General features: G+C 43.2%; 1 protein-coding gene across 1 annotated transcript; it reads left to right on the top strand.

Annotated features, from left to right (window-relative positions):
• The first annotated feature begins 60,504 nt into the window (after positions 1-60,504).
• Positions 60,505-139,617, top strand: LOC145411815 (uncharacterized). Its single transcript, XM_080281771.1, has 4 exons — positions 60,505-60,960; positions 79,402-79,939; positions 120,926-121,604; positions 139,095-139,617. The coding sequence occupies exons 1-4, from the start codon at positions 60,873-60,875 to the stop codon at positions 139,305-139,307; spliced, it is 1,518 nt and encodes a 505-aa protein (XP_080137897.1). The 5' UTR covers positions 60,505-60,872; the 3' UTR covers positions 139,308-139,617.
• Positions 139,618-144,179: the final 4,562 nt, after the last annotated feature.

Below are 144,179 nucleotides of genomic sequence, written 5' to 3'. Positions count from 1 at the left end.
CCTCACAACGAAGTCTTATGGAGTTTCATGAAGATCTCAGCTTATTTGATAGTAACCAAGGAGACGCATTCCCATCTCCAAACGAAGGCTTATGGAATTTCATGAAAACCACGACTATTTTGCCAGTAACCAAGGAGGCTTATTCCTATCTAGCAACGAAGTCTTATGGAATTTCATGAAAACTAAAACTTATTTTACTAGTAACCAAGGAGACTCATCCCTGCTTCACAACGAAGTCATATGGAGTTTCATGAAAACCATGACTTATTTGACAAGCACCCAAGGAGACGCATTCCTACACACACACACACACACACACACACACACACACACATACCACCCCCAGTAATAAGCCATCAGAGCAGGTTCACTCGGTGTTACCAGCCAGTTTCATCACCCCCTGTCTGCAGTACAGCCAATTAAAGCCTAACACCCACTACTTATCACAAAAAAGCAAACACACACACACACACACACACACACACACACACACACACACACACACACACACACACACACACACACACACACACACAAGAGAGAGAGAGCAGACTAGATACCCGGTCGTCCAAGGTCTGCTGCGCCTAGGAGCAAGTTTTATTTAGCCTTTGAGTTTCACGGTCAGAGGTGAGTCTGTAACCTGGCCAGGTGTGTGACCTGGGATTGTGGACACACCTGAGGCAGTGTTCTTGTCAGCTAGAGGGCAGGGCACCACTTATAACCTGTTTGTTATCATCTGATGGAACTGTGCCACCTCTACAAATTTATTACTGTGCCACATCCACAACATTAATACTAAGCTGTGGTTACATGAAATTTGATGAGCCTCTGCTATGAAGTAAAAATCTGTCTTCTTGGTTACAAGTCAAATTCGTCCTTCACTCTGACTACAATTAAACCATGAACTAGGCTGAAAGGTGTTGCGGATTTTTGTCAGGTGAAAACAGAGCGACTAGAGGCAGCCACTGACGACCCCCAGACGATTTATTCACAGCAGGGAAACTCCAACTCTCTGAAGGGTTAAGCCCTTCTTCATGATGATGGTTTTCTAGTTTATTTTGCCTACCGCATGACGTTTATAGTTAGCTAAGGAAAACTCCGGGCCAATAAGTGGTTAGACCTTTCTTTACAGTGAGAGAATTCTGCTTTGTTCTAGCTACTAGGATACTGTTTATAATTAGGACTGAAGAGACATCTCAAAATGAAGGAGTTTACGGGTGTTGACACTGGTTTCTTCCCTCTTATTATGGATATGGCGTGTTAATACTCACCTGTGCGTTATTTATATTTTCAGTGTGCCCATGTCAAAGGTATGCATTACACACACACACACACACACACACACACACACACACACACACACAGTGAATATGAGTGTGTCTTAAAATCAAACGAACGTGTGCTGGGTAATTTTCTGAGTAGATAAGAATACAGCCCCCAGAAAGTTAAGATAACTGTGAAGGGAAAGAAAGATCCCCCGCCCCCCAAAAAAAATAAATAAAAAGTCGCAGATGGCTACATGCTTAGAATGTAATTAGCAAGAGAAAGATAAGCCTCTAATATCTGACAGACAACAATAGAAAGCCTGCAATTATTAGACTGGATTGGCCTGCATCCCACATTAGCGACTGCAGTCAGCAATGAGACAAGAGATTCCAGACTGAGAGAAGTTTTACACCTGTCTTTAAAAGTTAAGGGTTTGCCTCTCCTTGGTTGTTTCAGTATTGACTTTTGCGGCTCAAGGGCATACATTTTAGCTTAGTCTTTCAGCTCTCGGTCGATGTTAGTCAGCTTAGGAGAGATTATTCGACTGCGAGCAGTCAGATTCAGTCTTTATTTTCCTTTTCACTACAAAATGATGCTGGCGTTTAGGAAATTTTATAGATGAAAATAAGGACACGAGGATTAATGTACAGTAGCAGTTTCTCTCTCTCTCTCTCTCTCTCTCTCTCTCTCTCTCTTTCTCAATAAGGCAAAAATTTGAGGTTCGCCTTTCCCCTAGTTATCTTTTGCAAAAATACGGCATTGGGTGTCTTAAGTGAAACCTAAGCTACCCTGATGCCCACACTTGTTTCTTTAACATTTTCACTATGATTACGTATTTTATATTTTTCGCCTGTTCGAGATTATTTTTATTCAGCTAAGGAGAGACTTTTGAAGCGAGAGAAGTTAGTCATTCTTACGTAACTCGTGTTTTACATGAGTGCTCTGCTAAACTGAATAAAATCAGCATTAAATAGCAAGAATATGTTACTAATGACGTTTTCTGGGTAAAGAGATTAACCGATATTAAAACCAGCATCGTCAACGCCCCAGATCCCAGACTTCCAAAGCCCTCGCGTTGACTTTCACGCCTCGCCCTCGCCATTGCTGACTCAGTGATCCAGGTTTTATGGGATGAGGTTAGGACGGCTCTAGGGAGGTCCCGCTGAGCCCGCCCTGGTGCCGCAAATAACGCTTAGGAGTCTCAAATTGACCTCTCGTGAAAAAGATTCGTAACATCGGATTTTATTGTAAGGTATCGGACTAGGGGTATAGAGTAGAAAGTCTGTTCCTGAAGTTCCTCAGTCCCCTCAAAACACCAGAAAGAGATGATGACACACCCTCACATCACACCGTTTGGGTCTAGTACCGAACCGTCCATACTGACACATGCTAAAGGTATTTAACTGAGAGTTAATGTATTGTTACTGAGGGGGATATTTTACGGTATGTCATTGGACCATTTCATATAATCAGCTAAGATTGTTACTCTAAATCCGATTTCATGTGCCATCATGGATCGATCTGGCGATATTCAGATTATCAGTTCGCTTCTTTTCCACCTAACCTCAACCACCACTCCTAGTCAACGCCATACACAGTTTCTTTATTTATGCAATCTTATTTGAGTTAGACTTTATAAATCCTGTAACAAAAAGGGTTAACTCCATGTTGCAACAAGGGCCCGGTTATATTCACAGCTCCAAGAGTACGGTTTGATTCACAGCGCCTTGCAACTGTACTTTAACAGTGCAACATGAATACAGTTAGATTCAACATTCTTGCAACAATGCATTAATCAAAAGTCCAGTTAGATTCAGAGCTTGCAACAGTATATTTAACATGATGTAGCAAGATTCGGTTTAAATTCAGCAGCGTCTAGTAAGTGTACTTTAACGTGATCACAGTGTCTTGCAACAGTGTATTTCAATATTAAAATAGCGATGAAACAGTGTATTTAAACTGATACAACAAGAGATCGGTTAGATTCACAGCGTCTTGCAATTTATGTTTAACATTCTGCAACGAGGGCCCCGATTAAATTCAACAGCGTTTTGCAACAGTGTATGTAACGATCCCGGGGCGGCAAAGGGAGCAACACTCCCCTTCCATTGGGCCGGGCCGCCTTGCATCAGCGGTGTGCCGGCCATTCCCATCCCCGTTATTGCCTCTCGCTCGCCCGCCCTCACAATCGCTGTTTCCATCGTGGGTGTGATAATGGCAACAAATAGCCCTTGCATATATGCCCTGGCCGTCCTGCTCAGCTTTGTATGAATGAGGTCGGGCATCAAGGAGGGCTTTTATAAACTCCCGTAAGCTTAACCTCTCCTAAGCTTAACCTCCTTACTTTCATTGACGCAGTTTTCACTTTACCCTTGCTGCATTTTTAATTTTTATTTTTGGTGCATTATTATTTTTTTTTTCGTACTTGCACATTACTCAACGGCATCAGGGGAAGAATTAAATCTGCAAAGCTTAACCCCATCCCTTCGATGACGTTTTTTTTTTTTTCAATTTTAGTCTTGCTACCTCCAGAGCACATTATTCAGCTTAGATTAGGCTACTCGTAGAGAAGGGTTTATTGAAGGGTACATCTAATCTCTCCCGTTCGAAAACAATGAAAATAAATAAGCCGAATAAAAGCGTCAAGTGAGAGTTACAACAGTTTATAAAATAAGAAATCAGATTGAAGGGGTATACTTGTGCCAGAAAGTCTATATACATTTGCCTTCACATATACAGCTACATATATAACATTTCACAGTGTACTTAGAGTGAATATGAAAGTGAAAAATGTGAAAAGCAAAACGATATGTGGTTACAGTTTGCTGTTATGGAATGTTGCTTATCCTGAATGATGATTAAGATCCTTCATAAATACGCCTCCAGATCCAGCCAGGAGCGCCCTAAGGCTCATATTCTAACTGTACATGCTTGATCTTGACGCCTCTATGCACACGTAACCCACATCAACCTCGGGGAATTAATTATAAACCTTCTTAATCCTGTCTTGATCGGGGAAATATTTATATTCTTTTCCAGGTGATAGCAGACGGTTTTATTTAGCTGAGAGTGAGACAAAGAAGCTTGGAAATATTACTACTATCACCCTTAACCCTCTCATGGTCAAGACAACTCTAGGATTCTGTTGCCAGTAACGGAAGACGGTTTTTTTCAGTTGAAGGAGAGGTATAGAAACGTCAGTGTTTATTTATTTATTTATTTATTATATTTGTATGAGGCTGTTTGTTTATACGTCTTTCTTTTTGTCCATAGAGCAACCCAAAACCTCACAACCAAACTACTGTGAATGCCAAGTCAGTAGGATCTCCGATACGTCACTTCTGCTGGAGACTTGTTCATCATGAAAATTGCTTAACGATTCGATTGCATGCGTGTGTCTCTTTGATGAATGGAGTGATTTAGCGTTAGCTGCATTAAGAATTGAAAATTCTCGATTCTCCGCCACAACATTAATCCGGATAGTTTTTCATCCATTCCCTGCAGAGACTCTCGGAGATGAATTTAGCCGCCTGAGGTTTTTACAGTTTATTCGTGATACCTGCAGACAATTTATTCAGCTGGAAGAGACAGGTATACCCCCCATCAACCCCTTCACTACTAATCATGCATAGCCCTTTCTGTTCGATTACATCTTTTTGTATTTGTTTCATTCTCCAACAAGAGGAGAGCCCGTTGGTAGTGAAAGGAGTAACTTGTTTAGCACCTGAGAGTCATAAAAGTCTCTTCTAAGTCTGATAGCAAAAAGAATCTACTTTATAATTATCCGATCTATATGTTTGTTAGTTTGTTGCTGTAACACTGCAAAAAGGGCGCAACGTAGCTCAGTTTTTGTTAGAGCAAGGTACCGTTAAAATGCTCTAACTTGAAGAATAAAACAATTTCCAGTCCAGTCGGGTCACCGGCTCCCGAGTTATGACCCATTTCTGGGCTTTTGCTTCAAATTTAATATTTGCTTTTAGTGGAGGGGGTGAATTCGTCCTTGGTCCGGCATTGAAATTACCAGCATGATAGAAGAGAGAAGAGTTACGTGTTTGTTGTATTATCACTCTCTTGCCACTCCTTCCTCCCTCCATATACTCATAAATTGTATGCTGTAATGCTATAGTACAATTAAATATAATAGCAAACAGTACTATCCTCTCTCTCTCTCTCTCTCTCTCTCTCTCTCTCTCTCTCTCTCAACGTGTGTTCCTGCAGGATAAAGATAAGGAAAATTCCTCACTCCGTCTCTTTCATGGCCTGAGTAATTCAAATTTCTATTACCTTATCGACTGAAAACGGGAACTGACATCGAGCGGAAGCCGCTTAGGCTTTTAAGCGAGTAAAATTAGGAAGGACGTTATTAGGCTAAAGATGATAATTTTAGACAAAATTCGTCCGATAGCAACAAGAAGAAACCACAAATAACGTTCGCGGGCTGAAGAGGTTAAGATACATAATTAATACTTACCTTGGTAGGACACTTAGGCAGAGAGGGAAGGAGGGAGGTATGGGATGGGCGGAGGGGGGTTTCGGAGAGAAGAAGGGAGGAAATAATGTTATGGAAGGGAAGAGGGAGGTATGGAAGGGAAGGAGGAAGGTATTGGAGGGAAGGAGGGAGGTATGGGTATGTTATGTGTCAGAGTCTCAGACGGATCACTGGGCCCCATATTAGCTTGCAACCCTTTCGTTGAGATACCCGGTAGAGATACGAGGGTCTCGGAGCTGCAAGCCTGGATACTAGGACGGTGTTGGGTTAGGTTAGGTTAGGTTAAGTTATATCAGTGTAGGTTAGGTCATATTGCAGGTAGGAGTTAGTCAATCTTAAGTGAGGCCGGCCACTATCTACCCACAAATGTAGTGCAACCTTCAGGTGAATACACACAGTAACAGGTTAATTGGCATCCTGTAATCGATTAAAAAATTTACTACACTGGATTAATTAACAGATTCCCTGTGGTCTTTAAATGTCTGATCTCAGGCGACTAGCTCCTGGCCCTTACACCCCTAATGAAGTAATTAAGGTGTAAGGCTGTAGTAAGTTAATAGGCAGAAACACCAGTCCTCCGGTGGATGGACACAGATGATACTAGGAAAGCTGTAATTAGAAGCAGCACACCAAGAAGGGAGTAGTAAGAAGCAACATACGGTACCAGAACAGCGGTAGTTAGAAGTAACAGACTAGCAACACAATAGGAAGGCGATAATTAGAAGCAACATATCAGGAAGGCGGTGGTCAGAAGCAACAGATCAGGAAGGCGGTACTTAGAAGCAACATATTAGGTCACCATAAGTTTGGTCAATTCTTACAGAAAGCTGGACGGAGAAGGAATATGAGTGCGTTGCTAGAAGGGTGGTGCATGCTCACCGTAATCAGGAAGGAATACAAGTGGACAGTTTAGCAGAGCGGTTGCCAATGAAATAGCGAGAGCAAAAGGAAAGATGTAACAGCGTGGCGAAGCGAGAGACGTTGAAGGGAACCAGTAAGAGGAGGGATGATGAGACTAAAAGCTTTTTCCTCCTCCCAGTTGGAAGGGCTGTATGTGATGAGTTTCTCCACACATGAACATAAGGCCCTCATTCAGTTAGGCCAGGAATTGTGTACAAGAAAATGCGGACTCTTTATCACGTTTAATCTCTGAGAAGTGGATTTTGCGAGGGAAGTAATGTGATTTTTCCATGGTAGGTCCCGGGAGGATACCCCAGGGATATGGAGCTCTGATGAAGGAATGAGTTGTATTAACATTTTAAGACTCCAAAGACTCACGCTCAACTCAACAAAATCGTCTGATGTTAAACCAAAATATAGTACCAAAGCTGACGCAGTCATGAGAGGGTTAAAAGTTGTAAGCTTACTAAGTACAAAAGTTTCATCAGTTAAATATCAGGGCGGAGAAAATCTGGAGAGTTTTAGTCTTGCGAGGAACAAAGCCTAATGATAGTGATGACGATGGTATTTCTATTATCATGTCTCGTAAAGTTCAACCGATATCAGTGTTAATCGCTACAAATACTACGAAGAAGTCCAACACACACACACACACACACACACACACACACACACACACACACACACACACACACACACACACACACACACACACACACTGCTCTCTGGTTCAGTGGTAACGTTCTCGCTTGCCATCTGGTAGACGGGAGCTCGAGCCTCGCTCAGGTTGCGAAAAGTTTCACTGACGAAGTGGGTGGTCACTGTCCCCCTTGAGCAAGGGGACGGGTGTGTGTGAATGTCACAGCCTTGCCCTTAGATCGGACTATATGAGCTCTCAGCTCCCTTCCGGGAGGGTAAAAGCTGACGATCACGACCATCAAGTGATCCTGACCGACACGGTGAATTACACACACACACACACACACACACACACACACACACACACGTTTCCCTTGCAGCACTTCTTTCCGCGCTGTGTCATTCTCACAGCACTCATAAACACTGTTAATTTTATGTACTTCACCAACAGCAGCCTTCGTGCACCTTTTATTACTGGCAGCTTGTGAGGTAGATGCCAAATTTTTCAGCAGTGAATAATCCAAAAGACTGTAAAGCATTGTTAGAAGTTATAAAGTGGAAATATTGGAAATTTGATTAATGCCTCGTTTCATTTTCCGCGTCACATTGGTAGTCAGTAGCATGTATATTCTTTAGAGGGCTACAGTATATGGGTGAGTGGTGAGGCGTGAAGAGATGATCGTCTGATATTCATGTTAACTGATAGAGTATGCATTTTGTTACTGTCCTCTTTAAATTCTCAAAACTTAAATCATTGAATTACCTGAACCATCTAAACCGGTACCAGAATTACTCCCAAAGGCAATTCGCACGACCAGTTTCGATGCCTGGTGGTGCTGAAGCGCGTGTGTCTGGCGGCATGTGAACACGTTAAATTACTTACCTGGCTGAATATTCCGCCTCTGATGAATTTCCGGCTGCTTTATTCTGCCTGTCTACACGATCACTCTTTGGGCTATTTTCCGTCACCGATCCTCGCAACTCGTGGCTCAAATTGATTTCTGAGTCTTGTCAAGCTGAGGTCGGGATTGGATGTACTCTCGTGCAAGTTGTCCGATCATGTAGGACGGGGTAAAAGTTGGAAGAATAACATCTGTTTTCAAAGGCCACGTTTTGGACGTGGATTAACTGAATGGAATGTTCTAAATCTAGTTTCTACCTCGGCCTGCATACTCAAACAGTTTGCATCAGAATATGTCCGATACGAACCTCATTGTGAGGAGACCCCAGCCCTTAATCCCGGGAAGTGGAGTTTATTTATTTCTTTAATTCTGCCACCTAGCTGCTTTACTCATCGTAGAAAGGAACTACTGTATATTATAGTGGATGAGTTAAAGGAGACTATACCCAACACCTCCAGTTTGACAAGTCTCGCCCTAAATAAACTTTCCAGGGAAATGCAAGCTTAAAATAAAGATGACATACTCGGATTGAAGGACTTAGAACTTTCGGTACGGTGATGTCATTTTCAAAATTTTTCTCGCTATCGGTAGACGATTTTTTTTTTTTTTTTTTTTTTTTTTTCCAGATTCAGATATAATTTTTGAACTGGTGAGGTTAGATACAGCCTACACTGACTCTAACCCGGGGTCCTCATTTGAATATAAACGTCGGACATCGGTATAAATAAAAATGCAAAAGACATGAACTGTATTGTGGAGATTAACACCTCTATAGACACCGCTACCAGCACGACTGCTATCACCACTGATATTACAACTGTCCACAACACTGCTGTCGCCACTGACATTACCAACATCAGCACCACTACCAGCACCATTACTATCACTGTTACCAAAACCACCAACATTACTACCACTATCACCACGACCAACACTATTAACGTCACCGCTCCCAGCACAATTGCTACCTTTATCATTGGCTTAATCCACCGCCATCGCCAACTGCCGTTACCCCTTCTACCAGTACAACTTAGTAATAAGCTGACCCAAAAACAGCAACATCCATTGTCATAACTGTGTAACAAAAAAGTTTTCCCTGACCCAATACCTTACTTAGATTTATTCCTCTCTACCTCACTCCCCCCCCCCTTCCTCCTTACCCACTTTCTCCTTTCACCTCCTTCTCCCTTCTCTCCACTTACCTTCTTCAGTCTTCTCCTCCGTCTCCTCTCCCCTCATCTTCTCCAGAACCAACTTCCCCCACCTTTTCCTCCCATTCTCCCCCTCACCTCTAATCCCCTTTTCTTCCCCCCATCCTCTCCCTCTTCACATCTTTCCCACTTCCACCTACCCTCTATCTACTCCTCTTCCTCTTGCCATCTCCCCTTCACACCTTCATACCATTTTCTTTTCGACAGTGCTTCCTCATCCGAACTCCTCTTTATCATCATCGCACCCCGCCTACTTCCCCTCATCTCCGCCCCCACCCCACCTCATCCATCTCGTCCCCACGCCCCCACTCCTCCTCATCATTTCCTTCCATTGCCTCTACCCCTTATCTCTCTCCTTCGCTTCCCTTCACCTCATTCTCTTATTCTTTCCCTTCACCTCCTCCCTGTCACCGCCTCCTCACTCTCCCTCATCCTCTTCCACTCACATACCTCCATTCATCTCTCCCACCTCATCTCCACCCTCATATCTCTTCCTCATCCCCTCCCTTACATTTCATCCCCCTTATCTTCTCCCTCCCATCTCTCCATGTTATCCCCTCTTTCTCACCTCTTCTCCTTCACCTCCTCTCTCTCATTCCCCTTCAATGGTCCTCATCCTCTCCCTTTCACCTCTTCTCTTTCATCTCTCTCTCCTCATCTGCACGATCTTCTCTCCTAGTCATCCCCTTTCTTACACCTCCTCCCTCTCACCTTCTCCCTCTCATCTCTGCATGTTATCCCCTCCCTCTCACCTCGTCCCCCTTTCAATCTCACTCTCATCTTTCATATCACTCCCCCTCGCAGCCTCCAGCCTTACTTGAGCCTCATGAACCACACTGCAATCCCAGCCAGAGTGTCCACGATGTCTCACAGTTGCACACGAGCTATACCTGACCTCTCAAATCATCACGCCTCATACCGGTGTTAGTGCAATGCCCCACCACACCTCAGCTCCTGCAATAATACCTAGCACTTCATGAGGGTCTGTGCCACCTTGCGCCTCTCGGGAAAACAACACCGCCCCTGCCACACCCTTGCCCCTGCCTCTCCCTGCCCCTTCCTCACACCTGCACTTGCATCATCCATACCCCTGTCTTATTTTTACCATTGTTTCACCCTTGTTCTTGCCTCATGCCTCGCCTCTGCTTCTGCCACAGCCCTGTTCCTGCCTCATCCCAGCCTCTCCCCTCCCACTGCCTCATACCTCCCCCTGCCTACCCCTGCCTCTGCCTCACCTGGCCTTACCTCACCCCTACCCGTGCCTCATCACTGCTCCTGTCGCTCCTTAGTCCATTCCTCACCCCTGCTTCTTTCTCATCCCTGCCTCTGCCTCACCCTTGCTTCTGTCACTCCAGCCCCTGCCGTATCCATTACTCTGTTACACCCCTGCCCATGTCTTACCTCTCCCCAGCCGTTAACCCTGCCTCTGCCTGACACAAGCCCCCGCATCACCTCCACCCTTGCCTCATCTTTACCTCAGCGTCAGCCCTGCCCCTGCCTCCCACCAGCCCCTGCATCACCCCTGCTCCTGCCTCACACCAACCTCTGCCTCACCCCTGCTCCTGCTTCACCCCAGCTGATGCCTCTCATCTGCCTTGGGAGCCACAATACTCCTTCCTTACTTCTGTATTTAGGTACACTACCCCTGCCCAGCCCCGCATAAGAAGCCACACTACCTCTGCATCACCCCTATTTATGGAGCCACACCACCCCTGCCTCACCCCTGTATTATAAGCCAAGATAGTCCTTTCTCATTACTTTAAAAAGATCCACATCATCCAAGCCTCACCCATGTATAAGAAGCCTCTCCACCCCTGCCTCACCCCTGTGTAAGGAGCCACACCACCCTTGCCTCATCCCTCTATAAGGAGCTACTCCACCCCTGCCTCACCTTTGTATAAGGAGCCACTTCACCTGCCCCTTACCTCTGCCTGAAACCAGCCTGAGGAACCACACCACCCTGGCTCATCCCTGTATAAGGAGCCACCACCCCTTCCTCACCTCTGCCTGGGGAGCCACACATCTTGATGGCCTGGAGCCGCCCGCCCCGCCCTCTTATCGGGGTTTATGCAACTTATTAAGTGTTTTTCCCCCTCACGCCGCTGCTGTTGGTGTCCGCCCCACACTCTCTGTTTAGTAGCATTTTTTACGGTCTCGTGTCAAGGAGTGGAGAGGTTTACCACCAGGTGGATTTCTGTTAACGCTTTCCCTTTCTCTCTGTCTATTCTTATGTCATATTTTCTCTCTCTCTGTCTCTGTCGCTATTCTTAGGCTCTGTTCTTTGTGTCTTTCTTACTCTAACCAACGGTACATCCTCTGGTCCTTCATGATGACCTTTATTTTCTGTCGTTCATTTAACACTTAGACATTAGAAGATTTCACCGTGAGGAACATAATCTTCTGGCGTTAATAAGAATAAAATGATAATTCTTTGGCCGAGGTATGAGGTAGAACATTGTCTAATATTTAAATATTTCGTAATATTTCGAATGCCTTTTTCTTTAGGTTTATTGTGTGTGTGTGTGTGTGTGTGTGTGTGTATATATATATATATATATATATATATATATATATATATATATATATATATATATATATATATATATATATATACACACACACACACACACACACACACATGTATGACGGTCGGTATAGAAAGAACAATCATATCCGCATAACAGAGTCTTTGGCAGATAGTTGATGACGCATAAACCGCAAGAATATTTTTGTAGATCACTAATTCATGCACAGTGCGGTAAAGTCTTGTTACTGTGTATGCCATTACAAACAAAAACTGTAGCTGTGGTGTCCTGGTGTTCGCATGTCTTTGTCTGTGGATACAATTACGTTCACAGATGTGCACCAGCCTCCACGCCTTACACCCCACTTTTCATCACTACCCCCTCCTGGAACTCCACATCTTACTCTATTGTATCCTTCTCTCTAATATTTTCCCTTTTTTCTATCTAGTCCTTACTCTCTCTTTCTGTCCTTCAATCTTTCTCTCTGCCCCCGTCCTTCCTCCTTTTTCTGTCTCTCACAATCCTTCTCCCACCGTCTCGACCCGTCCTTCCCTTGCCACTCCATGCTTCACCCTCCCTTCCCATCCTTCTCCCTTCTCCCCACCCTGCCTCTCTGTAGATGGTAGCGGTGTGATGCGTGTGGGCCTGTCACATGAAGTATGATCGCCATGACTCCTACATCACCCCCTACTACGCCATCACCTCCCTATCCTGCTGCCCCGTATTCATAGTGGCATAGGAGGTTTCGTGGCACCTCTTCCATAGCGATTTAATTTACATATTACACCTTAACATTACCTTGTGTGCTGTTTATTAATTTAATATGTACTTTGTTTATATAAGGTTCTAGGGGATATTGAGGTGTGTGCTGACCAAATCTCTGAGAAAAAGGTGTTACGAAGCCTACTGTGCCACTTAAAGCCGGATATCTTGAAGACTGCCAGGTAAAGAGTCTCCTTGCAGCTCCTTAATTCGACGTTTTGTATATTGCTGCGTCGATGGGAACCGATACGCCGAACAAGCTCTTAACCTCTGACCCTGTTTTGTTTCTCTCTCTTTCTCTTTTACTCCCTTACCTCACCTAACCAACCCATCCCTCCACTCTCTTTGCCACTCCTACCCTCTGTCCCCTTCCTCCTCACCCTCTCTCTCACTCCCCTCCCGTCTCCCCCTTTTTCCCATCTCTACTTCCCCGTCTTTCCCTTCCCAACCATTTCTCTCACCACCCTCTGTCTCCCTCTTCCTTCATTTTTCTCCCCTCTCTCTATCATGCTCGGTCCCATCCCTTCTCTCCCACTGTCTCCCACTATCCTCCCTCCATTTCCCTCATGTCCTCGCCTCCTCCATCCCATCTGACCCTCGAGCACGGTGAGGGGAGAGGGGTGAACTAGAGAGGAAGGGGTTAAGAAGGTGTAGGGAAGCTTCTTCTTTTAGTGATGGAGTGGCATGATGTTCCTTATACATTGCAGTACTGTCAGTCTCTGTTTGACGTATTTTTCGTTTATTTATCCATTTATTTGTTGCTTGATGTATAGTGGACGGTATTAACATGTAGGCTGTGCACACACCTAATAACTGTATAAGTTTTCCTTCAGAAGATATAATGAGAACCTGTTTATATAATGCATATATTTTGAAGCATATTTTAGTGTGGATCGTTGTCTTTGAGGTGGAGGCGAGAACTTCGAAGACTTAAATGATATGAGTGGATGTATGGGCCATATCAGTGAGCTTCCTGTTGATAATTTTAATACTATTGTGTTTTTCTGTTCTTTTTGCTGGGTCCTTGCCACCCAGTTATTTAGTGGGATAAGAGAAGGAATGTGGGGGAAGAAATATATCAATATAATGAGAAAAAGTCTGGTGGGAAACAGAGTTAGGATTATGGTGATGCTATTCTAAATTAAGGGACGGAATGATGGAATGACATATCAACATGATGAGAAAAAGTCAAAAGGAAAATTCAAGACCACAACCTTTCCGCTGGTTCTTTCCTAGCGGCCCCTCGCCTGGGTGTCTGCTACGTGCCTCGGATCGTATTTATCAAGAGTTTTAGCATCTTCACTCAACGAAGAATATTTCTTTTAGTTTATGCTGGCTATTCTCAGAAGGTTTTATTTAACTTAGGACGGATCTGTAGTAGTGAAGGGCTAATTTAGGCTCTAGTTAACCCCCTCAGTTCGAAAGTCCCCTAAGTCTGAATTTAGTTAACCATAAATGGCAAAAATAAACTGCAAAAGACTTAGGAGTGAAGGAGTTAACCAGTTTTCAGGGTAAGTCATTCTCCATAGCAGTTTATTAATGTCAAAGTCGGTTTATTTATTTATTTATTTATTTTATTTATTTATTTACTGAATTTGCTGTCTTATTCGCTTTTTAATTATGAAGTGTAAGGTGGATATGCGAGGGAAGACGAAAGACTAAGCAAGCAGTCTTACGCAACTTAAGCTCAAGAAGGTCATTAAATATGGCTTCTGTTCCTCCTGACAGTTCCCTTGCCTCCACACACGTTCATACTCATACTCACGCTCACACCTACACTCACACTCACTTCTTGGCGTTCACTGACACTCACCCTTGCTCCCGTAGCCTTTGCTGTCACTCTCACTCACCTTAGTTTCCAATGCCTCCACTAACAGGCACATACTGTACAGCCTAGCTCCCCCAGCATCCACCCAAACTCACATTCACCCTTACTGCTCCTTTCTCCACTCACACTCACCCCTCGCTCCTTCTTCCTCCACACACGTTCATGTTCATACTCATGGTCTCATTCCCTCCTCGGCGTTCACTGAAGCTCACACTAACTTCCCCGGCCCCCACTCGCACTCACACACACCCTAGCAACCGCGGGAGGGCAGCAACCGTAGAGTTTGTTCATATGTTCAACTCCGTAAAACCTCTGTCTGTAAACCCTTGAGAAAGTAGGGTTTGTCGATGGTATTTTATGTTGGTTGCCCTGAGACGATTTCAGTCAGCTGAGAGAGTTATTTTCCCTTTCAGTTCCGTGGCGTTAATTTTCATAGTTTATTCGTACCACCAACAAGAGATTTTATTAAGCTGAGGAAAACCTGTGGCCTTCAGCACGGTGGCATATTGTTTAGCCTCATTTCCTGCTTCCACCAGACGATTTATTCAGTTAGCAGGCGACCCCTGGTAGTGAGGAAATTAGAAGTGGCTTCATTTAACCCCCTGATTATAAATAGTTATTTTTTGCTAATACTGGCAGTTCATTTCAGTCATAAATTTTCCCATTTTATTATATGATTTTCAAATTTCTAGAGCTGATTAGCTTCACTGCCTCTGTTGGGCGTGGATATTTTATTCCAGCTAAAGCAAGGCGATTTTTTTCAGCCGAGAAAGAGCCTAAATTAGCATGAAAGTTAAAAATTATATCGACAACAAAGAGCTTCAGTGTTTATACTGGTACCATTAACTCATTGTGGTCGGAACGGGTCTGTTATTCTATTAAAGCCATAGCCAGATAGCTCTGTTCAACTAAAAGTAAGTCATAGGAGCCTGAGAATTAACCCCTGTTGCTGCCATGGACGCATATACATTAGGTATTTATTCAGGCTAATTACACGAGTTTGTTCTGGTTAGAGAAATCTGAATCATTCTAATGCCCGACACCTTTTTCCGTCTGAGAGAAAGCCCAGCATTCAAAGTGATAAGAAAAAATAAGTGAAGTATCAGTTTACCCATTAGCTGCTACAGATGAGCCTAGGCGTTACATTCGGCCATGTAGTGGAATTGTTGTAACACCAAGTTCATCTGAAATATGAGCTCAGTTGACAACATGATGAAGTTGCTCCTGTCCTGCAGTTCACCATCCTAGTTTTAGGGGATAGGGTAAATGAAGGACTTTCGTATAACCAGGCAGTTAGGCTATCCAGCTAAATCAGTACCACCTCATGAAGGCGACTCTCTCCAGCACCTCATTCGGGTAAACACTAGACATTCATGATATCCAGAACTATACTGGAACAAGATGCTAACCAATCACGTCAGTAATTTAATTTAATGAATATTGCAGTATATTCTTTGCTGTTTTATGTTTCCATCGGGATCTGTAGGAAAAAAGAATCCCCTAAGGTTACACTGACAGCACAAAGTAGGCGGCTCGTTTGAATCCTTAATCTTGGCTATACCGTGTGTGTGTGTGTGTGTGTGTGTGTGTGTGTGTGTGTGTGTGTGTGTGTGTGTGTGTGTGTGTGTGTCTGTGTGTGAAGCAACCGAGAATTTCAGAAACTATCCACGCCACACTTCTTCACGTTTCACATGCATTATTGCAGGATTTTCGTGCATTTTCTCTCCATCTGGGGATAATACAAATATATTCATTGCCTTGCTCGCATGTAGAAAAATGGCGCCGTCAAGTGAGATGAAAACCACAACAGGGTTCACTGATACCGCACGCAAATGGCCCTCCCAGCAAGCAACCTGGCAAAACTAAGTCCATTTACGTGTGGTTGGAGGTGTGTGTGTGTGTGTGTGTGTGTGTGTGTGTGTGTGTGTGTGTGTGTGTGTGTGTGTGTGTGTGTGTGTGTGTGTGTGACCGGGTATTTCGAATTTATCCAAGCAAATTCATATCTTCTTTTTGCAATTACATATAATTTTCTGTTCTATCATTTGTTCCAGAAAAAATAATATCTTACGTCAATTCCGTTTATTCAGAATTATCAGAAACAACGAAGCATGGAGAAACGTACATCAGGCCAATTATCAGAGGTATTATAGCGATACCTGTCTTACACACTTTACATCAAATAATAATAATCATCATCATCATCAAATCTATCATCAGCGCCCTAACTTTCCCACTTAAGACGGAGCGAGGTAGTATCCGGGAACAGTGTAAGGTAAGGTACAAAGTTAGGAGGAATGAAGATGAATAACTTAATGGATTACACATAGGGACCACCTCCGTATGAAAAGTTAGCCCGAGGAAGTTTATTTTCTTACTGCCACCAGGTGATTTTATTCAACTAGGAATGGATGTCCAGGTGTGAAGGAGTGTAGTAGGGCTTCTCTAAATTCTCCAGTCTTAAAAATATTTCTTGAGGTTGTCGTCTGGTAGCAGCGAGAATGAAAGAAAAAAGTCATCGTCGAAAAGGGATGAAGGAAAGGGAACCATAACTTGAGGTCCGCTGTTTATATTTGTCGAATAAGAATAGAAAATAACAGAACGTAATTTAGGACACTGTTATTTGTTCTGATATTGTTTTGGCTGATTGTTACCTGTGTGTGTGTGTGTGTGTGTGTGTGTGTGTGTGTGTGTGTGTGTGTGAACAACTGACCAAGGGATTTATAGTAAACCACAGTTCACCAAAACTGTTGATATCACACTCAGACTTTGAACGAATGAACTTTGTGTGTGTGTGTGTGTGTGTGTGTGTGTGTGTGCGTGTGCGTGCGTGTGTGCGCGCGTGTGTGCGCGCGCGCGCCGTAAGTTGTGCTTTTTTTTTTGTGAATACTTGTGTGTGTGTGTGTGTGTTGCAATGTATGTGTATGTATTTATGTTGGATATATGTGTGTGTGTGTGTGTGTGTGTGTGTATCTATGTATATATGTATTTTTATTAGAATGCAAACGTTTATGAATATTTATGTATGATTTTCCGTGTAATGGTACACTGTACGAAAAGATTCAAAATACGATTTATAAATTTAGTGTAAAGTGTAAAAAAATGAATTTATGTACTGTATGTTTTTCCGTGTAATGTTAAATTGTGTACGAAAAGATTCAAAAGACGATTTATAAATTTAGTGGGCAATGTAAAAACAGAAAGAGCTTGGCTGACATTTCTGCTCTCATTTATACTGTACATCAAAGCTGTACATGAACTTTTCTGCCACCCCTGACTTTCCCAGCAACACACCCTTTGTCTGAGGTAATACGTACCAGAAGGAAAATGGCCTCAAAAGTTCAGGGGGAAAAGCCACAGCGTGAACTCCATATCGCACCCGACTGTTTCCCCTTCGCTTCACAACCCCGGCAAGAAGTCAGGGGCGTAAAATGACCCTTAAAACCCCCGGCGGTCTCGTGCCCTTGACCAGGGTCGAGCATGGACCCTAGGGAGGTTCAGAGCGATTTTAGAAACACCACAAACTCCACACTACCACCCGGATATGAGAAAAGCAGTATTTATACTCTCTCTCTCTCTCTCTCTCTCTCTCTCTCTCTCTCTCTCCAATATTCCTACAATGAAAAGGCTGTAAGAAAAACAATAGCAGAGCCTCATATTCCTCGTATTTTACAATACTCAGATTCTGAAATATGATTTCTTCTTGCTGGAGCATTGACGTCTACGAAACAGAAGAAAAAAGAACAAAAAAAAAAATGAAAAAGAAAGGCAATTTAAGCAGCTGAGGTACAATACCGTCGTGCACCTTTGGCCGGAGTCATGAGTTAGCGTCCACCCACTTCCGACACTCATTACCTTGCAATCATCGCCAGTCGGAAGCTCGCAGGTGCACGGATCCACACTGACTTCATCGTTCGCGGGGATCTTTAAGCCTGATTGAAACTGATCCTGGATTCTGTTTACCTTTTCGGGCAGTAAAACAACAAGATAATCAAACGCAACTGTTTACGGTGTGAAAAATGATGGCTGTGAAGTTAGGAAGGAGTTTGGTTTAGGATTTTAGGTTCAGGGCGACGTACGAAACAAAACGGGAGCACTTGAGCCGCGGTGGAATATCGTCCGTGACCTCTTGATCCCGCTGGTCATGGCTGAGGCGTCGCGTCGCACGTGGTTCCGCCGTCGTTCCTGTCGCTTCCGGCCCCGTGGGAATAAGTCGAGAGCGGGGCTGGAATACATGGTGGGAATGGGGCGGGAATGGGGCGGAAATGCGACGCTGTGGTGGCCGCCGGACGCACAGTGAGGGAAAACTACCTGGACGGACGCTAATGGGGATACGTGACAGGGCTGGATTATTGCACTGCTGATAATCGCTGTCAAGATTGCCTCGCGTACTTCTTAATTGCTTACATTTTTTTTCTTGTGGTGATGGTGGTGGTGGTACTGAATATGCTATGATTTTTCTTTTTCTTAAGCACATTCCACATATTAAAGTAATTACGTACACTTAGTTGTAGTTTTGCTCCCATGGATTGGACGAGACTAATCAGTAGTTAAAGTTTGTGAAGCTTAACATAACCTTTATATAGTTGCTGACTAAAGCAGGCTGATAATGACGATAATTACTATGGTGATAATTGTAACAGTAGGGGTGATTATAGTATACGTGATTATTATTATTATTATTATTATTATTATTATTATTTTTATTATTATTATTATTATGATTATTATTATTATTATTGTGATGATTATGATGACAGTTCGTAAAATAAATATGATATTCCAACGATGATAAAGATGGCGACGATTATAATGATTCCCAACTTGCACATAAAAAATGAAAAAAGTTAGACATCGATGAAAACAGTCTCTTAATCCTTCTACCTTCATTCTTCTTTTGGCATCACAACGTTTTTTTACGGTGTTACCTCCGTGGGTATGATGGTGTGTGTGTGTGTGTGTGTGTGTGTGTGTGTGAACAACTGACCGAGGGATTTATAGTAAACCACAATTCACGAAAATTGTTGATATCACACTCAGACTTTGAACAAATGAACTTTGTGTGTGTGTGTGTGTGTGTGTGTGTGTGTGTGTGTGTGTGTGTGTGTGTGTGTGTGTGCATACTGCGATGTTGCATGTTTTTCCCGCAGTAAAAATCTTAGTAACCATAGGAAAATTATGAGGTTTTTTGCTGTAAAAATGACCTGATGCAGTTATTCAAATGCTGTAAAATGAGAGCCCCAGAATATAAAATCGGCAGTACAAGATATTTTAAATGAAGCTTAAAATAATATTCCTAAATTTTCTTAACTATGGTGTGGGATAAGATGAAAAGTCAGGAGTAACGCCTGTGAAAATAAGGTTCTTGGGGAATGTGTGTGGACTGTATAGAGTGGTAATGATAAGAAATAAAGTGATTTAATAAAGACATAGTGTAAAGAAATCCTTTGATAGTATGGCTGCGTATGTGTTTGGTTGGTATGGTCATTTGGAAAGGAAAGATGGAAATTGGGTGAAAAGGGTACGTATGTTTGAATTTGGAGGTGGATGGGGGCCTGGCAGGGGAAGGAGGAGGTGGATAGATGTGGGAAATGAGTGTGTGAGAAAGAGAGGTCTGGAGGCAGATGAGGCAAGGAAAGTGACAGGCAGTCGTGCTGTTTGGATGAAATAGGTATGGACGAATGCAAGTGCAGGGTATAACACCATTTTCCTGCTTGACAATGGAGGTATTGGCTGGCCGGTATATAATGTGAAGCGCATCGATAAAGACAAATTTAAAAAAGTCAGTGTGTAGTCATTCCTGTGAGGTGCAGTTAGCATTTCGGGGAAATGAATAGCGAGTGAATGAGTTTGTGACCTATTTCACTGGTAATTCTAATGATCAGATCTCTCTCAATCATGTTTTATACATACAGTACATTTTATATATATATATATATATATATATATATATATTCCTTTCTGGGCCGTACCTTATCCCATCCCAAGGTAGGAAAGAGATCGGGACCTGCGTTATATATAAATATATTTTTAATACGTTTATCTTTTAGTCATGTATGTCTGCCATATTGCAAGTAGTAAACACATATCGTAAGTACGTTCGTGAATCACCTCTGGTACTATTGTGGGAGGGACACCTGTTGCGCACTACGGCCGGCAGGGGGAGGCCGCAGGTCACCGCCTCTTCCCACGCCCACACTCCTTCCGTCCTCCAGTTCTTCCGTTCTCCCGGGATCCGCACCGACGCCTCGCTGAATATGAATGGGAATGTTCCTGTAGTTTCACGTCTTGGCGTATCCGGCCCGGGAATGATGAGGAACTGGTGGGAATGGGTAGGTCGAGGTGAATGAGCGTCTTCCTGTGTGGCTCATAGTCGGTCTGGGAATGGTTGGGAATTGGCTGGAATGAGTAGGGCAAGGTGAATAGAGGTGTTCATGTGTGGCCTTTGACTCTGGAAATAAGCTGGAGTCACAAAATATTATTCGTCATCGACGTCGTCAGTGTCATCGTTAAATCATCATCATTATTATTATCATCATCATCATCATCATCACGAAATGCTTACAGTATAACAATAATATTCTTTTGTTACTTTGTTTTGGCAAGAACAATGGGCATTTTTTTTAATGATACATTCTTCTTTCCTTGTCCCTTCTGCAAAAACAAGCGTTGGCTACGACAGGGAACAGATCATGATTTCGGTTGTTCAGGGTTGTATCCGGTCAAGGAATCGGCGGGACGATTACGCCGCGCTGAATGAGATTGTTCCGGACTTGAATGAGGAGCCTGGGAGAACTGCTGACTGTTTCCGGCCAGCGGAAGCAATTTCGCTTGTTTTTACAATTTTCTTTCCTTGCTGTGCGTTACCGCCGATGTGAAGTGACAGTGGTGGTGGTGACTGTGGCTATCCTTTACCAAGATTATTTATGCATTTAAATGCTTAAATATATTGAATTAAGTGATGCACTTGTGATACCCCTCTCAGCCTCAGATGCAGCAACAGATGATAATAGAATGTCTACATATATATATATATATATATGGAGCCTCTGTGGTACAGTGGTAGAGTGTGCGTTTCGTACACGGGTGAGCCACGGTTCGCGCCCCGCCAAGGTAAAAAACTTTGGGATTGTTCGCCCGGCCACTTACTGCATTGGCGGACACAAGGGGTGCCGTGGTTGAACCAGTGTCTCTTACTATAAAGTATGCTTGCACCCAGTCGGCTTGCTCGGGCCGATTACACTTGGTTCACAGACTACACACACTTCCAAAGCCACTACAACACTACAATTACACTTACAAGCACTTCTCACCCTACATACAATATCTACCAGACAGCCTAAGCCACATGGTAGAGATACATTGGCTGTATCGTCCCGACTTCGGTCGGGATAGGCCGGTCCTGCAGTGGATACTCAAACGGCTGATGATGATATATATATATATATATATAGAGAGAGAGAGAGAGAGAGAGAGTGTGTGTGTGTGTGTATACTGCACTATAAACAAGACAGGCTTGCAAAATTTGCAAAATGTTTTTTTTTTTTTTTTTCATGAATGTTGTATAAGGAAGTTACCATCATAAGAATTTTTCTGCAGCATATATATATAAGCTATGTAAAAATTCGACGATGCCTGCTCCTTTATGAAGAAGTATTCATGAATTATGCAGTTTGCAAATTCTGTAAAACTCCCCTATTAAATATAATGCAAGTCATCTATAACAGGCAATTTTCCTTGTTATATACTGTTTCAAGGGTGGTGGAGAAACTTTACACAACTACGCATTTTTGCTGCATACCACCAACCTTGTTGTAGTCTTCGCCCACCAGATTATCGGGGCTGGATCTTGGCCCATCCATTGAGGGGGAAGCTCTTATAATCACTCACAATGCAAACGCGGGTCCCACAAACGTCACATAAAACCACTACCGGTAAAGGCCCCATGAATACCCGGCCAATAGCCCGCGCGGTTTTACGATCATAGACCCATCATGCGCGCGCAGTTTTTATGGTGGCGGACACTGAGTGATTAATTACGGCGACGACGTTTGCGTGAGGGCGAGGCTAGGGGGACACGAGACCGGCCAGGGCGTCCATTTTGGATACAAGCACCACCCTGGTACCCGAAGTTAAGGGCAGTATTCTAGTTTGATATAGTAGGCCTCGTAGCACCTTTCCTAGGCGATTTATTTTTGTAAATTATACTTTCATTCTTCTGTACATCATTTATAACATTTTTATTTCGACCTGGTTTGCATCGCTAACACTCAAGAGGATAGTGAGGGGTAATGTGCGGAATAAATCGGAAAGAAGAGATGTTACGAATTCTCAAAATGATATTATGATCCCTTTATCCCCGAATTCCTACATCCACATCCCTTTACAATGGAAGCCAGTGTGACCAAGCCTAATAGTAGAATCTCATACTATTTCTGATTTAACACTACTTTTGAATTGAGAGCTATATTGCTATTTGAGGTTTTGAGCGTTTGTGAATTCTTTAAAACTAGCATTTTTAAGAAAGAAAAGGTCAGCCATTACTGTTATTATTATTATTATTATTATTATTATTTTATTATTATTTTATTATTGATCTGTTGTTATTGTCATTATACTGTTATCATCATCATCATCATCATCATCAGTCGTATTATTTTCCTATTCATTACTATAAGCATGATAAACCTGAGCTAGCTGAACAGACCTGGTACCAAAATGGCGGAACTGACTGGCCTCTCATGCCCAGGCCTGCCCAAGCTTATGCCGTTGCCCCCCTACACACCATGAATCCGTAATTAATGGTGTGGCTAAGAGTGCCCTGTTTTTGCGTATACAGGCCGCCCTTCCTCCGTCCGTCCGTCCATACATCGGGTATTGCTGGCTTGACGCTCTTCAGGTACTCGTAATGTATGCAGCTGTGTGGGGAGGTCCTGTCGTGTTCCGTAGTGTTCCGTAGTGTACCTGTGTTCCCTTTTGTGTTCAGGCGCCTTGGTAATAATTCTCGTTCGTTTCGCTGGTGTTTACGTGTGGTTTGTTTTAGGCCGACATGACTCCTGCCCGATATAATTTATGCTGCTGGGTGGGGGTTCTGCCGTGTTCCGTGGTGTGTTTCGTGTTCCGTAGTGTGTTTCTTGTTCCGTGGTGGTGTGTTTATGTTCTGTGATGTGTTCGTGTTTTGTGATGTACTCGTTTTCCGTAGAGTGTTCGTGTTCCGCCATGTGCCCGTGCTTTCATTTGTGCTCTGGCTCGTCTCTATTTGTGTGTGTGTGTGTGTGTGTGTGTGTGTGTGTGTGTGTGTGTGTGTTACGCCGCTTTGACGCTCGCCCGGTATTATAGGAAGGTGGGCGGGGGTCCTGTCTTGCTCGGTGCTCCGTGATGTGTTCGTGGTCCGTTTTGTACTCGTGTTCCGTAGTGTATTATGTGTTCCGTGGTGTTGGTGTTCCTTGATATGTGAGTGGTTTCCTTTCGTGCTTGAGTTCCTTTATAGTGATTTTGGCTTATGTGCCGGTGGTGTGTGTGTGTGTGTGTGTGTGTGTGTGTGTGTGTGTGTGTGTGTGTACGGAAGCCACATACCATGCTGAGTTTCACTGTCTCTGTTTCTGTTATTCTGATTTGGTCAAGTGTTTTCTCTCCTTGGTTACCGAAGCTATTCCGCATGAAAAGAAGAGACTGAGGCCCCTCAGGCTATCACTCCCTTATCCACATGACTCTGCAGCGTTTGTCTCTGCTGAATAAAGCCGTCAACATTTAACTATAGAACTGGAGTTAGTAAGATTAAAATAGTAGAGTTCGCACATTGCATCGAAAGGATTAACCATTGCAGTTCGATGGTGCTTCAAGCTTTAATTTTGCTAACGGCATACATGCGCAAAACTTTCCACAATCCCTCTTTGTCTACTTTGTCGTATGCTTTTTCCAGATCAATGCATGCCATAAACACCTTATGGTCCTTCTCACAAGCCTTCTCTGCTATCTGTCTCACTGCAAATACTTGATCCACACATCCTTTGCCACTCCTAAAGCCACCGTGTTCATCACTCACTAGGACTTCTGATATCTCTCTTTCTTTCTCTATGATAATTCTTCCATATACCTTATCTACTACACTCAGTAAACTTATGCCACGATAATTCTTGCACTAACTTCGCTCACTTTCATTTTTGTACATGGGTACAATCATAGCCATTTTCCACTCTGCAGGCACAGTTTCACTCATCCATGCCTTCTTACATATCTCCAACAAGCATTTCATTCCACTCTCTCCACTGCACTTAAGCATCTCTGCATACATCTCATCAACCCCAGCTGCTCTTCCATTTTTCAGCCGTTTCATAGCGCTCTTCACCTGTGCGAGTGTCACGTCTCCTGGCACTGCATTCCTTCTCTGCACACCTCCAAAACCAATCATGTTTACAGCTGCTCTGCTCTCTCTATTCCCATTTATCAGGCTTTCAAAATATTCTTTCCATTTGGTCCTTACTTCATCTCCATGGGTTAGTAACCTACCACCTGCATCCTTTACACTATCACATTTCTTTCCGCTTTCACTTCTACATATCCGCACCTCTTTCCAGAATAACTTCCTATTTTCAGAGTAGTTCGCATTCATTTTTCTTCCCAGATCATCATTTACCTCCTTCTTTTTCCTCTTCACTAGTCTCTTTACGTGCTTCTTGCTCTCGATATACTCAGCACTTATTTCAACTGAACCCCTATCCTGTAACCACTTTAGCCACTTCTCTTTTCCTCCACCGCTCTCTTAACCTCCTCATCCCACCATGCCGTACCCTTCTTTTTTGTTGATACTCTTGCCACACCCACACCTCTTTAGCATTCTTAACAAAGCAATCCCAATATGCATTCCACAGGCTGTCCAGATCCAATTCATTCCAGTTCACTAAATCTAACTCGTCCTCTACTTTGGTCCTGTAATCATCTGCCACTTCTTTGATCCTCAGCTTCTCAACATTCAGTCTTTCACCCTGACTGCTATTCTCTTCTCGATCCACCTCACTCCTCTCAGTTTGATCTTGCATACCACAATCATACGATCTGACAGACCTCTACATCGTCCTCTCACGGCTCTCGTACTATTATTAGTATTAGTGTTAATAGTATTAGTATTGGTGTTGTTGTTATTATTATTATTATTATTATTTTTATTATTATTATTACTACAAGTGTTATTATTATTGCTGTTGTTGTTTTGTTTTTGTTGTTTCTTTTTTACTTTTAGAAACAATCTTCATTAACTCCATCAGATTTATGAGGTTCGTTTCTACTTATTATTTATGCTAACGCTATGGTACATCATTCAGTCTAGAGAAGGCCCGTTATAATTGTTGTTGTTGTTGATGATGATTTTGTTCTTGTTATAACTCCAGCTTTATCTAGACGTGAGCTAAGTGGATCTCAGGAAATCGGCCACTTCAACCGGGCGCCCCCAGATATATTTTGTTCTGTGGAGGTGCTCGTACAATAAAAGAGCCGGACTCCTTCAACACACAGCCCAAATTTCACCGTAGCTTTTAACCAACAAAAATAAGCACAGAAAATGTAGATCCCACCATCAGTCCCGTGGGTATTGGCTCTTAGGCGGCGATGCGGCGCTGACGGATGGCGCTCCTACACAACAAGACTTATTCTGATTGGAGTTTATCATCCTGCATAATGCATTAGAGGGATGCCAATGGTGCACACACACACACACACACACACACACACACACACACACACACACACACACACACACACACACACACACACACATTAAGCAGATCATGTGGCTGGTAGGAAAACCTTAACTTTTCCTGCCAGTATATCAAGACCTATGGTTATATTCTCACTAGTATTATGAGAATTTATGTCTTGCGGGTAGATGGTCTGGTAAACTTTTTGTATTAATATTTTCAGTATGATGGCTTTTCCATTTTGCTCTTGCTATCTCCTGGCGATTTTTTTTTTTTTTTCGACTCAGAGGAGACTTTTCAAACTGGAGGCTAGTGATAACCTTCAATGACTCGTTCGCAATTAGGGAGGCTCTGCTAAGCTGGAAAAAATCGTCTGGTGATAGTAGGTGTAAAATAAAACTCACCGCATTGATGCATAACTTTTTAATCCCTAATCGATAGCCTCTGTTAGCCCATTCATTTTAGAGGACTCCAAACTGCATAGAATCGCATGGTGGTAGCAAGAGTAAGATAAGAACAACGATATTGCAGTGAAATCGGCGACCTCTTTAGTGTGGTGGCGTTCATTTTTGTTTATACAATCACCATACATTTTGTTCAGCTTAGGAGAGAAGTTTGTTAGTAAATATAATAAAAACAAATCTCCAGTAATTCCCTCACTGCACGAGTTTCTCTTCACTGAGTAGAATTTCCTCTCAGAGCCAGAGTAATACGAGTATGTGAAAGATACTTCGAGGATAAAGAGGGTATTGCCATGTATTGCGAGGGAATTGAGCTTGGGATGATGATGATGATGATGATGATGATGATGATGATGATGGTTTACACGATGATGATGATGAGTTATGATGATGATGGTGATGATGATGGCAATGATGAGCCGATGATGACCATAATGATGACAGTACCGATGATGATAGTTTGGGGGGATAGGCCTCTCAACCTCGTCTTAGGGCCCCTCTGCGTGACCTTCCCAGCCACTCCCTTTTTTTTTTTTTTTTTCCTTTTTTAACCTGGCGTTGAAAAATATGTTATCAGATAATTAGCTTTTCTTTTTGTCCACCATGAACCAGTCCGTCATGGTGGACTCTACAAAAATTGGCCTTATTCTTGTCGGCTTAAGGAGGTTTCATAAGGCTTGGGAAATTTCGTAACACATCTTCTTTAGGGATTTATTATATACGTTATCTTCTCTCTCTCTCTCTCTCTCTCTCTTTTTCCCTTACTCTGCCCCTAACCTTTCCTCCTAAACCACCGCCTCCTCTCCCTCGCCCATTCTTCCCTCTCTTTTCCTCTTACACGTACCCATAACCATTTCCTCTCTGCTTTACCCTCCCCTCTCTCCCTCCCTTTTTCATACCCTATTGCTCCTTCCCTGTGTCTCCCCTCTCACCCTCTCTCTTACCTTTGTTGTACTCTTCCTCGCATATCTCCCTCTCCTCTCTTCATGCCTTATTCCCCCATTGCCTGTTCTTCACTCTCTTCTCTACCCTCTCCCACTTCTCCCTCACTTCACTTGGTAATCTCTCCCTCCTCCCTCTATCTCCTTTACCCCCCATCCACTCTCCTCCCTTATCTACTCCCTTCTCTCCCTCTCGGTCTCCCTCCCTCTCCTGACCTCCCTGCATTCCTCCCTGCCCCTGCCTCTGCTAGCCTTTCCAAGTCTCTCGGCCTCCGACACCTGGACTGCGATGGAATTTCTCGGTCATCAGGGCAGCCCGAAGCATCTTGGTATTTGCCATTCTTCACAGTCGCGCCCGCTACTCTCCGCCGACGGCCCTTGCTTAGAAATCGTAGAGATCTCATTTATGAGGAGAAGAAAAAAAAACAATGAATCAGTGAATGAGAGTATTAAGAAGAAAGTTAGAGATGTTTGAGGTTGATATATGCGCAATAAAGTCAATCACCAGTGCTAATAAAGGGTAAAATTTTTTGGAGGTTCCAAAAAATAAAACATATTTTGTTTGTGTGTATGTATATATATATGTGTGTGTGTGTGTGTGTGTGTGTGTGTGTGTGTGTGTGTGTGTGTGTGTGTGTGTGTGTGTGATTGCCTTTACCACTAGCATCAAAGCCAGTATCAGTCAACATTATCATGATCACCATCATGACCACAATAATCACTTCCAGTATCACAATCACCACTATCACTGCAATATTTGAGTGTTCTAATTCAAAGGATTACGGCTAGTTTGGTCTTCATTAATGACATTCAGGAGCCCTAAGGCAAATAACCCATGTTTACCTGAACATCTGTGAAAGCTTCATATCCTTTATTACTTCTTTGCCAGGGTTAGGAGCGGCGTATGTGGTTTTCACAGTTAGGTTAGGTCTTGTTAGGTCTGGTTTGTGTAATATCCGTTGAAGAAACTGTGCAGCTAAAGAGATAATAATTACTGGAGGTAGTTCAGTGCGTGTGCAGAGGCGCATTCAGGAACTACAAAGTAGCTTAAGTTCATTAGGAGATTAATCCTTAAAACCACTTAACTTCATTTAGAGCATATTCCTGCTGTCTCCAGACGATGTTATACTGTTTTGGAGAGAGATTTCTAATTGGAGGAGTTTGATACTGCCCTCATTAACCTCCTTACTACAAGAGGTCTCACTTAAACTAATTAAAATCATCTAGTGATTGTCTGATTAAAATAGAAGAAAATAATATGCCCTGAGAGTGAAGGGATCAAATCTGGTTATATCTCAGTTCCAAGTGCAATTGGTCTCGTAGTGCAGGAGACAATTGTGTGCATGTGTACAGCAGACTCGTATTCAGGACCTAAAACGAAGTCTGTATTTTGCTGGAAGGTCTAGTTTGGTTAACAAATGGCCTATGTTTGTAGTTCTCCTGTGTAATTCAAGAGATAATTCTCAGCATACGCAGTTGTCGTAAAAACTTCCTCGCTAATAGAAACATACTAGTCCTGTAAGAGACAGCCCTAGCATGTAGTAGATTTGTACATGGATGATAGCGTCGGGGTGGTGACATGTGGAGGTGTATGGTATGTAGGAGGACTGCAGGGTCTTAGGGAACAGGCTGTAAATGACAGTGCCCAGAGTCGGACACATTTAAAAAAAAAAAAAAAATGTGTGTTCATTGCAGCAAAAAAGAGGTGGCATATAATCAACTAGTGATCCAGTTTGAATTGCGTGTTAACTTTGGACCCCATTCCCTCAGTTGTTTTATGTGATTTATATCTTTGTCCCTTGAATCTAGAAACGCTGCATTATTCTAACTTTAGTCTTGCTACATTAACAGGCTTTTATTCAACTTAGAAGCTTTTAGAACTGCTGGGGTTATACTGAGCACAAGAAATCTTTCCAAAGTTGAACAAAATCGTCTGTAGAAGGAAGAAATAAAGACTAAGTCACCGGACTGAACTACAAATGCAAGTATACGAGTATATAATCCAATAAGAAGCCCCACAAATAAGTGAATATAATAAGTGAATAAATAATTATACAATTGGATAAATAGATTAATGAATGGATTATTAAATAAGCAGAATTGATAAATTAATAAGTAAATATATAAAAGGGCATATATTAGGCGTGCTAAAGTGTAGCAGTATTATACAATGGGATGAACTGAATTGACAGTTAAGGAAAACGTCCCCCATAACACACACAAAGAGTGGCAAGCCCGCCATTCACTGAGGAACGTGCGGACTCATTCATGCCAGAGGATGTGGAGGGGTCGACTTGGGCCAAAAAATATTAGCAAGTCAAACGTGGAAGTCAACATTATCACAGAAAACAGAATCCTGGCAAGGGCTGGGTTGGTGTTTGTGTAGGTTAATATCTCCCAGGCCCAGCTGGAGGGCAAGGAGGACAAAAAGGTCGAAAAGGAAAGAAAAAAAAATAAAGACTAATGAAGCGCTTACGGCACCAAAAGTGCTGTTTACTTTTCTTAATAATTAGTTGTCATAACAAGATCATTATCAGATATTTTATCATATTTTTTTGGCAAAGGTCTGCAAATAAAATATTTGTCTACTAAAAATTTTATCCCAAAGTTGTTAGGCCAGGTCAGGGCTCATTGGAATGAAAATAATATAAGAAAGACTCAGACCTGGGGACTAATTTTGTTCATATTCTCATCAGGGTAGGTGGAAATTTATTTTAAATATTACACCCTGTTATCCCGTTGCAAGTTGTGTTATAAATGTCTCCTTGCCTTAATATCACAGTGGATCCATAAGTAGTATATTCACCATCATAATAACCCTGACCTTTTTCCCACCTAAGGTTGGAGTTTGATACGATCCAGCAACATGGAAGGAAAATGTACGAAAGCAGAAGGTCAGCCACAGCATGCCCAGTGAAATACGCCTTACAGCCATTCACAAATCAGTCAAACCCCCGGAAACTTGGCCCGACCTCACAAGAGAATATTAACTTGCCATAAATAGAAATAAGCTGGCAAGGAGGAGATGCTAGTGATCCTCCCAGACTGACGAGAATGCAGGTCTTAGAAACTCCTCTCCGTGGTCCCCGCCCCGCTGCATTCAGATAACCTTTCCTTGACCTAACAGCGGGCCATAATTAGGAGGATTAATGCGGTAATTAACATACGGGTTGCCAAGAGCCTTCGCTGGAAATTCGGGTATCTTTCACACTCATTACGGAAACACGTTGTTATGAATTTAATACCCAAACAACTTTTTTTTCCTTCGTGGGCCGTTTCACTTGCTCAGGAAAATATTACACGATGATTTTATCCAGCACGTTGGAAGGATGGATTTATTGAGAGAATTTTAATCAGTTGGTTGCGCTGGTCACTTTTTCTATCAAACAAAACCTTTTGGCGTCAGCGGTAATGAAATACATTGTTGATAATTTTAGGCCCAAAATTATAATCGAGGGAACAGTTAATTGTTGGTCTTCTGCGATGAATTATACTGAGGTAAGTAGAAAGGGTTTGTGAAGGGGTAAAAAGAAAATCTGATTACTCCCATTTCTGTGAGAGGTGTCTTAAACTACGTAAAATCATCCATTGGTAACAAGAATGAAAAATACAATGAAAGATGCCACCTGGGTTACGAGACGATTTTCGAGGGTACTGGGAAAGGACACCCGCCGTTTATCGATTTTGGCAGAGGGGCTTCCACTGTTAGAGTAGTTATCACAATTTAAGGAAATCTTTGAGGTAGCGTGTAGGTTTTTTTTTTTTTTCGGGTATGCTAATGTTTTTATTTTGAAAGTAATTTATTTGATGCCTAAGCCGAAGTTCAAATGGGCTCTGAGCTAATTGTTGTCCCCTCCTGAACTAAGCCGCGCAGTGAAATTCTGGTGGATAGAAAGCAATTGCGGTGATCCAATTGATGGACAGGTCATGAGCGAAAGGGGATTTTGGCCATGTGGTATCAGGTGCTGTGTTGTGTTCTAGGTTTGGTTGAATTTTAAAACAAGGGGTATATTTTCAGGTGTTGCCAATACTCAGGTACAATTTTTTGGATACCATACCTGACCTAAACCAAACAAGGGGGTCTTTTCTATTACCAGTCAGTCACAAATGCATCGACTGGTACTTTCAAAATGAGGAAGGGTTTCTCTAGCTCCTAGCCCCATCTGCTAACGCTTCTAAGCTAAATAGTGCACCCAAACTATTATGAATTATGTTTAACACTGATGTGATGCCGGAAGAAGGTATATGGTGAAATAATAACCCTCTTTCCAATTTCCTAAAGACTAAATAAATTTGTGATGGAAAGTCTTAAGAGGAGATCCTCTCATATTCGATTCGACTGTGTAAAAAACAAGCACCAAAAATAGCTTTACTTGATTATGGGCGCACACTACAGCAAGAACAAGGTAAATTTAGGCTTTAAGCTTGGAATTTGTTTAATGTACTGGAATTTGCTGACGTACGTTGTTTTTCCCTCCTGCAGGACTTCATGGAATTTAAGACATTGTTTGAAATTGCTGTCTAATATAATCCCACGTTGATTCTTTTCTTTTACATAGAATCATTATTTGTGATGCTCAAGTAAGGGGAAAAGAACACAATTTACAACCCTCTTTACATTAGCTTAAAATTGCTTGAGTGTGGGTATTTGTCCAAGAGGTACCAGTGTCAAAATAGGTTAAAAACAGTTAAGTTAGCCCTCACATGGTCGGAACAACTCAGGTATTATATTTCAACTAACGTCAGACAATTTTATTTAACTGAAAGTGAGTCATAAAAACCTGAGAGTGTTAATACTGTCATCATTAATCCTCATATGATCGAGGCAACCCTAGTGTTCTATTCCAGATAGCGCAAAACAGTTGTATTTAGCTGAGATTGAGTCATAAAATCGCTCACTCACTCACTCGTAATGAACGTCGCAGGGAGCATAATCTTACTCGTCCTACGAATCAGTCCACCAGGCTACGTTTCTCCCGACAAGGACGACCTAAGACTGCTAAGCAGGGGGTGCTGGCTGGAAGCTCACTACTATCTGGGAGGTACCAGTGTCAAAATAGATTAAGAACAGCTGAGGTGAGGCCTTTGTATGCCACTCACAACAGTTAAGGTTTCTGTATGCCTCTCACAGTCCCTTCATGCCCTGTAATCGCCCACCCTGACCCCTTGTGAACCCACCGCCTAGTTGAGTTAGGAGGGCCGTAAGTGGGATCTCAAACTTTAAGTGTGGATGAATTAATTAAAGCGTTTGGGAGTATGAGTGGGCGTGGTTGACGGGTGTTTTGAGTAGATGGGTTTTTGTGTGTGTGCTTGTGTGTGTTTGTTTTGGTGTATGTTTCAGTTGTGTTTGTTTCTGCTTTGTTGGTGTTTGTCGTTTATTTGTTTCATGTTCACATTTGTGTTTGTGCTAGCTTGCATTTGTGTTTATGCTTGGGCTTGTGTGTGCGTATGTATTTGTGTTCCGGGCACTTCACGTACTTGCTACTTGAAGTCGGTGTGGAGAGAAGATGAAGCCTGTGCAGGTGTGATGTAGTGTGGACTGTGTTTTATTTACCCCATCCGCATGATGACGCATTTTTTTTCCGTTCTCCCTGCGTCCATAAATAGAAAGGATAAATGCAACTTTAATTAAACCCGCCACAACTAGGGACCCTCCGAAGCTGAGTAAAATCGTCTTGCAACAGTGACAGGAAACTAGAAAAGGACAGGAGGGTTGTCTTTATTAACTCCTTCTTTATAAGGGGTTATCATGAGTTAAATAAAATCGTCTGGTGGTAACAAAAATGGTGCGAAAAAAAAAATTACCACTGCCTTGAAGGAGTTGATTGAGTCTATTTTGATCCCTTCAGTGAGAGGTTCTTCTCGAGGTAAACTTTGTCGTTCCGAAGCAGTCAGAATAAAATGCAAAATATCTCATCGTACTGTACTGGTTAGTCCCTTGGGCCAGTCATTTCTTTAGGCAGACCGAAATAACAACATGAAATAATACGCAAAGGTTCACCGTGACTGACTTTATTTATTGAGATCGTCATTTCTGTGGAGGGAAGCGTACATGGAAGGACGGGAATCTAAAGACAGAGGGGTTGTGAATCTCCAAACCCAACAATATTACTGTCCAGTAACGCTAACAATTCCTAAGAGTGATGTGTTTGTCCATATATTCAGTAAATTATCGTAAAAGTCATCGTCGCACATGCTTTGGCTAGGCTTAAAGTAATAAATGTCATTTATTTAGTGATGTAGGCTCAAAAATCTGGTATTAACTATGTCAGACACTTGGCGTTGCACTGAGCTAAATTATATGTAATGGCAATATCGCCTCGGGTACGCGAACGTCATGTGGCGGCCGGGTTGGTGGCAGTACTAATGGCATGGTTTCCTGTCTACTTATGGCTTAATGGTACTGTAATCTTGTGTAAGGGATATAGGAAATTAACAGTATAATAGTAGGGTTTTTCTTAGGCATCATATGTTCTGTAGAACCGTTCCCATAATTGTTTAACAATGCATCACACGGGCTGCCTAAGTACAGGTACCTGTATGAACGTTTTAATACCGGTGTCGTTATTTGCATCAGGCGCATAAATACAAGAATTAAAGTACAACCATGGACAGATGCGAGTTGGTTCATTTTGCCCTTCTGGCAGCAGAGAAGTGGCAAGAGGGAAGAAAAAAACACTGGAATTCTTGGATCGACAGTCAACTAACGAAGTATACATTTTGCGGTTATAAAGGCGCCATGTTCATTTTTTTCCCCTAGGCACAATGGAGTCCATCTACCTCGACCACATTGTACGCTATTAATATTTCCAGAACGTAATTAGGGAAATTCCGCGACCTGACCTCTGACACTCGCAACGTGAACCAGTCTGGAAAGGATCTCACCTGCCTTTAAGTTTTCTCGTACCGTGTGATTATGTGAGCCTACATTACTCACGGATCTCATATAGCGTCTAAATATTTATCAAAAATATTATTATTACATCTGAATTATTACTGGAAATTTTTCTACTTGGTAAAAAAATAAACTGGAAACTAAGGAGAGACCCAAATAAGGCGACCTGCGGATAGAGAGAGAGAGGGACGTAGTCGTGTCCCTGAAGAAGCTCTATTACAAATAGCTTCGTGCCTGGCTGTGTCGTGATCTCAGTATAGTGACCTGCCGTCCGACCGCCACCTCTTGGCCCCCTTCTCACACATGCTGTTGACTTTCTGTCCCCTTCCCACACAGTGCTAACTCCTGCCCCCCTTCTCATGCATTATGCTAACTCCCGGTCCCCTACCCACTTATTGGTAACCCTTGGCTCACTTCTCGCACATGATATTCACTCTTTGTCCCCTCCTCTCACAGTGGTAAATCTTGATTCTCTCCCCAGTATACTGCTACCCAGTTGTTTTCTTGCTACACATGGTCACCCTTTGGTTCCTTTCCCTTACAATGGAAACTCACATTTTTCTCCCCACATACAGCGTTCCCACAGACCCTTCCAAAGCATTGCCACTCATCAGCCGTCTTCCATACACAGTCATCCTTCTATTCCTCCTCTTACCCATTGTCACCTCTCTGCTCTCTCCCCTTATTCTATCCATCCTCAGCCCACTCCTCACATGACCGACCCTCTCTCCTCCCTCATCACAGGGTCATCCCTTGTTCCTCTTCCAAGCCATTCCTACCTTTCGTCCCTGTTCCTCCACGCGGTCACCTCTCGTCTCTCAACACATATATCTCATCTCACTCCTATCCCTCAGATCCCAACTCATCGTCTCATCCGTAATACTCACCCCATTATTTACACATGACCACACCTCTTTGTTGTCTCCATATGCCGCTACCTCTCACCTATCTCCCCACACACAATCACCCTCTCCCCTCTTCCCACTTACGGCCACCCCATACTCCAGTTCTCAGACATGCTCACCCCTTGTCCCTCTTTCCCTCACACATTTTCACCCCTCTCCCCACCCGCTGCCACCTCTCTCCCGCTACTCCACACACGACCACCTATTGACTCATTCCCATGCTCGCCGCTATACCACACCCATCTCCACACATATGGCTACCCTTCGTTTTTCTTCCCAAATATTCCCACTCCTCGCCTTTTCCACACGCAAGGCCACCCCTCGTTCCTCTTCGTATACACCGCCAGCTCGTACATATGACCACCTTTTACCCCTTTTCCACACACGGCCATCCTTTCTCCCCATGCAAGACCATTCCAGACCCCTCTCCCCACACACGATCACTCCCTTGCCTCACACATGACCACCCTCTTTCCCTACACACGATCACACACCTCCCCACACACGACTATCCCTCTCCCCTTTACCCACACAGAGTCACACTTCTCCCCACACACGACCATCCTTCCTCCTCTTCCCCCACACTGTCGTCTCTCTAGATTATACAGCAGTCGCGATGTTCTGTTCAAGGCTATGTTCTGTTATGAGACTGTATGTTCTTCTTGAGGGCCCACTCAAGTCTAAGCCTTAATAAACCCCGTGATGATACAAGCCCCTCGTGTGTGTGTGAGTCTTCCTAATGAAAGGGAACGAACGCCAGTCAGAGTGAGTGTCAATAGATATTCAAGAAGACGTAGTTGGAAGTTAATTTTGAAGTTTTTTTTTTTGACCACAGAAATAGTTGTATAATGTTTAGCATTGATCTTGAGCCCAGTAAAGGGAGTAAGTGGATAGATATATTGTATTGTATTCAGACTGACGAGACATTGACACGGATATTGAGATACGTGTATATTAATGTTTAAGAATATTACAGGAAAGAATTGAAACATATTCTTTTCGTCGTTAGCAACCTATCTTACCTCCTTTCGTCCAGTTAGCAATCGGGTAGAACTCTTTCACCTTACACTCCGATAGGACGCAATCAAGCAAGCACAGATTCTACAGCCCCATAATACGACCATATCCTAGTTAGCTGGCATCTGATCAGGGGGTTTGTCCGTGACTAGCAGACGACCTTTCCAATTTATTTTTTCCACAAGCCTCACCTGCAGCATAATTAGGAACGATACCGGGTCTATAACGCAGCGGGCGAGGTCCTGTACGAGGGTCGCCCGCTGGTGCATACGGTAATTGGACGACACTGTACGGCGGCGGCGGCGGTGGGGGAACACAGTCGCTTAATTAACGCCTCGGTCTACCGTCGGGAGTCTTGGTCTAATAGTGTGTCTTTAATAACAAGGCAGGACTATGTTAAGCTCGAGTGAAAGTCAGATCAACGTCGTGTGAACTTTCTAGGCAAGTGATATAAGTTTTCTCCTTTCATTCCAAACACACACACACACACACACACACACACACACACACACACACACACACACACACACACACACACACACACACACACACACACACACACACACAGTATATATACGGTTTTTTTCTCTCTCTCTCTCTCTCTCTCTCTCTCTCTCTCTCTCTCTCTCTCTCTCTCTCTCTCTCTCAGATTCAAATCCAAGAAACTTCTTTGTTCTTATTTGTTTTGTCATGATGCAGACAGTTCTCTCAAGGGAAACTGAATTTGGATTTTTGGGCTAAATTTTCCAAAGCTGCATATGGTTTGTTAACTTCCAGAACACAGCATGCAACTTTTCCTCTCATATTATTAAAATTGCTTGTTTTAGCTATATTCTCATGGATTTTTTAGGCTTCCTAATTCCTCTTTCCCAGCGATTTTTTAAAGTGTTACGTCTTAATATTCTTCAGTATGGTATCATAACTTATAAATATTGAATTGTTTACATGAATACCATACAAGGGAGTATTGACGTGTCATATGAATAATTAAACTGACAAAAAAGAGATACTAGAGTACCTCCTTTAAACCACGAGAGTACAGCTTTTTATAATTCCATATAAGATAGCACTTTTTTTTTTCACTTTTCCACAGGTATAGCCAATACAATGGAGGTAGCCAGGACCTGTGAGAGACTATGGGAGGTGCCGTGCTCAGGAGAGTTGTCTTGCCCTGGTAAGTTGTATGATGTTGACTCCTCATGTGATGCTAACTTATCCTGTCATAGTGAGATGCCTTGTCACGGTGATATCCCCCATACAGATATTATATTTTGCCAGATGTTTCACTATAAGACCGACGAATTTTTGACCCTGACCCGCTGAATTGTTGTGTCTTGGCTCATTGTCCTGCCTGGCGAATTGTTCTGCCTCTTAAGGTGTGTTGGCCTGGTGAGCTGTCCTGCCCCAGAATGTCGTGCCCGGTTGGCTGGGTCGTATTTTTCTGACATAACTGAGGTGTACGGTATTTGCTTGACTCCTGCATTGTTTGCGTTCAGTGGAGCGTACTGCTCATTAAAATCTCTAAGATATTGCAGTAAAGGTGTCCGAATTGGGACAACTCCTGCTCCATTTTCTGAAAGGATTTCTCGGAGTTGCTCATTATTTTAGATTTTTAGGTTTAAGATGGAAAGAGGAATAAAAAATAAATGGTCCATTTAGTACGAGCTTTGTGCCGACAGCTTAACTGTAAGTCAAGGACCATGTTTGGTTTCGCAGAGAAAGCTCGACGAATAATTTCTAGATAGGTTTGTCCCTACAATCGGCACCATCAGCCTGGCTTTAATGGCTATTCCTATTTACTGCTATTGATACCGTCTGGAAGTCATAATTCAGATAATTATCACGACTGAACCATCGTGAAGTTCTTGTTAATGATAACCATCTCGGGACTATGATGAATACACCGATAATGACGATGATGAAGCCGCTGACCCACCCTCTGATCTTTGGCTCCTCGGCCCCGAGTGGAGGGAGGAGGGCCTGCGTGCGGCGTCTGGGCCATCGCCATACACGGTAGAAGAGTCTGACCTGCCCCACCCCGCAATCAGGACGCTCTGACTACCCTTTTTATTACAGGCATCCACACACCTTATTACAGGCATCAGCTGGCTACAAGTAGTCGCTAGGAGCCACACGACCGCACGAAGCAAATATCGTCTCTTATTTATCTGTAAATGACTCTAGTGGATGTTGACTCTGACTGGCAGGCTCAGAGTATTAGACACTCTTTCCCACACTGATGACCACGGTGCTCTTGTGTGCTTCTAGGTAGTTATGTTAGCCAACCATGAAATAATTTCTGTAATAAACGTAGTATGAATTAGTCTTTTCCTGGTATAACTGTAAGTAGAAATACAAACACCCAGTACATATTATATACTTGCTTTCATCTCCTTTACTGCAAGTTGAAATAATCGGTTGTAAACGATAAAAAATACACAGTGAATGCGTAGTTGCTTTTACAGTTGCTGCGGCAAATATTTTAACTTAGGAAAGACATGGCTCAGAGGTGGTCAGGAAAGGGAGAGGCAACTATTATATTCCTTACTGTGTGAGGCAGGTGCTATTTACTGACCAGTTTGTACACCAACATCGCGTGTGTACGAATCGCAAAATCTCACTCGCGGAATCGAATTTAGCTTTACGATTTCGCCATCGTTAGCGGTGGCGACCTTCCATCGCCCCTACACGGCTACCTCCAGGCACGTCTCTGCTCCTGGCGGGGTCCGCTGGCCTTAACCCCGTCAGGAGAATATCTACGATCACTTAAATGGGTTTTCAGGGGCGCCGGACGAGTGCTTAATTGGAAGACTGCTGCGGAAGGGTGGTCACGAGCCGCGGGAGAAATGGGTTCTTGATAAGGGTTCACTTGGTGTTTTGAGTGTAATTTAGTGTTCCTACGCCTTAATTCCCTTATCGTATCGTATAATCTTAGTGTGTTATTTATTCCTTATCATGCAGGTTCGCTACCCGAAAGGATGCCACAATCACTATCAATCAAGACCTAAGTGGATCCAGCTGTTATTGATTTGGCATGAGCAGTCCAATTAGCAGTCAATTGGCGGTCGTCGTCTCGGTATCTAATTCATCTGGCGTCTCTGATGTATTGGTCCGCAATTCAGGAGGCGGCAGGGTTGGCGATGGAGCTGCCAGGGAGAGTGTGAGGTAGTGAGGGGCATGGGAGACCCGTGGGAGTAAATCAGCAACAACGAGCTCACTAGTGCCATCAAACTGGGGAAGCTAACCAAACAAGAGCAAATGTAACTACGAATTATCTGAGCGCGGATTCTTTCCTTGCAGATACTGTGTTATTCTGCATCTTTCCATTACCAAGTTATTATTGTAATTATTAATTTTATTTATTTATTTATTTAGTTTGTTATAAGGAAAATGGGAACTGTATTCTGCATGTCTGGATAGCCCTACACTTGCGTTAAGACGGAAGCCAGTTATCTGATAGGTGCATACACAAAAAGAAAATCGTTTCTGACTTTCATTATATAAAGACCACACGACTGTCGTCTGCCAAATTATATACCGTGAAATTCAAAAACTATGATCATGGAGGAGAGGCTGCAAGATGAGGCGATTACGGAGTGTGCAGGTGGCATCATGGGCCCTTCCTTACTCTTGTCGGTTCATTTGGCTCCCAGGTACCTTTCCATAATCAGTTCATTTTCACAAGTGGTAAGTTATTATTTTATGTAGCTTCTGCAGTCCACATCGATATAAAATAAAGATATACATTACATAAAGGAGATAAATGAATGACACTAAGGAGACTCATGAGGCATAAAACGGAGAATAAATCGCTAAGGCAAAGGTGTTAGAAAGTCTCCTAAGCTGACGGGAATATGGTTCCTCACACGGTCGCCACCTTCCCGCCATTGACACCGCTAGATGGACGATAGCTACGACCCCGTTGAGCAAATTATGCCTTGACAATGATATGAATGGCTAACCACCTTTTAGCACGAATCAATTTATTGATGGGTCTCTCGATAAAGGCGGGTGTAAAAACGTCTTTGCATACAAACTAGACACTCGCGTGTTTCATCTCTGCTTCTCTCCCCCAGCGGCTGTGTGGCTGGGCGATTAGTACCCATTTGTGTTCACCTCCGGGACGTGCCAGCACCACCAGCGTCAGGTTATACCCTCACGGGGTTTGCTTTCTCTTCTCCCTTTCTTCGCAACAGCTTTCTGACACCTAGTGAGCAGTTATTCTGAAGGTACTTCATTTAGTTTGGCAAATGCTGTAACCTGTCTGGAAGTAACCAACAGTTAAAAGTTTGACTGAAGGATTCAACTCGCATCTGGAAAAGTTGTTACTGGAAGCCAAAACAGTTCGGGCGAAACTTTTGTATTTCCCTAATAAACAGCTTTTGTAAATATGAGTATAATATTTCCATTTGCACAGTTCACTGCACTGTAATATCAAGACACACTAGGAATTACCTTTACAGATACCCGTCTTCAAAAATATGCGATGACAGGTAAACACAGAATAATTTAGAATGATTAACAGTAAGTGTATTAGTAGTAGCCGTATCCATAGGTTCGTCTGGAGAGTGAACCCAGTAACCCGGTGGCTTAAGTTGCTCTTTTCCGGCAGTCCACCATCATCCTTCCAGGGGATGGGGAGGAAGCTGAGGGACGTTTGTATAACCGGGCAGAGCACCCTCCCGATTATATCAATGCCATTACATGAAATCGCCCCTGTCTAGCACCACAAAGTGAGGACAAAAAAATGTTTCCGCGGCTCTTAAAGTGGTGGCCTGCAACCCCTAAGTGACCGGCTACCCTCGGTGATATAAGCTTGCCAGTCCTTGAGGGCAACGCCAAAAAAAAAAAAAAAAAAAATGCTCCTTGTATGGCAGAAGCAATAATGAATACCAAGCCCATTTCTATTTCTCGCGTCGGAGATCAATTAAGATTAGTGAAATCAAACGAATACCGAAAGCGGGCGATAACATGATCTTCGCTAAAGCCCAGTAATGACATAATTAGCATGCATCACGAGGCACTGATTTATTTTGCGGGGTGACTGGAGGAGGGGAGTGACTAGACAAGGAGTAACTTGGTAGGGAGTGACCTGGGAAGGAGTGACTAGGGAGGGAATACCTAGGGAGAGAGTGAGTAGGGCGCCAGAACTTACGGGAGACAGTGAGGTAGAGAGTGACCAGGTAAGTGGTAAGGGGTAAGTGGTGTTAGGAAGTGATGATAGGAAGTGACTAAGGGAGATAGTTATTAGGTTGGGGTGACTAAGGAGGGAGTGATTAAGTAGGAAATTACTAGAGAGGGGAGAAGGGATTAGAGGAGGGAGTGTATATGGGAAGGAAGTAGCTAGGTACAGAGTGACTAGAAGAGAAAAGGACTGTAGGAAGGGAGTGGCTAGGACAAGGGAGTGATTAGGGGAAGGGAGCAACTAGGAGAAAGGAGTGACTAGGGAGAAGGAACAACAAGGGGAATGAGTGTCTAAGGGAAGGGAATGACCAGAGTAAGGGTGAGAAAGGGACAGTGGGTGAGGCCATGAAAAACATCATCTCTTTTGACAGCACGCACCACCACGAGTAATTAAAGTCAAGGGTGGAGCTGCTGGCCAGACAGTCACCCTCTGATACTAAACACTTGATACATTTGTGGACTATATATCGCTCTTCTTTTATAGTCGAATAATTATAAAAATCTTGTACAATATTCTGAAAAGCCTCATGTTTCACCTATGGCCTCACGGAGTTTCGAAATTCATTGTTCACCATCACGTTATTTATCGCAAGGGAGTGGGTCATCATTTACGTCCTGAACTATGCACAGTATCTAATGCAGTTTGGATATGAGTTTATTAGCTTACTTAGAGGCAGTGTACTGTGGATGGTTAGTAGTTGCTAGTGTTTAGTTGAGTGTCCCCTTGTTTCCACTGACTTAATTTGGCTATTAGGTTACTCATCATCATCATCATCATCATCATCATCATCATCATCATCATCATCATCACCATTCTCATCGTCCTTGTCATTATCACCATCGTCATCATCATCCTCATCATCATCATCACCATGGTTATTGCCATCGTCATTGTTATCATCTTGTTTTGCAGTTATACATGAGGTAGGTAGGTCCAAAAAAAATTAAACAGGAAAGTACAAAATAAGAACCACTAGCACAGTTCCTAGCAAAATGGGCCACACATCCACGCACTCACCACTGACACCTTCTAAATTCTTGATTCCACCTCACAGCAGACATTTAATTCAAAAACATGCATCCTAATGCCCGTGCAACGGAGATCATTACGTCGGCTGCCATGTTATATTAAAAAGAAAACAGGGCCAGAACTCTTGACGTAAGCTTTTTCATACATAGTTCATCTGTCCCTTCACGTCATTCTTATATTCTTTTACTTCCTCACCTTCCGGGTAGAGAGTATGAAGAAGGAACGATTGACTAGATGACTGCATACAGGTGAAGTGGAAGGTGAGAGGGGGAGTGGGGAATCCTAGGATGTGATGAAAGGATGGGATGGAGAAGTACATGAGTGAAGGTTATGTGAGTTGGAGACAGTGCAGCCTGCTGATGGAGAACTGGGTGACATGGAGGTGATTCGTTTATGACCACACTTTACAGAATTGAAACATATGGCTTTAAACAGACATGAGTTTTCATTCCTCTAATTCTTACGCATTCATTTGGCGTAAACATCAATCATCTTTCCTGAACGTCCAAAGTTACTCACAGGAGATGTATGTGGAATTCTGTCAGGTTCTAATGCCTGCTATAGATCTCTTGTCCCACATTTCCATAACTTTCCATAAATTTGTAGAGGTGTGATAATCGAACGGAACTGAACTAAAATGGTTTAAATGGACTTAGTGGATGTCTTTCAATTCCGAATGCTTATTTACGAGTTGATCTGCTCTTCTCCCCTTCATATAAAATCTGTCTATTTCAAGTGCTTTTTCATATCTCATTTCTCTTCTCTGCTAAAAAGACAATAAGTAGACACCAGCTGTTAGTGCATAATTATACCTCTTGTCCCCCACCTTCTTAAAATAAAAGTAGATTTCTGTAGATGGGATGAAACTGGGCCATAATAGTTAAGGTGGATCTGTGAATGTGTCAGCCTTTAGTGTCTACTTGTATCCCTTTCAGCACAACCTTAGAGAGAGGGAGAGAGAGAGAGAAAAGTGGACATGTGTAAATCGAATGGAACTGGACTAAATGGTTAAGGTGGGCCCGTCCATCACACAACGGGGTCTCGTGCCTCGGAACTGGTTAGCGGAGGCAGGCGAGATGAAAGAGTTAGTAATTTGCAGTTAAGTACGATAGGACGTCGCTTTCTCGACTATTCTCAAGGTTTTTCTATAGCTGCAACGTCATGTAATTGAACCCTTGGAAAATATGTACGTTTTTATCATTTTTTACCTACGTGTGTTTTTTCGTGTTCCTTGGCAGCGCTCATTATGTTTGATAGGAAATGCTTATGGAATTGAATCACTGTAGAAAACTTGCCTAAACTAGGTAAAAACACTCATACAAAGCTTATTACCAAAGTGCATGACTTGCTGCACACACACACACACACACACACACACACACACACACACACACACACACACACACACACACACACACACACACACACACACACACAGAGCAGTCCCAAGCCATTTTAGAGACTGGGTGAGAAATGACTTGGGATAAATTTAGAGAAGAGATCCACTCGGCTCAATCACTAGGGGCGATATTGCCTAAGCTGAGTTAGTTGAAGCGTGAAGCAGTAAAAATAATTATAAAATTACGTCATTGTAATTAGAGTGATTAGTGAGATAGTTTATAACACCATTACCACAAGGGAGCTTTCTTATACTGAATTAAATTGTGTGGCATATAAGCAAAAATATCCTACGAAAGATATCCGTGTACTGAGGATGGTGAAATAGTTTCTTACCTTTTCATTACGAGGTGTCTCTTTTAGGATAAAAATATAGACAGCCACACATAGATAGATGGATAGATAAATAAATAAATAAAAGATAATAGCAGCAAGAAATTATTTTGAAAGTTGTCCTTAAATTGATGGAGTTAATGCAATAAACTCCCCACGTGTCTATAAACGCAAACGTAAGGCAGTAAAATGCAAATCAAGCAAAAATTACCATTCTGTAAAATGAATCAGCCACAACTTTGTATAACTAGGAAAATCCCCACTAATCTGCGTAGTCAGAATTTCTCCACCAACCCGTTAAAAAAAAAAAAAAAATCCCTTCTACTCTGTGTAGCCTAACCAAGAATTCCCCACAAATGTGTCGTGACTTACAAATAGGTAGCAGCTCTGAGCCACCCTAGCGAAAGGGTTTAGGGGCACCGGGTTATTGAAAAAGAGACGGTGGTTAAAAAGAAAAAAAGAAAAAAAAAAGCTCCAGCAGGCGATAACAAAGTGAAGTTACGAGCAGCACGCAAGTAGCCGGACTGCAGCGGGAGACTAACGTATGACCGGCAGTTTAGCGCAAGCCGGACGGTAGTAATTGTTAAGAACCAGTAGGAGCATTTAAGTTATTGGACTTGGATGGCGATGGGCACCAGTGACTTATTCAGGGCCCAGGGGAGGCGGCGATACCTGAATTAGCTGAGCTTGGCACGAGGAGTTCCGCGCCTTTGCTACTTGGGTGTTCCTTCGCCTGGACGTGGCTCTTAAAGACATTATTCGCTCTCCTAATGCCCTCTCTCGGCTGTGTTTCGAACTACTACCCCCGCCCCACGACCTGCAACGAGGTATTATTAGTTCATGAACCAACGAATGGGCAAAAAACTGTCCAACTTCTGTTAAGAGCGAGAATCTGAGGGCTCTTCAGTGAGTAGTCCGGCCCGAACCAGCCCTCTGGAGTGATTACAAGGTTTCCATTAATGCCTCCGACGATTCCCGGACCCTTGCATTCACAGATGATTGCTCTGGTTTAGCTAGGATGATGCTCAGTAATCACATGGGAACAGAATTGGATGACCCACAAGGAATCGAGGGCAAAAACTGGAGAATTCATTAGTGGAAGAGAATTGTCTGTTCGCGTTTGAGGAGCCAGCGTCGAATGATTGTTTCGTATATTTCAAATAACTGCCATGCGCTTCATAAATGGACTCGCAAGGCCTTGATGGAAGTAGTTAAAAGGTTGCCTAGAGTTTACTAGAATCGATTCAGGAGAAATAATAAAAGAAAAAGAAAGAGTAAAGTTATTTTCTCAGAGTCATGGGAAATTTGTTGATACAATTTCTCATAGTGATCAGATAATTACTCTTAAATTGTAGTTCAGTAGATGAGTTAAGTATGGCCTGCTCCCTCCAACACTCTCTCGATGTGAATCCTATAGCCCACACACCTTGTAACAACTAGCTGGAAGATATCGCGGATTCACAACGGAAACTCGTACCTCGGCTCAACCTTTAGATTCGAAAGGCGTAGGGATGGCGAAGGCCTTCCGAATGATCATGCTGGTGGTGATGGATAGAACCACTCCCTCGGCCGAACCACAGAGAGTTCACTAGTATGATTGTTTTGATTACAAACGGTGCACTGGAGGTCAGCTCGTGATGGGTCCGCATTGCAGGAGAGAAATGACGGTGGCGATGATGATGATAATGATGATGATGATGATAGCATGATGGATAGGGAGGGATAGGGCCCGATGCGAGATAGAGGTTATTGATGAGGTGAGGGGATGGGTCCGCAGGGGAGACTTATGGGAACGGGAGGCCACTAGAAGAGGAGGGCGTGTGGATGCAAATATTGATGAAGTGAGTATGGGGAGGTGGTTGATGACCCGTGCGATGTGACTGACTAGGCCTGATTCGGGAGATTTATGATGTCTGATATTAATGGACAAAATATGATAACAAAATACCTGTATGTGGAGGAACCGTGACGGCTGACAGATATGATAATGTAATACTTGCCCAGCAAGATACAGAGAGATAGCATGACACTTAACCTGTAGTATATAAAGAATTATGATACTAGTGCAGTAACATGTAGACAGATATGATAATACAGTGCTTCCACATAGCATAAAAATGCAGTATGAAGGAAAGATGTACAGGGCATATAACGATAGACACAGTTGGCAGACAAATTGTTCATCTTGCCAACGAAGTGATTAAGATGATATCAGAATTGCTCGACTCTCGTTCCCTCTGCCCTACACATGATGGAGTTGACCTGGTGTATGTCTGTGCTCCAACTCCTCAGCTGTTGGCCTGATTTTGACCTCGCTTCACATCTTGTCTGCATTTCTACCATCCATTCTTTTAGTCCCCAGAGAAGCATGGGAGAAATGGACATATCATAATCCCTATTACACTTTCAGTCCGGTGAGGATTTTAGACTTCATTTTTCCAACCACCAGAACATTTTAATAAGCTTTCGAGAGACTTTTTGAACTGCAGGAGTTATGTACAGCCTTCATTAACATCTTCATTTCTAGAGGTCTATTCTAAACTGAATAAGATTACTTGGTGACAAAAGACTGAAATATAAAAATCTATATAATTCAAGGGGTTTAACACTAAATTCCATTATGACTTGACAAGAAGCAAAGGACACAGGCCGATAGAACGTACTGTACATAGAACATTGTGGGTTGGTCATGAAACGAGAGGGGCTGGAAGAACACCTCAGCACAACAAATTCCTCTTCTCCGTTCGAAATTCACTTGAGTAACTCTAAAGTTACCTTTCCTTTGCTGTGTGTGTGTGTGTGTGTGTGTGTGTGTGTGTGTGTGTGTGTGTGTGTGTGTGTGTGTGTGTGTGTGTGTTCCGGAAGTTTAGGAAGGGAGGAAGATGTTGTATAGTCATTCATATAAGCATATTGGAAACTGTAGAACATTATAGTATATTTCTTTTTCCTGCACTTAATGTTGAGGATTATGTGATTTTGATTTTTTTTCTCATTGTGTCTTATTCAGGGTATAGACTGAGACGTCTGTACTCTGAGGCCTAACATCCCTCCCACGCACAAGAGATGACGTCAGAAACCTTCTTGTGTCAGTTCCCGATTCAGAGCACTGATACCCACCGTCCATATTGAATACATGCAACGGCAGTCTCATTCAGAACTGGTGTGATGACATTAGCAGAGGTAGTTTTAAAAGATGTGGGGTGTTTTGTGGAAGATTATTTAAGATTTCTGTATGGAGTTACAAATACCCTAACTGTTCCTTGTTTCTTCAATAGGATCGATCTCTCATCTCCTCGGTCAGCAGCCCACAGCTCTACCACAGCTCTCCTCAGACCAACTCCTCTTGCATATTGAAGTATCTGTGAACTAACTTGGCATGCATAGCTATTAAATGTCGTTGAAGGAAAGGAAGAAGTCAATGGCCTACAGTCCCTTCCATGGTCCTCCTCACGGTACGCGTCTCTCCTTTCTCGCTTACCTTCTACATATGGTGGTGGACAGTAATTCTTTATGCTAGTAATTACCCTCCACGTTCTATTATTATTCTAAATATTACCCTTCATACGTTATCAGTAACGAATCGCTCCCTCATCCCGACACTCACAGCTTCCTCCTACCCCCAGTCCCCTCTTACCCTTCACCCTACCTTTCATACCCTTCACCCTGTCTGTCGTTCATACCCTTCATCCTATCTTTCATCCCCCCATTCCCTTCAACCTAATCTTTCATCCCCTCATACCCTTCACCCTAATCTTTCGTCCCATCATACCCTTCATCCTATCTCTTATACTCTTCACCCTATCCCTTATTCCCTCATATATTCACTCTACTTCCTATTCTTTCATACCCTTCACCCTCTCATCTCCTCATACCTTCACTGTACTTCCTATTCCCTTATATCCTTCACCCTATCTCTCATCCCCTCATACTTTCACTCTGCTGTCCATCCCCTCATACCCTTCACCCTGTCACTTATCTCCTCATACCCTTCACACTATCTCACATCTCGTTTTACGCTTCATGCTAGCCATCTCTCTCTCTCTCTCAGCTTCTGTCTTACCATCCACTCATTTATTTCCCCCCATCTTATCTTACATCCTCACTTCCCAAGCCTAATACCCACTCACTCAAGCACTTACACCCTCATCCTGGCCCTCATACCGACATTTATTTCTCGCTTCCTTCACTTAAGCTTTCACACTTCCTCATCTTACCACACACTTCCTCACCCTAACCCCCACACTCCTCATCTGAGCCATTACACCCTCGTCCTAGCTCTCACATCTCCACCCTAGCCATCACCCCCTCAGACACCGAGTATGAGAATGAGGGCAGTAACGGTGAAGGGGATGAGGGCGAAGAAAATGACAGTGAGGGTGAAGGGAACAAGGGTGAAGGCGACTAGGGTGAAGGAATTGAGGGTGAGGGTGGTTTGGGCGAAGGAAGTGAGGGTGAAGGGTGTCAGGGTGAGGGCAGTTAGGGTGAAGTAAGTGGTGAAATGAGAAGGATGAGGATGGTTAGGGTGACGATGAGAGTGAGGATTATCAGGGTAAAGGAAGTGAGGGTGAAGTGAGTGAGGGTGAATGTGGTTTGGGTGAAGGGAGTGAGGGTGAAGTGAGTGAGGGTGAGGGTGGTTAGGGTGAAGGGAGTGAGGGTGAAGGGGTGAGGGTGAAAGGCACAATACGGCGATACTTCAGCGGAGTGTGTGTATACGGTGGTGTGTGGGAGAGTCACCGTGATTAATGGATCGGCATAGAGATGTTACCCACGAATATGGCAGGGAGAATAAGCATGTCACAGAGAGGGGAGAGAGCATCATCATCATCAACATCTGTCTGTCTGGTCGCCTGTCTGTCTCTGTTCGTCTAGCTGTCTGTCCATCTGTATCTATCTGTCTGTCTGTACCAGTCCATATGAGGTTTACTGTTGGACCGTATCCCCTAGAGAGAGAGAGAGAGAGAGAGAGAGAGAGAGAGAACACCAGAGTTAGTCCTTCCACATGGTGATCAAGGATTCAGGAAAGTTCATGAATTATTTGAAAACAGAACGGTCCATGTACTGTTTCTCCTCTCATCCCCCTTTATAGATTTATTTTTTTCTGTGCCGTCATATGAGAGCCAACTGGTAGTAAAAGTGTGGACAATAGGATGGCCATGGTTCGTGTTTATGAGGGATCCTAATTAATTTTTACGCAAAGGAGGGTTTCATCATAGTATACTGTTATTATCTGTCGTTTATTTTTTGTACGTTAATCTTCATGCCAATTTGTTCAGGAAGTATTTGGCAGCTGTACGCACAACTAATGCTAATGAGGTTGTGAGTACTTCCCTGATCTCTATATCATTACAAAGAATGGTGTGTCCAGCTCCCCATTTTTAGTTCCTCCAGGCACTTTTTGCAACCCGCAGGGAATACGTCTTTATTATCCTTTATTCTTTAACCCTGTCAGCAGTGAATTTCAGAGGAAAATAAATGAATATTACAGAGTGACGATTGCCATACTTCAAACGAAAGTAACTCCTCCTTTGTGATGATGTATTATTCTTTTATTCTGGCTGCCTCTAGACCACTTCATATACCTTAGGATCCCTACTCCGTAAAGTGAAGATTAAGAAGGCTGTAACGTATTTCATCAGTTCAAAGTGTCTCTCCAGAGCATAATAAACTCGTCTTGATCCTTGAGTTCACCAGAGAATACATCATCGTTGCGAAGAGGTTAACTCATTAAATGTGCATCGATAAGCTAGTATGAACACTCGCTCATAATGTATTCTAATTATAAACTGCTGATTCTTAACTAGTGGGGAATCCTTGGATTTTTTTTTTGTAACCGTGGCTTTCACTTCCGTAGAGTTTATTTATGAAGGTTTTTCGCGCTGGCTGTTGATGTCATTATTGTCATTGCTTATACTTTCATAACTGGGATTATTGTTATATATTTGTAGGTTTCTTATTATATTCGCCTAAAGAAGGATAGGTTAGTTTGAAAGAATACAAAGACCTCCACTAATCCCTTCACTGCGATGCCGACTTATCTATTGATTTGCTTACAACTCATGGAGAAATTTTTGTAGTGAAAGGGTTAATAAGGTCTTCTGTCTAGAAGAAGTGGGTTATAGTCTCGTTTCGTTTACTAATATTTGTAGACGTGTAAACGAACTATTGTCGGTAACTATACAGCTAGTGTAATATCAGTTGAATATAATAGATATTTGTTTTATGTAGTTTCTGCCGTGGAATTAATACCGGCATTTTTTTTTTTACGTACATAATGACGTGTATGTTTATTATTGTATGGGAATTAAAAGTGATGTAAATACGTCATCAGCTGGTAAACCTCTTTCGGCCCTCACCATTACTCTAGTTGAACCCTTTGACCATCAAGGTAACAGCCCACTGCTCTAATCACCCGGCTGCACCTCCCCCTTTATCGCTATCTGAATCTATTCTCATTCTTGTTCTCTCCCCATCCCTGGTTCTGTCCATTTCTCTCCCTCTTTCGCAATCTCCTCCTCTCTCCTTCTTCCCGTCGCCCGCAATCTCCCTTTGACACTCCCCCCCAGATCAATAACACCTGACTAGCCACCCATTAACTCGGTAATTGAAGCCATTTACCACACCGAGCTCCTGACCCGCCTAATAAATCACCCGAAACCAATAAAAACGGAAATGGATGAACTCGGGAGATCTCGGGGGTGGAATGAGAGGGAACTGGCGATACGGACGCAGACAGAGTGGACTGGGAGGAGTGGGTCGGGGCCGGGCGTGCGAGAGGGAGCTTATAGCAGAATGGCGATAAATCTGTTTGTGTGTTATCGGGCCCCCAGTCTTAAATACGGCAGTGTCTGCTAACTCGACGACCCGTGCGGGAAGTCTAGGTCTTTTGTCGAGCTGGCGTCGGTTGGGAAAGGAGCCAGCGAGTTAGTATATGATTCTGTTTCCCAAGGATATCCAAACTCGTTGTTCATACATCACCGTACGTTCTTATGGATATACTTTAAAGAAGTAATACCCATAGGTTCAGTGAAACTAAACTTGTGTAATGTGCCTTCATGTATATCGTTGTCATTGGTAATTTTAAGCATTAAACACTTATTGGCTCCATTTCCGGTGGTGGAAGGAGCTCATGTCTACTTCACTCTCTTTCTTCTCTGTCTGTATGTTTGTATTTATATTCGTTTGCCTACCGAATCACAGAAACTCCAAAGCGAGGATTGTCCACAAAATTTGGGGGGAAGTATTCCTGTTGGCTCAAGAAGTGATTAAGTTTTAATGATAATACAGTGAGGACAAAGACGCATAGGTAAATATAACCCATACCAATTTAACACTGATTGGTGGAGGTTTATACTCTATTCAGCGTCCATCAAGGTCCATATCTAACTTTAATGATGAAATAACGAAAACGATCCGAAGATTTGAACTTGCACTTCACTGCGAAAATAACGCTACTATTTTTTAATGACTATTTATGTCATAGGCTACAGTAATAATGTGCAACAGTGTATGCTGGTGCAGTGGATTTTATTTATAGGGAAAAAACATATATTGTTCATCAATTAACCCGCTCATTCATATCTCAGGTACTTACTATTGCCGCGGCTGATGATGATGACGACAATGATGATGATAGACTACTGCTCACTACTCCTGTATATTGTTCTATTTTATTTTATTTTATATTTTGCGAAATAAACAGCTGACGGCACATTACGCCGTGAAGAAGGCAGAGATATACCAAGCAAATCACAAATACCGGGACCAGATGGTGAAGCTAAATGGAAAAATATATAAAAAATAGGAGTGAGCCGAGGGAGGGAGGGTGATGGATGGGAGAGGGGATGTGAATCTGACGGAAGGGGGAGGAGGGTACTGGGGATGTGGAAGGTATGGGTGGGGTGGATGCTGAGAGGGGGGCAGGTTGGGGAAAAGGTGGGGTGGAGCGCTGAGAGAGGGGTTTGGAAGAGGACTGGGCATAAAAAAAAATGGGCTAGGAGTTGAGGGAGAGTGTGGTTTTGTGTGAGGTGAGGTACGGTGCTGGGAGGGGAGGTGAAGTGCTGAGAGGGCGGGATGTGGAAAGTGTGTTAGGTCTGAGGGAGGCGGGACGGGGTGTGGAAGTTATGGGTTAGTTGTTGAGGTGGGGGGGGGGGTGCTGAGAGAAGAGAAAATGGGGTGCTGAGGGCAGGATGGGTGAGGAATTGAGGGTTGAGAGAGGGAGGGGTGAGAGTTTGAGGAAGGGTGAGAGGGGGGGGGTGATGGCAGGTTGAAGGAGGCGGAGTGAAGGGTTGTGGGAAGGAAGAATAAGGTTGTACTGAGAAAGTGAGGGATGAGAAACTGAAGAGGTGAGGTAAGGGGTTGAGGGGGTGATAAGCTAAAGGAGGGAGGGGTGAGGGGTTCAGGGAGGGAGGGGTGAGGGGTGAAGGAGGGATTGGTGAGGTGTTGACGCGGCCAAGGCTGAACAAACTATAAAGATAAAGCAAGGTATGAGAGCGGAAATTGTTATCTTTCCACCCGCACTTCATATTTTTTCGCTCCACTGATAAATTTGGCACATTTTTTCACACCCTGCTGCCCCAGTTTTACAGTCCCTAATATGGTATCCTGTACATTACCGTCCCCTGCATTACTCGCCCTACTTTGTCCTCACTTCTTTCCGCATCTTTACCAACTTCATCCTTACTGTCCCAAACTTGATTCCAACCTCAGTATTTCTGTTTTACCATCACAATTATTTCTCTCATCCAAACATTACTATCGCCAGCTTTATTATCCCACTTTTATCATTCCGGTTTTACTATCCCAACTTTACAATCCCAACATTACTCTTCGCAACTCTAACTTTCATACCGAGTCATCTTAAGCATCGAATCCAAATTAACGCCAGACAATGAGATTGAGCAACAAGATCCTAATACATCGGTCACTAACCCTCTCATGGTCAAGACAGATCTAGTATTTAAGTCTAGCTAACAACAAAGGATATATTTTTTAAACTGAGTGCGAATTATAGGTTTCTGAGAGTTAATTTCGCCAGTTTTCCTTTACTATGCGCACTTTGACATGAGAGAGAGAGAGAGAGAGAGAGAGAGAGAGAGAGAGAGAGAGAGAGAGACAGACAGACAGACAGACAGAGACAGAGAGACAGACAGACAATGTGTGTGTGTGTGTGTGTGTGTGTGTGTGTGTGTGTGTGTGTGTGTGTGTGTGTGTGTGTATTTGAGAGAGAGAGACAGAGACAGAGACAGACAGACAGACAGAGACAGACAGACAGACAGAGAGACAGTCAGACAGACAGACAGAGAGACAGTCAGACAGACAGACAGACAATGTGTGTGTGTGTGTGTGTGTGTGTGTGTGTAGTTGAGAGAGTGAGAGAGAGAGAGAGAGAGAGAGAGCCGGGGGGGGGGGAGAGACCTTAATGCGCGCCTTTCATAAGAGTCTAATTGATGATTTTACCGAGGCGCCGTAATCTTTATATTCTGCCCATCTCTGGTATCGGGAATTATCTTTGATGTTCTCCGCTGATTCTGCTGTTTATATTTCTGAGCACCAACTTTCCACACTCCATCACGGCAAATTAAGGCCTCTCGGGTGACGTCTTATGATTTCTTTGTCTCGCTATCTCCAGACGATTTTCTTCAGCTCAGGAAGGACTTCGAAATAGAGGGTGATAGATTTAGCTTTCATTAAGCCCTTCGAAATGGAGGGGTTAGGTATAGTCTTCTTTAACTCCCTTCACTACCAGGTGGTTCCTAAGCTGAAAAAAACCGTCTAGCATTAAAAAAAGACGACGAAAAAGCTTCGTCCTAAAGCTGAAGGGACTAGAATATTCTAATCATATCCGGTAAAGAGTCCTCGGGGAAAACAAAAACTCGGACGAATAATAATCAGTAGCACAAAACAGCCGGGAAGTGTTTCTTTACGGCCTGGCAAAACTCAAAACCAGTTCGGATAGACATCTGAATCCGGCGGTTATTAGAGCGGATCTAATTGGGGCTCATAATGATTATCGAGTTATGCGACAAACTAATTGCCCCTCCCCATAATGTGTGTGTGTGGAGCGGGGTCGTGTGGTGTGGGTGTGGTGTGTGTGGTGGAGTGGGTGTGGTGCGTGTGTAAGGGGGGGGAGGGTGGCGTGTGACGTGTAATGTGTGGTTTCATGTGAGGGTGTTGCGTCGTATGAGTTTGGTATAGGAATTGGGGTGGTGTAGTGTGGATGTGGCGCTTAATGTGATATGGTATGGTATATTTGTGGAGGGAAGGGAGGGTGGGTGTAGTAGTGGTGTGGTGTGGATGTAGGTGTTGTGTGGGTCCTTGTCTTATCCTGCATCCCTCCCCCGTCTCGCCCATTAGCAAAATTATCCCATGTACCCAGATCAAACTCAAACAAACCTACCTCCCAAAATCAGTGCTTCCATTAACCCATGCTAATCTAATTGTACCTAGCCTAACCACCATGTGTCCTCCAAGCTGTCATATTATTACACCAAGATGAACGGAATAGATTGCATACCTTCATTACTCCTTGCTGAGTTGGTACTAAGTAATAATTTCCATTGCATTCTTATGCTTTGACACATAGGTATAATTTTACACATTCGTCTTGAGATGATACGAACTTCCCCTTCCCCACAGTTTTTCATTACGGTGCCCATAGTAGTTTTTTTTTTTTTTTTTTGAAAATCGGTAGACAAACAAACAGACAGATAGACATAAAAGCAGAGGTGCAAACATAACCTAGGCTGTATCTGGATGTACGAGTAAATAACCTGATCCTATTATATCAAGCTTAGCCAATTATTTGGAATTAGAAGAACATGAAGCCTGGCTTAAAATATTTCTGTTATAGGGTTTTTATAATTCTTTTATGAGAATGATGTGGTATGTATATATCGTTTTATTCTTTAATCTTCAGTTAAGTCACAGCTCCTCACCTTGAAAATCCATTCAGAAAATCATTATTATTCCTCCCCAGCCACTGACCCAGCTGTGAGGAGGAGGTGCCCGGCTTAGGTTAAGGAGAGAATTGCCAAATACGCCTGTACTTCTAAAATGCCATTGTGTTCTGTGTCTCCGAATATGTATTCCTCGATAATTGGTTCATTGATGACTTCTTTAGAGCCTAATTACAGGAAAAAAAAAAGAGCATTTGAAGTCCTGTTTTGTGTGCTGAGGCAGGTTAAGATGCTAAGGCTGTATAGAGTAGTCCATTTCTGGTGAGTAGTTAGAACCTAAAACGGCAGTCCTGAAAGTGTCTACCTGCCGATTGACGCAAGTTGCTGAAAGAAGGAAGAGGATGATGCCAAACAGAATAAAATTGTGCAAAGCTGTCGGACAGAAGAAAATTATTTATCGATATTAAACAAAAGAAAATCTTTGTAAAGCTGTGAAGCACAAGAAAAACTGTGCAGAGATGTCAGACGGAAAAAGTAATGCAAATATGCCTGGAAGAAGTAAAATGTAAAGAAATATATCAAATGAAAAATTCGTTCAAACAAAAATGTGCAAAGATATCAATTTGTCTTTAGTTTAATAGATGACCATCTCCCCCCCCTTTTTTTGAGGGGGGCTATCTGGCGAGGATCTAATTCATCTTATCACAGACTTTTCGAACTTGAAGAGTTTAATACAGCTTTTATTAATCCTTCACGTCTAAGGAACTCTCCTAAGACGAACAAAGGCGTTAAGTAATAGCAAGAGTAAACTAAATGATAATAATTATAATAATGATGATAATAACTCATCGAACTGAAGCAGTTAAAAATATTACCATTTGAAACATGAGATGGATTTCCATTATTTAATTCCTTTAATCCGGCGACGTATTTTAATTTTTATTCTGGCCATTTGAACACGAAAGTAATTTATTGTAGTGAAATAAATCAACTTTTGGTGAGAGGTAAATGAGGGTAAATGAGATTGCTCGGAAACTCATCACTACTTGCATTTTACCGCAGCCAAAAAAATAAAGAATAAATAAATAAATAAATAAAGCCCTAGATACAGAAAGATTAAAATATAGTGTCCTCTGGCTGAAAGAGTTAACAACATATGCCAGTGTTCTCGTGCGTTGTGCACTCGATAGCGAAGTACAGTTTATACTTGATATTACAAGACGATTTTATTCAACTTAGGGGAGTCTTGTCGAACTGGAGGGATTAGATTATAGCGTTCCTTAATTACTTCATGGCTAAAGATCCTGTCAGAGCTGAATAAATCTGATAATAATATGAATAATGAATGGTACGTCATCGGTCTGAAGTATGCTCCATGGCTATCACATCTGGCACAATATACACACATAGAGTTCCCTTTTTCTTTCTCCCAGCCACTTTGCCTCGGAGATGACCTACCTGCCCTACCTTCTGTCGTGGGGCAATGTACGTCACCTGACTGATATTAGAGAGAGATATGTGTCTCCTAAACTCTCCTTATCTCTTATTATGACACGGGATAAGGTGTACTGTCCTTGAAAAACTCTGGTTGGATATAGACCAGATTTAGGATGGAGCTGAAATGCCGTATAAAAGCTGTTCATGCTCTCAGTAGTTTTCCCTTCACTAACCATACTTCGTGTTAGGTAAATGATAGAGAGGAGTTTTAAGAATACGGAGATAAATGTTTCTTAAGTACAGTAGTACATCAGTATTTCCCGACGTTGTTCAAAATCATCTGGCGCTACATAGAATAAATCAGTTTAGTGAACGCGCTGTCCTTCGGAGGCTTAATCGAAGTAGGGTTGAACACTTTTGGTGCTGAGATATCTCTGAGGTAAACAGATACGTTTGGTACTAACCTGAATAATATCCTTAAGCCATTTAAAGGGTTAACCTACTCGAGTAATGTAAGCATTCCAGCCCCTTTAGACTTTGAATCACATGTGGATATATGCTGAAGTACTGCTTTAAGATTCATAAACTGCATTTTAAACTGACCATTATATATACAGTACTGGTATCTAGATAGATAGATGTTGTTATTATCTGTCCTTCACTGTCTCCTCGGCAACATCGTTCACAGTGTATATCGTGCCATGGAATAAAATATTACTCCAGCAAATAAAACCATTTGGTAAAGTAAGAATATATGGAATATGTCTGATATATTTAAGTTTGTTCAGTAAATTAGATTAACCCATTAGCTCCCAGAGTTCATGTGTGAGGTATTTAGTCGGGAGGGTACTAAGCGTACCGCCCACAGCCTATCGGCTCATAGTCGCGAAGGTTATAGGTCCCTACCCTGGGGTTCTCTTCTTCATTCCATTTTGAAAATGACCACCTCCGTCCTATATTGGGGACCCTGGGCTCAAATGAGTTATCATTGTCAGCGTTTAAAACAGTCACTTTGTTGCTTTGGGCCATCTCTCACATCGCACAGTATGACAATTGTACTTTAGCACCGTCAGTTCAGTGACGTACTTTACATTTTGTCCTTGCCACCTCCAGATTATACTATTTAGCTTATGAAAAACTTTCAAATGGAAGGACTGGCCATAGCCTTTATTAACCACTTCTCTATGAGGGAACTGCCCCAAGCAAGTGTATCTGAAAAAGATTCTTGGTTAAACTGGTCAGCTGTTTCTAACGGTTCACTGAGAGTGGGAGTCTCGTACCGTACGTTGAATTATTTTGTAGAGCCCCTTAACCCCCCGCAGAAGACCTCAATACCTAGTTTGTTTCTGGGGCACAAAGTCGGATCCACTTATTGTAGGCCATCCTGTAAATCGTCTTGTAAGATTATAATAATCGTACCGTCGCAGTTAAAACAGATCGCGATGATGTAGACAAACCAGAAATTTTTTAGTCATTCGAGACGCCCACGAAGAGGGTACTTGGTATGTTTTTGAAATTGTGTACCTTTTTTTTGGCATCTCTAATTCGTATTCTGAATGCCTCTGTTGATTTCATATATCCTTTCCTTAGCGTTCTATTCTGTACACTTCATCTTAATATACTTTTGTTTGTTTTGATAAGTGGATATTAAAGCGATATACGAAACATAGAAAAGATTATTAAAGTAATATCATTCACAAAATAAATCGCTAAAGAAGAGGTGCTGCGAAACTTTCTATGCCACCTCGAATAGGACTCTGTCTTGCCAATGAATGGGCTCTGTAACGTGATGCATGAGGCTGGATAAGAACACCTTCACGCGATGGCACTGATTTAACCGGCGGTGGAGCTGCCTGGTTTTTCAGACGACCCTCAGCTCCCACTCTATTTCCCGAAACGAGGATGGTTGACTACAGGAAAAGGGCAACTTCAGCCTGCAGTCCACTCGGCTCACGTCCAGGTAAACCTGAGACCATAACAAGAGCAATGTGGCGCGCAGGCTGGCTAACACTCACCACAGCTGCTCCATAAATGACCATCAGAAAATGAGGGCTTGCTTACACTTTCGCCGCCTTAGTTATAACCACTTGACTGTTAACATTTTTCTCACTTACCCTTGGACAAAAATCGTCTGTTGGTAGCCAGGATTCAGTACCAAAACGCATTCCTTAGTAGCGACAGGGTTAAGTTAGGTAGTTGTTAATCCTTTGCTAGATTTTGCCGGTAAACAAAATTTTCCTGCTGTTAACCTCAGTAGACTGCTTGCGAATATTTTACCTTGCAATTTATTTCCGCTAACGTCAAATTATTTTACTGTCCACAAGCCTAGGCCACCATAAAGCATAAAAAACGATCACGATTAACGCAACTGTAGGGTTAATTCGTCCCGGGTGACGATGGGGTTAAGAACACAAAAAATCTCAAAACAGCACTGACCTGAAGGTGGACTGAAGTTGTTCTACGCTTCCCCCGTCCCGTCCCGCCCTACCATCAACCCTTCCCTTACCCGTGCTCCCACCCCTGCTAGCCCCTCTCCTCAGCCTCTCTCTCCCTCCGCCCCACTCCAGTATCAGCCCCTCCCTCACCTATGCTTTCCCCAGCCAGCCCTCCACCCCGGTCCCGTGCCCCCCCCCCTCCCTTGCCCCCTCCCGCCATCATAACCTCCCTCAACCAAGCTCTCACCCCAGCCAACCTCGCACCTCAGGCTATCGCTCCCTCCACCCCGCCTTGACATCAACCCCACCCCTTACCCATGTTCTCACTCCAGCCAGCCCCACACTCCTGCCCCGCTGTCCCCCCTCCCCGCCCCGCCCCGCCCCAACACCCAGGCTCCCCCGTTTCAGTAGCGCCGGCGGTCACGGTGGGGGCTGGGGTCAGGACGCACGGCTTGCTTTCTGCAGTTATAGCATTCTTTAACCCTTGGACGACTAGGATTTCTCTCAAAAAAAATATCGCCTCATGTTATTGTACATATAATTCCTGTAGGAGAGAAAAGGTTACTCGAGACTCATTCTTTTAACCTATTCACTGCTAGGATTTCTCTCAGGCGAGCTATTCCTCTCATATTAGCCAGAATTAATTACCTCAGTTCACCAGTTGCTGCGAAAAGGTTAATGCCTGAAGAGAGCCCGTTTAGACTTAACTCACCAGATTATACAGTAGTATTAGATGTAGAGACTATAAGGAAGTTTAATTAATCTGAATACAGTTCTATAATGTATTAAAAATAAGTGGTTGCATGCAAATGTATTCCTATTGTAGACTTTCTAGAAATAATCCCAAAAAATCAGTGACGTATCTCTTTTTGTTCGTTCTTGCCATTTCCAGAACGATTTTGTTCAAATTACGAGAGCCCCCAGATAGCGAAGGGTATTAATGTAGTGTGTATTCAACCAGCATAGAATGTCTCCCCAAAGATCAAGAAAATTGTTGGAAATAGCAAAACCAATAGCGGAAGTACGTCATATGAATGTAGGGGTGAAGAGGACTGCAATGTTGATCTGAGTCAAGAGAAGTGGTAGTTCAATGCGGGAGTCGGAAGGGTGCGAGTCTGAGCCCAGCAGCATTGCCAGGACCGACGCACAACCTTCCCTACCGGCATCTCGACTACCTCTGGCCGCCCGACACACACACGCACCCACCGCCATCGCTAACGTGGCGAACTTACACACACACACGCACGGACGAACTCACGGCACTACACTCCCCCCACCCTTCCTCACCCCCCTCCTGTGTACCTGCGCTCGCTCACCTGTAGCGGAGCGAACGGCAGACAGTCGTGCGGCAGCAGCTATACCGTGCACACCGTCTCTCTGTCTCTTGCTCCGGCCGCACCCTCGCCTGACTCGCACACAGCGAAGTGGTCGCTCTTCCGCACACAGGCCGGAGCATCTCGTGTCCAGTGTATGGTTACTTTCTCTCGGGAGCATTGTGGTGTTTGTGGATTTCGTAGTGATGAAGCGAATGGAGTGCTCTGTCTTGTGGATTTCAAGGATGTTGTGAAAATAAACAGTGGTTGTGTTCTGTGGTCGCAATCCTCCATCCATAACACTGTGATTCCTGACCTGTGTGTTGCTCGCTGGTCCAGTGTGGTCAGCGTGAAGTGAACTCAGTCTGACCCGGATTGACCTGTCAAGTAGGCGAGTGTGGGGTCAGGGAGGCTGGATGCGAGCCATGACGGATCTTGACACCCCCAGCGCTGTCGTCTGGCCCAAGTGGTGTTATTCCAGTAAGTCAGCTTGGTATCATTCCCGTAAGTCAATCTTTTATTACTTGACTAACTTAACTATAACGGTTTCCACTAATGCCAGTAAGCAGTGCCTTCCACTCGTAGTAGCCACCATCTGTTAAAAAATAAGTGTCATTTATGTGAAATATGCGATAGCTTTACATATCGAAATAAGCAGAATTTGATTAATGTAATTACTGAATTCCAGTGACGAAAACATGGTGAAAAAATGAAGTGTTTCTTCACTTATTCTCATGAAAGTGTTGTGTTAATTTTACTACATCTTGTACCACATCAGTCGCTCGTATGAGACGTGAACAGCAGCGTGGAATACGAGACTGTTGTTTGTGCTGGGCTGGGCAGTGTGGCTGCAGTCCGTTCTATTTTAGTGATATTATCGTTTATGTTGCGTAAATTTGCCACATAAAGAGCTTCAGATAGGTTCCCAGCCGCCCACTCTTGGTCTGAAGGCAAAAGTGTTCCATCATCTCTAAAAATATACCCCGACAATAGTCCATAACGAGGGCGGTGGGTTGAAAAGAGTGTAAGGGTCGCGTCGCCCGAAATGGGTAAGAAAAGCATGAGATTCAGTGGTACCCTAAAGTTAAACCTCGGTGTACAGTTACAGGCTTGACTCAGGTGGTGCTTTTGTGTGTGCAGTGTCAGTCTAACCTATAGAAGACTTTTCCGCTTTCAGTGTGCGTTGTCAGTATGCGGTAGTGACTTAGTTCCTTGTCGAGTATAGCAAATTGATCATAATTTGGTTTTAATGTCCAATCTGTCTTTTCCCACTCATTCTCAGATCTTTTAAAGCATAATCACTCTATGTATCTGCATATTAGCAAGCAGTTTAAGTGTTCATGCATGATGTATCTTCATTCTTATGTCATCTGGCGTTAAGAACAATGGCATTACTATAGACAAAAATGTTGTTAAGTTCCAAACAAACACCGCCCAAGACATTTAATCTCTGTGAAGGATGGATCATTTGAGAAGCAGCAGCACTCCCGCACACAGCTTTAAGAACTCAGCCTCATCTCCTCTAACGAATCGTGGTGCTGTGTTTCGTCCAACCTCCCATTTGGAGTTGTTTATCCCACGATTTACAGCATGTTTAGTGAGTCGTGGCCAAGTCGCGTTGTGTGGTTCGGGTATCTGAAAACCCATATGCGATGGTGATGTTAATTTAGCCTGGACGTACAACAGGTGCGTGTTATCGATTCCAATAAATATGGTTATTCCACTAACGTGAAGGGGCTCTTAGACGTATTTTTTCCCCTGTACTTGTTGCACGGAAGACACCCGTCACCTTTAAGGTTTTTTGTCAACATTAAGATACTGCATTATTAGTTTTGGTAGATAGCTAGAGTGTGTGGTTTAGGCGAGTGGCAATGTTTTATGTTGTTTTTAGAAGAGAAATTGATGGCAGAATTGCGCCAGAAAAACCAGCCTGTGAATAGAAGAATAGAGGGGAGTGGTACGTGAAGGAAGGTTACTTTTTGCAGGAAGGATTGGAGATATAAGTGGTGGTGCAGAAGTTTAATGCAATCTGTCACGGCCACCTGGATGGAGTAAATAATCAGGGTCTGACAGTGGGTAATTAAAGAAATTGTAACACTACGTTGTCACAATAATGGATAACCTGTAAGAGAATGTTTTCCCGTTAAACACCTGTAACACAAGGAGATGACAGTCAAAATCAGGGAAATACTACAAGAGCTCAGTGTTCCATATTGCATGATTTCTTAACGTAGTGCACTGTTGATTCATCATCTAGATTCATGAAAATAATTATGGACGTTCTGATTAATGGACTCAGACCAGATTCAAGAGACCTTCTAAATGTAATGTAATGTAGAGGTGTAGTCGAAATCAGAGAGACATTTAACGCAACAGACCCAGTGATGATAAGTTACTGAAGGAAGAGAAAGGTGTCTTGCTGATCCTAAAGGAGGCAGTATTTTAGGATTCCGAGATTTATTTATTGTTCTGGCACTGTTTCTTTAGTGCATGTCTAAAACTAATAATTCGCGTAGGTTCTGCATGTATTTTAATCTTAAAAATTTACGACCAGCCAAGAACCACTGAGAAGTTACCTCGGCTTGGCGATAGGTGACCCAGCACCAGAGGAATGAAGGCAATAGAGATTATGTGTCCAGAACTGTCCTAGGCAACTCCTGGTCTAGATGGGTGATTAGGAATATTTGGTTAGGGGCAGCAATGTGGGTGTGGGCGTGGAGGCGTCGTGAGCACTGGTTAAGTCACTTGCATATTGTGTGTGTCGTTGCAGCTCTGATTGTACAGTAGTCTACTTGCATTATAGCCCCATACTTAAAGGAGAAATTGTTATTTGAGAAGTCTTGTGTGAGAATTAGTTTTTCCATTATTTTCTCTTGCTAATATAATTGGGCAGTAATATCAATCGATTACCCGAATCCTACCAAAAAAAAAAATAATAATAAAAAAATCACACCAAAAAAAATTTTTATGGGCGCTGATATATGTCATTAAAAATCTTGAAAGCTGCTCACTTGTGCTTATTAATGCAACCCAGCACCTTTCACGAGCCCAGGCTAAGCGCTGCTCAGGCAATCTTATCACCCCAAACCTTGCCCAAACTACCTTGTGCCTGTTCCTCTAATTTTCCTTGTTGATTATTGCCAACTGAGAGGCTGCTTTCTGTCGCACGGCAGCGCCAGATATCCAGGACAGGCAAGGAATTCATCTTACTTCATGTCCAGTCATTGATCAGTCCTTGTTTGTGCCTTCGTAAAGATGTGATGCGTTTATAAGGACGCGTTGAAGTCTCCATTCCCACTTCGTGTGGTGTCCCAGAGCCGTTCAGTCTTATTTATGACGCCAGGTTCGTCCTCAGTTCTTCTCAAATTTATCATCATTTTTGTACCCCACCCTCCCTGTACCTGTAACTGAATCAAGGACCTGCATTGTAAACTTGACGATTGTGTGTCTTAATCTGGGGGAAGATTGACCGTCAGTCTACCGTAGAGTATTAGTTTTACTAAGACTATCTCTCCATCCTTCCTTGGCCAGATTATGTTGCCATGTAAAAATCGGCAGGTAGCTGAATAATACACTTCCACCTGTTAAAAGAAAAGTTGCTAATGTATTATAATCCATGTAATTGCAATGTTACTCTAAAAATGATTCATTTCGGTTTTTCTTGTTAGATACTCTAAGGGAATTTTATACCTCAAAGTATTGGTCACTTTTTTGCCAACCCCATTACTCTGAATTATTGCCTAGAGTTATGACTGCTTTCTCTAAGTTCATATAGATGATGTTACGAGTTGTATTTAATAGAGTGATTTAGACCTCATTATGTGTTAACCTAAGTAATCACTGTCTGTTGGCTAAGTTCTTAAAAATGTTGCTGTTACACGTTGCTGCAATTAATCAGCTGTTCACTAAGTTCGTAAAGTTGTTTGTGTTATAAGTTACTATGACTGTTTTCCCCAAGTGTTCACTATTTTCATAAAGAAGTTATTGCTATAATTTATTGCTAGTAATTTTCCCAGGTGCTCATTAGGTTCACACAGATGATGTTTTTCCTATAAGTTGTTGCGACTAATTTTGCCAAGAGGCGTGCATGTGTGAGCTGTAGACTCCAGACAGCCAGAAGCACCCCATTAACAATTCTCCACCACTGCTTAGCCTGAGTTACAAGTTCCACGCATTTCCGCCCCGCCCACCTTCACGCTGAGGCACAAGACAAAACTCTGAAGGGGGAGTGTGTTTCACGTGTCCATTCCCGTGTTTCAGCTCCTGAAGAACAATGGAGGGCGTGTGTGTGTTTCAGATACCAGTTCCCCGTGTTTCAGTCCCTATAGTATGGTGAATATGAAGGGGTGTGTGTGTTTCAGTTACCAATTCTCGTGTTTCAGTCCCTATAGTATGGTGAGTGTGAGGGGGATCTGTGGTCTTTAAATACCCATTCCCGTTTTCAGTCCATTCAGTACAGTGAGAAAACAAATCCCTGAAGGGGAAATGTGTGTTTCAGTGTTCCTTCCTTTAGTATAACAAGAAAACTCTGAAGGGGAAAGGAGAGAGAAAAAAAAAAGGCTCAGTAATAATCTTAGGGGCAAAATTAAAGAATAGGGAATAATGGCCAGATGCATAAACAGTAGAGGAAATTACTGGAAACCAATCAATGAATGATGCACAGCGAGTAAAATTAAGTGTTGCGAAGTGTCATTTATGCGTTTGGGCGGTGAAGACCAAGATTCATGATGATAAGCAATTCCCAGGAGTATAAGCGAAAGATGGAATGCCTGGAAGCTGTTAATGATGCAGAGAACAAAACTGAATGTTAGATGGTGTTTAAGTATACGAGTAGAGGGCGAAAGGCAAGGGTACGAAGCACAAACAGTTGGTGGTATGGCTGGAAAATGGATGGTTAGGCTAATAATGTGCAGAAAGTAAGAAAAGGCGTAAGGGTGTGTTTACTGCAACATATGGACGGCGAAAGGCAAGACTGAAGAAGAGAAAGGAATCACAAGTTGCTTAAACAATAAATGACTAGACACTAGACGATTACAGATATACAGAGAGTAAGATAAAATGTTAGAAGGTATTTGATACATATGGACGTCGAAGGACAGGACTTACGAGGGAACCAGTATATAAATAATAAATGGAATGGCTGGAAACTGAATGATTAATGATCTACAGAGAAAAAGACAATGTTCGGAGATGCTTGCTGCAACATATGATTGGCTAAAGGTAAGGCTTAAGAGGAGAAAGGCGCATAAACAGTTGGAGAAATGACTGGAAACTGAGCGATTGATGCCGTACAGAGAGTAAGACAAAATGGTATGAGGTGCATACTGTACATATAGGCGACGAAGGACAAGTGAGGTACAAAAGCAATAGATAAAAATTACTAACCTGAACGATTAATGATGAGTAGAGTAAGAAAGAATGTAAGGAGGTGTTTACTGTACATATGGGCGGCGTGTTTGGTGGAAATGAGGCAAGACCCCTGATGTAAATGAGAACGAGCGTCAGATGTAAATGCGGTAACTGTGTACACGAGAGAGGGTGCCGGCGGGGTCGAGCCGCGGGGGCCGTCACACCCAGACCAGGAATGTGTCCATCACTCACCCTCGTCCAGATGCTGAGCTACACAAAACAACTTACGAAAGCTTTCTTCTCGTGCAGGAAAAACAGCAGACATGGTTAGGGTCTGCACTATCCTTTTGCTTGTACTTCCTACAAAAAAAACGATATTAGTTACGACAGGGAACTGATCATAAGTCTGTCTGTATGTCAACGTTCACATAGTTAATATCGTGGTGGTCCAGAGTAGCGGGTATACTTTGTTAAGAATTAAGTAAAGTCATCATGCATATTCCGAATGTGTTGCCTTTAGCATAGCACGGTGAAGGTATTGGGTACTATTGGACAGGGTGTGATGCCTTATGACTTTTGTGAAGCAACCTTTTGCTGGTGTGGTAGGTGGGTTACTTTACTTCAGAAATCGGCCTTCTGTCATAAGGTCAGAGTAGACTGAAAATGTATAATGCATAAGGAGTGTCGGTAGTAGACATAGTATTTTGAGGATTAATGAATAAGTGCCTGAACATCTCGTAAGTGCCAGTATTCTGTGTATTACTGTATATAACATAGGGCTCATACCAGGGATCCGTTTAAGTATCATCTACTTCTTTCACTGAGCCACCAACTTTATTGCAAAATGAACCAGTTTGGCGACATGAACGAGTTATAAGAGTTGTATTAAGAATGTATAAGAGGAGTCACCATTAAGAAAGATTGTCAGCAGCACCAAACGCAGAAGGACTTTGACAGTCAGTGAAGGTAAGAGTGTATTTACGTGAGGAAATCATAATCCCCAAGACATAAATACTCGTACATGAAAAGCGAATAATGCTGGAATGCATTTTACTGCCTCCTATCAACCACCACATCACCGTGTCTGAACACGCTACTCTGAGGTGATCATAGGAGGCCAGTTTCACCTCGAGCACGGTGATGGAGACAAAACTTTCTGATTAAGTAGAACTTCTTCACATCCATTATACACTGGGAGGGGACGATACTGAATTAATCTGAATTTTATCAACCTACAGGCAAGATAAATGTCTGTATATAGGGTCAAGTGGCCACGGTCATCAATAATTGCGAGCCAGGCAGTACTCAGGACGGGAACAGGAAGAGTGGGACGTGGGGTGGGGCTAAGTACGGTGGCATGTTAGGGTAACCTGTTGGGACATTTCAATATTCGTTGGATATCTTGTTCTCTCCCACCAAATGTAGGCTTATTCATGGGATCTGTGATATTCAGAGCAGCATACATATGCTTAGTTACAAGTAACTTCCTTTTGTAGGGAATGTAGCAGACCTGCAAAACATTTAACTATAATAATAGAGATGAAATTTCTGTTTAGAGTCAGGCAAGATGAGAACCAATTATGCCTTTATCGTCTCCTGTATGAAATAGGTGTTCTTTCCTGGCATCGTTTAGTGTCTGGTCTGCAGGACAGCTTTAGAGCTGACCTCAAGTGATCTTTAGAATACTTTAACTTACCATTGTTTAGCTGCAAAATGTACGGAGTGCCATTCTTCGCATACTAAAATTATTTCATACACGTACCGACCTACTGGGGAGTACTTTGTTACAGAGTGGCTAAACGACCTGACAGAGTAAAATCTGGGAATACAAATCAAGGACTAATAAAAATGCCGGTTGCTTTGCCTTTAATCAGTCATTTTTCGTACGTATCAGAAGGAAGCTGGTGAGCCACAACATTAGTTGACTGTTTGCATTCCCAGTTTGTCCCTTCCACCCAAGAGGTCAAAGAAGTCGCCATTAGCAGAACCTCTTGCCGGAGTGGTGCCGACACCTGTGCCTGGGACGGCGAGGCCTCTGCGTCCCACCAGCCAATTGTCAGTCCTGGCGAAGTCTCTTGGCCGCCTCGGAGTACCTGATCCGAATTTATCTACGCTTGATCGGAACTGGGTACTTCTTGATGCTTGTAGACTATATTTGATGGTTATCAATTCTTCCTGTCACCCATTTGTCCGATTTGTCTAGCTTTAGTCGTTGCAGTGACCATCTGACATTGAAACACAACACTCTGAGAGATAGTTCATTGCAGCTTCTGTTCCCTTAAACGTCCGTGAGAATATCCCATCAGCCATTTGTGAGAATCAGGATATTAACAGCACTGACTCATATGCTAATGGGTAGCACCTTAAAATTCGCCTCAGTGCGAGGTAATCTAACCTATGACACGGATTAAGACATTCTTCACAAAGTTAGGAACCAAAAGTGCACTTGCTTGCGTTGCCCTGTACGGGTCGGCAGCTCATTTGCGCGGCTCCTCCCTTGTAAGCCTCGGCACTAACATCCACTTATTTACCGTAGTCGCATAAATCCTTAAATCAATTTCTCTTAAGGTAAGTTGAAACTGACCTGGAGCTTGCCTTGTGGTGCTGGAGTGGGTGGATGAAACACTTTCCATTTATATGATGCATGTTGTAAGTCTGGTGATGTAACAGTCTTCCCCAGTGAAGTTGTGTAGATTAATATAAGTAACAAAAATCCAGTGACAACTTTATCATTACCAAATGTCTGTCGAAGTACCTTAAAGACTCCAAACAGCGGGTTGGGTCTGCCGTGAATTGGATTTGTTTGGCTATGTAGTGGAGATCCGGCTCGTTATGTGACAGCGAGAAATTACAAAAGGCATTCGGCGTCATTGTTAATCTCACAGCCTGCCATGTGCTCTAGAATTCGAAGTTGTGTCTCAAAAGCCTGGAACTATATCTTTATAGTACCTTCATGTGTTCCTTATTTCATGATCATCATCGGTTGTGTGTTACGAAATGTGAGGTAATGGAAGTCCGTGCCAGTTTAGACCATGCTTAGTACAACATACCATAGGATCTTAATATTACCAGGAAAACCTCAATATTATCACTGCCGATACTGCCTGAAGGAAGCTCTCAAAAGACCCACACTTCACTCATGAAGATCGGTTTATAGAAATCTTATACGTTGCTTGCAAATTGCTGTCTTTAAAGAAAACTTCAACCGATACTTAACGCAGCTGTTGTTATCACAATATCTTAAGTATAGGTGCACTGTTTTTCATGCTCATATGTACATGGTTCCTCTTCAGATTAAAATAAGGTACAAAAAATTTTCATTTTAAAAAATCTAGGGATGTAAAAACCCCAAATTAGAGGGTAGTGTTGCCTCCATTCTTCTCCTGAGCCACATATTACATCATTGATCCTTTTTGCATAACATTTTGCCTTATACTTGTCTTCGTTCCTTTTGTAAAAATACTACACCAATTTATCTCTTAAAGTTTCCTGTCAGAGAAATGTTCTGAACAGTACAGTATTATCGTGCATTACAGTTGTCCATACATATATTATTTCAAGAACTTTGCAGACACATAAAAGGGACAAGGTTATATATTTTGGAGGGACATCATAAGTGTTTATTTTTTTTACTCGTAAATATTATAGCAGGTAACGAAACGAGTACACTAGCACCGAAAAGGGAGGAAGAAAAAAATTGAATATGCCGATGTTTTGTAACCATTTTAAATGCCAAGTTCATTTGCAAAAGGTGGCTGTTTTCTTCCCTGGCAAAAATAACTATATACCGGGGACACATAAACTGTTCCAGATTAAAGCGTTTACCAGAGTTCAGAGGTCAAAGTATTTCGACATGATTTTTTTTTTTTTTCGGGTGCAGATTAGAGAAAGGCAGTCGAGCGGAGGATAATATTAATAAAAATCAGTGAGGTGAGGAAACGTTCATGGCCATATGTTCTGTCCTCCTTTTTTTTCCCGACAACTGATTCGAGGGCAGCATTTTCAAGCGCTTGATGCATGTCCGTCCGCTATTATCGCCAAAACTTACACCTTCGCCCTGGCTATTGTTAGGTTCGCCAATATCTGTAATCAGCAGGTGTAAGCCGGCCACTAACTATTATAATGCCCTGCTGATCCGTATCGACCCACACACTCGGAGGAAAACGCACTCACCCGCTGCACTCCCTTAGGGCCGATTTCCATCCAGGCTTCTTGGCCGATACATGAATTACCTGGGTCTCGGAAGGCGGCTTATTTTCCCGGCTCGGCCCCGCATGTTAGCACCCGCACACCTGACGCTCCGCGAACTCGAATGTAAGGGTCGCCAGGCACGCAACGCCACCTCCTCTGAGCCGTGACTGGGGAATGACCACCTTGGTAATGCCGTGCTTTCCGAACGGTGTCATTGCTGATGGGGATCGATAAAGCTGTCTAGCCGTAAGTTCTCGGTAATATCTAGTCTCGGCTTGCTGTAATGTTCTGTTTTTATTTAGTATCTTCAGCTTAAAAGTTATATCTTACCCGGGTGGCCCTACTCAGCTGTAGGCGAGATGTTCGAAATATGTTTTGGGTATGGCGGGGAGAATCCAAGGTACAGTTCGGTCGACAACTCCTTTACACGTCTTGGGTTCCAGAATAATGATTATTATTGGGCATTTTATAAAAGCTTCATTGTATTTTGAGACATTCAGCATGAGGGTGTATTTTCTGTCTAATTCTTGCTATTTCCAGTTGCTTTTATTGGGATGAGGGTAGATTTTTCGATCTGGAAGATATTTTTACGGCCTACAATAACTCCTTCACTACTAAGAGTATCTCCTAAGCTGAATATGATTATCTGGTGGTATCAGGAAGACGTCCTCCGGTGCAAGGGGTTAACACAGATTGGAGATGGTTTAGTGGAACCAGTGACCGCAGCTGCACAATGTGAGGAGGAAGCAGCTGCGTGGTGGCCATAGTGAGGATACAAGTGGGACAAGGGGACTCCACGGTATTCCTACCCCCATCACGAAGCGCCGCCTGACATGCATTAAAGCGCTTAAACAGATACACACGTCACTCGCATACATGTACATGTCAATACACTAACGCACATACTTTGGCCTGTTCTCAGAGAAATGTATACTGTGGTTATTTTAGAGAAGCAGATAAGTGTGTATTTACATATAAACTTACTTACAGACATGAGTTTATGCCAACACCCACATGGAAACCTACACGTAGAACTCCTCATCCATGGTTTCACACACACACACACACACACACACACACACACACACACACACACACACACACACACACACACACACACACACACACACACACACGCTGGCTGGCTAGTAATGCACAGTGTCATGCAGGAATAAGGAAACCTAGCAGAGACAAAGTATGGGTTTCCCGAGGCCTGTGTTGACTGCACGCTCTGGTACACATACACACACCACCTCAAGTATGCGTGTCTCTTAGCTCCGGTACACACACACACACACACACACACACACACACACACACACACACACACACACACACACACACACACACACACACACACACACACACACACACGACTCCAGGATTCTCATGCATAAGCTGAAAACACCAGGTGGCCATATAGTTGCTAACGATAATGAACGCGGCTGAAATCAACCGTTAATTTAGGCATACTTAGAAAGCAGGGAATTTTTCGTCAACACTCAGACTTCTATGACCCATTTTCAGTGCAAGAAAATCGTCTGGTGTGAAATGGAATAAAATACTAGATATCTTCAGACATGACTGCGGTTCTCATTCTTAACTTTATAAAACTCTCTGTCGGTGGTTTGAACGGAATATTAAGGAATAAATATTGAACCATGAAAGAAACGATTTATATCATAAATCATCAACACTTAAAAATATCGTACCTTTAATTATAAGTTACTCATGCCTTCCTAAGAAATTACGAGTCTTCTCATCGCGAAATAACCTACTAAGGATAATGACTGAGGTAACACTGGATAAGAATAAGAATAATAAATGAAGGAAAATCGTAATACTCTTACTTTCCATTATGTTGTCATTGTTGTCATTGTCTTTCCTAAATCTTAATCCTGGTGGAGTGCGGGTTTCATATGTCCTTCTGCACTCCAACACTGTCGTAATCACAGAAGCAAGTATATGATAAAAGAAAATAATATATATTCGAGAGAGGTAAAACCACAGGAATAAAATGCCTGACCCAGCAGTGACCTAACCCAGCGGTGACACAACGCAACAGCGATCTAACCAGCGATGAACAGACCTAGTATTACAGAAGTTGATGTATGCTTCTTTCACAGTGATATTTCGCCCATGAGCTGAATATTGTCATGTGGCAGAAGTGAGACAAAAAAGTCATTGTACAGAAAAGTTAACTATGACGGCTCTTACGGGTAGTCTCGCACAAGCAAAGTCGGTCAGGCGATAGCAAAACTATAATACAAGTAGGTCATACATAAGAAGTTAGAGAAAATTTTCTAAATTTTTCACCATGAATGGTCCCGTAGATGCTGAATAACACTGTTGAGCGGCAGCGAGAATAAAATACAAAACGCGAAATCATGCACAGGGAAATTATTTCCACCCAAAAGTCTCACTTATTTATATTTAGCTCTCTAACTGCTGTGAACGTCCTTAGGTATATTGTTCAGGCTAAAGCCAAGACAGTTCGTCACCCTGAGGGAATTGCTAGCACGTAGTAGGTCGAGGAAGATCAATACTTGTACACATTTGTATTAGTGTGTTTTATATGTACTAGTATTTTGTAGTAGATACATTTGAGTATTGCATTTCTACAAACATCAGACGATTTTATTCAGATTATAGTAGACTGGACTGCAGGGCTTATATACAGCCTTCATTACTCACTTAAATACAAGAAGTGTTTCCCAACATGAATAAATCGTCTGAAGGCGTCAAGAATAAAATTAAAGAGTACATTGGACAGAATTGGTTAGTAGGTATTATGTAACGAGTCTGGAGGAAACCGGTTGAAGTTGTCGGTTTAAATCCCATAGACTTTTAAATAGATTCTTTCTTTGCAATTAAGCCTTTGATGGTCGCATGTTCTCAAGGAATTAATTTCAACTCACGGCAGACGATTTCATTCAGCAGAGAGTGAGTTATAGGAGCCTGAGAGGGTTACCGTCACCACTAACCCTCTCATCTTCAAGACAGCTCCAGTATTCTATTCCACTTAACACCAAACGATTATATTTATCTGAGACTGGGTCATAGGAGCCTGAATGTAAATGGAGATTCCCTATGCCGAATTAAAATGTATTGCAAGGGGGGAGGGAAGATTTTTACGTGGGGGTAATGTAAACTGTTTTTGCCGTAGGTGGATCTCTCTCTCTCTCTCTCTCTCTCTCTCTCTCTCTCACACACACACACACACACACACACACACACACACACACACACACACAAACGCTGGGTAAAAATGTCGATAGCTAGAATAAAACATAAAAGATGTCATGGTGCAGAGATGATAAAAATAATAATAATAATAATAATAATAATAATAATAATGGAAGGATCTGAGCTAAGAAAGGAACCAAAATGGCGAAGTTGAGGGAGCCTAAGCCAAGGAGGAAGCCACCGTATTGAAGTGGAAGGAGGAAGTGATCGAGCTTAAGCCAAAATATTCACGTAGGAAGAGGGAGACAGCATAAAAATGGGGCCAAAATATTCAAGTGAAAGAGTTTGATTCAAGGGACGAGCCAAAATGGTCAGGTGGAAAGAGCCAGTATGGGAGCCTGAGGGAGCCAGTATGGGAGCCTGAACTGAAGCTTGAGCCAGAATGTTAAGTGGAAGGAGCCACGTAAGGATCCAAGGCATTGAAGTGTAGGAATGATGAGCCAAGGTAGAGGAGAGGGGTCACGCGCCTCTCCCATTCCACCAACTGCTGGGGAGAAAAAGAGCCGTAATTGTTTTATTGCAGGAGCCACCGCGACAGTGTAGCCTCGGGGCAGCCGTGCTAGGGAGGCAGTGAGCCGAATTCATACAGGATCTTAGCCCGTTTGTGAAATATAAGCAGGTTTCCACAACAGTTAGTTATTGTCACGAATAACTTTGCCTCCTCGTATTTTGCACCTTGATATTCACTCTGGTTTTGGCCATGAAATGTTTAGTAGCAGGGTAAACGAAGATAAAATTTAAAATACACATCTTAATCTCAATATAAGCTTGAGAGAGTTTGTGGGTTGGTCCTCTGAGCGTCGGTTGGCGTAATTTCTCCCTGCTGATGGCCGCCGATACCAGCTTGGGCGGTGCTCTCGGTAATTCAGAACAAACGGTGTAGAAAGTCGGTCGGAGTCCACCTGTGATTTTCTGATAGCCGTGTGATGGACGCCAGGCGCGTTTTAGAGGCACTGGGGGTGGGGTGTCGTGTTGCTTGGAAGAGTATTTTCACTTACAGGAATGTGTGTGTGTGTGTGTGTGTGTGTGTGTGTGTGTGTGTTCTTTCTTAGGAGAGAGAGAGAGAGAGAGAGAGAGAGAAAATGAAGCATAGTTCTCACTCATAGACCCTGACCAGCAACTTTTCATCTTTTTTTAGGTGAGGAATAAAATTTCATTAAAGTAATAGCGTTATATTTAGAATTAAGCAAGCAAAGTGTATGCTAATATATTTATAGAGAGAGAGGGAGAGAGAGAGAGAGAGAGAGAGAGAGAGAGAGAGAGAGAGAGAGAGAGAATACCATAGCCTTTTCGATTTCAGCGAAAATTTTCAAGCTGTTTCTTGTGGGGAGATAAATGAGTTTTTAAGGTTGTGCTTAGTGTGCTGCTATCAGTGAGGCATTACGCGAGGGAGACAGAGAGTGTGGTAGGGCGGTGGGGCAGTAGCTGGGAGCGGGGACGCGTGTGCCGCCTCTCCGCCACACGTCGCTAGCTGAGCTGCGGTGACCCTACGCCCCTTGCGGTGGCCGGCGGCGCTGTCGGTAGGGGAGAGCGGAGGCTGGGATGACTAGGGAGAGAGGGGCGGCCAGCATTTAGAGAGTCTGTAGTGCTAGACACAGGTCACCTTTGCCATTTTAGTTCCAGATCTACCTGACTTCTCTTGGCGAGAGTTGTGATTTGTAATATATGCTAGTCAAGGCAGCCGCCGAGGCAAGAACCTAAAATGTCCCCTCACTGATGCTAACTTACCTGGTTGGATCTAAGACCAAAATGTCAGTGTTGTTTTGTCTGTACGCCACAAAGTATTCCACTAGCATGCCCTCCCTACCGCCCGCCCAGTGGCCGCTGCAAGGGACGCCTGGGGCCGCCGCTGTGGCATCCGTAGCGGGACTAGAGTCGTGAGCCGCGGGCCAGAGGTCACAGCATCCCGGGGGCCACGTCCTAACTGCCCGCCTCACCCGACACTCACACACTCTTACAGCATCTGCAACTACAGTATTCATCTATGGGGATGACAGACAATAGTTACAGTAACTAAAGTATTGTAATGAATTATTAATCCACTTCATCACTGCCAGCCTCACTGACCCACATGCTTTCGCAACGTGTGCAGTTCCTCATGTATGGAGATGATGGCAAACGTTCAGAATAACCAAATAGTAATGATAAACTATTGGCTATAGGTTCCGCTGCAGTACGGTATATATACAGTTCAGTGGGTAATGACTTAATTAACGGCCCACTTCTAAGAGTTACTTCGCTGCAATTTACTTAATTGCGTTGGTTAATGAATAAAAGAAAAACAAAATTACTTAATGACTGTGTATGTAGAGTGAGGTTTTGAATAAATATTATTCAAGTTAGTAGCTATTATGAAAAGTAATTTTTGTTGCATCCGATTATTATTGTTACTTTAACATTCAGTAATGGGTACAGGTATGTAGATTTTTTTCACGAGGTTTCTATTCTAAGAGTTACCAACCGTCTGCATGTGATGGGTATAGGTCAGCTGAGTCGAGGAGAGTTGGTCGTAAAAATCACACATTCTGTTTTAGCAGACGGATATTAGTGCAGTACGTAGCTTCTTGCGACTGAGACTTTCCCCCTGTCTTTACATCAAGCGAGACACTTCCTCTAGTGACTGAGAAATAAGACAACAATGATCTGGAACTCTGTGTAGACAGATTAGGTCACGGTGACCTGACTCCTTCCATCTCTCCCATAGTGGGAGGGTGAGAGGGCATGGTGACCTGAGTCTTAGCTCCTCTCCCACAGTAGGCGGGTAAGAGGGCTTGGTGACCTGAGTCCTCTCTCTCTCTTACAGTGGGCGGGTAAGAGGGCACGGTGACCTGGCCCGCCCTGGTCCTGAGGGGTCGCCTCCAGCGGCCACGCCCACATACATTCCGATACAGCCTGATAACAGCCATAACTCCAACTGTGTAATTTTGTGGCCCAGGGATCAAGGGTGAGTGGGCCAGGTGAGACGTCACACCTGACCTCCCTTCGATAAAGAATGAAATCGATAATTGCTGTAATATTTTACACCATCCGGCCAGGTGCACGATGTTTGATTCCCAGGTAAATGTAAAATAATGAATAAAAGATAAGGCTGGCAGGATTCTAATGACGTTCTTCCTGTTAATATCTTTTTGTACAATCACACTTCCAAGGCAAACGCATTCATCCTCACTTGTTGCATTGGTTTGCCGCGTCTCTTCTGCCCGTCATTTTATTTTTTAATCGTTGTATATTATTTGTTAGTGTGCCGGTGTTTTGGGGGTCGTTTTTGTTTGGTGTCATTTTCTTTCATTGTCCTGAGCAATATTTATGTTTGTATTGTTTTCCTTGTTTTAGTATAATGTTTGTAGTACAGGATATGATCATGCATGTTACTTTCCGTTTTGGGTATTTATTTGCCATACTGCGTTGATGCCCAAGGCAGCTGATACGACAGATTGTTATCATTATTTCATCCCTTTCATTCAACCTACTGAAGAGGGTCGGGACTCGGGCCAGCTGTGGGTCTGAGATGCCTCACTGGTCCCAGCGCCGCAGCGGCCGGACTGGAAGTGAGCGCTGGCAAGTTTTCATCTGTGGCCCCTTCACCCCGGCACGCCTGCCTCATGCACGATGATGCCAGGGGAGAGGGACTACTAGCAACTTGGATTTTCTTAGACATCCTCGTTGTATATCATTAACGGGTTGTTCGTCTTGCAATACACTGCGGAATCGTAAATGGCGCTGTAACGAAAGATAATTGTATGCGTGATAAAGTTGTTACAATATTTTTCTGGTGCCCAGTGAACGAGGAGATGCTTTCCTTTAGGAGTGGTTCTGCCAGCTGATTGGTTGCAACATCCTGACGTCATGTCGGTACCAGCCCACCGTGCGTTGGTTCCAAGAATTTTTTGTAAGTGAATATTTTCTTCCATATGACAGGCTAAGGATATTACATTCGTTGATGGGATGTGGTATTATTTCTTCATTTACCGCTGAGGAATTACACAATTAATTTCCCTATTCTGAGGGAGGGGGCATGCCCGGGGTGACAGAGGCGGGCAGTCGTGGCGCAAAAAGTGGTCAGGGCGGTGGCGGGTCAGCGGGCGAGGATGGGGTCAAGGGTACATGAGCCTGTGGGGGCCAGAGGGCGGGGTAGGAGATCCCTGAGGCGACCTGGGGTGGGGATAGGTTTGTGATGCCACCCAGGCTGTACTACGTCATCTGGATCAAAGGTCGTATTTGAAAAGATACTACACAACGTCATCCCGATCAGGAGTCGTATTTATAAAGGATCTTGTAGGATGTCATCTGAATCAAGGAGTATGTTTTATAAAGCGTCTTGTGCTACGTCAGCCATATCATGGGCTGTATTTATATGGGATCCTGTAATACGCCATTGGATCCTGTATTACGTCTTCCAGATCAGGGGTCGTATTTATATTTATATTGTATTACATCTTCTACAGTAGATTGAGGGGTTGTATTTATAAAAAATCCTTTCCTTTGTCATCCAGATAGTGTCTTATTTATAAAGGATCCTGTACTCCGTCATCTAGATCAAAGTCCGCACCTAAAAAGTATCCAAAATAGTTATTGTGATAGTCTCCACAGCAGATCTTCACTCTCAGAAATTGAAAAAAGAAAAATGGTTATAATTTTTGCCTTGAATATTTGCTCTAATTTATGTGTGAAGTCTTTGGCAGCTGTGTAAGGGAAGATAAGAGAAAAAACAATCAATTTCTTACACAACTTGCAAAAGGAGTACAAAGGAAAGCAAACAGCAACATACCTGACGTTTTTCGAGGTTAATTGTTAGCGAAGATAATGTCTATATTTAATTCTCTGAGTAGAAGAGCATTATACCAAAGCAAGAAAGCTGAAGAATGTTTATTAATACGCTTTCAAGTGTCGGGTGGGCCGCTGGGATGGTGGTGGCCGCTACTGAACAAATTCATTCCCGCCCTTGCAGCATCCCACGCCACCCGACCCACAAAATTGCACCTTTGAACCTGTGGGCGTGGCGGCTGGTGGTCCCGCAGGCAGGGATCCCGGCGAGGTCCCAGGGCAGGTTGCGCCCCACACCCAGGTAATGTGTGTCCCTGGGGCGAGGACATGTCAGGGTATGGCAGAGGTCAGGGTCTGTATTTATTTTCTCTCCCCAGTTCGAGTTGTCCAGAAGGTTGCTTGTTAATATGTTTACCCCAATGCCTTCCCTCATACAACTACCCGAATTTATAAACTCCTCTGAGTTTGTATAGAGGATTGCTTAGTATACTGTTTGTCTCAACATATATAGCTGTCCGTATTTATTTATTTTCCTAAAGTTACCGCAAGTTATGTATAGGACTACCTCCCTATACTTTTGCCTTTCGTCATACGACTACTCAGCTTTCCACAAACTAGAATATAAAATCGACTAAGTTTATTTTGTGTAAAAAGTTCCTAACATACCGGTATATATTTGCCTTCACTCATACAGCAACAGAGAAACTTCACGGCGAAATTGGAGATAATATTGCCACTAATATATACTTTTTCCGTTGTTCTTGCTGCTATCAAACACTTCACAAGCAAATCAGAGTAAATAGTTACGTGGCAAATGCGAAAAGCTTTCTGTTATATTAGTCAACTGTTAACTTGTGTATTGTAAAAATTGGCTATGTTCTTTTATGAGAGGCCCCAAGGCAGCACCCCCGGCACCTGCCCGAGTCCCGACCCGCCTCACCTCTCTTTGTCTTCCCACATTGCTGCAACGCCGAATTTTGACAGAGAGGTCATATCGGGAGCGGGGCGTGTAGAGGGCGGGGCGAGGGGCGTGAGTGGTCTGAAGCTCGTGCACGTGCTCACACTTACACTTTCGTACATTATTTTCAGCGCCCTCCCTTTGTGCCCTGTTTGGTTTGAAATCTTTTGAAGATTAGTTTCATGTCTTTGTTATATTAAAATTTACAAAATGTGAGAAAAAGGAGTAGGTCATGATGATGGGATGATGATGACGACAGATATAATTTTATGATCTTGTTCCTTGGTATGATTCTTGTGTTTATTTCGAAATTACTGATAAACACACAATCAGGTTATGGTTATTATTCATCCGTTCCCCTATGTTATTACCTTAGCATGATTAATCTAAGAATGACTCGCCCGTCTTGACTGACACTGTACTCTCTTGTGTTGCAGGTAACCAAGTGGAGAGCGAAACAGCACAAGACCTGGCGCTCAACAACAACAACACGCCCATCACCAAAGACAAGGAGCAGGCTGCGGTCGCTGCCGCTAACGCCGCGGCTGCCGCAGCCTACGGCGCCAAGGGCCGCAAAAAGGTGCGGCGCGAAGTGCCCAACGGTGCCCGCACCGAGGACAAAATGCCCTCGGATTCCTCTAACGACGTCAAGTCAGAAAGATTATCACCTGATCCCGGTAGTGACGCTCCCGCCACCACCCACGCCACCCCCAGCCCCTCAGTGTCACCCAAGTCACCCGCCTCACACCGCACTCGCACGCCATCCTTCCCAGGCACACCGCCCAATCCCGCCTTCACGCCGCCCGCCGCCATACCAAACGCCTACGACCGCTTCAGTCCCGCGGCTCTAGGCGGCGTGGGCGGCCTCCCGGGCGGCCCGGGAGCCATCAAACAGATGGAGTCACTTATGAACAGAAACTGCTCAGATCTCATGCGATCACTCGCAGCGAAGTACAACAACAGCAACCCCAACGAGTAAGTACTAAATTACACCTCTACTTAGTTTTTAATCTATGATTACTCACCATATTCTGAGACATTGTCCTTATATTTTTCAGTACTGTAAGGCGATTTAACTTTACACTTTCTAGGTTGCTATAGGTATCACGTTGGCCCCATAAATGATTATCATCCCCAGTGAAGGAAAAAAGTAACGCGACGTTCTTTGTAAATTTGACATTATTTACTATATTACCTCCGTCCCTGCAGTATAATTTTTCAGAAAGGAAGTTCATATATTCGGCAAATTTTCCCTTACGTATTCTGTTTCTGTACGTGACTTTGAATAGTTTCCATAGCTTCAAGAGACCCTTCACTTTCTCCTCTGATGTTGAGATTTGAACAGTGCCTCATCCATTAACTCTCCTGTCTGCTTAAGATAAACACTTGTAAAAACACATCTTTTTTCTTGTAAAATTCTATTTTCACCTACCTTGCTCATCTCACCATCTACCTTGCTTATTTGTAGCGGAAGGATAACACTAGAAAATTATGCTAGTCACGAAGAAGCCCTATGGAAAGAGTAAAGTTATGTGAAATAAGCTGCAAAAGGACGAAAATCTGGGCCAAGTTTGAGTAAAAGACTTATAGTAAGCCTAAGAATTTCGAAGTAACTGGCTTGTGAATTGGTGAAAGTACTTGACAGTCACAAATACCTAATTTTTAATTTATGGAGTTAGGTTTTCTATCGCTCTCCTTTCACCATAGACACCATCATTCCTCCCCACCCTCCCCTTTCTCCTCTGCCACCGCTTATCAGTGACTCCCGCGTCCCGTGGTGAAGACTAGGTGTGCCTGGCTACCACTGTCCCCCGCCTCGCCCCCGCTGTTCCTTCGTGCTCCCTCCTCCTTGTAAGCTACACCTAATTGTCTGTTAGGGTTTCTCCACACTGAAAAGGGGAACGGACTCATTCAGATATAGAATTATAAGATCATGTAGGTGGGAATAGTTTGGAATAATACACACTTTCACCAGACCTCATTCAGGGCAAGCCGTTTCTCACTGTCACTTACAGTATGTCTGACACTGAAAAAGGACTTGCTTAGAACGTGACCCAGGGAGACGGGATGCATTTCCAGTCTTTGTCCTGTCCTACGTGATCGGACAGTTTGCGCCGAAATATATCTGATCCAAGACTCCGTGTGTAGTAGGGACCTAGTACGTTGTTTTCTGCCAGTGTCATTATCCCTACATCGTGAGAAAAACTAAATTCATGACCAAAATCGTTCTCACCCATTCCATCTAGCTTCGCTCGTCCCTCCTTCCTCCCAGCCTTTGTTGCCACGCTTGAAGTTTGCCCAAATGCTCACTGTTTATTGGTAATACCGGCCTGTAAAATCCTTACCTCTACGGTCACAACCATACTCCATGAATCCAAAGCTGATACACCGTCAAATCGGAATATCATTGTTTCCTGTGCTAATGAAAAATAAAGAATAAAATAGGCTTGTGTTTGTTTAGAACAGTTCTCAACTCAGATAATTACTCCAAACTTAACGTAAACCATGCTGATTGTATATAACATCTGTCAGAGGGAATTCTGCGGAAAGTGTCATTAAAGCTGTTTCTCATTAAAAGACTGCCGGAGCAGGCTGACTGGCAAAGACCCATTCAGTTGCTCCAGGAACCTTCACATGTACTGTCACGAACTTTCACCTGCGGTAGTGCAAGCGAGACGGCCTTTGGAAATACAACAGACCCCTTCAGTTTGATTACATCTTTATATTTTAGTATAACCATTAGCAATTGTCTTCAGATTTGGAGAAGCTTTTAGCACTGAAGGAATTTTAAAGATTCAACATTTTGACCTCATTTATTAATATATTACTGCAACCGACAAAGATCGTTATTTTGCCAGCGGGATATATATCGTAGCAAAAAGTTAAGATCAGGAATATAGAAGGAACTTGTATGTGCTGTGGTGTGTGTGTGTGTGTGTGTGTGTGTGTGTGTGTGTGTGTGTGTGTGTGTGTGTGTGTGTGTGTGTGTGTGTGTGTGCGTCCCCTGCGTGTGGGGCTCCTGCCGTGTTGCTCCGTGTAGCTGGCAGTCGTGCCTTGATCCCCAAGATAGGTCGCTTCGGGCCCCATATCCTTCCCATTCTTGTGCCATGGATGTTGTCAGTTTCAGTGACACCTTAGGGGCTCTTTGGTTATATAAGGGTATGGGTGCGATTTTAAAATGGTATAATAAGTTTCGTTATTTGTATTTAAGATGCAATAGCATGCTTTTTTTTTTTTCCTTCGTAACGACTAAGCTTGGAAAGAGACTTTGAGTTATACAGTGTGAATCTTTGGGCGTTTTACGTAAGCTCTAACTGGCTTTGTTATTTATATTTTAAAAGAAATATCACGCTTTCATTATCTGAAAAACCTAACGTGAATATGATTCTTGTTGATTATTTAGGCTTTTTAGCGTAATGGTGAATTTATATAATTTCTTTATAACTTAAGGAGAATTATCACGCTTTCTTTGTCCTATTCACCTAACGTGAAAATGTATGTCAGGCCAGAGCATGTTTCACCTTAAAGGAATATATGTATTATGATTGTCTCTAGGGTAGACTATGCTTCGTTGGTCAGGACATCGCTATCACGTCATCTCGCTGGGGCCTTGGCTCTGTGTCCTTTAGTCCGCTTAGTCACGTGGTGTTCCATATTTTGAGTCCTCGGTAGTATTAAATGAGTGAGCGGAGGTGTAAGCGCGACCATAATTTTGTTGGCTATATGTGAAATGCCTGTAATTTTTAGGTGTGATCAGCATCCTCATTACAAAAGAGAGTGTAGTTAACGAGATAGAAAAATCAGCTATGTTCTTTCATCATCACATGCTTCAGAAATGATAGCCAGTAAATTGGGGTTTAACTCACATTTTCGTGTTCTAACATACAAATACGGCCTGTAGTTCTCAAGCTTTGTGTGTAATTTTGACGGAATACGGTTTGTATAATGCTTGATGATTTTCGTTTTTCAAGGGCATTTAAACCGTAAAGTTTGCCAACTCATCGAAATTAGCAACGCTATTTTTGCTTGGGTTTGTTAGATTTTTGGGGGGTCATGGGGGGAGAGCATTCAAACATAAGGCTTAGTCGACGCGGTGAAATTAACAGCGATATTTTTGTTGAGTTTGGTGTTATATTACTAAATGGTGTGCAGTTTTGTTGGCCGCTTAGCGAGATATCTGACGGCCTGTAGTCCATGAACACTTCCTACCCGTCCGATTCCGGAGCTGATAGTCGGGCGTGGCGTTTGCAGGCGTCCCCAGTTCTTGGTTACGCCGTCAGACTCCACCCGAAACTCAGGGACACAGGTAGAGGACATCATATTTCATCTGCAATCAAAAGCCGGGTTTTAAGCAGCCTTTCAGTACGACGATAGTGTTGAGGTGAGAGATACTTGTTCGTAAATTTGTGACTTCAAGGTACCAGAAAAACTTTAGGGTAAAATTCATCTGACGTGTGGAATTTTAAATCCCCAGGAGTCTTAGGGATAAGGTTTTATAAGCTCCATTAGGGAGCCCGAGACTCGTACCGGGTGATATGTGAGCCGGGAGGAATAAAGTCGTCAAGCTGACGTGTGGAGACCTTACCACTATTCACCGCAGTGACCCCCGCACCGGCCGTGACGAGTCCCTCACCCACATCCCGCAACACCGCCTCGTCTTCGGACTGTAAGACGACCGGTAATAGTTGCTCTCAAGCTCTCTACGAGTTTTTGCTGACGGCAGTTTAAGAACGCGCCTGCAGTCTGTTGGTTCAGCTTTGGGAACCAATTTAACAGCGGACCACCACTTAAAAAATACCACGCTAGGTACCAAAATGACACTTTATTCCAGTAGTATTTTCTGTGCCTCCCATATAGCATCATTAAAACGGGTGTCCCCTCCTTAAACAACGCTCCAGTGGACTATATATATAAAACTTTCCTTCTAAGGTCAAACATAAAAGTTGCAGGGTGAGTCATTAACGCAGAGAGATAAGGTCCCGGGTGACACGAGGGAGACTCATGATGTTGGGGATCCCAGAAAATCAGATTATTTCGGGGCAACACCACGGGATGTCCTGACCTCAGGAGTCACCTTACCTTGAGTCCCACATGTACGACCCCGACTCCACCCTCACCTGCCCTCCTTCCTCACTTTGCCCCGTCACACCTCCCCACTCACCTATATCCCTTCATTACATCCCTCCTTCACCTAGCATCTTTTCTTACTTTACCTCTTCACTTCCCTCCTCTTACCTGGTTTATCTCATTACCTTCCTTATTTATCTAGTATTTTTCTTCCTTCCCTCGTCTCTCTCACCTAGTTCGCAACATTAATTTCCTCCCTTACCAAGTATGCTTCCTTACTTTGCCCTTTCAGATGTCTCCTCTTACCATTTTTCTTTCATATCTTCCTTCTTCACCTCGTATCTTTGTACCATTGCGTCACTCGGTCACCCCTCTCACGTAGTTTCCTTCATCATTTTCCTCGCCAGCCACATATCTTTCCTCGCTTTGCTCTTTGACTCACCCTCTTTCATTTAGTTCTTTAAGTAACTTTTATTACTATTACAGTTATTACTATTATTATTATTATTATTATTTTTAATTACTATTATTATTATTATTACCGTTTTATCATTATTATTATCATCATCATCATTATTACCAACCCTCATCTTGCTTCCTCATTCCGATTTCTTACATTGACTCATCACCCGGACCAGATGCACTCGTTTCGGCGTCTATTTTTCTCTTTTTTGCCCTCCTAATTTCACTTCCACGATCTCACAATCTCTGACCGTTCCCTCGCCAGTTTCCTTCAACCTACACCTCGTCTTGCCCTTTCACCTTGCTCCTTTTCTTGCCACACTACTTCAGAAATGTGACCCTCTTATACTGATTTGATTTTTTTCTCTCTGTATATAACTCTTGCTTCCAGCTACACATTGTGTATTTGTATGTTGCATTAAGTGATAACTGAATTACTCTGGATATCTTGTTCAATTAACAGATTCCATTTACGGGGAGAGAAAGCTCAAGTCTTTCCTTAATGAAGATAGTAATGACAATTACTTGCAAAGAACTGATAATAGAAAGTTTCGTTAAATCTGTTTTCATAGTTGGAAACTCTTACCGAAAAACGATGCACCTCATAAAAATTTTAGATAATACAGAAAATAATGCAGCATGAATTTGAGACTAACTAATGTGACACCAGAACCCACTAATCTAAGCCCAAGTTCCTGCTTACTACAGGACCTGACTAAAAATATGCGGAGTTTGATTGCTTTATGTTAATCAAAATATCGGCGGATTGTATGGCGACAGCGTAGTGATCAGGTTCATTGATTTTTCTCACTTTCATATTTTTTTAATAAAGATTTTTCGTCAAGAATCTAGATCAGGTATGGAGACAGCTTCCTTACCGAGACTTTATTTTTACTGAGGGGAGACATATTGCATCTTGGTATTCGGCTAAGCACAGAAAATTTTACAAAGCAAATTCTCAAGCAGCACAACAATAGCAGCATCGTTTACTTTAAAGTGTTCGCGGGCTGACTGAGATCCCCATTGTCTGAGATTAAATAAGCGTTAACCGTGTGCGAAAGCGTCTGGATAGCAGGTTTGTGGCTTTGAGAGAGAGGAGAGAGAGAGAGAGAGACAGAGACAGAGAGAGAGAATATGTGTGTGTGTGTGTATGTGTGTGTGTGTGTGTGTGTGTGGAGAGAGAGAGAGAGAGAGAGAGAATATGTGTGTGTGTGTGTGTGTGTGTGTGTGTGTGTGTGTAAGTGAATAAAAAGCAAAACATGCCATATAACTAATGCTGCCTCACCATTGTTTGAGCCTGCCCCTCCTGACCACTATGCAGCACGTCTAGATCCCACTTACTTATTCGCCTCAGACACCAGACTGCTCCCTCATCGCCACCGAATTACTAGGATCGCAATGGACGAGACTGCCAACGCCTTGCTCAGTACAGTCGGGGGCAAAATTTCTCTTACTCTTGCATTGCGTCTACTTCACACTCGGGGCCTGTCCATCACTTTCCTTCCTGACGCATCATATCAGAGAGCATCCTTTATTGGTAATGAAACACATCAGCTCTCTCTCAGGTTATGGATAATGACCAGGAGAGGAAAGTGAAAAGTAGAAGAGGTGAAATATTAGGCAAGTTTTTTTCCCCGACTGCCTGGTGGAGGTCGTTTCGAGACGGCCGAAGGGGGTGTTGCCTCTCCTCTTGCCTATGAAGATAAAGGGGTTCAGGTTTTATAAAAGTACTTACCACCCTCTTGTCACACCGTTTATGGGCGCATGAGGGATGTTCTTGAGACCCTTTATGCTAATTGACGGTGTTTTTGTCGGGGATTATCTGGTCCCCATAAAACGAAAGGGTTCTCGACGAGGGGCATAGTTAAGCTCAAGTTCCCTCCCGATAGTTTTTTTTTTTTTTTTTTTTTTCGCCAGGTGATATGGTCACTTAAGAGGGCTTTGGCAGGTTGAAGTTCGCATCTGATTAGCAGGAACGAGTAACAGGTCACGCGACAAGCCAGTGTAAGTCATAGCATCGGTAGCCATAGTGGGTGAATCTATGTGCCTCCTCCCGCGGAAGGACCTCCCTGAAACGCATAAATAACACTTTTCCGCGTCTTATCTGATCCTGCCTGTATTGAAGGATGGAGGCAGGGGCGTATATGAGTGCTGACGGAGGGGGAGGAGGGGTGTTATATATAGTAACAGGCGGAAGGACAACGTGAAATGGTGAACTCAGTAACAAGATTCGCAGTTCGTAGAGTGGGAGTGGTGGATGGTGAATGGGTGAATGCATGAGTGACAGTGAGGAGGGGAAAGGTGACAGATGAGAAGACAACATATTATGAACGATTCGATAACTAGATTTACAGTTCGTAGAGTGAAGCTGGAGGCTGGTGAGAGTGTTAGTGCTGACGTTGAAGGTTTATACGTATTATACAGTGAGAAAAACAAAACCTTTTCAGTAGCAGTAAACTATGATTTACAGTTCGTAGAGAAAGGATGAAGCTTGGTGTGTGTGTGTGTGTGTGTGTGTGTGTGTGTGTGTGTGTGTGTGTGTGTGTGTGTGTGTGTGTTGTGCGTGCGTGCGTGCGTATGTGCGTTGATGGTGAGGGTGGAGTGATGTTATGCAGTGACAGTCGAAATGACATCGTACAGGAAAGAGTCGATAGTAGCAAATTTTACACTATCATTTACACTTCATACAGTAAGGGTATGAGATGGTGTGTGTGTGAGAGTTAAGTAGGGATCAAGGGTGTTATCCAATTTCAACCTTTAGTTATTAGGCACCTTTTCTGGCGTTCTTTTTTGCTAGTAAGAGTACGTAAAGTTAATTCTCTACGGTATATAACTTCTCTTTCCATTTACTTTTGGGCATTTCATTTTTTAACTGGCACCGGAGTATAGTATGATGCATTTGGATTTTTCAGTTCGTAGTGTCAGAATTATCAGAAATTTTTATTACCACGTTAACGAAAGAAAAACTATTTCCTCTCACTATTTATAATTGACCCAGTAAATAAAAAGGAAGTAAAAAAGTATATGTTTATTTATATATTTATTTCCCCTCTGATAAATATTCCTCTCCCTCTCCGTTGCGGCCGTCGAAATGGCTGCGTTGCCACTCTCGTTCTTTCTTTCTTTTTTTCTCTCAGTCAGTGTGTTGCAAATGAGAGGGATGCATTATTCAGTGTGACGACGGTAGCTGTTCTCATCTGCGTGTCGGTCAGCCTCGGGGCTACGCCAGCATACTCTCTCTCTCTCTCTCTCTCTCTCTCTCTCTCTCTCTCTCTCTCTCTCTCCGTATTCCTTTGCATGTTTGACTTTCTAATTTTATGTTTATATATTTTTAACATCTGTTTGTTGTTATCTCTCTATAATTGTATGTCTGTGCTGCACATCTGTCTTTCTGTAGTCATTTAGTTATTTATGTTTTCCTTTTCGTTTACGTTATTTACTGTATATATATATATATATATACGTGTGTGTGTGTGTGTGTGTGTGTGTGTGTGTGTCTATCTATCTATCTGTCTTCTGTCTATCTATCTGTCTTCTGTCTATCTATTTGTCTATCTTTTTATCTATCTATCTATATATATACGGTATATATACACACATGAGAGAGAGAGAGAGAGAGAGAGAGAGAGATATACAAGTAGACCTAAAGCACACACATAGCAGCGTCTAACTTATCATCACTGGCTCATTTTACTTCATCTTGCCGTCTTAATCACACTAAGTTCCTGCCCATTATCATCAATACTTTACCTACCCCCTACTTTTATTTTCATCTATTCATCTTAATCGCTTAAAATTCATGCCCATTTTCTTCATCATACCTCAGCTCATCTCTTCACTGTTTAACCCCTTCAAAGCACTAGAGATCTTAGACATTTTCTTCTTGCTAATCCAAGATACTCTGTTGAAATTTTTAGTGAAATCCATCTTTCTTAAGCGTTGAAAAGACAGTAGTTACCATTTCATAACGTTAGAAATATTAACTGTATTTTTTTCTCGCTAGTCGTAGATTTTTCTACGGAAATTCTTAGTGGCTGTCAAAAATTTAATCAAAAAGTCACCAAGCTTAATATTTCCCAGAGGGTCTTTGTTTACACTTGATAGTAATGAGAATTAACAGAGGGTGGAGTCACTCAGTGATTTATACAATTATCTTGACGAGGAATTTGATACGAGAGGTGAATCAAAGCATATCTTACGATATTTACGATGTGAAAAGTTTCATTGTTTTCTCTTCAGGACGAGGATGTTTCTTTAGTCAACCATATTTCTACTCCTAATCAAATTTTTCAGTTTAATTGTGACTTCTCGTACTTTAAGGCTTAGAATCAAGCTCCGGTAAACCTTTCAGAACGTGACATTGCTTTTACTTTATTTTCTACAGCCAGACAACATTATTCAGCTCAAGGGTGGACTCCAGTAGTGAAGAAGGTTAAATCAACGAAAATATTACGATAATGTTAGTGTCTCTGACCCCAGAACTCTGAGCCAGTTGCATTCCTCCACGTCGTCTTCTTTACTCTGTCGTCTTACGTTGTTCTTGTCATTATTCTTATTCTTCTGCTTCTGTTCTCTCTCTTTTCGCCCTCCCGTCTGCCTCTTCGTTTTCTTCTTCCCTCTTCTCTACCCTCTTCTTCTTTTATAATCCTCGTAATCCATTTCCCTTTCTTCTACTTCTCCTTATCTTTCTTCCTGTAATAATAATTATAGTAATAATAATTAATAATAATAATACAAATAATAATAATTATAATAATAATAATAATAATAATTGTTATTATAATAATTATAATAATAGTAATAATACTTAATAATTACAATAATAATACTGGGTACCTGTTAATTTATTATTATTATTAGTAGTAGTAGTAGCAGCACTAGTAGTAGTAGTAGTATCATTAATATAATTCTTCTTTTTCCTCCTCCTCCTCTTCCTCTTCTTCGGCACCAGCCACCTCTCTCTTACGATTTTCTAGGCTATTCGTCCACTCCTTTTTTCAGACGCCTGCGTGATCCTCCTAACTGCTTTCTCTTTTGGGGTCCGCGCCTGCCTTCATCTTTCTTCATCTTTATAATTGTCCCTATCAAGCTTAGTTCATCGTTTTACCTTCGTTCTTCTTCATAAAACCTTCCTTTTCCTTCATCATTTTGTTCCTCGACTTCTTATTTTCCTTCCGTTCTTCTTTTTCGTATTATGCTTCCCTCACTTCTAAAATGCCTTTGATTTTTGTTCTTTATCATAAACTCCCACTTTTCAAACTCTTCCCTCTCATCCCTTTCACCCTGCTTGCCTGTACCTCTTACTCCTTCGTTTTACTCTTTCTCCTCCACTGAAACTACTGCTCTTCCTCTCATGTTCCTTCTCCTCCTCTTTCTCTTCATCTTCTACCTTTCTTTCTCATGTTGCTCCTTTTCTCCTTCATGAAACTCTTCCTTCTCAGATTATCCTCCTTTTCCTCTGATTCTCCTCCTCCTCCGCCTCAACTTCTCCACCTTACCTCCTTTCCTTATCTTAGTCCTCTTCTTCATCTAACCATCTTCTTCCTCCTCCCAAATTCCTCCTCATCTTCTGAAACTCCCCATCCCCCTCATCTTCTGAAACTCCCCCTCCCCCTCGTCTCTCTCCATATGACTCCCACTCCCGTCCCTCTCCTCCTGACCATCAAAGCTAGTGCGCGGGTCAAAGGGTCATGTATGTGAAAAATTGAAGTATATCCCTAAGCTGTAATTACCAGTGGCTGGGTGACTGGCTGGAAGCTGTGGCGAGTGGCAGCGAGTATCGGGAGAACCGTGTAGGTATAATCAGGGTCAGGCAGAGACGAATGACCGCCTGGGTGTCCGTAGGTGCTGGTGAAGATTGCAAATACACCCTGACGAAGGAATGTGCGACTCCTGAAGGGGCGCGAGATTAATGACGAGAGAGAGAAGGAGAAGGGTGGGAATGAAGATGGAAGGAGAGAAACGGGAAATTGAAAGTATGTCGGTACGTTGATAGAACAAGTGAAATAATACTCTGTAAAGGCGAAAAGAAATACGAAAGCCCATTATAGCAATGGATGATAATCAAATACTGCCTCTTAATTCAGTAAACCTATAGATGTGACTCTTTCAGGGTGGAAAAATTAAATATGCCGTATGTTTAAAATATTCAGTTAACGATTTTATGCGAAAGTTACAGGAAAACAGCACTGACACCATTCCTTGCATTCGTTGCACGATAACTTTTTATCAGCTTTTTTCGCCCAGTAATATAATCAGGCATCTTCGCGTAGCTTTGTTGTTAATGGTCTTCGGTGTGACTTCTCATTCTTGTGACCTAAACTTAATTATTATTGCTGATTAATATTTACTCAGAAGTAAGCCAAAATATCAGGGAGTGAACATTAATGATACCCAGATAGGTTGTTAAGTTGAGCCTGAGAGAGATAAGCCAGGTAATATTATCCTTGTTCATGGTAGCTTATTGTCATCCCAATAGTCAGGCTATGATAATTTGGGGGTCGGCCGCCAGGGAGCTCCCGGGTCGGCCTAATATGGGGAGAGGGAAGGTCACGGCTTCGGACTGTAATTGTTGTGGTTACCAGATCATTATCGGGGCCAGAGGGAACGATGGAGGGACGGACTGCTGCCGGCCGCTGCCTCCGCCTTTTATGATCCCCCGACCCAAGATGAATGCCATATTTTAAGGAGAAATGTATATTACTCATCTGTGAGTCTGTAGGAAGATAAAGCATCAGATTTACCCTACAGTTTGCCTCGGATTTATTTCTTACAGTCCTGAAAATAAGAAAAGTATAGTGTACATATGTCGCTCAGAATTTTTTATATACCACGGGTTTAGTTCCCTCTAACGCCTGGAAGCCCTTTTGTAGAGACAGTCTGGCGACCTGACTGTGACGCAGCTGGACTGTCTTATGTTCTCTAGTCATGAACTGCTGTGTGTTTGACTGATGATGATAGCTGAAATGATGCACGGTACTTTGTGTTTGCTGTCAGAAGTCCATTTATTATTTTGTCTTGACTTCTTTAATTGATAATTCCGTGGTAGGCATAGACATGTTGCTCACAGGTGTGGCATTAGAACAAACTCAGCTAAGCATGCAGAAATGTTAATCCTAGTGAACAACGGCTACCTAAAATAAACCGCTGCAAAATATATAAGGATTGCCAACCGATTTCTCTTGAGCTCACCCGAGTGTATGATTTCTTCCTAAACCCTGGCGATCCTCGGGGCTTATCTGTAATAATCGGGATGGCAGGTGTAACCGGGCCGGCAGTGGCGAGGTATCTGCTACCGATATAAGGTATTCCATCTCACGACGCCTGAATATTAATGAGGATCGAATATGGTGTTGGTGGCCAGCACTTAGAGCGAGCTTGGTATTCCGCCGCCCGCCCGACCCTCGCTACCATTCCGAGGTCGCGACTCAAACGTGCGATAAAAGTGCCATGAGCAGGGAGGCGGTATTCCGGGGAGGTGGGATCTGTTATGTTTGCCCTTCTGCTTCTGTTTACCCCGTTTCTGGTTTTACTGTGACTCTGTTGTTGTTGGTGATGATGTTACTGATACCCTGTTGCTTGAAGTGGTTGCTGGTGGTCATGTTACGTTCCTGCGGTTACCCAGACGCTGATTATGAGGCTTCTAATACAATCGCTCCCCCTCCTACCTCCTCTTCCTCCTGCTGTTCTACTGCTCTTGATAATGCACCTGCGGTCACAGCTGCCCACCTGGTGTTGCTTTTGCTGCTTGTGCTGATGTGATTGCTGCTTCTGTTATTTTTCTTATCCTGTTATTATGCCTCTTATTGTTGACAGTCATAATATTTTTTTCCTTCGTTCTAAAAAGAAAATGTTGAAATTTACAATATATTTCTGCAGAATAACTGCGTTCCTCCCCGACTTAGAACCAAAGTTATTAGGAGTGCTTTTGCGTTCATGTTTTTGCCTGTCATACATTTACCGTTCATGCTTTGCCGTTCATTTTTTTGCTCTCATGCGATTGTCGTTCATGCTTTTGACGTTCATACTATTGTCATTCATGCTTTTACCGATCATGCCCTTGCTGTTCATGTACTTTACTTGTCAGCTAGTAATTTTACATACTACAGTTTCCCATGGGTGAAAAGTGTCTATTCCAGTAGCCAGATCTAATAAGTTCCTGGTATTTATGTTCACTAATATTTTCTTTCGGTAAGTAAATATCAAAGGACGAGTTTAAAGGAGCGAGGGGCCACCACGTAGTCAAGTCGCACCACTTCCATTTTTGTCATGCTTTATCAGGTCATGAGTTTGTCAGGCGAATATGAAATTATAATTCTTGAATCGGATCATTGTAGGTCTGTATTCGTTATGTTGTATAGAAATTTTGTCCAAACCTAAATGGATCTCGCTGACCTAATCAGTGAAGATGATGCTGGTTGTACTCGTATCTCGCGTCCCGAAATCTGCATCCTCAGACATGTAAAATTATCACTGACCGTGGCTGTACAAGTGAGGGAAAGTTACATTATCGGTGTACCATTAGTGCTTCCATCTCCTACTCCATCTGGGGTCAGGGGGTCGTGGCTTCTCCTCACCTCACTGGCCTCATCTTCCCCTGAACCTCCCTTGCTGTGGATCTGGACCATATTCCCGTAAGGTTAGATGGCTTTCTGAAATTTATTCTTCTGAAGTATATATTTCTGCCTTACATATTCACATTATCTTCGCCTAAGCTTCTTCCCTTACTGTGCGCCGTAATTTTAAACAGCTGCCTGAAGCTTCTTTCTCTCCAGCTTACTTCTGCATTTGGTTTGTTAATATTCTCCTGTACATTAGCTTTATCATCCCCTTAATCCCCCTTTCAGTGAACTGTTTTCTCGCAAGTTCAGGAGGCTTTCTTCAGCTTATTCCTTTCCAGAATGTTTTTGTATATGGTCCCTAACACTTGCTTGTATATTGGTCTTATTTTCACCTAAACCTCCCTTTCCGTGAACAGTATTTTCGTCAGCTTAAGGGGTTCTGTAGTACTTATTCCATTTACGCTTGTTCATGTTTATGGCATGTATAGATTCCCTTATCTTTGCAGTGAGCTTCCTGTACCTTGGACCGTATTGTTGCAGGTATGTTAGGCAGGCGTGTGCAAGCCGTCCTTTACGATACATACTGTTGGAGGCATTCTATCATTTAGGGCCATAGTCTGCACGATTTTTAAACCTTCCTAGCTTTTCCTTACAAGTTTGTTTCTGCATATAACACGTAAATATTAACGTGTAAGATAACCCTAAACAGGTGGCGTCGATGATCATAAGAGATATTTTAACATGGAGGAGAGTGTTAAGGGGTAAAAAAGTAAAACAAATTTTAGAAGCGGTGCTGATCAGAAATTATAACGAAGGGAATGCGGCCCATATGTATTTCCAGTGAAAGTGTGAGCAAGCCTCTACTTATTTTATGGTCATTTAATGAACGCTTGTAATAGGTATGATCAGCCTGCATCCCACTTTACAAAGTATAATCAGACACGATAAAGTTCACACACATTCCATTATTATCAAATGTGTTAGAAACTATCATAAAATCATTCGAAGCATCTTCACTCCTTCGAGCTCTTAGTTTTGTAAAGTCCCATCTGTCTCGTTGTTTTTCCTACATTTCACTTTCCTTAATTAGATAAAAAAAACAGTGTTATCTCCCTTTATACAATCTGTAGACTACGCAGTAGTCTTGCTTAGCTAAGCACTGTTTCACAAGAGGTATTCCGTATTATATATATATATATATATATATATATATATATATATATATATATATATATATATATATATATATATATATATATATATATATATATATATATATATATATATATATATATATATATATATATATATAATAGACCACCTGTGCTTCAAAATTGTTTGTTTGTACATGTGTTTTGTCTTAGCTCGATATCAGACAGTGTTTCCTTGATTTTTAGTAAGGAGGAAATATATTACGTTGGACAGATTTTTTCTTTATTCAATAATAACACACATTGCTTTATCCACACCTGCCAGTGAATATACTTTGCAAAATAAACGAAATATCACCTAATGAAAATAATTTGCTTAAAGAGTTTTCGAACTGAAGGGGTTAGATTTTACTTTCATTAATCTCTTCAGCAGCAGATTTTTTTTTTTTTCCTAATCTGAAATGTTGAATCTGGTAGTAGTTTGATGAAAATATGCCGGTATCTTAAAAAGTCGTTGTAGTGAAGGAGTTAAATTTATACTGTAGGTTATTGCATCTCGCTCTGATAAATGTACACTACCCATGTCCGTTTGCATATATTTGCCAGCCATTCACAAACACTTCAGACCCGATAACAGGTATAACTATCGCCGGAAGGAGTAAGCTTGACACGGCCATAAATCCATTGATCCTCCTCTATTTTTGGAAGCCCCTTCCCCAGGGGCGCGACATGAGGAATAAGCAACGACGAACTGGCGATGGGAAAACAGGAATTTCTGGTCTTTTAACAATCTACCTAATATTTTTTTTTTTTTTTTTTTTTTTTTTTCAGTGGATAAAAGTTCTCGGAAGGGACTAATTTTTTTTTTTTTTTTTTTTTTTTTTTCGGCCGCGGATTTGCCTTGTCACACACGCTGCTGTTGTGTCAGTCTCTGTCTTTATCTAACGTGTCCGTCATTTTTTACACGTATTAATTTTCTTCCTGTGCCGTCTCGGATACGGTGTATATTATAATTTTTTTGTGTGTGTTTGTCTCGCTGGGGCCGTACCAGCTGCCGCTTTTTGTGCTTGAAAGAAAGATGACCTCATTGCTGGATGCTTTTCTATCGAGGGATTTCATCATGGTTGATCTTGGTGGAAAGTCTGCTGCCTGGATAGGAAGGGGATGCATTTCCGGTCACCTGCCCTGTATTACTTGAGCTGCAGATGTTTGTAGTGTAGCTCCTTTGTCATGGAAAGAAACATAAAGGGAAGTTGATCTTAATCTGCTTTGGCCAAAATATAATAAGCACTTTCTTTGCGGTGACTGGGGTAAAACGCTAATCAGGGCCAGCTGTGGATGGCTTGAAATTGATGTTGGTGTAGATCATTACATACGACAGATGAGTAACTGAATATGAGAGAGGTGGCTTTTTCCTGTCTATGGACGCCCCCGATGTAAGAGAGAGAGAGAGAGAGAGAGAATATGCAGCCACAGTGCATTTATTCACGTATTTCCAGTCACTATATAAACCAATTTTGTAATGCTGAAAGATCTTGAAGTAGCTCGACACAAAAATTTTTCTCTGCCCGCTAATTTTGCTGAAACGGTTCATAGCTCAACTTTGAGGGGAGAACGGGGGCACCGATTGTTAGTATAGTGATCACCCGTTAATGGTCTGCAGATAAAGTCCTCGTGAGGGTAATTTCCGAGGGGGTTTGACCATATTTTAAAGCGGATTGAATTTCCTACCGATATCTGACCTAAGCTATGATCAGAAATTTACAGGTTGGCAAGAACTGATCCGGCCCATCCCTTTCTCCCCTCAAGAGTGAAAGAGAGAGAGAGAGAGAGGGGGGGAGGGGGAAAGGAGGGAGGGAGACAGAAAAAAAAAAAAGTCAGCTCCTTATATATAATTAAGTGAAGTCAGGAGGGTGGAATTTGCCGCAATCAACCTCGTCCTGGGGTGTATAAACATGACGCCGGTCTTGTAAACGGGCATCTCAAATACCATCTAATTACCGGCCCTCGTTGTCAGTGAAGAATGATTTTATTAGTAATTACACCTGCGCCCTGAACAGCCTCGTGGTCGGAACAACTCTAGCACTTCGTTCCAACTAACGTCAGATGATTATATTAAGTGTGAGTCATAGGAGGCTGAAGTGTTAATGCCAGTACAGTTAACCCTGTTTTGGTTGGGACAGTTCTAGTATTTTGTTCTAGTTAACGTTATATGACCAAATTCAAGTGAGTTTTAGTGAAGGAGTCAGAGAGTGTTCATACATATCTTGTTAACCTTGTCATGGTCGGGAAAAGTCTTGTGTTGTATTCCATCTAACGCCAAATTATATATTCAGCTGAGAATGAATCCTACAAACCTGAGTGTCAAGTTTCTTCCACGACTTTGCTTTTTCAATTTCGCAGTTTTTCACCTTTCATTTTTCTTTTCTATTCTTCCTTTTTTTCGAAGAAGGATTAGAAAAGGAGACCAATAACTTTCCATGACCGCGTTTCCTGCAAATTAAAATTGTAAATTTGTTAGTAGATCTTGTCCCATGGGTTGTGAATTTTCGTTATTTACCTAATTATTTTTTATGCAGAACAGAAATCAGAGGCTAGAAGAAAGAACCAAAGGCAGGGAGGCGATTGCTATTTGATATTACCTTCATTCACAACACTGACTGACCTCTTTCACTATCAGAGGTCGATCCTAACATGAATAAATGTTGTGATAGTAATGTCATCGTAGTTAAGAATTTTTTCGTCTCCTCCTCCTCCTCCTCCTCCTCCTCCTCCTCCTTCTCTTGTGCATGACCTAGTGACGCTGACCCCTGACATGTACACGTTAACTCAAACTGGTCTCTCTCTCTCTCTCTCTCTCTCTCTCTCTCTCTCTCTCTCTCTCTCTCTCTCTCTTTCCAGTCTCCCCCTCCCCCCCACACACACACCTATCACCTTCTCTATCAGCCTGACTCCTGTTTGGCCCTCCTTTATTTTCTCCTCTCCCTTGCCTTTTCTGTCGTCTCCCTCCCGTTCCATCGTGTCCATCTTTCTCTCCTTCCCACCGGCTTTTCACGAATCTCGGCACTTTCTCACACAACCGCCTTCACGATCCTTCCTTCAACCCCACAACTACCGCTCCTTGTTCCATTTCCGAAGTTATGATCGTCTTCTTTATTCTTCCAATCATTCGGCGTCTTTGTTGTATCCTTTCTATATATTTCTTTATCAGCCCAGTGAATCTCTCAGTCTCCAGTCAGTCCAGCTTGCGTCTCCATCATTATTGGCAGTATTTCCAGTCCTTCATATTTACCTCTGTCCAGGTGTTGATAAAATGTGTTCCAGACGCCATCCTTTTTTTTTCTTCCTTTGTCGTGGTTGTAACATTTTTCCCCATTTTTTTTATCAACTTCTTATTTAAACTGAATCAAGTTTGACTGTGTGGTAAACTTAAATGTGAATTTATACATGTACAACTAAAGGTATCTTTCATCTCTGCTTTACCCAGCCACTTTTATCTGTCCAGCTTTTTAATTTGTACTTTATTTGTGGATCTGGGTTCTTCATTCCATCATCTCTGTATTTTCTCCTAGTTCTCTTTATCTTTCCGTATATCCCTTTCTCTCCTTTCCCGTTACTTCTCTCCTCCCGCTTTCCATCCCTCCATCTCTCTTCTTCACCTCTCTAACTCTGTCCTTCATCATTTCCTCTCTCCTTCTTTCTCTAAGTCTTTCCATCTCTCCATCGATCCCTGTCTCTCCTTCCGTTCTGGCTCTCTCTCTCTCTCTCTCTCTCTCTCTCTCTCTCCTCATCCCTGCCAATCCCTCGTGCAACCGACCACGTGGCTGCCCCTGCCCCTTAGTAACTCACGGCAGGCTGTAATTTCCCTACCTCTTGGGAGGTGCCAGGCGTCGCGCACCTGCCACCGACGCTGCCCGACCCTAAATTCCCAAACTGTGGTAGAGTTGCACATTTTTCTTATTCCAGGAGGGTCTATTTTAGGTTATGATTGACTGTTAGGGTTATTTTTGGAACATACGTAGGAATCGCGATCAGCCTTATTCTCTTCCAGATGGAATTTAGGTTAGCTGGTTAGGGTTCGGTTAGGTTGGGTAAAATTTGGTATAAATGTAATAACCGGACACATCCAGGGAAAGAAATATTCTAGTATGCGGTGCTGCAATGACACTATATATGCTACCCTCCCGCGATGTTGCTACCTTCCCGCAAATATCACGGAGCACATTTTTCGCTCACAGGTAGAACTAGCTTAGGCAAGGATAAGTTAGGCTATTAGGATTAGATGTAGTAACCGCGATCACCCTGGAAATGGAAAAACTTAGTGCGCTGTCTGAAATGGTTTACAATATAGGCTACGCTTCCCGCCCGCCATGTTGCTGCTCCTGAGGGATAGGCTTGCCCCGCGGCCCACCCTCCCTGATTACATACATCTCCGGAGCAGTATATCTCCGGGGCGCCTTCATTATATATTATTCTTGGTATCTTCAGGCGCTTCTGCCCCTGTTCAGTAACGCCGCCTCTTCCATCCCACGACACACCACCCTCCTTTACATATTCCACCTTAGCAACAGATATCTCTTTTTCTCTTCATCTCGATCTCGTCATCTCTCTCCTTCTCCTACCAGTCGTCTCACTCTCACATAGTCTCCTACACTTGGCAATTTTAGCTTGGCCAAATATTGCCACCTCTCTCTCTCTTGACTCTTGAGCTGTAGCAGGCAACAGCAGAATATGATGCTCGTATTGAAGGAGTGCTGTGGAAAGGACGTAGAACCGAAGTATTCTTATTCTGCCACCGAGATATGGGAAATAATCTGCAAAAGGACAAAAATGTCCGCCAAATAAAGGTGGACGAACCATAGTCAGTCTCACTAACACAATCATCCAATATGGCCAAACCACCCCTCCCATGTGGAGCGAAAGGAGAATGAGAGATTGACTAGAAGAGTGAAGTAGTGTCTGGATCTCGCGTGATGAATAACTTGAAATTGCTATGAGGGAATAGTGTAATTTTCGTCCTTTCCTCTTCTTAACTCAGGAATTCATCAAGTAGCCATTGGTAACCTTATGGTAAGGCAGAATAAGTTTTTATATAAATTGGTAGTTACTGGAAGTTATTATACTCACCCCATCCTTAGTTGGAAGAAAGGTAATGATGAGGATGATGAGGACGACGATGATGATGAAGCTTATTATTTTTATTATTATTATTATTATTATTATTATTAATTGTTATTATTATTATTATTATTATTATTGTTATTATTATTATTATCAGTATTATTTTCATTATTATTACTATTAATAATAATATTATTAATATTGTTATTTTTTTTCATTATTATTACTATTAATATTATTATTATTATTATTATTATTATTTGTTTGGACATGTGGAGAGAATGGAGAATGAAAGACTGACTAAGAGGGTGTATGTAGGTGAGGTGGAGGGAGGGAGAGGGAGGGGTAGACCAAGGATGAGGTGGAGGGATGGAGTTGAGAGGTATATGAGGGAGGGGGGGGGTGAGTTGGGGGAGAAGAGTCAAATGGTGGGTGACAGAGTGACTTGGAGGCGTTTTGTCTGCGGCCACCCTTTGCGGGATTAGGGCGTCGGGCTATAGATAGATAGATAGATAGATTATTATTATTATTATTGTTATTATTATAATCATCATCATCATCATCGTCGTTATTATTATTATTATTATTATTATTATTATTATTATTATTATTATTATTATCATCATCATCATTACTCTGCTTTTATTAATGAAAATGAGGAAGATAACCTAAATATCAGAACTGACTGCAAGACTATGTTTAGTTTTATATAATTCTAGCTTACTCTGGTTGGAAAGAGAGAGAGAGAGAGAGAGAGAGAGAGAGAGAGAGAGAGAGTTCGCTTTTATATCTTGGCAGGGGTGAAGGCGAGTGTAATATATTTCTCACCTCAGCGCAGACAAGGCGTAATTAATCGAGGCCTTGTAAGATCTATGCCTCCCAATCCAATTATGCCTCAATATCTAATTTAGTCAGGTGGGTGGGAGGAGCTTAAAGGGATTCGCCCCACACCTGGCCAGACACACCTGAGCCGCGGCCCTAATTGTCTCATATATCGAAAATGAAACACCAGTTATAGAAATCTTAATCGTGGGTCCCCTCAGATGGCTTCCCCCTCTCCATTGAAGGGCAGATAAAGACGCGGGATTAGCATAACTTATGAGAATGGCGGGCGTGCGGGGCTTAGCATAACAATGGTGCTACATCGGAAGGGTATAATTTCTGGTGATGGGTTGGGTCGAGGGGGAGTGGGAAGGGGAGGTTAGGTGATGGCACACGTACACGCTCACATACGCACTCACGTACACGCCACACACACACACACACACACACACACACACACACACACACACACACACACACACACACACACACACACACACACACACTCTCTCTCTCTCTCTCTCTCTCTCTCTCTCTCTCTCTCTCTCACCGATTAACTGCTTGTCCCTGTTACGGCGTGAAAACCCGGATTACTATGCAAATTCTCCCCACCCCCAGAAAGACAATTTGTATGGTAGCCGGAACCCTGTTATTAGATGGGCGCATGTAATATTTCAGCGGTGTGATAGTGGCACCCCGACTCTCCTTGTTGTATGGCTAACACATTCATAGATAGGGGAGGGAGAACAGGTGTAGGGGAGCAGCTGGTGCCGTAAATCTCTTTCCCCATTTTCCTTTCGATGGGGTACAGAAAAAGGATCTGAAATACTCCCCCTGTTTGCTGTGTTGTTTCTCAGTGTAGGGATTGTTTACATGGACGTATTTATTTTCCCGGGTGTTGTCGGATTGGTATATATTTCATGCATAATTCTTCTATTTCTTTTTTAAACAGTGACCCATTTCCAGCTTCTCGTAGATAGTTTATATGTACAAACATCACTATCCCCCACGTTGTCATCAGTCACAAACTCCAAATAGGCAGCATTCTAAAACTTATTTGATATGCACCGTGCGTTAGATGTCGTGTTATTGTTGCGTCCTTTATGATATATAGACTGCCCACCCTTAGCTTGAAAGTGTATTCAGGTGTTCAGTGATTTGAAGATGTCTGGACGAGGAAGTAATCTGGTTCATTGAGTTCAGTCTTCTTAAGTAGAGAAGGAAGCATTATCTCTCTCTCTCTCTCTCTCTCTCTCTCTCTCTCTCTCTCTCTCTCTCTCTCTCTCTCTCTCTCTCTCTCTCTCAGGAAGCTGTTATGGCGAGTTGTAACCGCAGTCTATCGAGCATGGTGTGTCATCCATTAGGCCAGAAAAAAATTGGATACTAATTGGATTCCTGCCGGTTCCGTGGTACAGAAGTCTCATATAATATTCTTCGTGCCCCTCGCCTATTTGTCACTTAAGCAATAGTGTTTATATAATTACGAACCGCCTCCACCTGGGGCGGGGAAGGGACTACTTATGGACTGAGGCTGGGGAGAGTCTCGGAAGGGGAATGGATGAAGGGGCGGGGAAGGGTAGGAGCTTGGAGAGATGAGGGGAAGAAAGGGGTCATGGAACAGATTGATGAGGGAAAGAAGCGAGATGAACAACTAGGATACCTGGAAGAAGAATGAGAAGGTGGATAGTTTAGACTGATGAGGAATGAGTTGGAAGAGGAACGAAAGGTGGGTCAGAAAAGGTTAGGGGCGTCAGGAGATGAAAAGAGTAAGGGTTGAACAACTAGGAGACATGTAAGAAAAATAAGAAAGAAGAGAGACTTGAGATGAGGAACAGACGGGGAGGGAAATGAATGGAGGGGCGGAGAAGTGTAGGAGTGTGGGGAGATGAGGTGTAAAAGGGGGTCGTGGAACAGTTTGATGGAGAAGACTAAGACGAGAAAAGCAGGGGAAGGAAGAAGAAGGATGAGAACGTCGGGAAAATATATTGGTTTTGGAAATGATACAGAGGACTGTGTAGGTAGCAGGTGACAAGGGATGAAGGACTTCGCAGGAAAAATAGGGTGGAGAGAGTTTGGGACCAGAGAAATGGTTATAAGCTGATTAGTGGAAAAAGTTGAAGGAAATCTAGAAGAATGATGAACCCCGGTTAGAGATAAGGGATGGGTAATTTCAAAGTCCTTAGAGTGAAAATGGGCTGGGGAGAGACTGGGACGAGAAAAGGCAGAAAAAGGCGGACCTGGAAGAATGTCGAGAAAGTGGATGGAGATGAAATCGGGGAACGGGCTGGTGGGAGATGATGAGGGAAGGGTAATTTCAAGGGCCTCAGAGGGAAAATGGGCTGCGGAGAGATTGGGAACAGAGAATGGGTTGTAAATGGATTGCTGGTCACTGCTTCTATCCGGCCGATCAGCCCTCCAGTCCTTCCTAATTGTCATTCCCCGGAGCACTGCCAGCGTCCACCCTACCCGTCATCTCTCAAGTGGTCAGATGTGGTCACATTTCGGAGCCAATCCAACGTCGCTCCGCATATGGTAGATTTTATGGGTAGAAATTTCATGGCAGATCACTGTGTTCTGAAGACTGTGTGCATTTTGTACACGATTTTCCTGTTGTGTACAAATTGCTCTTTATCCACGACCCAATTTTAAAATGTAACATCTTGCTGGCCACAGCCACGAGGGACGTTTGGACAGTCTTTTGATCCGATAGAATAAAGTATCATACACTTGTCGAATCCTACGTCGTCAAAAAACTTAAGATCAGTTATATATATCCCAGAAATCCCGTCTAATCGATCATATTTCACAGGTTCCGTACCACAAATGTCTCGCATGATTTTCTCCCCTAACTGCAATGCTGCATAGGAGATCGCAGAACTCATTACTCCTTGAATGTAAATGGGTATACTTCCAGCGCAAAGATTTTTCAACGAGATCAAATCCTGTCGAGTCATCACATTAACCTTCATATCAAGCAGCACAAATTAAATGATCTCTTAAGTTTCTGGAGTTTGACAGGGATGAAAATTCTGCAAGAAATTCATGATGGTGTTTTCGTGCTATTCAGATGCTTCTAAGAGCGTTTTAGCACATATGCGAACACTCGTAAGCCGAACGAGAACTGGCCTTTATTCAACAGCGTAATATTATGTATGAGCTCACTCCAGTAAATTATGCAAAGGGGGATTTTTACTGTTTGAGCCTCACACATGGGGGTTAATGTGTAGCAGTTACTCTCACCTCCGGCTGTTTTCCATCAAGAACACAGAGACTAGGGGTCGTTATCTCTTTGGCACAGGAGATGTAATACCACCTCCTCTGCGATTTATTTTGCATAGTACCCCCTTATATCCACTTGCATGTTTTTGATGAATGTGGCATCAGTACCAGAAAGATAGTACATTTTCTCAATTTCTTGCACGTTGCTGGTGGACTGAGTGCCAATACATACGAAGGAATATAATAATGAAGTATAATTCGCAAAATAAATAACTAAGGGAGTTGCTGCCTGGTTTTGTGTGCCAACCGGAAAACACCCAAAGAGATGCAACAAGGCCATTGCGCAAGTACAACTAAGGAATCGAATCTTCTGTACAATCGTGAATAAGGTATAAAAGGGGCTTCGAAGTAAACGAGAGTAATGCTAGAGAAGTGCTAAGAAAATTCCCAAACCAACAAGAATACGGATGAAGAGATGCGTCAGAGCCACTGCTGAAACATGCAACGAAGTCATAGCCAAAGAGGTGCTAAGAGGTCACTGGTAAATAGGTGATACAAAGTCAATGCCAGAGAGAATACGGCCAAAGATGAGTGTGAGTTCATCCCTCCTTCTCTCCCAGACTCCCCGGGTCGCGAAATTCACCTGCGCCGTAAGATTCTATCGCCCGTCGACGCCTCATAGACAAATTCGCGACTCCTCCCATCCTGTTGAGGTGTTCCCCCGACATCCCTCCTCCCGTGATGCCTGGCTACCTGCAGGGGCACCGGAGATGAGGATGCTGGGGCGAGAGGTTAGGCAGGGGGAGGGGGTGAGGCAGGGTGTGGGAAGGAGGTAGCTGATATGTAGTTGGAAGGAGGAGGGGAGGTGATGCAGTTATAGGGGGTGAGACAAGGTGTGGGAAGGAGGAGGGGGTAACGTGGGAGGAGAAGAGATGACAGATGAAAGGGGTGAGGTAGGGTGTGGAAGGAAGGAAAGTTGATGTGAGCTGGAAAAAAGAAGAAAGTAATGTTGGAAGAGGAGGGGGAAGGAGAATCGGCAGGGTGTGAAAAGAGAAAAGTGGAATTGTGTGGAATTTGTAGAGGGAATGGGGGACATAGTGTGGGAAAGGGTGAGGGGAGATAGTGTGGGAGAAAGGGGACTGGGTGGTGTGGGATGGGGAGGTGGAGAGGGGACAGGGTGCAGGAAGAGGGAGTGGGGACATAAGATGTAGGAAGGAGGTAGAGGAGGGGGGTGAGAATGCGTAGCTGGAAGGGACGGTAAAGAGAGAGAGGGAAGGTGGGAAGATGTGTAAGATGCAAAGAAGGGAAGAAAGTGAGTGAAAATATAATGGCAATATGAGAAAAGAGAGATTTTGAAACTGTATATATTAGAAACGGGAAAAGAAATGGATATAGCTATCTATCTGTCTATTTATCTATGAGAGAGAGAGAGAGAGAGAGAGAGAGAGAGATGAGAAGGAAGAAGAAGAAATGGAAAGAGAAGAGAGAGGTGGCTGAGGGGTCGAGGGAAGGTGTGAGGGAGGAAGGGAAAGGGGGAGATAAAGGAGGAAGAATAGATAAGAAAGAATTAGGAGAAGGAGAAGCAGTGAAGAGAGGTTCAGGGGTTCAGGGAGTTGGTTGAAAATGTGAGGGAGTGAGGGGGAGAGGGTGAAAGAAACAACAAGGATAAGGAGGGAGCGAGGGAGGGAGAAAAATAAGTAGGGATGGAGAAAAGGATGGGGAGAGAGGGGGTAAGGAGGGAGGGGATGCATAGATGAGGAGGAATGTGAAGAATGAGAGAGGGGGAGAGGGAAGGATCAGCGGGGATAAGGAGGGAGGGGTTTAGGAATGGAGGGAGGAATATGGAGGGATGGATAAAGGGACAGGAAGAGAGGGAAAGGGATAAGGAGGAATGGGGAGAAGGAGAAGGAAGGAAGGACTAGCGAGGATAAGTACTCCCGGAGAAGGCAAGGAAAATATGAAGGGAGTGAGGAATTGGGAGGAATGGAGAGAAAGTGAAGGAGGGAAGGACCAGCGAGGATAAGGAGGGAGGGAGAAGAATAGGAAAGGCTGGAAGGATGAAGGGAGGGAGAGAGAGAGGGATAGGGAGGGATGGAGGGAGGGCAGGACCAGCGGGGCTCCCACCTTTGACCTCTCCACTACAGCCAGCGCCACCATTGCCACCCGGGGCGCTTTGTTATTATTGGCTCAGTTTTTTCTTATCATGTGTACGTGTGTGTGTGTGTGTGTGTGTGTGTGTCTGTTTTATTATGTCTGTCTGTCTGCAGCATGTTTTATTTTCTTTTTGTCTTTCTGTATGCTTGTGTATGTGTCTGCATTTGTGTACTTGTATGTGTTTGTATCTGTGTACGGCTGCTTTTGTCTGTAATAGTGTGTGTGTATGTGTCTGTATGTGTATGTGTGAGTGTGTGTATGTGTACATGTGTATGTATCAGTGTACGTGTGCGTTTATCTGTACGTGATTGTGTGTGTGTGAGCGTGCATGGGAAGGGCGTCTCACACTCAAACTAATTCACTGCCTTATATTGTCGCTCCCAGCCATCATTCCTGTTAAACATTTGGCTACGACTTATTCTTTCTACCTGCATGTTCATGAGCCGGTGAAACCTGTTATTTATTATGTTAGTATCAGATGTAAATTAAATATATTGCTTCTGGTAGGACCTAAATGTTTTCGCATTTCCTGTCCACGGTTTTATAGGCTGAGGTGAGCATATCAGACTTATCCTGCCCTTTTAGATTTTATGTTTTCCTGGATTGGGGTTTCCCTGGACTTTTCCTCATCGATTTTTGCTAATCTTTATGTGCCTCTCACCTCATTCTCTTCGTTCTTCAGCTGCTTGTTCTCTCTTTCTCACATTTTCCAAATCTTCATGGTACTCTCGCCTTATCCCTGTACCCGCTTTCTTGGTCTTTTTTTTTTTTCTTTTCTAATTTCCCTCTTCCTTGCTTTCTCAGTTTTATGTCTCTCTTCTCTTGTTCATTTTCTCTCCGTTTTTCAGTTTCTTGTTTCCTCCTCTTTCTCCCCTGCCTCCAACATTCTCGTTTACATGTCTCTCTCAATTTATTCATTAACTCTTTCTCTCAGTGTCCTCTGTCTCCTTCCTCCTCAGCTTATGCATTCTTTCTTTTCTTCAGTTCCTTCTCTCTCTCTCTCTCTCTCTCTCTCTCTCTCTCTCTCTCTCTCTCTCTCTCTCTCTCTCTCTCTCTCCATCGTGTCTAATTCATTTTCACTCATCATTTTCTCGTTCCTTCATCCTCCGTCTGTCCCCTCCTCCTCACATTATTAATCCTCTCTCTTCCTCATTTTCTTGTTTTCTCTTCTCCAGTCTTTCCACTCCCCCAATTCCTGATCCTTACATTATTCATTCTCTCTCGTCCACAGTTTCTTTTTCCCTCTGCTCTCTTCTTCATCCTCCTTCACACATTATTCATATGCTCTCTTCCTCAGTTTCATGGTCCTTCTTCTGCTCCCTCCCTCCATCTCTCTCTCTCCTCTCCCTCCATCTCTCTCTCTCCTCTCCCTCCATCTCTTCCAGCCCCCAGAGGAGCCAGGGGCAAGAGGTCCTAATTACTGCCTGGAGTATTATCTTGGCCGCCTCAACCTTGTCATTGTCTCAAGGTTTCGACCCACCTAGGTTCGCTTTTTCCCTTCCCTTGTTTGATCGGCTCGTCACCATCTCGGCCTCTCTTCCTCAATACCTTCAGTCTTGTGATCTCCAAACGATTTTATTCATCCAGGGAAAACACTCTAGGAGGAATGGTATAATTGAAAGCTACATCTTACTCTTCAAGCTCGGAAATTATCTCCTTAACCGAATAGCATCGTCTTAAAATATAAAGAGTAAAACAAACTAAAGATCTGTTGCACTGAAATGTTTAATCACCTTGTCTGGCTTGTTTACTAGCTTCCCAAGATTTTTCTCTGTTCCCTTCCTTGAGTACCTTGTCTCAGTCACTTCCCTGACCTCCTCGTTCGTGTTTTCTCTTTTCCTTTTCACTCTTACCTTCCCTTGTTTGATCGTCTCGCCTGGATTTGTGTCCCTCTTCCTTAATCACCTTGTCTACCTTCTTTATTTTCTTTCCCAGAGCACCCCAGCTGTCTTCTCAGTTCCACTTCTCCGAGCTCTCCCCTTCCCCTTTGACCTCGTAGTTCGAATTTTCTCTTCTCCCTTTTCTAGTTCCCTTTATAGCTTACCTCCGTGCTTTCGTTTTCCTTGCACCTCATCGTTCTTTCGCATTACAATATCCACTAGTTCCTTTCTTTAAGTATTTTGTCTCCATTCTTCTTCTTCTTTGACCTTTTCGTATATTTCCATTTTCTCCTCCCCTACTTGTAGTTCCCATCCTTAAAAATGTTGTGCCTGTGCTCTCTCTCTCTCTGTTTTTCTCTCCTTCCCCCCTCGACCTCATCGTTCGTTCGCATTTCTCCTCCCGTTTTCTTGCTAGCCATGTCTTTGTCCTCTCCTTCCCCTCCTTGATGCCCTCCTTGTCCCGGTCTGATATCTAACTCCTGGTGACTTTTGGCCTGACCCCGAAGACACACCCCGACACCGAGATAAGAGAGACGCTTAAACCCTCCAAGACATGGACTTCTGTCGCCCTGTTACTCCGGTTTTGGGTCAACTTCCAGAGAAAAAATTACTTGACTAGGTTGACCGAGGAGAACTTGTATAGATACCACATAAAAGTGAACGTGTTCTGCATACAGACTTGACATGGCTTTAAAAAAAATAAAAAAAATCTTATCCATATTGTATTAGTTTTTTAAAAATAATGCAGTGCCTATTACTGTAACTCCCAAGCCCTGAATAAGGTGGAATCTTTTCTTGTTTGGTGGTGAATCGTCTTATCTCTGAGTTAATTAGCATGGTGGTGGTGACTCATGAGGAAGATCTCGGGGGGTTCTGGTAAAATTAATATCTCATTCGCCCCGCTGCATTTAAGGGAAAAGCCACATCTTCACGGCCGCCCGCAAAGGCTCGACCTCTGATTGACTCCACCTGTTAGTACTGGCCTTTATAATCCTCTGATCTCGCCGTGGTCTTGATTCTGCCTCTCAGTGTTTATATAGTAGCTTTATAAGTAATGACCTAATATAAAGCGTGCTGTAAACTCTATTCTTCAAAGTCACGCGAGTCAACCTACCCCTTTTTTTAGCGTAATTACTTCTGATTCCACCTTACGGCCTCCCCCTAATGAACGACTAATTATGGCTTTATGACCCAGTAATTAACAGTGATTATGATATTTACTGACCTGTCATTAGCACCGTGAACCTAATTAGTATTGCCGTCGGTACATAAAACGCGAGGCATCAGTCATCAGAAGTCGCATACTGAGAACACCCTGTATATCATTAACACCCGCATACATGATACACTTGCCACATATTCTTCCACAGACCATTCGATACGTCCCACCTGCACGAGCCAAAATCCTAGAGTCACCCTTAGAGGAGAAGCACGGAGGGGCTAAAATAGGTGGCTCCTTTTCAAGTCCCCCTTCGTCCATAATCAGGCCTGGGCTGCTCTCTCTGTACCCATAGCAAATTGGTTATTTATTCCCAGCCACCAGCCCATTGTCTCTCCCTTCTGCGCCATCATGCCCCTGCAAAAAGTAAATCTATTATGTCCCCGACGCCTACTCTGGGGTCTCCTGAAGAAGGTAGCGTTGTCGTTTGTCTTTTAGGAACCCCAGGGCTTCTACGTGCCCTTGGAAGTGTCCTCCCTAACTCTCATTACTGAAAGCTAAATGGGAAGGTCGCGGGGAGAGGCGAGTGGAGGAGGACGGTGACGGAGCGGTGCATCTTCCAAGGAATGTCGTGGCTTTCAAGGGCTTCATGATGATAGAAAGCCGTATTGCTGAAGTGTTTTGATATGCATAGAGAAGCTTAAAGAGGAAATGGCGGCAGTGTATTGTGCTTAGTTAATCTGGTGTGTGATGAAAAAAGACTACAAAATGTGCTAGAATGTGGGAAGGCATATGTCAAAGAGAGGTTTTACTTCAACAACAGTGTACTGTCGAAAGATGTGCTGTGCTGAGAAGGGAGATCTCGTGACCGAGTTAAAGTGTGTCTCGTTTGGCGAGGTGTGATGCAGGCATTTATATAATTAACTATAATCTAGTAAAATGAACTTTGATGAACTGAGGGGTAGCTTATGATCAACTGTAAGGTATGAGAAATTGTGCAGAGGAGGTCTTGGTGAATAGCGTATTGATATATATATAAGGATCTGAGGACTGAGATTGGTCATGAATCTTCTAGGGAGTTATGATATAATGTAAAATGAATTGTGTTATAAAATATGAGGAACTGTAGCTGATCATGGGATAAAGCTTGATGTTGGGAGCGACAGTGAATCAGATGATGAGAGATGTGACGAACTCCGTAAAGAGAGGGAGTTAGGATGAACTGAGATTAAGCAAGAGAGGAAGTTGTGATGGAGTGAAGAGCAGGGAAACCAACCCGATGACAAAAACAGGAACAGGTAGCAATAAAATATTACCACCACCACCACCACCACCACCAACAACAACAACAACAGCAACAATACGAATAACAGCAACAATACGAATAACAACAACAACAACCAACAAATCCACAGCCAAAAAGCACCCAGCACCAACAAAAACAACACCAACACCACCATTATAACCACAGTCAGCAAGAATGCATCACAACTACGTACAGCCACCGCTACCCCCACCTACAGCCACACCACCACCACAACCACCACACCACCATTATCGCCGCTTACAACCACACATCCACCACCACACCATCACTATCACCGCGTACAACCACACCACCACCACCACTATCACCACGTACAACCACACCACCACTACCACCATCACCTAACAACCACGATCATCACGACCTTCATCATCAACACAGATACCACCACCACCACCACCACCACCACCGCCAGCACCTACAACCCCAACACCTGCACCACAAACCCATCTCAGCCAGTGATGCGTGTCATGGTTGCTATTCAAGGGGTTATTATGGATGATTAGAAATGTAGAAAAACACCACCCTAACAAGGTAGCCTCGAGGGGGTGACCCAGCCTGCGACGGAGTGAAGGTCAGAGGGCAGAGGGGAGGCGAGGGTGGTGGGATAAGTGAAGCGACGTAACTAACATGGGATCAGGTATGTAGTGGAGAAAAAAAATAGGATGAAGAAAATAAAAGAGTTGGAGAGTACGTGAGTGAGTAAGGATGTTGAGAGAGAGAGTGAGGTTGTGTGTGTGTCTGTGTGTCTGTGTATAAAAGCTGTGGTGTGAGTTTGTGTGATGGAGTGCGTGGGAGTGATGGGGAAGTTCAGGGAAACAGGATAAGTGAGGCGAGAACTAAACTGGGATCAGGTACGTAAGAAATAAAAGTGAGGCAATAGTGTGAGAGTACGTGAGTGAGTAAAGATGAGATAGAGTTTGGGGTGGAGGTGGGGAGTGAGTATGTGTACATAAAGAGAATGTGTGTTTGAGGAAATGTGTTTAATGGAGAGAGTGTGTGTGTATGGAGGGTGGGGGGATGAGAAAGTGTGTGTGATTGAAAGGGAGAGTGTGTGTGGAAGAGTACGTGGGAGTGATAGAGTTGTGTGTGTGTGTGTGTGTGTGTGTGTGTGTGTGTGTGTGTGTGTGTGTGTGTGTGTGTGTGTATACCTGAGTGCCTGTTTCAAAAGAAATGCTGTCCCTCTTATTATAGAAAATAAAAGATAAAACAGCAGAGGCAGACAGCAAAAAGAAGGTGTGGGAAGCACTGAAAGCCCCTCCTGCTACCTGCCTACTTATCATCCACCTTTTCTTCCCTAACAGTACGCCGAAATATTATCAGATTTCCCCGACTTCCAGATATATTAAAAAATAAAAAGACTATTTATATTCCCTGTCCACGCTGTTCATGGCTGACGCCCACTTATATTGCAGCTTGCACGACAAAAACCGGGTGTAAATCCATCTTATTTTCACTTGGTCTTCGTGTCCAGTGATTTGAAAACCGGGGACTCAGTGATTTTCATAATGGGAGGTGGTTGTTAGTCTAAAGCAACCTCTGGGCATTAAATTACTCGGCTCTCTCTCATCCTCTTAAACTTGATGTGGGTGGGTGGGTTGGGGATGGAAAAGGGTGGTGTTTATTTTGTACTCTTCACGTGCATCCTCTTTTACCACTTAGATTTCTCCATTTTTTGCACTAGGGATTTAAGTTATTCCGCCCACTGTTGTTGTAGGTTTTGACCATTAATATTTGTAAGGGTTATAGTAAACTTGGAGAAGAGAGTGCTTGAGTCGTATTTTTCACACACAGACTGTTTTACAACTTCCATTTCCTTTGTGTGTGTGTGTGTGTGTGTGTGTGTGTGTGTGTGTGTGTGTGTGTGTGAGAGAGAGAGAGAGAGAGAAAGAGAGTTGCGTTTCTCAATTTTACACCAAAGAGTTAGCTTCTGCTCTTTCCTTTCGCCGCATTTTCTGACATTTGATAATTATAATGTCCATTGTGCATTTCTACTGTACCGTTAAAGATTGGCAAAGCTCCATGGACGTAGAGTACATACTGCCACTGGATACTTGTTTGCTGCCACTTATGACTTACCACCAACAACTTGAGTCCTTGCCAGCAGTGCCGTAGGGTTTAGCTACTCGTTGTAAAATTTCCCTGCATCGGTCTTTAACATATCTGCTACCACTGAAGACTTTCGTATTTTCACTCAGTCCTTTCAGTGCGATGGAATCTTTTTCATATTACTCTTGACTTGCTTAAAGGCCGTCTTCGGCGGCCTGCGCTCGATGTCAATTCGTATTTTTAGTAGAAAGGTAACAGAAATTTGAAATACTCATGCCATGAGCGAGACAGAGCGAGGAATTTTCCCTTATTTTTATCCTGCTTGGACAGCCGTTGAGAAAAGAGAGAGAGAGGACAGTAGTGTTTTCTGTTATACTAAAATGTACTATAGCATTACATTATACAATTTTAGGAGTATAAGGAAGGCGAGAGAGTGATAATACAACAAACATGTCACTCTTCCATTTTCTGTTATGCTGGTAATTTCAGTGCCGGACCAAGAACGAGTCCTTCCCTTCCACTAAAAGCAAATACTAAATTTGAACCAAAAGGCCAGAAATGAGTCATAACTCGGGAACCGGTGGCCCGATTGGACTGGAAATTGTTTATTAGGTTAGAGCATGTTAACGGTATCTTGCTCGAACATTTTTTTTTTTTTTTTTGCTATGTTACGGTAACAAACATAGAGAAATCGGATCATTATAATATAGATACCTGGATGACTCTGCAGTTTAGGAAAATGCTAAATCTTCTAGAGAAGGGGTTAGGAATAGTTTCGATCAACACCCATTGTTCAAAATATCCTCCGTAAAATGTGTATACTCTTTTGGAGACAGCAAGAGTAATGGAAAAAACTTCACCGTACTGATAGACTCAATAGACTGTTGGATGCCACATGCGATTTGGCTGTTTCTACTTAACGTTTTGCCAATGGCCTCACCATACACGACGATGGCGATTTTGGTACCTTATTGTATACAGTAGGGTGGCTCGGGACTCCACTGGAAGTTAATCTGGCGGTTCCTTGTGTGTTGTGGTACGGCTTAGTCTGCTGGTGTGGGCGTAGGTGTGGCATCGGGAGTAACAAATTAATAAATGATGTGTGATAAACAGTGATAACGCTGACAGAGCCGTCCCCGCAGTGTACAAGAAATCGTCCGACAGAGTGGATGAGGAACATTGTATATGGGCCACCCTAAATAACCGAGAACCAGATGCACTCTTTACCTCTTGATTTTAACTACCGCTGTACTATTGTATTTCACTTCTAAAGGGTCTTTTGCACTCAGGACTGAATGATGAAGACTTTCCGTTTCACAAGGTTGCCACTTGCAGGCGATTTTATTTGGTTTGGAAAGAACCTTCGTACTTCAAGAGTTTACAGCGTCCTTACCTGGACCTCGTACAGGCTGAAACACTAGTTTTCTCTCAATATTTCACCCTCTTCTATTTTCAATCTCCCTTGGTGACTGTTTTAAGGCTGAAAGAGACTCGGTATGTCGCTGCGTTCTTAGACATTTCTCTTTGATGAGGAACATGAGTGAGAAAAACGATGGGCATGCCTTAAGTGTGAAGCAGACTCAGTGGCACAGCAGGCGGACTTTTGCCTCCTGACTGTACGTCCTTCTCAGTGTCCCCTTCGTCCTCACCGTTTACGACCCAGCATCGCCTTCACACTCTCACATCCACTTATACCACTTTATACCACTTACGACTTGCCTTCTGTGACCTACGACTTACCATGGACCCTAGCATAGGTCAGGTAGAGATCAGACTTGAGATTTGCAATATAACTTAGGATAATATTCCTCTTGCAACAAAGCAAGTTTTTGCAGGAAGAGAAAGATACATGGAAAGACAACACTCTATTTCCAGGTTCACGAAAAAACTCATGATAATTTTCCTTTCGTAACTTTGAAATGTATCCACTGAAATATTAAGAGATTTTAAAAAACTTTGCATATCCTTCCTAGTCCTTTCTGTTTTTTTTTTTTTTTTTTTGCGAGTCTTAGTTACGACAATGAATCCATCGTAAGTTTGACAAACTTACACACGCCATCATATTGAAATTATGCTTATCGCGTCAGTAATGGGTATAATTATTCCATTTGGGTCATTCATGGCTGTGGGATGTATGAAGGTAGATTATATATATATATATATATATATATATATATATATATATATATATATATATATATATATATATATATATATATATATATATATATATATGTATATATATATATATATATATATATATATATATGTGTGTGTGTGTGTGTGTGTGTGTGTGTGTGTGTGTGTGTGTAAGAGAAAGAGAGAGAGAGAGAGAGAGAGAGAGAGAGAGAAGTGTAATGAAAGATAGGGGAAGCTGGGGGAAAGAGGAGGGGAGGATGGGGAAGGAAGAGGAATGGGAGAAAAGGGGGAGAATGGGGAAAAAAGGGGAGGGGGAGGGAAGAAAGGAGGAGAGGGTGAAGGAAGAGAAGGTAGGGGAGAGGAAAAGAAAGAGGAGGGTGAGAAAAGAGGCGGGAGGACAGGGGGGGGGAGGTGGAGTTGGAGGAAGCACACGTCCCCAGACCAACCAGACATCCCTCTCGATATGCAGATGATGTTTGGGTAGCCAAGTCATAAAGATCGCCTTCGTGATAACCCGTAACACCCCCACCTCCCCTTCCCTTCTTTCAACCACCATTCCTTGCCCCCTTTTCTTATCGTTACCCTCCCTTTCTTTCCTCCACCTCCGTTTCCTCCCCCTTTCCTCTTTTCTCCATTCCTTCCTTCTTCTATTCCCTTGTCCTCTCTCTCTTTCCTCATTTTCCCCTCTTTTACCCCCGCTCTCCCTGTCTCCCCAACTCCGCTATCCCTTTCTCTTTACACATCTTTCCTTCACTTTCCTCACTCTCTCCACGTTTTTCCTACCCTTTTCTTTCTTTCTCTATATCTCCACTCTCCCCCTTACCTCCCTCTCCTTTCTTTCCTCTTCCTCCTCTATTTACCTCAGTTCTCATACCCTTTGCTTTACCCCCACCCTGCCCTCTCTCTTCCCCCACTCTGTCCTCTTTTTTTTCCCCACCCCCTATCTAACTCTCTCCACCTCCTCTTTTGCCACCCTCCCTTCTCTTTCCATACTCTTTTCCTCCTCCTCCTCCCATACTCTCCTCCTCCTCCCTCACACCCTTAACCCCAGCCACTCCCACACGTTAACTCCCTTGCATAATAGTCTTCAAAGCTCCTCTCCCTTCCCGTTCCTTCCCTCTCCTTCCTCTTCGGCTGCCCCCACCCCGCTAGTATACCATTATGGACTACTACCACTACTACTAGCCAGCCTCCTCTTTCACCCTTGCTCTCCTCCCCCTCCATCGATAACCCGCTGATAGTGAAGATAGGTTATGTTGCCCTGTGGCTGTGGTCCTCTACTGTGCTATGCTCAGTATGAAGGCCTGACATTTATCTCTCGTGAGGAGGGTGGAGGGAAGGAGCATGAGCCGAAAATCTCTCTTCTCTCTCCCTCTTTCGACTGTACGGACTCTTTCTCTCTCATTCTCCTTCATTTTTCTCCTCTTTTCTTCTCAGTACTTCACGTCTCATTTCTTCTTTTCTTTCCTTTTTCTCTATTGTCTTCTGTTTTTCTTTTCTGTTATATCTTCGCTTCCCTTCTCTTCTGCTTTTGCTTTACGATGCCTCTCACTGTTTTTGCATATCCACCCCTCATCCTACCTGACTGTTTCCTCTCTCCTTGCTCTTCCTTCCTTCTCTCTTCCCTCGTCAACTCTTCTTCCCACTCCCATCCCTTTTCCTTCTCTCGTTCCTTTCGCTTCCATTCATTTCCTTCTCCCTTTCCTTTTCCTTCTCTCTTTCTTTCCTCTTCAACTCAAGACCATCTTCCTTCCCTTTTCCTTCCCTTTCCCACTCCTCTTCCTCCCCTCTCTCCTGTCCTCCCCAGGCGAGCAAGAGATAGGTCCCCATCGGAACTTCACGACTCTAATGCCTGACTGCAAATTAATGCCCGGCCCTTATCAATTAACAAGCATCAGTCGTGGCCATAGTTGAGCCGCTCCTTACCCTCCACGTCTTCAGTAGGCGGTGTAATCCTGGGCCTGCCGTCAGAGGAGAAAACAGGACAGGAGGGGAGGGAGAGGAGGAGGAAAGGGATGGGATGATGACGAAGAAGATGGTGGTAGTGATGATGATGATGATGATGATGATGATAAGGAGGAGGAGGAGGAGGAGGAAGAGAATGAGGATATAAATGAGAGTTGATAAAAGTTGTGGAGGCCGGGAGCTAGGAAGACGGGTGAGATAGGAGGGGAGATGTATGTTGTGGAGGGAGAGGGATTAGAAACTGGAAGGGGATTGGGAGAAGAAGAGGAATAGAAGAAGCAGGATGCGGAGGAGGGGAGATGTAAATGGTTGAGGGAGGGAGAAAGAGGAAGATGGAGGGGGATAGGCAGAAGAAAAATTAGCAGCAGCAACGGCAGCAGGATACAGAGGACGGGTGATGGAAGTTGTGGATGGGAAGAAGGAGAGGTTTGGGTGTGCGTGAAATGATAGGTTTTTACTGGGTTTCTCCCTAAACGGAGCCGTCGCAAAAGTTGTTCATTTCTAAAGCCAGGATTAACCATCAGTATATCGGATTCGATACAGTGTATAATTTACCTTTCATGTGTGATATAAGGTTTTTATTTGTTGAAAGTGATATTCAGCTGTCATTTCTCGGCAAGGGCTCATGCTGCAGTGTCAGAAATCTGTGCTCTTAATCAACTAACTGCAGTTGCTGAGTCCACGCACATGATATCCTTCAAAGGAGAAGTGCATTAACCTGACTCGAAAGCTGAATAAGTATGGATAAAATATATGTTATACTGAGTAACTGTTTGATTGGTGATAATAATCATAATTTTTTAGTCGCGGTGAATTCAGCACGTTCAGCTGAGCCTTTGAATGGACAACCCATCAAGTAGCTAATTTGGGTTTTTTCATTCTGCCAGGGTCACACCATGAACCCAAACGATCCCTTGTGACTAGATTAGGCATTGGTCTGGATGTCTCAGTCGTGACCAGCGACGGCCGTTAGTACATCTTGATCTCGGGGTCCCCTGTAACGACGCCTCCCCCTCCGCTAATAATCTGTTCTCTCCTGCGGTGTTGCCGTCCCGGCTCTGATGCTTCAATCTCTTATGATTATGGTTTGCCGGTGTAGCTTGTCAGCGTTCCAGGTGCTCACTTCAGACGCGTACAAGTCACGATGATTCTGTCTTAATTATTCTGCCACTTGGGACGTCGTGCTCTAAACAAAGGTGAAGGCAAATAAATCATCTCATTACTCGAGCGATGTATGGCCGCCACTCCTCCACGCATCGTGTGTGACCCTCGGGACGGACAGGGGCGCCTCACCTCAGTGACCGTAGATGGCTGACGGGCGTGCACTGGTGGTGGCGGGGCTGACCAACCAGGCGACGCTGTGGCCTCCCGGCGCTAACAACTCCCCCTGGGGTCAGAGGTGAGGAGGCCCGCTGCTCAGAGAGGGCTGGCGGGGCCCTTCACACCCCCCTGGCCCGAGGATTTATGCCCTGCTTCTCTTTATAGACCATTGTATCCAAGGATTTTGAAGACTTCGAAGTCTTATTGTTCTTGGCTGAGTCGTGAATTAGGGTGTGGCTTTTGACCCGAACATAACTGGGCAATACCAGCCGAATGACCACTGGCATAAACGTACATTCGCAGTTCGTTCACGAAGGCTGAATACGTCTTTGAAGCGGCCCACGTGTTGCTGTATACCCCGTCTGAAATATCACTCCCTCTACACCGAAAGGCCGTAAAGCTGGCCTATGGATGAAAGCTACACGCGTTTAATGGGATGATTTCAATGGGATGCTTCATACAAAGGATATTCTTAACATCTTACGAAAACTATTCTAGTCAGTTACAAGTGTTACATTTTCTGTTAAGGAAGTTATTTTAAATATCATTTACTATGATCATAATCAAAAGGAAAAAATATATTTTATTATGAAAAAGGTTCAACGTTGTTTCCGAGTCGTTGTAATTGTTACTGGATACAGCGTTAACATTATCAATCACTATATAATCATGATTATCATTTGTTACAACTTTGAAGTTACCAATTACTGTATTATCGTGCTTATGATTTGAGACATCGCAGAAATAATCTGAATTATCATGATCATTGTTTGATACTCCGTTGAAATTACCGATCACCATATTATGGTTATTGAGATACCACTGGTATTACTGATTACAATACTATCATGATTATATACAGCGTTATAATTACTGGTCACCATGTTATCCTGATTATTGTTTAGTACAGCGTGCAAATTACTGATATAAGCCTGCTATAATTACTAAACTGAGGATACAAATTTCTTTAGTCTGGCATCTATAGCTTCAAAAAATACGGTATCAACTTTTTCCCTAATTACAATATGCGTCACAGTAAGCTTTTCAGGCACCCAGATGATAAAAAATTTGGCATGGAACAATGTTATGTACATAAATTCAGTTGTCGTTTCATGGTCAAGGTATTATTATTATTATTATTATTATTATTATTATTATTATTATTGTTGTTGTTGTTGTTTTTGTTGTTGTTTCCTCTACTGCTACTGACTACTACTACTACTACTACTACTACTACTACTACTACTACTACTACTACTACTACTACTCGTACTACTACTACAACTACTACTACTGCTATTAATAATAATATTACTAGTGTAGTAGTAGTAGTAATAGTAGTACACACACACACACACACACACACACACACACACACACACACACACACACACACACACACACACACACACACACACACACACACACACACACACACACACACACACACACACACACACACACACACACACACACACACACACACACACCGACCCTTTGACACGGGATCGGCCTAGGGGGGACTGGTGTGAGCTGTGGGCTAATGGCGGCTTTGTATCGGGGACTTAATCCTTGTCACTTGCATCACCTCTTTATCTCTCGTCCTTTTACCTCAAACATGCATCTGGGGTCTTGGAAACACTTGTATTTGATAGGCAGTTGGATTATTTTTCTTTGGATCATCTCGCTTTGATGGATCACAAGGTGGAGTATTGGGTGGATGAGCAGGAGGATGAGGAGTCGTGTGTTGTGTACTGGCTGTGATGGTATTTAGATTATCACTTTCATCTGCCCCTCTGAAGGATGACTCACCCTCCACTCAGACATGGCCAGACTCCTCCTCCCCCTCCACCTCGTCCTCTTCTTAGCTACCTTGCTGTTTATGGATAGAAATCTTAAGGAATCACTAATCATACTCCAAGGATTATATTTTTTTCCTAATGGATGTGAATTATCACTTTTTTATGTCATTGCTTCTCCTCCATTTCTGTTACTAGAGTTGTGTTGTGTATGCCTCAGTACCAACCTTATCTCTCACAACCACAATTTCATGTATTATCGATACATTAGTCACTTATACACTAGTTCTTCCCTCTCACTTACGCTTTCTCCCCGCCATAACACACTCAGTAACAATTATTCCGTTCACAACATACACGGACAACCGTAGATCCTCAGTACACCAGAGGCACACCCACACATGCCTACCCACATATTCCTTACACCCACACTCCCTCATCTAAAACACACCTATACACATAATGCCCCACCCTCAACAGTCACGCCCACACCCACACCCACCCAAAAATGAGCCACACCCACACCCACCGAAAACAGAGTCACAACCTCACATCCCCACCCACACTCCCCCACCCATAACACAGCCCAGCCCACGACCGTATTCAGAGCGCTGGTACAAACCGGCCCCAACCACACCCTCTCGCCACATCCCTCATACGCCTTTTCACCTCTTTTTCGTGCCATTGTGACCGATAGCCCTGCGTTTCTGAGCCTTACCTTTTGCGTCCCTTTGTTGCATTTGTTGTGCACGACCTATCTGTGGGTTTTCTCTCATAGCCCCATTCACTGCAAGAAATCTATCCCGTGTTAAGTGAAATTGTTCAAGCGTTGCAAGAACAGATCAGATACATGACGACAGAGTGCTCTTTCTTGGCCTTCCTCTTTTGGTCCCTGTTTGGCATTTGTCGTAGTCGGTAGATAGGCGTGTTCTCTCCATGCTTCATTCACTGCACAATATTTGCAGCACAGTCCTACAGCGCTAAATAAAACTGGCTACTGATAGCAGTAATAATTAGGTAAACGACGACATTATACTGTTGGGCTTAAATGCAGTGCTACAATGAAACTGTGTTAAGCTGAGTAAAGCTGAGTAAAACCGCATGATCATGGAAAGAATAGGATAAGATAAGATGACATCGTACTGAAAAGTGTCTAATGGAGATAGTTTCTGAACGGTTTATCTCATATGGTATGTTTTTAGCTAAATAAAATCTCCAGGAATTAACTGAAATAGAGGTCATGTCATACTGAAAAGGCTTACAGCATTTCAGTTGGCTTGATTCATTTTCTTTCATTTTACTTTTTTCCTGGCTGCATGATATATAATAAAACTGAGTCTGAGAAAACATACATAAACAAATGCAGTCACTGACAGCAGAATTTGAAGTATACCTGCATATTATATTAAAAGTATTCATTGATGTCTCACGTTTCTTGTATGGTGTGGAACAAGAGTGTGAGGATGTGTGGTGTGTTGCATCGTGTGGAACAAAAGTGTGAGGTTGCGTGGAGTGTTGCCAATGTAGGGCGGGGCTGATTACAGTCTCCAGGGGGCAGACAACCTCGACGAATATAGTAGTACCTTAAAACATAACACCAGCATCCCTCCTTATCCACTGGCATGCTCTTCAAATGTTCCTGCTTGACTCTTGTTCTCTTTTTTGGCGACGGGGTTACCTATTCTTGACAACATATGTTGTACATAATTCGTCGAAACAATTACTTTATTTAATGTTGCTAACGACTCTCTCTTTCTCTTCCACAGTTACTTCAGCAGTCCGAACAACGGGTTCCTACGTCATCCTCTCACTGGGCTGCCGGGCTTCAAACATGGGTCGGCGCCCTTCCTCGGCGTGCCCACTCCTCCTACCACCTCATCGTCTGTCAAGGACACTGATAAAAAGATTGAGACAGCACCCGTCTCAACTGCCGCCGGCATCTCTCCGCTCCCACACCCTGGCGCGCCTCCAATGTTCCCAGGAGCCACAGGTCTTCCAGGCTTCCCCGGCTTCCCTATCGTGGATATGTCCTCGTCGCAAGTTCTCCTAAATATGGTTCGCAATGCCTCTGCGACCCAACAGTCACAGCTGGAGAATTATTTGCGAGGAGCGATGAAAAGGCCGGCAGATGCACCCACCTCCCCCCTCGACCTGTCCGCCACAATGACTTCCAAGAGACCTCGTACTGAACCTTCCAAATCCTTCGATGTGAAGACTTTGTTTGGTCTACCACACGAAGAGGAAAAGAAGCTAGAGACCAAGTCCCACACCACACGGTCGCCCACACCTCCAAAACCACGGCCCACGCCCTCACCAGGCACTCACAAATCTCCAACTCCATGCTCAGACAAACAGTGTCCCACGCTCGAGTCTATTGGCCATTGGTCCGTAGACGATGTATGTTCCTTCGTCGGCAGCATAGAACTCTGCTCCGAGTATGTTGAGGTAAGTTGTTACTCTCTTCAGGTTCTTCTTCATTAATCTCTAGGGGGAATAGAAGTAAATCAAAGCGTATAATCATATATTCTGTAGACCCTTACAAGATGGAGGTACAACATCACTTCGTCACACACAAAAATTCAATCATGCCTGTAAAGATTAACCCTCTAACCAGCCACTCGAGTCCAGGGAGTAATCAAACTGTCACCGCTGGCCAGAAAAATACTTGTCTGTACGTGGCGTCTATCATTTGGTCGTTTCTGGGCTCCTCCCGTATGTGTCCTCAGCACAAAAGCCTTCCCCTACCGTGCCTCCCGCGGGCTATGACCACAGAGCTGCCCGTAATGTCGCTGGTAATGCCTCTCCTCCCACGGCTACACCCCGGGATGTCTTGGGATGCTAATGCCGACAGTCCCTTCCCTGAAAAGATAACCCTCCCATAATCGACCTCCTGTTATGCTTGGACCGCAGGTTAACTTGTCGTCCATATCTAACTGGTGTGCTGACTCGCCGGTTTTATTAACCTCGAATACTGGCTAGAGCAAAAGCAGCCTTCAAGCCAAATTGGTTAGAGCGGATGCGCAGAAACTGTGAAGGAGCGGCACCCGGAGGCTAAGTTTGGAGACGCAGGTGATGCTACAGCCATTAACCTAACCCAGCCAGAGGGCCCCGTCATTAGCACCCGCCTCTGTTTGTTTCTGCCGACCCCAGGTGGGACATTCCTCATCCCGCTACGGCGCGCTGTCACCTCCAAACATGGAAAATTTCAGGTGTCGCATTTTATAAACTCTACTAAGTTTTGTCTAAAACAGTGCGTCTTTACACGTTTGTCTTCACTCATTCAACCATCAAGCATTCTCAATCAAATGAGTGAATATTAAAATGACAGTGCCAGAAACAAAAGAATATATACTGACTTTAGTATGGAAAAATTTGTATCCAAAATAATTGCTGGAAGCCCTTTCAAATATGTCCCTGGTATATCTCGAAGAAAAAGCAGGACCCTTTTATTCATTAAACGCGGAAAACTTTAGGTAACACGGTAAAGAAAAAAATAATAATTTTTCTCATCTAGCAGTCTTCGAATATGGAATAGATGTCCTTGCAGGATAAACGATTTATTCATTAGTCTCTTCCTTTCGGCGCCAAACAGTTACGTTGCTTGTCCACGACTGTCTAAGCATTTTCCCTGTTGCACACCATATTAATTTTTGCAACTGACTCAGCTGCTGCCATTCACTCAGATGTACAAGTCACAGTTATATGCCTCATTGTGGTCGTGTTTTCTTGATGTGATAAATCCAACAGGTCCAGACGCCGACCCTCATCCTGTTACACCTTAGGCCTACGCATCTCATTTCGGATTCCGTCCCATTGTCGGATGCTAATACCGTGACCTGTGACGCGGCGACTGAAGAAGCCTCACACTGCCCCTCTCTTCCCCTCCCCTTTTCCCTTCTCTTCCTCCACCCCCCTTCCCTTTTCTAGCCTCCCCTGTCTTCCCCCGCACTTCCTTCTCTTTGTTTGTTCTCCTCTCTCGTACCCCACCATCCCTACGCATCTTCTATCCCCTTTCCTTTCTCTTCCCTCGAAACTCGATTCTCTCCTGTCGCCTCTCTTCTTCGCCCTCCCTTGTCTTCACCTATCCTACCCTCTCTTCTCCTCCTTCTCGTTTCTTCTTCTATCGGTCACTTCCTTCCCCCAGTCTCTCTTCCCTTCCATCCTCCTCTGTCTTCTCTCACCTTTTTTTCTCATATATCCTCTTACTCCCTTCGCCACTCACACTTTTCGTCTTCTATCCTACCCACTCTTCCCGCATCCACGCTTCTCTTCTCCCATCCTCCCTTGTTCATCCATATTTCCTCTTTTCTGTCTGTCATGCCTTCCCCTACCTTTCTTATCTTCCGTCCTCTCTTTTTCCCTGACCGTCACTTTTCTTCTATGCACCCCCCTTTCCCCCCACCTTCCCTTTTATTCTATCTTCCCCTCTCTTCCAACCCTCCTTTGATCTTTTCATTTTCCTTTCTCCTCTCTGCAACCATGGAAGAGCGAGCGGGTTGTCGTGTATTAAACCCTACACTACGAAGGTTCTTTCCTAAACTGAATGTAATTTTCTGCGGCTGCAAGGATAACAAAAATCGTACTGATAAATTTCATGGAGTCTGTTTCAATCCCTTTACGCAGAGGTTTTCCATTAGCACAAAATAATATCGTCTGGCTGTAGCGATTACAAAAGAGAGAGAAACGAAAAACAAACTCTTCTAGTGGAGAAGTCAAATTACCTCATATTCATAAATAATTATCCGAAAAAAAAGGAAAAAAAGGAAGCCCTATTACTTTTCCGCTTATAGAGTGATTACCTTCATGCAAATGCGATGCCAAAATAAATTATCTTTTTAGACTTCTCGAGCTAAGTGCTTATTAGAGAGTAAATTGGCAGGGTTGGGAGTAGTGAGGCAGGGGTTTCTCACAACCACCTAATCCGTCATGCTCGGGTGGGGAGTCCATCTTCATTTATATTTTTACTTCTTCAGTCCGAGTACGTTATTTATGGTTTATTCCGGCATCTCCCAGGCAGTTATACACAGCGTAGGAAAATTTATAAGCTGGAAGATGGTTGAAACCTGCAGTATACGTCATCATTACCATGTTATCTTCCTTCGCTGGGTAAAATCATCTTGTGGTAGCGAGAATATAGAAAAATTAAACGTACAGATACTCAGGCTGAAGGAGTTAAGTTCTTTTATTACCAGTCAGTATAAAAGTGAACATTTTTGAGGAACGATTTCGCTGTAGACCAAGCAAAAATGAGTAGAACATGGAAAGTGACATAAAATTGAAAAAACAGGTTAACAAATGGATGCCTGGTCGTCTAGTGGGTTAAGGAGATTCAGTCGGATGTGGCATTTAAGAGTTTTAATCCAAGTGGCTCACGTAGATTCATACTCACATAATGCCACTCAAGGATGAGGGACTGATCATTTTTGCCTTAAATTTCTGAACTGAGTAGCTTAGCCCCGGACACCTAAATTGCTGATGGACCAATAAATACATCAAAAAGTAAAGAGAGAGAGAGAGAGAGAGAGAGAGAATAAATCAGCATATACAGTGAAGTTACATACCCCCTTTCTTCAGACCGAGGACCTCATTTGTAGTTTATGCTTGCTGCTGCCAGACGATTTATGTTCCTCTAACAGGTGGAGAGGGGTGTTTCTGACCAGCACCTTATTCGTCATGCACAGTGGGGCCTCGGGGGGACGGGCGTCAGGCGGAGAGTTCATCATCACTCGCAGTTACCTTAGTTAACCCTATGACCATAATAAAAATCTAAGCTAAATTTATTCCCGCCAGCGACACACGATTGTATTCAGCATAGGAGTAGCCTTATGTACTATGATTAATTTACACTTGCCTAAGATAGCCCGTACTGTATAATATTTTTACTACTGCTAGGCCATTGTACACAGCGGAAGAGGGTTAGTCACTCTGAAAAGTTTGCCCTCGGGTGATTTTTTCCCCCTCTCCTTGCAAAGTCGGAGAAATGACAACAGTGTATTATTAGATCCTGCGCAGGCAAAACTGAGGGAGATGGCCAGGAGATAAAGCACAGCAATCTTCCAGTGGGTCTCGCCTTCGGGTTTTGACGATGGCGGGTGGAGACACGTTCATTAACTCTGAGGAGAAATAATTGAAAATCGCTGTTGATATCCAGGTTGGTGGCTCGGCAAGTACTTGTACCCCCACCCTCTTATCACCTCTCACCATCAGTGTCGAGAGGGTCCGGGCGTCGATGTGGTGACTTGAGTTTCCTTTCCTCTCTCCGACGACTTTAGCGCCACTTACTTTATCTGGTATAATTTCATGTTATCAGGCAGGGGGGTTGTATAATCTGGTGGCCCCGGGAGCGACCTGTGGGGGGGCTGGCCGCTGGACGGATGGTCACGACGTTATTCCCGAGATAAGGAAATTGTGGGTCAGGCTGGAGGGGGACTAAGTAGAGGTGGTGCTGGGAGGGACATTAGAGGTTAGAGGCTACCAGAAAGGGCAGTCACCGTAACCAAGGGGTAAAGGGAAGGGCAGAAGTTTCAGGAAGAGGTGAGGAGACTGGGGACAGGGGTAAGGGTTATGAACTAAGAGGATGGCCAGAAATTGCAACTAAGGGGTAAGAGGAAAGGCTGAGGTTTGGGGAAGAGGTGGGGAGGTTAGGAATTGGGGAAAGGCTAAAGGTAGGTACTAAGAGGACGTCCTGGGATAGACGGTAGGCGTTAGAGATTAAGAGGAAGGACAAACACTAAAAACAGAGACAGTGAAGAAGGGCAGACACTGGATCCTTGGGTACGTGCAAGGACAGAGGTTTGAAGAGGTGGAGAGACTAGAGATAAAATTTGTCAGAAAGGAGGAACAGAGGTGCTGGGGGAAAGGACGGAGACTGGCACTAAGATTTGGAAATTCGGGAGATGTAGAGAGGCAAGTAATATGGGTCTGGAAAAAGGACAAATGCTACAGATAGGAAATAAATAAATATTTTGGGATGGACGCCAGGGTTAAGGGCTGAGAGGATGGAGCTAGAGGCGAAGAGGAAATGTACATGTTGGTGGAATAATTAAAAAAACTACAGTAGGCATAAGTACAGGAAAAAGGCAAATGATTCAGAGAAAGGGCAGAAACTTAAAAAAAAAAAAAAAAAAAAAAGGAAATAACAGTTTGGGGATAGAAACTGTGAGAGAGGGTAGAGGCTCGGGACTGGAGTTAAAAGGAAGAGGGGAAGCTAGGACCAGATGATCGGGGAAAGGGCAAAGGCAAGGAAGAAATTTTAAGAAAAGGGTGAAAACAAAAGGTCAGAGAATAGGAACAGAAACCAAGAGAAAAGGCAGAGGATATAAACAAGGGCAAAAATTAGAGAGTGAGGGAGGAGGTAGAGGGTAGTGGGTGGCCTTTTCAACTTTTTGGACAACCTGGAATGACGAAGTTAAAGTTTGTCACTCCTGAATCATATAGACTCTTCCTACCCCTCCTCCCACCTCCACCCACTTTCCTCTGTCCTCCTCCCCATCACCTCTACTTCCCATCCCCTTTTCGCCTTCGCCCGATACCTCTCCTCTTCCCCCTTCACTCTCCCCCACCAAACTTCGCCATCTGTGAACTTATTTTCCTCTGTCTTTACCTGAATTTCACTTTCCAAGAACTACTTTTTTTTTTTTTAATCTACTGATTCTTGCAACCCAACCACTCCGCTCTGTCCACACTTGATTCTCACATTCCATTCTTCTGTCTACTTTTTTTCCCTGTCACTCCTTCGTGTAACTTTATAGAGAAAGTATTTCCTCTGTCCAGTGTGATTCTCATTCTCCAGTCGCTACTTCTCTGCCTCCCTGGTTCTTACATTCCAGCCACTACGTTGTCGATAAGGTAAAAGTTTATCGTCGCAGGAGACAAAAACAGAGCTGAGTAAAATAAAATGTGAAAAGGGGAGCTCTCGCCTTTGTAATTATAGCAGTGCGGATTCTCACTCTTATCTCCGTTTTCACTTAGGCTCGTAAAATTCAAGGTCTCACTCCCTTATTTTCCCCACCCATAACTTAGATCTCGTTCATGAGGTAGCGTTCAGGGGCTCTTTATCAGGGCTTGCTAGGGAAGAACGTGCTTGCTTTTATCTTTTGCTCGTTTTAGCTTTCTGTGCTCAGTAGCCTATATTTTTCTGTGATTCCAATTTTCCTCTGTGGCCTTATCGTTTCTGTGTGCCCTAGCTTTTTTTGTTTTTTCCCCCACCCTCTCCTCTGGTTATTACTAATCTGCTCTTCTCATCACTCTCTTACTTTCGTTTATTTGTATTAACCAACACTTCCCTATTCATCAATGTTCAACTCATCGCCCCCCTCTCTCTCTCTCTCTCTCTCTCTCTCTCTCTCTCTCTCTCTCTCTCTCTCTCACACACACACACACACACACACACACACACACACACACACACACACACACACACACAATCACTTCACTACCTCACTAGCTCCCCCATTCACCATCGCCCCTTTCATTCACTATCGCTTCCTTTTTATTGCCTTACCACCGGGTGAACAAAAACTCCGCCTGGGCATTCTTCACACCGGCGTCAGCGCAGTCGTGGGACCGGGCTCAGATACCATCACTCCAGGGTCATGCCCCCTTCCTACTCTCCCTCCATCTCTATCGCAACCTCTCCTTTCCCTCTTCCCCTCCCCTTCCCTCTCCTCTCCTCTCCCCCTCCCCTCTCCTCCCCCTTCCTCCTCCCCCTCCCCCTCCCCCTTCCTCCTCCTCTCTCTTCCCCGCCCCTCCCAACAGACCTCTCTTCCCTTCCCATCACTGCTAATGTTCTCGCCTTGTCCCATCTTTACCTTTATGCGACCCGATCCCGCACTTTTCCTTTTTCATGCTAGCGTGCCTGAATTTTCTTTTTTCTCCTTTTTAAAATCCTTTCTTGATGTTTTACTTCCATCTCTGGCGCAGCTGCTTCCTCCCTTCTTATCCCATACCTTAGATCTCTAGTCACATCTCTGCTCACCTTGTCCTACCTTCCCCTTTTACGCGACCTCCCCCTTTTACGCGACCTCCCCTTCCCTCTGCCTTTTTAGTGCTAAAGTGCGCGATTTTTTTTTCTTCTCTCTTGATATTTTGCCTTCGTCTACCTCCCCCTTCTCCACTCCTCCTCACAGAACTAATCAACCCATCACGGTTAATGTTCTCGCCATGCCCCACCTTTTCCTGTACACTCCTCTCCCTTGTTTTAATGCTAAAGGGCATTTTTTTTTTTTTTAGCTTTCCTAGATATTTTACCTCCATCTTGATAACAGTCTCTCCCATCACCTCTCTTCTTTTTTCAAACATCTCTTCGTACAATCACTAATGTTCTCTCCATGCCACACATTTTCCTTTCCCCCCTGTTTTTGCGTTAATGCTTTGGGGTCTGTATTTTACTTTGATGTTTTACCACATTCTCTTTCAGGATCTGTCTTCCGTCCTTCCCTCCTTTTTTCGTTAACATTAATTTTTACCTTCCAGTACGCTGCTATTCCCATCATGACCCGTTTCTCTCTTCACGTAGTTGTTTTTTTTATAATATGGATTTTCTTTTTTCCTTCAGATATCTCACAGTTGGCTTCACCTTCCCTCCTTCTGCAAGCTTTATTTTTACACCATCACTTCTCTGCGCAATTGTTGACTCTATACAGGGGTTTTATCCGTCCCTGTGTGGAGTACAACTCTCATGTGTGGGGAGGCTCCCCACATACAGCTCTTCTCAATAGGGTGGAGTCAAAGGCTTTTCGTCTCATTAACTCTCCTCCTCTTACTGACTCCCTTCAACCTCTGTCTCTTCGCCGCACTGTTGCATCTTTATCTCTTTTCTATCGCTACTTTAATGGTCACTGCTCCTCTGAACTGTCTGCTTGCATTCCTCCACCTCTACGACGGGCGTGTAGCACCCGTCTGGCAGCAAACTCTCATCCTTTTTCTGTCCAACTCTCTAATGCAAGAGTTAACCGTTACTCCCAGTCTTTCATTTATGCAACAGGTCAGCTCTGGAACTGTCTCCCTCTGTCTGTATTTCCTGCTGCCTACGATCTCCAGTCTTTCAAACGCAGTGTGTCCAGGCATCTCAAAATGATCGGATCTTGAATTTGGCTCTATATTGTATCTTGTTTTTCTCTTGGAGGGAACTGTTACTGCGGGCTCATGGCCTTTGGTTCCTTCTTCCTCGCAAAAAAAAAAAAAAAAAAAAAAAATGTTCCCACCATGTCCTGACACTTCCCCAGCGCAGCCTTTTTTTATGTTAAGGATTAGTATTTAATTGTTCTCTCTCTCTCTCTCTCTCTCTCTCTCTCTCTCTCTCTCTCTCTCTCTCTCTCTCTCTCTCTCTCTCGTGTGTCATTTTGCGTTCTTGTTTTATTTTCTGTGTACTCCTTCTCTGTTTTGTTCTCTTTTCTTTCTTTCTTTTTTTTTTGGCCTCCGCACCTTTCTTCTTGGCCGATAATCTCTGAGTGAACATGGGCGTCGTGTCTCCTTACATTCACTTCCCCCGCCTCCCCCTGCCCCCTTATCTCTCAGTCACTGCTACATCCCCCACCCATTAACCTATTCAGTCCCATGGCGTATATCTTTCCATGCTACCTGCAGACAATTTTATTCAGGAGAGAGAGAGAGAGAAAGACAGAGAGAGAGAGAGAGAGAGAGAGAGAGAGAGAGAGAGAGAGAGAGAGAGAGAGAGAAAGACAGAGAGAGAGAGAGAGAGAGAGAGAGAGAGAGAAAGACAGAGAGAGAAAGACAGAGAGAGAGAGAGACAGAGAGAGAGAGTGTCAGGTTGTGAAGAGTTTTAAGCTTCATCATTCGCAAATAATTTTCTCTCCAGTGTTTAAGAAAATCGTCCGGAGACGTAAAGAATGACTTACACGTCCCCTGATTGAAGAAATATCAGTAAAACTATCCGAGATTTTATATGACCAGGAAATAAAATAAAATCGTTTAGAAACAACAAGAAAATAATTATATATACATCTTGTTGAAGAGAAAATAAAAACTAACAGATATTATATATTTAAGAAGCATAACAAAATCGTCTGGAGGTTTCAAGAATGGAATACAGTACTCGTCTGCGTCCAGGAGCTGAAGGGGTTAACATGTACGCCTAAGGGGCACCCGAGCGTGTAGCCACTAGCCCACCCACTCGATCATATCACGCATTACGTTCATTGGCCGTTCCTCCCTCTTGCACGGTGCCTCCTTGAACGTGACCCCTGACCCCCGTGTGGCTCCCCGGGGTTTGTTCATGCAACTCTAGACGGCTTCGTGTAACCCGAGGCGACTTAGACCTGTATTCTCGTCAGCCAAAGGAGGATGTCGGGCACCTCTTCCTTCTCAGTTTATTTCTGCATCTGGTGTACGTTTGGGAGACGCTTAGCACCTCTTTCTTGCCAATTTATTTTTGTATCTGGTGTACTTTTTTATCCAGCTTCTCTTTCATCAGTTTATTTCTGTATCCATTGTATATTAAGGAGGCTTCCCAGGACCTCTTTCCTACCAGTTTCTATATCTGATAACTTTTATAGAATTTTGTCCTCGTATGCTGTTTCGGCAGTCTTTGTCGATATTAAATAATATTGTGTAAAGTTCATAAAACTGAATACCGAGACGTAATATTTTAGGTAAATCGCTAGGAAAGAGGTGCAAAAAATTATCCTAAGATGTGGAGAAACGGGTCTTAGAGAATTATATCGCTGCGTAATGATGCGGAGAAATACCGTAAGCTGACAAGAAAACGTGTCTTAGAAATTATATCACTAAGGAAGACGTGCAAGAAAGCTTTATTAGCTGACTATAATACCGGTCTTAGAAAAAATATCTGAAGCTGACAGTAATACTTACGTAGGAAGAGTATATCGCTAAGGAAGACGTGCAAGAAGAACCCTATAAGCTGACGATAATACGGAAATCAGAATACCGCTGGAGGTTCTCATGATGGGGTGTTCACGCTGAGAGGGATCCATGTCTCCCGGCATGGAATCGGATGCTGCATAGGAGACATGGCTTGTGTTTGTCTGGGTGCAGGTGAATGAGGTGTATATTTGAAGTCGTGAGGCGCTGCTAGTAACACGCCGACAGTTTGATTGCGGAGAAGAAATATGAGTCATGTAAGCTTAATTTCTACTGAAGGGATTCATTTGTTTGCCCTTTAAATAGTTTTGTTTTGAAGAGAAACGCTTATAACTCAGCGATTGGGTTTCACACGTATGTTACAAATCCACTGAAAACTAATTAAACGTTTCACTCCGAGGATGTGTTTTTCCAGTCTTAACCTCACTACACAATTTTCTTCAGCTTAAGGGAGATGTCCTAAGTTGAAGGCCCTTATGACGGCTATATTTTACCTCTCCAGTTCGAAGAGTCTATCCTAAGGTGAAAAAATTGCCTGGATATAGCAAGAACGAGATCAAGAAAACCTCATCGGACTTAAGGAGCTAAATTTCAACATAACCTAGCTCATGGCGATGGCGAAAGAGCCGAACTGCATCCGACAGAGCATCGTTAGCACACCCCCGCGTTACTGGGTCCGGGCCGGGCGAAGAAAACAATGGGAGTCAGAGAAACAAAAGCTCAATTAATAAGTTATGTGGACAAGGTACCCATCGCGGGTGCCGGGGGAGGGGTCGTGCTGGGAGGCGGTGAGGAGGTTAGGAGAAGAATTTATGACGGATCTTAAGCTTCGCCTTTCACTTCCGATGACTTGTTTTGTACTTTTATTCTTACTAACTCCAGACAATTTTATTCAGCCTTTTGAGGAGATTCTTGGGACTGGAAGGGCTTGACTTCATTTTCCGTTTGATTACAGGAGATCCTTTCGGGGGGGAGGGGGGAGTTAAATCGTCTGGTGGAGGATTGATAATGATTAAGAATATGTCGTCGGTTAGGAAGTGATAAAGTTTTGTATAAGATTGCTTGGTAATGCACATATCTTCACTCATATGGCCACCAAACACTTCACAACCAAACCAATGTGAATACTAAAATAACAAAAGCAATAAAATAGTCATTTTGTATAAGAGTAATAATTCACTGTTATGGTGGCTTCATCGTAGAAATTAGTTAGACTCCTTTTATGAACACAGCCCCAGGACCAAACCCCAGGTGCTGATGATTTGTCGACCCTGGGAAGCCTCCCCAATATTTATCCCGGCCTTAATCACCAGCCTGTTTGATCGATTCGGAAGCATTTGCATTGTCCATGATCTTGTTGGATCAGATGGACCTGCTAATGCTCGCACCCAGTGACCTGCCGCTAATGTTCAGAGGCCGCATGTATAAACCCTGCAAAGTTCCATTTGTGTATCAGATTGCCTGTATATTACTATTGCCATTACTTATAGGCTACCGCTCCCAAACGCGTTACAGTCAAATGTCGGTGAATATTAAAATGGCTGAATATGAAAAACGAAACGATTTGTAGTTATAGACATGGAGACTTGGTGATCCTGTGAACTGGGCCAGATCTTTTATAAATCCTTGTCCGGAGTCGTTAAGTAGTCCAGCCTTTGTTTCGAGCGCCTTGATTTGCATCGATTACGAACTCGGTCCATCAAGCCCGCGTGAGGCTGCTCCATCACGTCTGCTTGCGGTGTTGAGAAGGCTGGAGAATGTTTTAATTGAGTGGCTACTTTTAAGCAGCTAGTTAGTTGTATTTTTTATGAAGAGATCCTTAACCCTTTCTTGCCGAGTGCGTATTCTTTTACAGCGTGTTCTTGCTACTTATAGATTATTTTAATAAGGTTGAGAGAAACTTTTCAAACCTGAGGAGATAATTATAGCCTTCGTTAGCTCTCTCTGTATGAGAAGCCTTTCTTAAGTTGGGTAAAATCGTGTGAAAGTGGTATGAATAAACTATAAAAGAGACGCCACAGGATTCAGTGCATTATATTATTGTGATAGCCTTGAAACCAGGCTTATTGGTTAGATAGATTTATCGGGTCATCATGTTTAACCCTTCTAAGCTACAAGGAAAATACTACCGACAAAAACCAGACATAGCTCAAGTCACTGATGGTGGTCTTGCTTAGGAAGTTTTCTCACCTGTAGATCATAATAGGCTCAGTTCTTTCGCGAGGACGATCGATCACCTTGAGCATTATTCTCATTTCAGGAGAGCAACTCTTCGTCAGCGATTATTTTGCATACGGCACCTTAGTGTTCTCCTTTTTTTTTTTTTTTTTTTTTTTTTTTTTTTTAAGGCGACATAAATTAGACATATTATGCAGAAGAATATTAACGTACCTGATACAGAAATAAACTAGTAAAGAAGATGTACTGGAGAGCCTCTTTGAGTTGTATTCTAAATGGCATTGTAGGGCATCGTAGCACATTTTACTCTGCGATTTGTCCTTCCCCTTACACCTCGATAAATTCTTGAATGTCACTGATACACATTATGTTAATATAAAGATGATGTAGATAGAACAGGGGAGACTCTTTGGTTGTACTGTGCAAAATGAATCACTTAGGAAGAGGTGCTACGAATTCTCCCATGCGACTTAGTATACCATTAACCGAACAGAATACGGCCCTGTCTGGCTACTGATTCTCTCTCCCTGCCCTTAACCTCCACGACCAAGGCTGACCAGGGAGTCCAGGGTTCATGAAGGGTTCGGCAGACTCGCAGTGCAACATGTCTATCCTTCATACTTTTTGACGACGAGATTTTTAGCTTGCATCAGAGCCACGATTTATCCCTCTCCCAAAAGCTTAATTCGTACCCTCGCTGCAGCCACCTCTCCTTCAATTTTACCTTTCTTTCTCCTCCAGCTTCCCGTTTTCCTTTTCTCTCCGGCTTTTTTTTTACGCTCGCTTGTTCCCTACCTCCCTCCCTCCCACATATTATTCTTTTCTCCCTCCAACTCCTGTCATGCCCAGCATCAATCTTCTCTCCTTGTACTGCTTGCTCCTGTACCTTGCTTCCTATTGCTTCACTTTTGCTTTCCCCTTCTTATCACCATCCAGTGTGCCTCCTTTCTTCCCTACCACTCACTTTACCTCCTGTATTTTCCCAACCTTACCAAAAGCCCATGTATTTTACCTCCCCCCCTTCCCTCTTCCCCATCTTCCCTTCCCTACCACTGGACTCCATACCTTGCCTCCAGCCCCCTCGCATTATTCTCCTTCATCTTTCATCTCCCCTTCCCACCTCCTTTATCACCCATCTCCTACTCTCTCCCTTTCCACGTCATTCCCTACTCTCTTCCTTTCCACCGCATCCCCTACCAACTTCCCTCAGCACCTCATTCCCAACATCCTCCCTTACCTCATCCCCTTCCCCTCTCCCTTACCACCTCATCCCCTGCCCCGGCCTCGACCATCTCCCTGGGATCCCATCTCGTGTCGGTGGTTGGTGGCTGCAAGTGGCTCGTTCATGACCTACCGGTGACCCCTGACTGACCCCTCATCCCGACCCAGCCGTGTGTGAGCTCCCCCGTGACCAGTGGTGCAGGGGGGGAACCGGAGATTATTTATGCTCATTATGTGGCCACGATGAATGATGCTTTGTGTCGTATATTCGTTGCCTTAGAAGACTATGTGGCACGTCTTCCTCTGCGATTCGTTTTGAATATCTCACACTTCAGGAATCCCTTGTATTTTTTTTTATATCACTTCCATGACAACATTTTTTGCATTACGAACGTTCAAGAAACTATGAAGGCGGTTTAAGCTAAATAAATCGCTGAAAAGGAATTGGGACGAAATCTGATAAACCCACAAATAATACGAGCCTCTGAGTTTTTGAACGGACAAGGGGAGCTGGGGGAAAGAAAGGGGGCGATAAATTCCGGACATGAGTGCATACAAATTGGCGGGGAAAATAATGTGACGTTAATTTCGGATAGTAAAACACAATCACAACTCGATCTTAACAGCTTCCCATCCCCTCAAGCCTTCTTCGAGTCAGTTACCAGAGGTAAAGACGAATAAACGCTCGTGATATCTTATTCCCCCAGAGCACAATGGGATTTTTTTTTTTAAGCTTTGAAATGGGGGTCTTGAGTTACGCCACACAAGGGAATTCGCTGAAGAAATCTCCCTACTGAAAACGTCACCGCCCGTCCGTCAGCCAAGACAAAAACATAACAATAACACGATGTCTTAAGAAAGGAGATAAAACAATGTCAGATCTCTCCCCCGCGCTGGACGTGGCTGTGGCCTGAATCAACAAAGGAGTGATGTGGTCAGACGGGGTAGCCGGGGGAGTGAAGGGCCAGATACCATCATGATTCCTGCCCTGGATGAATATATTGATGTCCCCCCCACGAGATGTATTTATCATGAACAGTGATTGTGGTCTGACCGGGAGCACTGAGGAGCTACTGCCCGACGCTCCTGGGGTCATGGAGAAAAAGGAGGAAAGGGCGAATACACTCCTGTCATTTACCATCGTTTCTCTCCGCGTGAAAAGAAGGATTTTTGTTTTACTTTCACTTTTGTCTCGTGTGATTATTTTGGTTCGGTTTTACTCCACATTCATGGTGATTGTGTGTGTGTGTGTGTGTGTGTGTGTGTGTGTGTGTGTGTGTGTGTGTGTGTGTGTGTGTGTGTGTGTGTGTGAAAGAGAATTTGTGAGTATGTACCGTATATCTTCTCTCCTATTTCATTTGCGCTAACTTTGGTATCCCTCATGCGGCGGCCCCACGCACTAACTCTTCCCCCTTCTGCCCCATCCGTCATCCTCCACCACCACCACTAGATCTCCTTCCTCCGCATTAATCTTCCATCTTAACATCATGACCCTCTCAGCCGCCACCACCACCACCATTTTTGTTGCCTTTTCTACCACCATCGCTACCACTGTCGCTACCACATCCACCATCATCATAACTGGCATCACAACCATCGCAACCACATTCACAGTAATAATCACTGCTAGCATCACCATCGTCACCTCCGCATCTGCCAGCGTCACCACTACTGCCATCACCATTACTGTTACGGCATCCGCCATCATCATCACAACTGCCATCACCATCATCGCAGCTAATGCACGTGCTATCCTCACCTCATTATCATCACAGTGACATCCAGCATCATCACTGCTGTCATCATCATCACTACTGCCCTCGCTACCACATCCTATTTCATCTCTGCTATAATCACCATCGTTACCACAGCCGCCACCATCATCACTACTACTACCACAATCACTACCACATCCATCCCATCAACAGTACTACCATCACCCCCACCACCATCATTACTGCCACCATCACCATCGCTACCACAACCACCCCCATCATCATCACCACTACCATCACCATCACGTGCACCATCACATCCTCCCTCGACTCCCCCAGCTCATTTTCCGCCTACTGCCATCCACGACCGGCTTTCCACAACGAACAGGCGGGAAGCTGACCCTAGTGCTGACCCCGGCTGTACAGTAGGGGACGAAAGTTAGCCTTGTATTTCACCTCATCTGCTTCTCACATTCCTCTGCTGGTTGATATTCTAAACTGAGAGAGGCTTGGCATGCTTTTCTTCCTATAGGTGGCCGTTTAATATGATGAATCAGGGAGGAAAGTGATGAACGTACCTCAAGTTTGTAGTAGACGCAGTGGAATGTTGAAAGTTTTTCCGTGATTTTACCCTCTAATTTTTCATCTTTTCATACCATCCATTTGACTCGTATTCGTCTTTTCGTATCATTCCACGGTTGATCTTACTGTATCAGTAGACGAACTTTTGATCACGACTGTACACTGGGGTCAGCCTCCCTCCGTCAAGCGGGGGTGACCTTACCACGGCCACTGCTAGCTGTCAGACACGGCAGCAGGGACGGGGTCAAACTTCTCAACCGCCTGACGTGACCGGCCGGGCCCCACTCCTCCCGCCTCAGTCACGAGCTAATTTTTAGCAAATCGATCTCGGCACTCACGCTCAGAGCGACCTGACGTCACCCCATCATCACTACGGCGGGAAACTGGCCGACAGAAAGCGGAGACATGCTTGGCTCCTTCTTTAACCGATTATGAAAGAGAATTCCGAGTAAATATATCAGATGAATTCTCAGAAATCGAGAGGCCACCCCTATATGAAAAAAAAAAAAAAAAAATCTTCTGGCAGTAGCAAAAATAACATTGGTAGCTTGTTTATGGTCGTCAAAGGGTGGATGGGAATTATTTTTTGTCATAAGACGATGGGAAACAATTCCGAAAGTGAGTAGAAGTGCCCGTCGTTGCAAAAAGCTAAAATATCTGTCGTATTCTGAGGTTAAGAATTATTTTTTTTAACTTGGCTGGCGCTGCATCAAAAAATAGAAGTGTCAACTCCCTTGTGTCCAACTTCTTGGAGTTCGAAACCTTTGACCTCCCCGCAAAAATGATGGCTGAGAAAGCTGGTTTAAAGTTAAGCAAAAATAATAACAATTGATTCTATCTTCCACGACGGAAAAAATGGTTACTCCAGCGGGACGTTGTTTTCTTGGCTAACTCCCTATAATCACGTGACCCTGGCGGCCCGAGGGAGGCGTGAGGGGAGGGCGGGCTCGGCAGCACGATCGGGTAATCAGTAAACAAAGCTACCGGGGTCCTGCGCGAAAATTACTATTATATAGCATGCAACAGCGTTACCTCCCTGACCCCACCATGGTCCAGCGTCTCCGCGCCGCACACGGGATGGACATGGGATTGATGTTTACATGATCTCGTCAGACGCTCAGGCCGGGAGCTCATTCCTGCCCCATCGTGTCAGGATAATAATTTCTCGCTTACTGCTGCTACCATCAAAGGTGTCTAATGGAGCCACGGAACATTAATCATTTTCACTTATCAACGAGAAAAAATACATACCTGTTAATCGTGTTGGAGTCATAGAACATAAAACTTATGCATTTTCCATTCCAAAGTAACCTACACGAAGATAAACACCAAAAGTTTGTTATTTGTATTGACAATTCTTGGCATGGAGCAGTGAAAGCCAAAGCACTATAATGTCCACTCCAGAGTAGCTTGTCACTGAGATAAATAGAGAGGAAAAAGAATGTGTTATTCGTGTTGAGAATTGTAGGGATTAACTTGGAAAGAAGTGTAATGTAGTTGTTGAAATGAAAATCCCACTTCGCCCTGCTGTATCAAAGTGAAGGCTCCGCGATGCGATCTCCCGACTCATCCGTCTGCTTCACGTTTGCTCTGAGGCGGCGTGAGATTCGACGGTCATTATATCCCAGCACCGACATGCACCTCATAAAGTAGCCTCGCCTCACCACTTCCCACCTTCCCGACCGTTTCGTTATTTTCTTTTACTGTGTAAATGCTGGTGCAACTGCTACGGACTCATTTGCATACTAATATTCCCAAATGGTTGCTCATCCGCGGGTGGGATGAGGCAGCTATACTCTTTTCACCTTAACTTGGCTCGGAGTTTCGTCCTTTTGCATTTTACTTCACGCAGTTGAGTGGCAGAAAGAGACAGTACTACGAACTTACATCCTTTCCATAGCACTTCTTTATGAGCAGAACTATATCTATCTATCTATATATCTAGGCTGCTTCCCTCAATGAAAGGGAGGTACTGGTGTTAATCTGTTGCTCCAGCTCAGTATTCAAGATGGAAAGATGACAGTTTTAGGCCAAATCAAAGGGAAAAGAGTATAGTCTACAGGAAATCACTGATACGTAACGCCCCCTATCAGTGTTTACCAGACTCAATACAAAAAGTACACATCAAGATGATTAGTTCTTTTCAGACTAAGCAATGACGTAATGCTCTCATCAGTTTCATTCAGAGCACTCATTATCTTATATTTCATTTCGTTCGTATGCTGATGTTAATGACTAGTGGAGATAATTATTTTATCATTTATCTGTGGTCTCGATGGCTGCATATTAGTTAACGCCAGCCAGAACCTGTCTGAGCGTCCATCATCCCTGAAATACCCTCAATTACAAGGTCGTTAAGACACCTCTGTTAAACCATGATTTTTTCCTCTCCCTGCAGGCGTTCCGTGAGCATCGTATCGACGGGTCTGCGCTGCCTCTGCTGACGGAAGAACACCTCACCTCCAGCATCAACATGAAGCTGGGACCGGCCCTCAAACTGCGCTCTGTCCTCGCACGTCGCCTTGGTGCCTGCAACGTTTGCCTCCACTGCGACCACTGCCACTCCCAGACCCAGGAACGGCGACCGAGTTCAGCTTCTTCTGGGCAGTAGATATCAGGCCTTCCTTATGAACCCAAAGTGAATCCCTCTGGGCATATTCTAAAGTCATTCTTAATTCTGCACCAAGTGTGAACGCTGGAAGAGTTCAGCTGTGGTTCAGTTTGGGGAGAAGAGGCACTGCCCAGATTCCAGCAGGGTCAGTGTCATGAAGGGCGGCGACGACCTCAGGGACAAACAAATCCAACGCCCATTGCACCTTCTCCTAGATAAACCTACGTAGTTAGAGTCTCGTGATAATGGCAGTGTTGTATGGAGTGTAAAACCGACAGCAATCTGGAGAAAATGTCTCCCAGTCCTGTTGACCAAGGTGAATGCGAAACTCGGTTGCTTACAAACAGTATGTATGTGAAGTGACCTTTACTATGTTTTTAGAAATAACTAATCTTCACTCATCTATTGAGAAGCAAGTGAAGAGACAAAAGTTGACGAGCGAGAGGTAGAGAGTGGACATAAAGTGATGATATTTTGTTGCTGAGATAAACGAACTGACAGACGACCTATAGTTGCTGTTGCTTAGTCGACCAATGAGACATTCCGTAGGTGTTCAGCAGACGTTCCGCATTGTAACTCGAGGCATGCGCTTACTAGAACCAGATTCTCTAACGTAACTGGTCGCAACATAACAAAAAAACTAATTCACTCCATAATTAGAGTTCAGTATTCTGTCCAAAGTCACATGTTGTGCTTCGAGCAATTTATGATGATACTTTGCGCTGGTTCGGATTACGTTTCAGAATCTGGCGCTTGGTGCTTATCTGCCCTTGAAATTTGTTATAGGGCTTTCAAAAGACAAACCCGCTCAAGATTTTCAAGTCATAGTTTTCACAGTTTTGTTGTTTTCTTTTTTTTCGTAGACTGGATGTGTTTTGTACAATTGTTGATAAAAAGAAGGCTACGTTAGAAAGGTATTACCTCAGTTAGTTGTTTTTTTTGGCAGTTCACAAGCATTGCGACTGATATAACCTTAACAGATACTGCAAGAGAGCTAAAGCTAACAATGAGTTCTTCAAGCTGTAGAGTTTAGCTTTGAATGAAGCATCTGGTTAGGTTTGCCGGGGAGATGCGAGTGGCTGGCCTGAACATAAGGTCGGATACACAAACGATCTTACCGTAAATTCTCTATCGTAACTACTCTTATGACTATATTTCTAAGGGAAGGAAAATGAGTGCTTAGAATCCTCCCGCCCTTTTTCTCTTTCATCACAAAATATGTACCTTGGTTACGGGAGGAAAATTATGAGTTATTATTGGATTCTTCGGGAAGGGCAAAGAAAGGAGAGTACCGGTACAGAAACTTTTCATATCTCTTGTTCTTCCTGTATGTTAAAATCTAAGTTACGAGAGGGAAACCGATCGTAAGTTAATTCTGTGCATCCAGGCCCTATATGTACTCTTGTGTGTGAGGCTGACCCACTGAGGCTTCTCCTTTGCAGATCCATCCTGTCTTAACCCAAAGATTATCGAGTAAGTACGAGATGTTTTTAGTCATTTTTATCCGCTGGTAGGGGCATAGAGATGGTTCAGTATTTATTTGTGTATGATGTTTGTTGGTGATTTACTTGGTAGCGTGTGTATATATATAATCATTGTTATTACTTTTATTTTGTTGGTGAAATTCTCCTTCTCTGTCTGGTGCAGAAGGTGGATTTTCTGAGTCACTTTATGTTTGTAGTTTCGTCGAGGATCCCAACAGCCTTTATTATTTTTTATTTTTTTTCTATTTTTTCTCCCCATTTTTTTCGGTTTCTATCTTCGCCACTCACCCGTCAAGCAGACACTAACAGAGCCAATCTTGGACCGTAGTCGAGTCAGTTGTTTTCGTAATATTAATGTGATTACTGCTGCATAAATTAACTACTTCCTCGTAATTTAAATAACATTTTATATATGGCTTTAAGTGTGAGTCAGTTATACAGTCGTGTTTTTCTCCGTATCTTAAAGAGGCTACAATTATACTAAAGGGAACGGCAAAGTATTTCTTACCTGATTTCACATCGATAGTCGACTTGTGTTGGCATTTCGGAAGGTCACAGAGAAGAACATGGCGTCACTCCATAACTATCGTCCAGGATTTTGGCCTCCCCCGCTTCGTCATGCTATCTCCATCATCATGCATTTTTTTTTTTTTTTTTTTTATCACTTCACCCTCACCTCATGCAGGAGTCGCTGTCATCCTCGAGTTTGTATGACTCGTGATTATACATTCTGTACATAACATTTTTTTTAATTGAATGACTTTTTATATTCTATTTTAATAACGTGAACCCGGCAGTGCGGCTGTGTGGCTGTGGGGTGACCTGGTTTGACTGTATGTATATCCCGGTTAAAATATCATGAAAATACATTACCATTACGCAGTCTGCCAGGAGCTTCAGCAGGCACCAGGACCGATGCTCTGAGGTTGCAGGCAGGGTCGGATGTAAGCAATAATATATATATAATGTATGTAATGTACGAACAGCTTTCCGATTACACGTGAAGGCTGAAGCGTGAAGAAAGTCTATTTTGTTGTTCATACTATTAATTTCTACTGGGATGGCTTGTACTACAACACACCATGTTGTACATACCGCAACACCAAAATAAAAAGACTTGAAAGATTACATGCTGAGTTTTCATTTCCATTATTCACAGGTTGTTCATGCATATGGAGATGGGCATTATGATAAATGTCTGACGCTTAAGATAACTACATCATAAATTAGTAATACAGTACTTATTAACTTTGGGGAATTTATAGCGTGATGGGCTTCTTATGATGCCATTTCCTGGTGCATTTTAAAATAAGTTAATAAATAAATCTAACTGCTCTTTATTTCAGCTCATATATTATGTACAGTGCCTACAAAAGTATCCTTACGTCTTTTACCTTGTATATTTTGAAACTCTGAACGAAATTTTGAAATGTTCTCCACCAGTTTATGTGCATTGTTACTATTACTAAGTAAATAGCCTGTGTAACTTTAAGTAATGCGAAATACATTGTATGTTCAGAAATAACTGCGAACAGCAACAGTGCAGGATAGGTTTCCTTCAATTGTACCTTCCAACTACCTTTAAGTAAGCAGATAACTTCCTCAAGCAGAATAAGAGTTAAGTTCATAACTTCTATCTGTATGCATAATTTATCATCATAATCCAATTTACTATATTCACATTAAATCTACAAGAATCTTTTTATTTTATGTGGGACATATACTGTAGACGCGGAAAAAATATACCCTAAGTACTATTCCCCTTCCCCTACATCACATTCCTCACCCCCGTGTATTACAAGACACGAGACTGTTTGTATCACCAGTGCACAGCGATGGAGTCCCTACTCCCTACGTTCTTGAATAATTTTCAGAATATTAAGTTCACTAATTCTGAGTTAAGTTACTGGTTCAGTGTCGATACACCTAAGTTCACAGTGAATTGATTTTCATACCTTTTACTCGTATTTATCATTGCAGTACTGTCTAACGCAATCCATGACAAACGTTAATAATAATAATAATAATATAATAATAATAATAATAATAACTTCATCAGTCACAACAAAAGTACAAAATAGTAGCAGCAAGACAATACTAAACCCGAAACAATGCCTGTGAAGCTTCGGATGCGAGTCAGTCAGACAGAGGCAGGGAGAGAAAGGGGGAGAGTGGAGGTGGGGGGAGAGGGGGAATGAGGGAAGAAAATTGGTATAATAACAGATTATATTTGCGAGAGAGAGACACTTACGGCAGCGCTAAGTCTAATTAGTTTACATACGAGCACACGTACTAAAGATACACGATAACTGTTCACCGAGAAGCACTAAGTACACAACTATTTGTGTGAAGAATGATCCACATCAAACAACACTAAATCAAGGCAGCACTGCACGGCATCAACTCGGTGATATAAATAGTTGCCTTTGATAATTTTAATTGCATAATATCACGTCCACCCGCACCAAAATATATACAAGTAGAAAAGAAAAAGTACGAGTAAACAGTTGCACTACGAAGCCTACATAATATGGCGGTAGTAAATGGTGAGGAGTAAGACATCAGAATGAGTTAAACACTCGGCTAACACGGCAACATGCTTAAACGACGCAGTTGCCATCTTTTTTCTCTCCTCTCTGTACTTCTCTCCACCTCCTCCCCTTTCTCTCCGCTACCACTCCTTCACCTTTCATCATTTCATTACTCTCTCGCCTCTCCCTACATCCCCTCGATTCCTCCCCCCCCCTTTCCTCCCTTCTCTCCCCACCACTTCCCTATCCACTCATCCACCTCTCCCTCTTCACTCCTACCTGTATATCTCCATCCCTCTACCTTTCCTCCATCCCCCCCATCCCCCCATACCGTGTGTCCCTCTGGACTACCGATGCCCCGGGCAGTGTTGTTTGGACGTGATTACGGGAAGGTGTGACGTTCTCCATCATTAACAGTGACTTAGCTTGCGCGTTTAAATCCTTAGTCCAAGATGTTCTTAAGTGACTTAGCGTGCCTTTCACACCTCTTCTTCATAGATATCCTTCTTAAGTTGATTTTAATCGCTTCGTGGCAACAAGAAACATGTGGTGAAGCCGGCATCCTAGAGGAGTAATGAATTGTTTCTGATCGTAGTCCTGGAGGTCATTCCAGAAGATAAGAGTCGTTCACAGTTAGCAAGACAACTTTAAAGTACAGTATCCATCGCAATGAAGGGGTTGGTACTGAAGATGACAGATTTACTTACTGTGGGTATTGAGACGGTGGTGTTCTGTGTGATCGCTGTTTTATTATGCAAGAGCAGATGTTAAAATTGTATATAAAGTGTTCACGATATTATTTGAAGAACCTGGAAAAAAAAAAGAAGTACCACGTGCTCTGGATTAGTACTGTAGAA

This window comes from Coenobita brevimanus, chromosome 91 (genome assembly GCF_032717465.1).
Source record: "Coenobita brevimanus isolate Jiangsu-jjx chromosome 91, ASM3271746v2, whole genome shotgun sequence".
Taxonomy (NCBI): domain Eukaryota; kingdom Metazoa; phylum Arthropoda; class Malacostraca; order Decapoda; family Coenobitidae; genus Coenobita; species Coenobita brevimanus.
This window is presented reverse-complemented; position numbering and strand designations above follow the sequence as displayed.

Bases quoted from the DNA above. Each gene is read 5' to 3' on its own strand.
- LOC145411815 (XM_080281771.1), top strand. From the start codon at position 60,873: ATGCGAGCCATGACGGATCTTGACACCCCCAGCGCTGTCGTCTGGCCC. The intron at 60,961-79,401 runs GTAAGTCAATCT...CTTGTGTTGCAG, and splicing joins GTCAGCTTGGTATCATTCCC to GTAACCAAGTGGAGAGCGAA. The intron at 121,605-139,094 runs GTAAGTTGTTAC...CTCTCCCTGCAG, and splicing joins TCTGCTCCGAGTATGTTGAG to GCGTTCCGTGAGCATCGTAT.